At 38.7% G+C, this 144,179-nt stretch overlaps 5 protein-coding genes and 3 pseudogenes across 9 annotated transcripts; 3 read left to right on the top strand and 5 right to left on the bottom strand.

The window, feature by feature from the left end:
• Nucleotides 1-1,895: 1,895 nt before the first annotated feature.
• On the bottom strand, nt 1,896-3,720 carry LOC134203068 (DNA primase large subunit-like; annotated as a pseudogene).
• A 5,565-nt stretch (nt 3,721-9,285) lies between these two features.
• LOC134203061 (zinc finger matrin-type protein 2-like) lies at nt 9,286-10,245 on the bottom strand (annotated as a pseudogene).
• A 42,068-nt stretch (nt 10,246-52,313) lies between these two features.
• On the top strand, nt 52,314-53,866 carry LOC134203072 (uncharacterized; annotated as a pseudogene).
• Nucleotides 53,867-54,758: 892 nt separating this feature from the next.
• LOC134203071 (ribosome biogenesis protein BRX1 homolog) lies at nt 54,759-56,211 on the bottom strand. The gene is made up of 2 exons (XM_062678051.1): nt 55,916-56,211; nt 54,759-55,851 (listed from the first exon to the last, which is right to left on the bottom strand). Exons 1-2 carry the CDS (start codon nt 56,075-56,077, stop codon nt 54,838-54,840), a joined length of 1,176 nt encoding a protein of 391 aa, XP_062534035.1. The 5' UTR covers nt 56,078-56,211; the 3' UTR covers nt 54,759-54,837.
• A 7,045-nt stretch (nt 56,212-63,256) lies between these two features.
• LOC134203060 (choline transporter-like 1) lies at nt 63,257-71,156 on the top strand. Its single transcript, XM_062678037.1, has 5 exons — nt 63,257-63,514; nt 64,645-65,716; nt 65,938-66,217; nt 66,287-66,449; nt 70,018-71,156. Exons 1-5 carry the CDS (start codon nt 63,407-63,409, stop codon nt 70,465-70,467), a joined length of 2,073 nt encoding a protein of 690 aa, XP_062534021.1. The 5' UTR covers nt 63,257-63,406; the 3' UTR covers nt 70,468-71,156.
• A 21,394-nt stretch (nt 71,157-92,550) lies between these two features.
• On the bottom strand, nt 92,551-94,581 carry LOC134203070 (DNA primase large subunit-like). Its single transcript, XM_062678050.1, has 2 exons — nt 94,035-94,581; nt 92,551-93,900 (listed from the first exon to the last, which is right to left on the bottom strand). Exons 1-2 carry the CDS (start codon nt 94,421-94,423, stop codon nt 92,595-92,597), a joined length of 1,695 nt encoding a protein of 564 aa, XP_062534034.1. The 5' UTR covers nt 94,424-94,581; the 3' UTR covers nt 92,551-92,594.
• A 3,285-nt stretch (nt 94,582-97,866) lies between these two features.
• LOC134203064 (zinc finger matrin-type protein 2-like) lies at nt 97,867-99,627 on the bottom strand. The gene is made up of 3 exons (XM_062678045.1): nt 99,501-99,627; nt 99,192-99,441; nt 97,867-98,750 (listed from the first exon to the last, which is right to left on the bottom strand). The coding sequence occupies exons 2-3, from the start codon at nt 99,295-99,297 to the stop codon at nt 98,275-98,277; spliced, it is 582 nt and encodes a 193-aa protein (XP_062534029.1). The 5' UTR covers nt 99,298-99,441; nt 99,501-99,627; the 3' UTR covers nt 97,867-98,274.
• Nucleotides 99,628-99,796: 169 nt separating this feature from the next.
• LOC134203063 (type 1 phosphatidylinositol 4,5-bisphosphate 4-phosphatase-like) lies at nt 99,797-136,784 on the top strand. Of its 5 annotated transcripts, none has more exons than XM_062678044.1 (6): nt 99,797-100,045; nt 103,125-103,263; nt 126,338-126,513; nt 126,895-127,104; nt 127,201-127,365; nt 136,004-136,784. In XM_062678044.1, exons 2-6 carry the CDS (start codon nt 103,185-103,187, stop codon nt 136,118-136,120), a joined length of 747 nt encoding a protein of 248 aa, XP_062534028.1. In that variant the 5' UTR covers nt 99,797-100,045; nt 103,125-103,184; the 3' UTR covers nt 136,121-136,784. The 5 variants fall into 5 exon arrangements, with proteins under 5 accessions (XP_062534028.1, XP_062534024.1, XP_062534027.1 ...); XM_062678040.1 differs by having other exon boundaries at nt 103,027-103,263; XM_062678043.1 differs by having other exon boundaries at nt 103,002-103,263.
• The last annotated feature ends 7,395 nt before the right edge of the window (nt 136,785-144,179 follow it).

Raw genomic sequence — 144,179 nt, 5'->3', positions numbered from 1 at the left:
CATTCTGGCGAATGGCTTGGGGAATGGTGCATTCTGGCAAATTGATTCGACAAAGGCCTCTGGCAAATGACTTCTCGAATGTCTACAACCAAAAACCTGACTTAGTTTCTACGATGAAGCATTGGGCAAGATGTTCCATGAGTCAAAAACGCTTGGTCGATTTGAGCGTACAATGACAAAAGACGTCTAAATATCATAAAAACTACAATAATGGGACTCTGACAAGAAATGACAAAAATGACTTTAAACGATTACGGTGTTAGTTAGCATGAGACCTCTCTGACTATTTATGAACGTAATTCCTCTAATTCAGTTGCAACAGCGTCTTCTTGACGAATGTTCCAGATGTATTGGCAAACTGCTTTGAATGGAATTAGGCAACGGTATCAAAGGCCTGGTGCAGAGGTTTCTACCTATTCAGAGTCCCGCCAGTAAGTTTGATTAAGAAATGGCAATCACATTTAAAAATATCTGCAATTTCTCATGAAAACAAGCCGTCCGTATTACTTTTTAAAGACAAAAATATACATTTTTTAATTAAATTAAGGTGGCACGAAGCAACTAACAATCATCAAATCGTCATCATTTTCATCATTCAATGCTTAACTTTTTCAACAAATATGATTTTGAAAAGTATCACCGGTGCTTACTCACAATCTACATGCTGATACATTTATAGTTACATTAAACAACTGAAAACCAAAATACGCGCTCCAAAGTTGCGAGGTGATAATGCTAGAAAGAGACGAAAGATAGGAAAATTAACACGGTGTTTGCGCCTCTGAGTCACCTTAACATCATTATGCACAAACGTAACCTTGAAATGATTAAACCCAATGGAAAAATGTTTTGAATACGAACTATGTTCTTCAGTAGTGCTAACCCATCTTGCCCCATTTGTAAGTTCGTTAGAATGTCTAATTTTGATCAAATTTATTTATTTATTTATACGCAGATAGTGCAACATCACCACATTACTTATGAGTACTTTCACTACCGCCATCGGGGTGACAATGAGTCTGGGGGGAATGGATCATCGCTATCACCGGCAATCTGGAGGTTGTAGAGCAAAATCGTTCAAAAGGTATTATATTTTAGTTTCTTGCCCTCAGATACATTCAATCTATTCTAAAACATTCTAAGCAGTTGAAACAGTGACCCATCTTCACCCCATTTGACCCATTGTCACCCCCTGACGACGGTATATTACTAAAATGTTTAAATTTTAGATTGCTCGACGATTACACGTTTGATAGAAAGTGTGTTTCTCATAAGAAACAACGCTGAAAAATATTTTACCTGCCATACCTACAAAATAAAATTTTATCATCAAATCGAGTAACAATAAGTAGAACCAAATTATTCCTCCTACAAAGTCATAATCTTTACATTAAAATGTATACGATGCCCCAAAACGGCTCTGACCCATCTTACCCTGTGACCCATATTGCCCCGCCTAACCTTACAGGCGTGCTACCACTTTTAAATATATTCAAGTGGAGGTCATTATAATAATTTAGTAAACATGCATAAAAATCAATCATTCAAGCCTTCAAAATATGAAGTTCTACAACAATAAAGTGTCCAACCGTAGCATATCAGGCTATGTTTTGAGGTTTTGTTACATACCGCATGTGTTTATCTAGCGTAAGAAAGATACGAATACCTAATTACTTATAAAACAACGATATTCAACCAGCACGGATAGGATTAAGAAATGTCGGTATAGAAACTTTGATCCATATCATCAACTTTTAACTGCGCTCGTGCGAAATATCTCTTAAAACGAACCATGCGCAGCTAATGAAGTTCTTCCAATGGAATTTCAAAGTAGAAATTACAGCACATTTTATATTTCTAGAGGGTAATCAGCAGTAAAATCTAAACTTCCATATTTACCTGAGATGCATCAAATCATCCTCGCCTTCCCAGTCCAACGTTTTAACTCCCGGATGCGCATTCTTTTTGTACCGGCTGCTAACAGAGGCTTTTTTGTTCACTTTTCTCTCCTTGATTTCCGCATCGTTGGTTCTATCAACCTCACAACTCGTTGTCGTCTTCTTCATCTAATTTGGCAGTTTCATCCATGCCGTGAACCAACGGAATTGAGTCCTGGCTCGAACTAGTGACGCCGTGTGATCCCTGGCTCGATTTGACTTTTTGTGCCGAGCTCCCATTTTTATCTGACTTCAAAGTACTGGTTGGATGAACGATGCCCTCATCTAGTTTGGTATTATGCGAAATTTCAAAATATTTTCCGCAAGCAATCTGATAATGACCCTCGGCTGGCAAAGCTATCAACTTCTTCGACATGTGCCGCACTCAAACTAAAAGAACTTAACTGTGTTTTCTGCGTTGAAGAATCCTAGTAATTAACCAACATCGAACTTTGATGTTGCGAAATGACATTATGTCCTTTCCGTAATTGTGCCTAATATTGTAGGCGTCTTTTCAAACTTTTCCAACGTAACTTTTCCCGGTAAACCTCTCGCCAGAACGCAAAGAATCCTCCATAGCCTAATGGCTCAAGTCAATCCATACTGAAGACGTCCTACGTGTCTTAGATGGTGCGTTGACCGCAATGTATCTGCAGTAACGCTACAAAGAGGGTAAGATTTCTTCGACAATTGATCCAAGCTTTCAATTGAACTTGACCGGATTTGGCGACCCTATAATCTTTGCCGTGTAGGAGGTATGCAATTTTAGTATCATCTAAATCGTTCATCGTTCTCCACCTCAGGAAGCAGTCGTAGATGGCCTGTAACCCATCTTCCAAAAGTTGTTGATGCTTATTGGCGATAATCGATACGAAATCACCTGCACTCACATAAGCAAAACCTTCCTTAACGTAACACCTGCGACTACTAACCAAATCAAGAACTTCTGTAAAGTGCACCTTATAGAACCATGATTCTAGTTCGGTGCTTGAAATGTACTGTCAGTAGATCGTCCTGAATATCCGCCTTCTGTTCTGAGTTCAACGGAGTGTATTTCACTCACCCTGTACAAGTCTTGAACATCCTCGTGAAAGTCCGCAAATTTCAATCGAAATAGTTCCATTTCACGAGTTATGAACCACCTGTAAGATAGTACCGTCATTAGTAGGGTATTTGTCATTAAAATGTTTTGTGTCAAAACAGTTTGCGCTCCAATATTCTGTTTTCGATCATCCATTGGGTTATGAATTTAAATTAAGCGTATTACCGTCTCAATTCCTCCGTACTGCAATAAGCAATCGCAGAATAAAATGCGACAAATAACCTTCTCCTGGCTGAAATATCCTGTTCGTTGGAGTGGTTCCCTGGCATAATCTTACATAGTGCTTAAGTCCGCCATGGGTCATCTCTCTTAATACCGTTTCACGGTCCTCTTGACATCAATGACATATTCTTGTTGGTGGCTTGTTCCACATATGAAGCATTCAATCGTTCCAGGCCAACGCTTGTAGCTCAGTAATAGATAGATCTACCAGGAATCGCGTACAGTGCAACGTTGTGTGGAATCAACCATTCCAGCATCTCATCTAAACTCGAATCAACTTCCGGATTAGTCGACAGGCGTGAGAAAACTCCATGTTTACACTTTACAGATCTGATATTAATGCAAAATTTAAAAATAAAATTGAAAATACACCCGGCACCCACCAATCGACACAATTGAATCGAATTTTGCGAATTTTGTCACATCTGCTCACTCGTTGGCGCTAAAGTTTTGTTTCATCTGATGCACTGGATGTCCGTTTTAATAAAAAATATCGATATTTTACCAAACACACTCATTTGAATCCCGCGAAAGTGAATCGAAATGACGGATTTAAGGAGGAACGTCTCAGCGGAAAAGGGAAAGTAATCCAGTTTTCCGCGAGCGATAAAGGCTGCCTTACACCTCGGGAAAATTTTCCACCGAATTTGGTCCCGTGTATTTTAAAGGGGCGATTTTGATTTTCCGTGTCCAAATCCGAAAACATCGCATATGCAAATGATGGGGAAAATCCTGCGATCAAATTCCGAGGTGTGAGGCTATCTAAAGGCTACCTTTACACCTCGGAAAATTTTCCGCCGATTTTCCCCGTCATTTTAAATGGGGCGGATTTTGATTTTCCGTGCCAAATCCGAAAAATCGATATGTAAAAAACATGGGGAAAAATCCGCGACCAAATTCGAGGTGTGAGGCTATAGCTAAACACCTATCTCGGGAAAATTTTCCGCCGGATTTTGGTCCCGTGATTTTAAATGGGGCCGGATTTTATTTTCCGTGCCCAAATTCCGAAAAACATCGCATATGCAAAATACATGGGGAAAAACGCGGCCAAATTCCGAGTGTGAGGTTACCTTAAGGCCTTACACCTGAAAATTTTCCGCCGGAATTTGGCCCCGTGTATTTTAAAGGCCGGATTTTGATTTTCCGTGCCCAAATCCCGAAAAAATCGCATATGTAAAAATACACGGGGAAAAAATCCGCGACCAAATTCCGAAGTGTGAGGCTACCTTTAAGGCGGACGGTAAGTAGAGGAGGCGAATGAACCACGAGTTGCATTAGCGTTGGAGAAACATCCATCGTTCACACCGCGGAAATCGTACGACTGCGGCGGGTCGGACACGTAGCCAGAATGTCGGATAGATAATAGATAATCCAGGACCAAATTCCGAGGTGAGGTGTTTAAGGCCAATTACGCCTCGGAATTTGGTCCGGATTTTTCCCGTATTTTTGCATATGCGATGTTTTGTGGATTTTGGGCACGGAAAAAAACCCCGACCCCATTCAAAATGCACGGGACCAAAATCGGCGAAAATTTTCCCGAGGTGTAAGGTGGCCTTTAGCCTAGGGATAAGATGCACGGCTTATTCAGTTTTCCGCGAGCGGTAATGCGCCGCCAGCTTGCCTGCGGTTTAGTTCTGACCCACCGTACCGAGCATTCTGACCAAGTGCAATATAAATAGGTGCTGAAGTTAATTTAGTCTAACCTGCAGGAAGCTGGCAGCCATCACCGTTCGCAGAAAACTGGATAAAGCAAGACCATGCCAAGGGTGGCTGGGTTCGATTCCCGGTGCCGGTCTACACAGAAAGAAAAATCATTATTAAAATTAAGAAAAACATTGGTTAAAATGAAAAGTTGCATTGGTTCTTTTTCGTAGAGAGTTGCGTATGCTCAAATTAAAAGTACGCCAACTTTTGCAAAAACCATGGTTTTGACAACCGCATACCACCCTGAAATTAAAAGTTTGAACATTCAAAGCAAATTGTGAAATGTCAATCAAAAACATTTGTGAAAAAAGTAGAATATTTTGTTCAAAAACATTTCATTTGCCCAAAAACTCCCACCCGCAAACCTCCTCCAATCCTTTCTTTTCCAAATTAAATTTAATCATTTTTATTTATTCATGCTTTTTATTTCATCATTTTCTAACGATTTGTAACGCCGTGGAGGTGGCCATACTTTGAAATAATCCTGTATTTGCCGTGTGCGCATCGTAGGGATCTGTAAACACTGCGCTATGATTTCGTCCGTTCGAAATGCCGAAACCCGCAAATTACCTGAGGAAAAGTAACAGATGAATTCGCATAAGTATCTCGAATGGCTCTAATGGTTTGCTTCGATTTCAATAAAACAGCAGCGCCCATTTCGGGCAAAGGGTGCGTCTTGATTATGATAAGTAAGCACCTGCCACCGACATTTTTAAGTTCTAGTTAAAAAAACTTACCTGTCGATACCGCAAGATCAGCGCTTCGAAGTTCACTTCCGTCATGTGAAAGCGATTTTTTTCCAAATAAAATGTTTTGGAGAATCACCAGAAACCAAGGAAGTAAGATTTGTTATACCATTCCGCGAATGAATTCATTTATTGGCGGGTTAGTATGGGTATAGCACTTCCGTGTTTCTGGTGTTTTTTTCAGGAACTTGCTGAATTCGTAACTATAATTAAAAACACTAAACACTGTGCAAAAATTAGCTACATATAGCACTACCGAACAAAATTATAAATTTATCTATTGTTTTGTTTTGTCGCCCACCTCGGCCTCCACACTTTTGAAGGAGAGGAGAGAGACGAGTCGAGAGCTGAGATGTCGAGAGCTGTTGAGATAGTGAGAGGCTACTATGCGTTTCCAATACGTTAATGGTCAAAAATAGTCAATATCATTATGGGAAAATATCCATGCAGGTATAAATATATTTGTATGTGGATCTTTCACAATACGGAATAAATAGTATCAATTTCTAAATGTGACCATATAAATATTAAATGGTAATCATAAAATATTTGTAAATTATTATTATATTCCTATTTTTACCACTTGTTGTTACGTGGTGCCCAGATCGAGTAGATTTTTTTCCTTTCTCTGTTTTGCTTCAAGGTTGATTGACGATTTGACAGTTTACAAATGTTTATGCTGAATGATGTACTTTTAATTTTACATTGAAAAAATGAGGAAATAACTTCAAACAGAAAGAAAAACTTTGACTGAACAATTTCGTTTTCATTTTCAAGAAATGAAGCACCTTTCAGGTGAAAGTATAATTCTCTATAAAACCATTTTGTTTTTTGTGTAGGCAATTTTCAGTTTGGAAATTGTCTCGCTTCTTCTGGGCATAAAATATCAATGTGCTAGCCTCATGATATACGAATGCAAAAATGGTAAAATGGCTTAGAAACCTCGCAGTTAATAACGTGGAAGTGCTTAATGAACACTAAGATGCGAGGCGGCCTGCTCCCAGTGTGGGAATGTAATGCCAATAAGAAGAAGAAGATTGTTGAATTCCGTCCAATGTAAATAAATACCTAGTATGGAAATCCATATATTGTGTGCGTGCTTTCGTGTGATGGCGAAACATCTTCACTACTCACATTCAACGAGTTCCCATAGAAGCGCGTGCAAATATGACGTCACCATTTGCTGTTTTACATTTTCCATCATCCACTAATACACTTGCATTTGGTCTTCTTCCTCACCTTATCTAGTCTCATTGAATTCGTCTAATGTCGAATTCTCTTTATACCTGGGTTGCCAACCCTACAGTGACTATAATAACAGTGTCGTCAAGTGTCAGAATTGAAAGAATCGTCTGTCGTTCCATACACTGACAAAAACAATCATATCCATTAGTGTGGCCACATAAATTTTGACTATAGCATTTCCCACATATCGGCTATGTGGATTCGCATATCATATAGTGAAACACACAACCGTTATTACCTAATAACCTTTATGTGAATTCTCCTATAGGGTGGTTATTAACGCACACATATAATTTATTTGTAAATTTCTTTAGATTTTTGCCAATAAAATGTGTGGATTTTTATTAGTGTACAAATGCGTTCCAAACGAGCAGGAGACCTTAAACGTGGTATATGACGTTACTCTTCTTATATGACTCTAGCCAACCTGAACCCTGAATAAAAAAAACATTTTCAGTTCCAACTGTCAGTGGATATGTGGTGGTAGCTATCGTGTTTGTTTTGATTCGAAACATATGATCCAGGACATCCACTGTACTCAGTGCGGTTGGCCTTGATAATCAGATCATCTTCTATCTTCTATATAATAAAATTAGTTGAGATTTCTCCTGATTGAACTGGTTCCAACCTAGGTTGAACTTTTTAAAACGAATTTGACATATTGTAAGATATTTAGTTCCATCCATATCGAAGGTCACCAGGAGCCACGAGTACACGAATTCTTCAACTCTTCATTTTTGCTCGCCACCGATACAAACTCATGGTGGATGGCTTACATTGTCGTCTCTTGAATCTCTTTCATCATGTAGGGTAAAATGCCCAATAGTGGACACTCTAGTAGCGAAATTTTGCTATTCCTGCATAAGGAGTGGAAATTTTCAAAACATAAATTTAGCGTGATATCTAATATCAAGCTCTGCATCTCCTCTTCACGATACATACATAAAACACTCAAATACTAGACGTTATTCGTTGAAATTAACATTTAAAGTCTGACTGAATTTGCCCCATAGTAGACCCCTGGGGACTAAATAGAAATTGCTTCCTATAGTCGACACTTCATTTGATTTTCACGTTTCGTTCGGACGTTCTTCTTTCCTATTATGGACCCCAAAATATTCCTATAATGGACACTCTGTGCTTTATTTTTATAGAATTGTAAAAATCATCTAATTTTACTTTCCACACAGTTTCCAATGTAAACAAATCATAGGGACTGTAAGGTAGGTTCTCCTGATGGAATTCCATGGCAAATGTTTACATTGTGGTGTAATAATGCAAAATGGCTGGAGGGTCCACTATTGGTTGGGGTCCACTATTGGGCAGTTTTCTCTACTTGTCTTTGACGTATTGAGGTCTCCAAGCAGATTTTACCAACACTATACAGAGTGATTTTTTTATGCTGCACACTGAATCAAATGAAAATTATCATTTTCACCATTTTCACCTGATGTCTAGTTCAAATTTGCGATATTTTTTGTGTTTTATCGCATTGTTTGTGTTTTCTAACAGCAAACAAGAAAAATGACAGTTCTAACAGTAAACAAAGGAAAATTTTGTAAACACAGCACCAACACCAATGGAGATGGAGGGTTATTGATGACCAGTGATCCGCACTGATTGGTTTGGGAAATAGATTGTTAGTGCTTTGAAAATGCGTCCGATTTGGGAATCTCGGCCATTCGCTAAATTGCGAAGACCGACGGAAGTCGTTCGTAGCGTAGTTGGTTAAAATCATTTTTCAAATCTAAATCTTCCACATAATGTGCATATTCACATCTGAGTTTCAGAAAATTGCAAAAGAATGTCCAAGTCGGTGGTCTAATACCCGGAAATAGGATATCAACTTTGATTGAATCAAATTTTAAAATTTTAAATATGTCATGAACACGAAAATAAACAGAGCCAAACATTAATACAAGATCGTCACCAATAAAAATGCGCTCTTGGATAGTTAATTAATATATTTACTCATACATACTGCGTTGTAATGGTTTTGCCACAATATTCACCACAATAAGTTATGATTCTAAAGATAAACTTATGAAAACACTTTAGAAATTTATTTTCTGTCAGTAGCTGTGTTGTTGCTCTACTTGTTAGGAGTTTATGTCTGCGTTTCCATTGTCCGCTTTTGCCAACGGAATTTAGACTCAAATGTATGCAAATCTGGTGGCACAATGCATGGAGTACTGCAGTTTCTGTTACAGGAGTTGATTGAACGCATTCTTGAGAGATTGTAATCAGATGTGTTCTTTATTCGATCTAACTGTGTGTAATAAAAAATTGAGTATCCAGAACAATACTATGCCTTCGAAATAAACAAATCCTAATTTTCTTCTCTGGCAACGAATCCAGCGAAACCCATGACGGCAGCTAGTTGATGTGCCTCGCCTCACTTTCGTCCACTTCTCAATCTTCCTCTTGCGCTCTTTCCCTTTTCGCGTTTGTACTCGTAGCGCCCTCTTCTCTTGGCTTTTGACCCGGCCTCCAGCTCGTAATCTTTTTCTTCTCCTCGGTTTTTTTGTTGATTTTGAACCGTTCCTTGATCGGTCCACGAGCTCCGCTCCACCTTCATCGACATGCCCAGATTGCGCTGGTGCTTCTTGCCGTTGATGTGGTCCAGGAAGTTGATCGAACTTTTCAACGCAATCGCACACATTGCAGTAGTATCCGCCGGATTGCGACGACGAAGTGCTCTTGTTAATGACCATACTCTTGCCCAGCTTCGAGTCCAAGTCAACCATACACGCTGCTTGAGCAGTTCCTTTGTGACCGGTTCTGTATATTAGTATCATCTATTAACGGCGAGTTATCCCTGAATTATTACAAATTAAAAAAACTATGGCTGAAAGGTTGATTTTACAGACCAAATTCTAAAAAAACAATTGGTCTTTACATTCTGATGATTTAAAGAAACCATTATCAGGCTGACATAGGGTATAAAATGGTTATTCGAGAGTTTGACATCGTCACTATTTGACAATACTCTTTTATTAAAGAATTATAGGGCGAAGCCAGGAACAGTACTTTTGATTAGTTTTTATTTGTAATTCTACCACACAACGCTTTCAAAATACATAATAGCTGAGTTATTGAAAAAGCTAAATTGAATTAAAAGATCAGTATCATCCTGCAAAGCCAAGATCAGTAAACATTCCATCCGAAACAGAGGTCTACCACCATCTTCAGTGGCGGTCGATGTTTTGGCCAATAGCCGTTCCTGAGCTATGCGTTCGTATTCCTTGCGATCCCACCTGCGACGGTGGTCATCCGGGCGTACTGACATCTTGGAAGCAGTGCAGCCTAAGTCCGCAGAGAAAGGTGATAAATACGGATCTAGGTTAACTGATTGTTGACTGTCAATTTCTTCGACTTGTACGTATATTTCGGTGGTATTGAGAAGGCTTAAAATTATGCAGCAAAACTAAATACAAGAATTTATGACAAACTTCTTCAAACACAGTTTGCAAAGTATCGCTTCACCTTTTGGTGTTGCAAAGCAGATTCTTTTTTCGACTGCTTCTTGTTTTGATGTCAAAACTCGAAAACAATTAGAGAGATCTGAGCCGGTGATGATCGTGATAATCATCACACTCATAAGAATCATTAATCAACCCATACCGCTGGGTAGATCCTGATTACCGTGCATATTTTTCAATTTCGACCCCCGGTTTTGACGTTTTGCTTTGTCTGCCTTTGACGGTCGCGCCTTTCGTTCCCTTTTTCGCCATCATTGAGCAGTTTCGCTCGTCGCTCTTCTTCTATCGTTTCGATAGCGTCCGTTTGTTTCTTTCTCACGATGATTCATTCGTTTATCTCTAGCTTGAGCGTCCATTGTAAAAAACAAAATTACCTGTAAATTAATCGATTTTCGAGTAGTTGGTCAGCTTTAGTGCTGATTGGTTTTAAAACCACTGTTTGATACAAGTCTGATTCTAATCCGCGATCTGAGATTTGGTGCGAAAAAGAAAAGCAATACTGGCGAAAGGAGAGGTGATTTTTAAAAGGTGCAGTTTGCAGTAATTTCCATTGTTCGTCATAAGTTTAATAGCAGAAAGTGGTTGGAGTCTCGTGAAATACTTGTATATTTCAATGGAAAAATATGAAGGAACGTTCAAAATTTCAATTTACAACATGGTCATACGTTGTGCAATTTTGACGTAGAATTTTCTGTGGTGGCAATCTTCCGGGCATAATGAACAATGGAAGTAGCAAAATATTGCGACAAAAATAAAGCTCTACAATCTTTAATTATTATTGAGCGTCTTAGGGAAATGTTACAGAATTAGAAGACTTCTTACTATTCCATTTACTCCATATAATCACTTTGTATCAACATATACGTATTTCTGTTTTCTATTTGAACTTAACCCTTAAATGCGCAATGGTTTAAACAACAAACCGAAAATACGTTTAATGTTTAATTTCAATGGTTATTTACGTTAAAATATTTCCGACGATTTCTAAAAATCGCCTTGCGCCTTTAAGGGTTAAGTTACGAGGAGGACAATGTTCCAGTGGAGGATGTAATATCAGAAGAAACAGAAGAAGAGATAAAGAACAGGAACAGTAATACACACTGTGGTTACAGTGTCGGACAAAATTATAAGACCAGAGGCGTTTTTTTACAGAATGACTAACTTTGAGGGCCTATATTGGCTTGTATTGGATAGTCGAGCTGAAATTTAAGCTGCCCGGGGAATTGACCTTAAATTGCCTCAATCGAGGGTTCCAATTTACGACCACGGTCTTCGAACACTTTGACTCCTGAAAGGGCAAAAAATATTACCACCACTTTGGATTAATTTTTCAGGGTCAGAACTGAGAATTGAGTCAACCACCAGCCCAATGATAATTACTACCAATATCTTTGACATAGTGAATAAGTTATTGTCTTGTTTCTAGTTTTAGAGATGCTGGAGTTGATCCTATTTTTGTCCTTTCAGGTCTGTAAGTTCTAACTCGTGGTCCGAAAATGTTCGACATTGTACTCATGTTTAACATTGTAACAAATGAAGCAATTAATAAATTATTGTTTAACTACAAGTTGCTTTATGGTTAGTGAAAATATAAAAATTTAATTAAAAAATATTCAACCTAATCTGATGAATATTTGTATACTATACAATGTTACCTTTTTCAACAAAACATCAACTCCTTTCCCCTTTCCTATCACATCTTTTTCAAAGATTCCAAAGGAAGGAATCATCTTTTAAGTAAAACGCTAGAACAAAATTTATTTGGCATAGCTAAAATGAACGGAAAACAGAAAGCTTTTGATTGTAAATCAATAAGTTACTTGATTGTTTCATTAGTTTTACTATTTTATACATAATGATAAATAAGCGCCCAATGAGACCAAGAAGATGTGCTAAATAATGTTTTTGTTGTAGAAATATTTTGATGAAAGTTGGAAGGTGCGAAATTTGAATCATGGCCGGGAAAGAAACTCTGTCATCGTAAAAGTGCTCACTTATTTAACACCTACATTTAACCCGAGCAGAACCTTAGTTGCATTCGACGGAAGATCCTGTCTATCGAAAATAGATGGCATGATTAAAAACTTTTTTTAAACGCGGGAAGGAATAATTCTGACTAGATGGATTAATCAGTGTTTTTTTTTGGTAATTCAACAAGATGGGATTATGAATCAAAACTGAAAAACCCTAACAACAATTTAATCTTAAGTTCCAGGCTGACACATTCATTGTCTATTTTGTCGCGATATTTTGTATTTTGACCATTGTGAAGTGCAAAATGGATTATGAAAACATTTATAAGCTTTTATTCTTATCTTATCTGTAAGGGAATACTTGGCTGAAACAAAAGCGAAAGAGGAAGAGTGCAGGCAGAACAAGTAAGTGAAGCTAAATTAAAGTCAAGTGCTCTTTCAAGGTCTGCTAGAATTCTTGGATTAAACCAGAAACCCGCTGGATAGTGGACCGCATCACCACCATGGACGAGAGTCAGAAGCAACGCCTGTTGAAACAGTCATCCAATCAGGTCAACCGCAATCCTCATCGGAACAACGTAAGTGATTTTTCATTCTCTTTCCGACAATTTGCGTAGCGATAGTGCGTTGATAATATTGTTTCACTTTGACCAGTGGAAAATGCCACACCAACGAAGGACGTGGTACTTGTTTGGTTTCGCTATCGAGTTCCATCCCTGTTTTGTATGCGCACCCATGAAGCAACAATACCGACGACGACAACGTCGACGAGAGAGGCAGATGGTAAATAGCCATGATGTAGTATTCACTCGGCAATCACTGCACAATGGGCCAATGATGTATCGTGAAAATCGACTGTAGATTTGTGAAAATAGACAAAAGTAGGTTGGGAGAAATGGAATGTTTATGTTCGTGATATACATTAGTATGAAAATCTTCAGTTCAATCAAAGTTAATTGCCTATGTTCCGGGTATTAAACCACCCAACTGGTTACCTCAATACATTTTTCAAATCATAATCTTCCACAAATGTACATATTCACATCTGAGTTTTAGAATGGAAATCGTATTGACTAACTTTAGAGTTGGAGGTACAATACTAATTAATGTATTACGGGCGATTATACAATAAAATTGGGCGATACAAGAAATTTTCGGAACAGTTGAGAATGTCGAAGTCGAGCTCATGTACGAGACACTGAAGACGGCCTCACAGTTGAGGTTGAAATACGTATCTGAAACAATAACAAAACGTGGTGAAGTTAAATGGAAAGAACTATACATTATAGATATTATAGATCGTATACTACTGACAGTATCGTATACTATGTACAGTCATACCTCCATGAGTCGATATTGAATGGAAGGGACCATGAACTCGCATGGAAATAACGAGATGTGGAAAAAAACTCTTGAAAGCTCCATTGAGGGACCGTCACGTAACCCAGACAATATTTATTAGTATGGAAAATTTGCTTCATGAGTCCATATCGGTCATAGAACATCGACTCATGGAGGTTTGATTGCACACGTAAAGGCTATAGGATCATTCCAAACCGAACTTTTGATAAAAGGTTCGGAGACTTATAGTGTTGTAACCAATCGGACTTAGCTCGACGAATTGAGGGATCCGTACGTGTGTGTGTGCCTGACCAGTACTGCAATTTCACTTTTCAGTAAGAGATGTCACGTCAATGTTTACCTTTACATATCTGCCTCTTTAATATCTACACAAACGCGAAGGATAAATGCATTCTACAAAATCTCAAAATATTTTGTTCCGTGTCAGGGCATGAAATGTGCCATATCTGCTTTGTTTTTGTGTGTAAAACCACTTTCAACTCGATGAATTAAAGAAATATGATTAATTTATCGACTAGTCTTTGTATATATCTATTAAAATAATTTATAAATTTTAATTTTAAAATAAATCACAACCTTCTTTCATTAATGCCTTTCATGCTAAATTTATCAAAGATCCCACGAAACTTTCATTTGGTCGCCTGAAATAGAAAAGGCGATTTGCTCTCTGTCTTTTGACGATCACCCTGACCTTTTGAACTGGTCCTGACTCCTTCCGGCGCGATGGTGATCCACCGTTCCGGTGAAGGAAACTTTCCTGCACTGATGGTGCCCGATCACGGTGGCTATCGAGGGACGCTTTCGGGCATTGCGCCGACTTCGTCTTGGTTTGCAGAGGTGGTCCGATAGTTCCGGTGGTGGATTGTAGTCCGCATCCTGGCGGTGCCCCTACATACCCAGGTAACCTTCTTCTTTCTTCTGCGGCTTGGTGCGTGAGATCGGTCCGACAATTCCGTTGGCAGAAGACTTCCCGGTTCGCTGGCGCCTCGACGAGCGAAACCAAACACAGCTCACCTGCTGGATTTTCCGGGGGAGTCTATTTGCTGATCCGTTCTCTACTTACGCTGTAGCTCAGTATTTGCCGTTACGACTCCGCTTACCGTATTCCATCATCTTTATCGTGACACATTCGTTCTGCGATGCCTGCCCTAGGGCAGGCATTCCTCACGTGCTCTCGCAAAAAACTCGGACAATCGAATACACACTTGCTCTGGAGTTCCTCATATGATATATCGCGAAGAATGGCGATGACGCATGGCCACACTGGTGAGATATAGGCCGAAACAGCGTGTCTCGATAGGCACTGAGTGAGGTGAGAGTTCACTCATTCCATGTCTCACCCACCGTCGACATTGGGGATGAGCCGGGTCCACCTTCCATTATCTGCATTGTCCCACCCTGCTGCCATCACTCACCATGTCCGTCTCACCGTCTCCCACCGCATTTCTGGTACCTCTCTGTTGGTAGCACTCGATGTCCTCTGCTGGGTTATCAGGATTAGAAACATCCCGGCGATAACGCAACCGCCTCCGACAAAATGGTTCGACGCACTCGCCACTGAATGGCCATTCAACTTTCTGCGATTACGTTTCATCTTGGCAGCCCCCAGACTGGAACGCGAATCCCTCAGCATCGAGAATGATTACGGTCGCCAGAAGACGCCTACTGCTGCCTTCGGTCCACCGACGTTCGGCATGATCCTTGCAAGCGCAGTGACTCATTACCAGCCTCTCGCAGGTAAATAGTCGACGGGTGTTAAATTCAACCGGTCGTCGACACTCCCAGATGTCCTCAAAGCCTGCACAGACGGAGGTCGTGCTCGATGATAATCTGCATTTGACACGATAATCGCGCATCGTCAACGCCATCATCCACGAATCAGAAGATCTTCACGCCTTTGAGCAACTTCAGCTTTAGCACCTGGTTGCGCATAACGTTCCACAAAATTGGGCGAGTATGCTTTGCGGAACACCCACGTAACCCTAATCGACTTCTGTCCGAATTCGTATCGTAGACCCAGAATCCGGTTTAAGTAGCTCTAAGGATTTCTACACAAATATAGGGACCCGTATTCCATGCAGCAGCGTTTCAGCGATGGCCTCAGCTGGCGCCGTTAAACGCGTTTTCGACGCAATCATTAATACCTGCAGGACCGTGCCGCACCTCTTTTCTTGGATGCTTTCTGCAACTTCAACGACCGCCTTGATTGCATCCACCGTCAATCTGCTTTTTTTCGGAATTCGAACTGCTTTTCAGGCAAGCCGATCTGCCCTCCCTGAGCTGCGTCAGCCCATTAATAATCCTTTCCGAAGCTCTCAGCCATATCCAGCAGGCATGCGAGTGCTAAATTCTCGACGGTTTTCCTGGTTTCGACAGCAACACCAGTTTCTGGATCTTTCACCATCCGGAAAGATAGTCATCTGCCAGGCATTTCTGCATCTCTATCCTGAATAAATCTGGAAACGCCAGTATCGCTGTTTTAGAGCCATGTTAGAATTCCATCCGGACCCGGAGCCTCTCTTCAGACCTTTCGCCACTGATGACAGCCTGGTGAGGACTGCATACCTGCAATGGGGAAAAGACGTCCACGATGACTAGTTCAGCTTGTCCGGACACATCTCCGCTGGCGTCGTTGGATCGCTGATCTTCGCTATTGCGACGCTATAAGACACAGAGAAACAGACGTCTTACTCAACACATGTTCCATCGTTTACCTTTTCAACGGTAGATTGAACTTTGTGGTGGTCGATCGGCCACCGATGGCGCTTCCATCGATTTGCTTGTGTTTGACGTTTGCACACTACCGTTATCTAGTTGCCGCTTGGCTAAACACAGTGGTTTTAGCACTGGCGATAATGCATCCGTGACGATGATTTTGATTGTATTTTGTTCTTAGTGACACGTCTGTTTCTCTGTGACATAAGCAGCCCCAGAATCAGCGTCAGCTTCTTGGCATAACTGCTTTAATCAATTGGACTTGCTGAATTTGATCTCCGTTTGAAAGCCGCTCTAGCTTCTCGGAAACTATCTCGCTCTTCTATTACCGTTTCAGATATCGTTCCTCTGAAACGTATCCTGGTTCTGAGACAGGCAGCAAGAATATTGGCAAGAGATTCGTTCCACCAGTAATTTGGTCATCTGTTCAATGGCTCCATTGGTATCGACGCATCGAAGCCCTCGCTAACATTTCCGTCAGTTCGTTTGCTATCAGATTTGTTGCACGCTGTCAACTCGAAGTGCTTCGATGTTCTTCGTCTTCCATCTTCGCCTGTACGTCCTTAGTCGTCGGTAGCCGTGTTCCTACGCTATTCCAGATCGCTATGAGTGTAGTCCTCACAAACTCTCCAGATCAGTGTTTCTTACCAGCGCTCAGGGTTTGCAGAAAACGCTTCCTGCAATAGACGAATCCAAGTAAAATAAGAAGAAGACATACACGTAAGTTAACTTGACAGATCCTACAGCATAGCAGGCTTTGAATCCTAAAGAGAAAGTAGCAAGATCTCTCACTTTATCATCTCTAGATACATAATATATGTATATCGCGATAAATTTTTTTTGCAAGCTGCCATGATAGAGATCTGATTCGGGATGTTATACCCCATGATAAATTTCATTTAGAAAGCTCCAAATGAGGGTCGACTTTGATGATGCATTTAATCTGTTCTCTACCAGCTGTAGGTAACCAATGAGCTAATAAAAACAAAGCGAGAATCGCCATTTTTCTGTGGGGCTGCTTCATCCGATTCTGATAAGAAAATTTATTACTTTTTTATTGATATGTTTAAGCAATCCCATTGAATTCAACACTTCACTTGACAGTTCTGACCTCAACAAAGGCGTCGAGTCAAGAACGAGACACTGAAGACGGCCACTCGTTGAGTTCGAAATACGTATCTGTCAAGATAGAATTAATGGTGGAAGTCGATGTCAGGCAAACTCGTTCATGACAAGTATCCGATTCTTGCTTTTTTCGCACTTGTATACAAGTTTGATAAATTTATTATCATGACTTGTTATGATTCGAAACAGTTTTCGCCCTCTTTTATCGTTGTTCGTTATCTATTGAGAGCGATTTCTGCAAACCCTGCGCATAGCTATAGGAAGATTTTAGGATTTTAAAATGCTTATAATAAATTCTAGAAAAATGTAATTAAAATCGGATTGATGTAGGATACGGAAAAAATTTCGAACTGTATGATAAATACATTTTTGGAAAATATTAAAAAAAATGAGAAAATCTTCGATATGTAATTTAGAACTTTTTTTCCGTACGTAGGCATTAATCAGATTTTAATTCAATTTGTTCCCGTATAATTATTATCTGTGAGGTTTCTGAAATCCAAATTATTTGTGCCTTCGCATATGATATGGTGGCGAGCACGTATAGTTTTTCTGCCCAAAAATTTCGAACCCAATCTAGAATCGATCTCAGCCATCTTCAGCCTAATCTGCTCCACAGCCGCTGGATTGGGAAAGCCTGATTCGAAGATTACATACTCCGAAAATCTCCACACTCACAGAATCCATAGTGTGTCTACATCTTGCACGACATCAAAGTCACGTATAAATCGTTTCGTTTTCTCATTTTATGCAAACTTAAATATACAGGCCGGGACATAGTTGTAAACGAGATAATCGTCAGGCTGGACGATAATGAATTCTGCTACGGCTTGGCAAAACAATCTGCTATTATCGCTACATGGTGGTAGATTGTATAGTGAAAGTAAAGATGACACTTGTTAGTGTATATGGTATAACAAGAACTGATTTATAATTTCATAATCCAGATAAATAGATGTAATGAAATTCCTCCCTCGACCCGAGGGTAAACTGTCGTGTTTCATGGCGATTAACATTGCGCTCTGGCGTCCTCAAATTCTGGACCATATACAAAATCGCGGTGAAGGGACTAAGCGATGGCAGTTTAAAGAGATGATCTCACCTCTTCCAGAGCCTTCCGTAAGCATCCCATGCTGATTGTGACTGGATTCGAATCTAAATCCGGAACAATATCAATGGTTGATAAGCACGACTTGATCCGTATCTGCTTAAAGTTTTTGATTTGGTCGATACTTGGTACGATTGTTAGAAATGTACGCACAAGCGCATTAATCTTCGCTCACTGAGTTGTTCTGGAAAATCGTAGAAGAGAGGCCATTTGTTGCAAATTTGCGTCTTTAGAAAACGGTTCTACTGCTAAATGGCCGTTGCAAAGTTATTTAGGTAATTCTATAATTAATTGCATATTAGTCAGCAACTTCGGCGTACGAAACGCTTTTTGCCTTTCGTATACTAATTACGTAATGTTGTAAAATGTCATTTGCATTCGTTTGTATAATTTTCCCAGAACTTGTTTTCAGAAGTAGCTATCAATTCGTTGTGATGACGAACTTATAGCGTTAAATGGGCTACAACTTTGTCTAACAGACTTGTGTAAATATGTAATCTAGTGGAGGCAAATGTCATTCAAATGACATTATGCAAATGACAGTGACATTTTGGAGAGTTTCACCTCCAGCCTTGATGTTATACTTAGAGCAATGTACCCTTGACAAAAATATACCTACTAAGGCATGAGTGCACTCAAAATTATGGAATAAATTGGTTTCTAAAGAAAGTTATGAACAAATTAGGCAAATGACATGAGATGACATTTTTATGTCTTCAGCGTAAAGGCTATATATGCTATATGATCACACAAAACCAAATTTCAATAGAAGGCTCGAGACCCATAGTGTTATATACCAATCGGACTCAGCCTGACGAATTGAGGTGATGTTTGTTTGTGTGTGTGTGTATGTATGTGTGTGTAAGTGTGTATGTGTACCAATTTTAGACACGACCTTTGAACTCTAGCATTGGTCGAATTACTGCAAAAGTTCCATTTGACTGTGAATCCTGTCCCAATGTTTGCTATTGAAATTGCCCAGATTGGACGCATGGATCAGTAGTTATAGCCAAAATATTTTTCTATGCGCAAAACACGCTAAAAAGCAATCACTCATATTTTTAGTATTTTTTTGCACGAGAAAAGAACCAACACGCTTGGTGGATTAATCAGGGTTTTTGTTAAATATCTTGGCTGTGCATATGCACATAAATGTTTCGAAATGGACAAATTGATATGAATTGGTGAAAACAAGTGTCTTGAGGGACTGAACCGTTAACCTCCTACTTAGATAGGCGTAGATCCTCACACAACAAGACCACTTAAAGGTCACGTTTGTGGAAAGCCTATCAGAATCCGAGTACCAACCTCCACCGCGGTTGTTGATCTTTTTGCAAATTAAGCCCGTTAAGATTTTTTAGTGTAGGTGTTACCGACTGTCAATATCCCCTAACTCAGCCATCTTGATTTTTGTATGGAATTTATGCTCGTTTGTTTACGTTTTGCACCGAAAATGTATGTTTCCCGCGCTGGTTATTCATCTACGACGAGGTCGGATAACCTGCATAAAAAACGTCTGTTTTGGGGAAATAGAGGTGATCCCGTTTAATGAACAATGTGCACTTCCGCTTGACTGTGGATATATCACGACGAACCGACGTGGTTACCAGCGCTCGCTGATTGTCTCACACTTTTTAATGGTTATTCGCTTTGCGAGCGATCGCTCCTCAAATGAGTTAAGTATCCACTGCAATGTTTAATACACGTAGGTTGGGCTAGAAAACTTCATGAGCCATAGTGGGTATGGCGGTAGTGTTCGATGATTTCTAATATGACAGGCAAATTTGAATTATTTCTAGGTCGGTTCGTTGGTGATACAACAGTAAAGTGAAGATTGGACAAATCAGCATCCGAAAGATATTCAATTTGCAAAAAGAGCCAATGCGTGGAGAAGTTGGTACTGGATTCTTAGTGATCCTCTTGGAAAAGGGAGGTGGGGAAGGGGTTATAGATCAACCCAGTGTACTTCTGAACCCTTGACCGATTTCAACCAAATGGAACACACACTCTTAAGTAATGACATAGGGGTTAGCGATGCTCTATGGAAAATAGGGAGGATATGGGAAGAGGGGTTTGTTAGCAATCGATCAACTCAATGAAGTTTGAACCCATAGACCGATTTGAACCGTAATTGGTACCATATTGTATTTCCTAAGGAAACGATTTTAACTGGGTAGGTCATTTTAAAGGGGAAGGTGGAGAGAGGGTATTTAGTTATCGATTAATTCATTATAACTTCTGAACCCATTTAGATGTCTCACCAAATTTGGAACTAATATTCTGTTCAAGAAAGCAATATCAGACTTTTTTGAGATTGTCCTGATTTTGAACGCACACCGAGAGTTTTCAGGCCGGTTCACACGTGCAGCAATTTTTCGGTTTTGTTTTCGATTTAAAAATAGTTACCCCAGAAAATATCTCATATAGATATGTGTCGCCATTATAAATATTTGCAATAGCACCACCCTAATATAATCGATATGGACCCACATATAAATTAAATTATTACTCATTCGGGGCCACATATAAAATTTATTTAGATATAGATTTTATAAGTAGTTTGGCGAGAAATTTATGTGTGCGCTTATATAATTCGTAAGGAACTCATGGATTTTGCCAAAATGTGTGAATAGTGTAGATGCTTAAAATTGGGTTCTTTGGGAAAGGACTCATAAAGTCCAAAGAATCGACTGGAGACAATAAACGAACTAATTTTCGACGGAAGGTCAATAGGAGATTCAGTTGTGCGTTCTACAAAATTCCGCTTGAGGCCCTTCCTAAATATTTAACAACAGCCACTACACCTGACGGTATAATTGCATATTTCCATTATCAGGCGACAGGTGGTGTTGTTGTGCTTTGTATCAATGTAATATTGCATATACACTAGTGACATCTGCTGTTCGATATCGTAAGCCAATGTTCTTCCAACACGAGGTGGAGAAAAGTCTTGAAGAATTGAAAGTATACAGCTAGAATTTAGTGTGGAGGTACAATGAAATCTCTTTTATTGTTTAGAACTATAAACAAGTCGTGGGAACAAAAATCTAAAAAATATTTGTTGCTTTTGACCTAGGTTTCATATTGATGCATGCGTAGTTAATGAGAATTAATTGACTATTCAGGGAAATTATTTTACTTAAAATGTTGTGGCGCCATCTCTGTTCAAACAGCACCTTGTCTTCTTTTATTGTATACCTTCATCGGAATCCATAGTTTGCGAGCAATGATTAATGTGCTTCCTTCTGGATGGTGATGGATTGCTTCTTTAAAAGTAGAATTCGCCCGATATAAGGCAATGGTGGGTGGATCCTTTTTTGTCTTCGTACAACAAAAGTTGACTGAAAGGTCTACATTTCACTCTGAAACGAACTTTTACAGGAACATCTGATAGTAGTAAAGTTTTTATACCATCTTGACTCAGTTTGATGAATCAATGTCCGTGGTACGTATGTGTGTGTATGTTGTAGTGTATGGTCACTTTTCAACCCCTAAAACTCACACGATTTTCATGTACTTAGACTCAACTGATTTTATCCAACAAGTCAGCTCCTGCAGAGCCACTCTTCTAATTACATGCCATTTAATTTCATCAAGATTGATTAATGCGATTGCACTGACAAGGAAAATGGTTTAGGCATTTTTCCATTTTGTTTCCATGCAAAGTTGACGAAAGGCTATCATCATCCTAAAATCGCAAACTTTTATAGAAGGCGCAGAGACCCGTGTTATATATCAATCGACCGTAGCTTGACGAACTGAGCAAATGTCTGTCTGTCCGTGTATGTGTGTGTGCACATGTGCCATAAAAACATTAGCACTTCACATGTAATTCTTAACCGATTCTTCTCGCAAAAGTCTGCAATACGACAAAGAAAATAAAGGTAGTTGATCACTATGAATTTCATATAACGATTGCAATTCCAAAAAAATTTGGAAATTTCAAAATGGTTGCGATATGTCTGAAAAGTCAATAACATGCTATAAATAGCCTTGTAGAATCAACCCATAAGCCTTCATACTGCTTTAGCAAGCATCTGCAGTACGTCAAAATGCAACAAGTTTTCATAGCATGTAATACGTTCATAACGCCATAACGCTTCTGCAGCTTTAAAGCATAATAAAAAAGATCGAATAAACGCACACGCTTAAAATCTTTACTGATCCTTTTGAAAATAAACTAAAAAACTCCAGCATTTCAACCATGATTCCGGGTTGGATTGATTAATTATGTACGAGAAAGGCAGCAATCACTGTACCTAGGTGGATTAATCTGGGGTTTTTCCCATAATACCCGGACACGAGCATTGAGCAGCTACCATCCATAATATAAATTATCGTTTGCTCGATGGGTTAGAAACTCTGCTACGGCAATATCGATAACGATCGCAAGAGCAAAGCTTCAAAGCTTGAATGTGGAATCAGCGTTCAAGGCACGAAAACTAATCGAAGAACAACGCACGCGCTTTTAAAGTTGAGAGCGGACTCGATGTTGATTATTGCTATATGTTTATTGAGCATTCCACCAACACAGTTGTAAGTTTCATCTGAATGAAATGCACTCTGATAACGAGAGAATTAACTCAAGATGCAATGAAAGATTGATTCGTGCTTTTGGTAAACAAGATTCGAACGAATCGATTGCGAATCTGATAGCACTGATGCAAATGAAACACTCTACCAAAGTAGGTGGCATGATTCGACCTGATGATGGTATTGGTTTGTGTCTAGTGCTATTAGATTCTGTAGAAATCGACGTTTGAATCTTGTTTACAAAAAGCAGGATATGTCGTTTGTAAAATTTTGCTTAACGCTGTTCGTACGCTCGTCCAAGTGGTGGTGTTTGTTTGTTGTTCATACATTGGAAGGGGAAAAAAGGGTTCATAGATGCTTCAAACATGCTTTGTTTGCAGTGGTGTGTAGGATGGGGGGACTATGGTTAAGTGTAAGTGATTTCATAGCAAATTTGAATATAGTTTTCGTTTTATACATCTCCCTTATTTCCATATTATATTATGTATGTCGGTTTGTTTGTCTTCTATTTATATTTAGGAATCTGTTCAAAAATGTGCAGTATCTGGGCCTTTTATAAGGGTGGGGTGTCGGTCGTCATAACTTGATCGATCGATCGTCATAAATTGATTACTACAATATGTATTATGCTTTATTTTACAGAAAACACAAATTGGCATTTTGGTAGATAGGAATTGAAAAACCAGTTACCACCTTCAGTATATGTTGATTTCAACTGGAGAAAGTACTCGTCACCGCTAGGTGGATTAATCAAGCTTGTCTGTACAACACGTGGATGTTCCTTCTTAGAAATAGACGTTTACTGGGAATAGCCTTGGTATTTCATTCAAAGGACGTATGTGTTTGTAAACAAAGATCATATACGTCGATTATGTCCCCCACGCAATCATCGCCACAAACAGGTAGGAGAGTTCTACCTGTTGGTGTTTGTGCGTGAAGTCCCATACAGATTGGATAACTCGACGTCTCAATTCTTTGTTTACAAAACAACAAGCGTCCTTTTGAATAAGTACCCTGATACGGGTTTGATCCTCTTCAAAATCTGTCAATGTTTCCAAAAGTTTTTTATTTTAATGATGAAGTATCAATAGGTAAACCGAACAGCTACTTCGGAGAAGTGGAAGGAAGGGTTTATACGCCCATCTACAAGAAAGGCGACAACCTGATGGAGAACTTTGAGCGATCACCATCTAATGCCGCCTGCAAAGGCGATATCCCAGATCGCACTTCCGTCGTTCGTCACATTAGTGAACGAGTTCGTGGAAGTTATGCAGCGGCTTGTTTTGGGCGGCCGCTCACAACGGACCAGATTCAATGTACTGGGAAATCCTTTCAAAAATGTGGCGGCAAAATGTTTGAGAATGAATGTTCAAAAATCAAGGGATACAAGTTAGACCGCTTAGAGCTATGTGTAAATTATGGACGAGAACATTCCTCTGGGAAGTCTACCAGACTGGATCAAAGCAACGGTAGGTGGTGTGCAAACTGTGTGAAGGATTTCGGAACACCAGTTCGTCTGAATCGCGCATGGACTAAGACAAGGTGATGGACTTTCGCAAAATGTTAACATGTAAGAAGGTGCTGCGTAGATCGTGGTGGTGAAGCACAAGATATTTCAACAGATCCAGTAATTTATTTGTCGATGACACGGACATGCTGGTCGAACATCGGACAGGTGGCAACCACACCCGCCTGAAACGGAAGCACAAAAGTTGGATCTGGTGGTAATGCGCAAAGACAGCATGGTGTGGTACATCGCTCGGCGGAACTTCGAGCGCAACAGGGCCCGCCTGGGAAGCAGTGTTTATTGATAGACGGGATACCTCGAGGTGGCTGAGGGACTTGTCTACCTCGATCCTTCTGCTAACGGCTGATAACACGTTAGGTCGGAAATACGAAGCGTACTTCATCTGTAAAGTCGGGCTACTACGGGCTCGAGAACTATGGTCGAAAAAGATTCGCCACCGACTAATTCCGAAGGATACGTATAACACTGGTTGTCTCTCATGGGAACCATGGACAATACCGAGGAGACCGGCTAAGACTCGGAGTATTCGAGAGACGGGTGTTAGACCATCTTTAGGGTGTGCAAGAAGACGTGAAAGTGGCGAAGAATGAACCATGAGCTTCGCCCAACTTACATGGCGAACCCAGTATCCAGAAGGCAGGCTAGAAGCCGGAAGGCGCTGATGACAGACATTAGCGAAGAACTGCCGGCAGCACCTCGCAAAGATGGTGGTAACCTGTCCTGATCCGGCAGGTACATGAGACGGCGGGAGCGCAGCGAGCGTGGAGACCAGGTTAAAGACTTGGCGAGCGGGGCGTGTATCTGAGGATGGAGAGATGCGGCCTCTAACGTGCATGGCGTCAAATTGTGATTCAGTTATAACGTTTAGATTAACAAAATAAACAAATGAACTCAATAGGTAAACACAATTACAATGTTGATCAATTGGTTTCGTATATTTTCCATTTGAAATCCAAATCTCAACAAACGGCACTCGAGCAAGGCCATAAAGTCAATTAAAGCAAGTAGTAAATTATGTAGGTACACGATTTTTGCCCTATGATTTTGAAATTTAATTGATGATGATAACAGATTTCAAGATATAGGATATGCACTTATCTGAAAACGTTTGAAGACGAAAGACTTGCTGTTATATTTCTCTATTAGAATAACATAAATGACAATGTGCCAATGAGTTTCACATTTGAGATTTTTTAACTGCAAAAAAAATGACGGAATATTGCATTATTTTTTCATTAGAGATAAGATATTCGACCGACAGATCTAACAAATATTTTATTTGTTTGGAGTAGAGAAGCATATATTTGTACTTTGTCTGATCTATTTATTCATTTTTCATAATACCCTAGTATTCGGGCTCAATAGAACACACTAATATGGATTTTAGTATGGAACCATACGATGTGCTTTCAGAAATCCATCTAAAGTATGGTTTTTTCAGAACTTATGATGACTTTCTCTACAGAAATTAATTCTAAAGTTCTATGATGTTTTACTTTTACAAATATTTTGATGGGGCCCTCCAGCTGTGGGTAAAAGATGCGGCTACAAAGCAAGACCATGCTGAGGGTGGCTGGGTTCGATTCCCGGTGCCGGTCTAGAATTTTCGGTTGAAATTGTCTCGACTTCCTCATAAAAGTATCATCGTGTAGCCTCATGATATACGAATGCAAAATGGTAACTGGCTTAGAAACCTCGCGTTAATAACTGTGGAAGTGCTTAATGAACACTTGTGCGAGGCGGCTGTCCCAGTGGGGGATGTAATGCCAACAAGAATAAGAAGAAGAAGAACATATTTTAGCAAGTCCGAACCAAGATCTGAAAATAAAATATGTGTTCAGGTAATATTGGAAATGCGATTTTAGGGGAATAAATCGATACTTCTAATACGAAAATGAAACCAATCTGGGTGGATAGTGAATTAGCAACTGCGTAAGTGTACAAAAAGTTGGTCTGGAGTTGAAAGAAACACGTGAAAGATTTTTGGCCCTATTTTCGTATAATTACGCAGCTCACATCCACACATATCGCTTAAATAGACGAAAATTAGTTTTGCATTTGGACAAAGCTTCTGGTTGTCAGACAATCGTGACTAAGGAGTACGGTAGGGCTGATGATACGTTAGCTATCTCGATAAGACGTAGTTCCTTTGGTTTCGTACTAACATATTGAGCGTCTAGAAGCATTCCTAGTACGGTGGATTTGTATTTCAGTATGACTTGTATGTTAGTAATAAAGTGCGCAGTGTATGTAATCAAAAGATTGAACTTTTCTAACCCTAGAAGTGTTAGATTCTACAAACTCGAAATTATGTAGGCCCATTCCCAGTTACACTTTTGTTTTATAACTTTTTACAGGACCAGAGTAGTAAAAAAAGGTCCATATCGTTTTCCTAGAACACAAAAAACAAACCTGAAATGATTCAAAAGGATAATCGTATTAATATTTTTAAAGATAGTTCCGAGTGAGGCCAACTCAGGCTTGTTTTGAGATTTGGTTTTTCTCAACACTGACTAGTTCAGCGTTTTATTCCTGCCAAAACTAACCTTCCTTTATTTTATCACTAAGCTCTACTTCCATTCTAGGCCTGTTTTGCTACACATTTACGTATTGAGTCAATCATAACAGCCCCCAATCATAGCTGCATGTTATTTGCTCTTATTCATTTATTATTTCTTACCACTGCTGGTCGGTTAGATTATGTAAATGATGTGCTTACTTACATGCGTTAATGATTTCTCAATCAAAGAAGTCATGGTTATCATGTATAGAAGGACCGTATACTTTAAGGGCGGGTCTATTTTCATACACTTTATATAAATAAATAAAAAATGCGAAAAGAATCTTACATGCTCGTCTAATACCAAGGTGAAATGATATTTTTATTTTTTACAAAATGTGATTCAGTAAGCATTTTGAGGTATAACCTCTGGCTACCTTGGCTCAATAAGTGTAGGTAAAAAAACTGACTTATGAGCGTGGGACGTATTCTTGAGGGATGGAGAGATGGGCCTGAACCGGTATTGTGGCGTCAAATTGTTGATACAGTTTATCTGTTTAGATGTAAACTAAATAAGAAATGGTAGAACAAAAATAAAGTTTATCGCAACCTGAACAGAATATGATGATTTTCTTTTAACTGTAGTGATTATATGAGCTTTCCAATCGGGAATCTGAAAATCGAATTTTCCATAAAGAAACTGCAACAAGTTCTACATCGAAAAAAAAAATGACTAAAATTCCTACAATAATTCATTATTAGTAATTAATAATTACAAAATTTTCCACAAAATAAACATTTTTCCATGGAAAATTAAAAAATCCACAAGGTTCCATCCAGTCGGGAAAAGCGGAATGGTTCCGAAATGAAGAAAATATTCTGATTTTCTTTTCAGGTTCAGGAACGAGTAAATGAATCATCCTGAACGCGTATGAGTTCCTCCGACATGGAAAAAGTCGAAAGGAACATGGTTTACATAGAAATTTAGAAGAGGGAAGAATGGCTCCTCGACATTCTCGGTCTGTTTGACGTAATCGGAATAATATGATTTAAATGCACTCAATATATGGACCTCACGTTTGGGCTGATGGCTCGGCTGATGGTTCACTTGTTCTGATATGTTGCCCTTTCAGTAACAGACGTTAAGTAAGCCAAAATTCTCGTAAACAACTTTTTTACTGACTATTATCATAATTTAAAAACATCGAGTTTTATATATTCTTGATCGGTGCATTAGGTATTAGGCCACCACGATTGACATTAATTTACTATGTTTGAAAACAGATGTGAACATTCCATATTTTTTTATTTGAAAAATGTATTGAGGTAACCACTTCCTTCGATGGAAATCGGAAACAATGATCCTCGATGTTAGATGGTGCTTTAACCTAACCACAACTACTTTAACCAACCGATCGACGGAAAATTTGAATACAGGGATTTTGGGGCCAGGGAAGACTTCTTAGGTGGTTCGAGAGCACTACCCTAGGAGGAGAGGGCTCCGCTGAACTAAAACGCGTCTGGCTTAACTCGAGAAATATTTGAGCAAATGGAAATAAAATGATATGTCAAGATTTTATTTTATAATGGATAGAGCTGAAATAAGTAAACCAAATTCTGAAATTTTAAATGTAAAATTGATTTCATTGATGAATGCTAAATTGCCAAAATGTGGGTAATCATTTTTACAAAATAATGATTTGACTCGGAAATAAAGATTTAGGGTCATCAGATTAAGCTGTGTTCAAGTTATTGTTTTTATATTTGTGCTTTTTAAAAAGCAATACATGTAACCATGATAAGGTTTTATACATGTTTATTTACCTCATTGCTAGCTTTAATATATAACGATATAACACTATGTCTCCCAGCCTTTGATTTGATTTTGTTTGAAATTGTGTCTTCTGAGGTAGAACTGGTCAAGAGAAGGCAAAACATTGATTGTTTTGATTTATTTTGGATATTTTAGATTTTTATGGAAAATTTATTTTCGTTTAAATTGCAATTTTTGCTTTTGTTTTGTGAAAATTTTAATTGTTTTTGGAAATTTTGCATCATTTGTTTTTTAAAACTTTATATTAATGTATTGCTCAGGGGGAGTTTTTGTTTGTCCTGTCTAATGTTTGGCAGTCAAGTAGAATCGAGAATCGATCTTTTTCTGACGAAAAATTAATCTGTGCCTACGAATGACATTGTAGCACAATTCGTTCCAAGAGACCGTCTTGAGTGCAGCGACTTTTTCGTGAAATCAAGAGCTAGAATCGTGGGATCGTCGAGGAAACCTAAGAAACTACTGGTACTTTGTCTCCATATCCACCACATCTCTACTTACGCATTTGCGGCAAGATTTCGATGACATTATCCACGGAGCATGTCATCGAGCGTCTCCCGGAGTTCTTTTTGCGATCAAATGACCCAATCAGGTGCCTTCTGCAGCCTCAATTTAGTATTAAAAACTATAAAAGTAAGGAGGTCTCCTAAGCCGTGGCATGATGCGCGGCTACAAGCAAGACCATGCTGAGGGTGGTCTGGGTTTGATCCCTGGCGCCGGTCAGCCAATTTTCAGTTTAGAAATTGTCTCGATCCCTTGGTAAAGAGTATCATCGTGTTATGACTCATGATATACGAATGCAGAAATGGTAACTTTAGCTTGAAACCCTTCACAGTTAATAACCGTGGATGTGCTCAAATCACTAAGCTTGCGAGGCGCTTTTCCCCGTGGGGGATTGTAATGCCCATGAAGAAGATGTGAAGAAGATATAAGTAATTGAAACTTAAGTATGAATTTATTCTCAATTCACTGTCAAAGCTTTGTCAATCGAATTTATTGTGCATCCATTAAAATAACTCACAATTTATTGCAGTATGAAACTTATTATAACTGAACGCGAAACAATTTGTTAGTCTAATTAAAGAGATCTTTCAGCCCTAGGCTAGCTTGTCTCCGGGTTTAAATTAAATTAATTGCATGTTTGTGAATAGACTGATTTTTAAGATTCTTCCCGTATGTTCAGGTGGTATAACTAAAATTGCAGCTCTTTCTCGTATTCTTTGAGCACTCACTCAGCGGTTGTCATGGCTCTCCTCAATTGGGCCTGATGAACTCCCAACCGTCCTACCACAGGAAAACAACAAAGCAGCATGTACGTAACGTGTCGCGTCTGCCGGCCTTTGATAGATATCTCGTGAAGAAGGAAATAGCACGTTGTCAGTGCGCTCACAGCAATGAGGCTACGGTAAATAGTTTGTCTGTTTTGTGCAAAAGAAGAAGCACTGGATCGGTTTTTCGCGATACGTACGCGAGATACGACTTCAGCGAAAACGATTTTTGGGTTTTCGAGTTTGCGACCTTTTTAAAAAAACATTTTTTCTGAGTAAAAATCAGCGTAACATCAAGCAAAACGCGTAAGTTCCAAAATGCACAAACACGTCCTGCGTAAGAAGTCGACCCGGTGTCAGTGATTCAACAGAGTGCTTGATTTGTTGTTCGATGAGTCGCAGGTTTCTAAATTTCACGATTAGAAACACTCATTTGCTTGAGAATTTGAGTTTTCCCAACCCTTGTTTTCAGCCAATCCGCAACGCTCCACTGGCAGTCATGTTGCTGCCCCTGCACATGTTTGGCTTATTTGTAAGAGTCTCCCAGCGGGGTATCGGCCTCGAGGCCCAACTGCAAGCGCATCACTAACCCTGGCGCTGAGTCCGTGACGACGCCACCGTTGCTGTCGATGCCCGCATGTGCCGTGTCAGCTGCGGCCACTCGTCACGAATACATTTTTGATGCGTTTTGAAGAGTCAATAACTTTTTTTCTGAGTGATGCATGATCGCGTCATTTACTAATCTGTTTGTCTTTTTCTTTGATTTTCTTATGTCGACACAATGAAAATAATCTGCCAGGTGCCCTACACGTCGCAAGGTTTCTTCGGGCAGACTTTGTCGTAAGACGGCGTAATCTGTGCTGCGTTTGAGTGATCGATTTTCTTTGGAAATTGGGTATAGAGCGTATACGGTACCATGAGCTACGTAAGGGTGTATTGAGTTTCATTTCAAGCCGTCGGACAATTTTTAGTTCAGATTTATTTTTCTTTCTTGTTTCATTTCATATCTTACAATCACTCCCTACCATTACAGTATTATTTCTGAATGACTGTATGGGACCTTGAAGCACATGTAATTTGCCTACAATCAAGTTGAACGTTCATTGTTTAAATTTCATACTTGATAGTGAGTTTAACTGCGGTACAGAAATGTATAAACAGTTCCATGTCAGCTTGATTCATTATATAAATGGGACTGTTAGTCTTATGGCAGTAATGCGTTAGTTATAATTAACTTATTTATACTAAATGATTCGAATTCCTTATCATTCATGTATTCAGTGATATTAGCATTCTTATAGTTGTAAATATCATACTTAATAACTTGTCGTCGTATGTTGTCGTATAACGACAAGTGATGACATTCCACTAAAAAGCTCAAAATAATTTTCTTAGTACATCCAGGTTTTTTTACAGGCTTGGTTGTAAATGAGTTAACTCACGAAAAAAATACATAAAAATCAAAGAAAAATTCAGGGTATTATAAAAAGCTCAGAAAGTTCAGTTTAACTGAGGAAATTAACGAGTTCCAACCTGCGTAAAAAAAACTGCGTATACTTGATAACTCTAAAATTGCAGAAAAACACCGCGCTAAAGACTACCAAGCGACATTTCTGGAAAAACAGCCTCTGGAATTAGTATGACATATCAAAAATGAGTCAACTCATGACAAATGATCGAAAACATCCCATTGAAGTTTAGCATATAAGCGATTTCTTCACTTTCGCTTAGTGCTTAAACCAGTTTGCGTATGGGTAAGCACCGCATAAGAGTTAAGCGAGGTAAAGAAGGCCCTTAGTGGTATTCAAGCTTCATGTCAATGACGTTGGTCTCCAGTTAACCCATGCTAGATTTGTCAATCCGGGGATGTGAGTTGATTATCAACCCGGTCTAAGACGTGGATTTTTTAATAAATTCAAGATCAAAATACTCAAAAACAAAACGCGTGAAAAAACGACCCCAGTGTACCGAAGTACCATATTTGACGCAGGTCCAAACTTGGCGCACTCTCATATCAAATGATTCATAAACTTATTCGCTAAAAATATATCAAAGAATCAAGTAGATGGCTTTATTTGCTCTTCTTCTTTGCAATATGGGCAGAAAAGCATATTATCGATGAAGAATTAACTTATCCGAATAAAACAATGGAGGTCATAATTTATATGCGTCAATTTTTCGCTTTCAGCCACAATGCTAAAGATCGAATGACAGCTTTTTCTCGCAAATGACTTTGTAGAGAATTCCTCGACCTCTACCTACAAACAACTGAGCATTATGAGTAAGTTTTCTTTATGATGAAAATTGCAACATTATCGAACGCATTTTCAACCTACCAAATGTTCGCGTCAAATTAGAATTCACAATTCATTTTGATGTTCTTAATTAACCTATCAGACGAATATAAAAATGCAGTCATAGAAACCGCGTCAATACTCCTAGGAGAGCAATATGTATTCATTTTATTTTAACTAAAACTCTATACTTAGAATATTAATCAACATTGGATTATTTCACTCAAGTGTCCAACCCATGTGTATGCCTTATGCTGCTCTTCTTATTGATGCGTTTTTTTAACGCGCATTTGTATTTATGTGTTTTTCTTTGCTGCGTTTAGATTCTCCGAGAAAATAATATTATATAATAAAATTAGCATATACAATCAATTTACTTTCTGTACGAAACAATAACAGGCCACATCAATTAATTATTCTATTGCTATGCAAGCTAAAGTCCAGGCAGAACTGAATAGGAAATCAGCAAAATATGCTGCTTTCTATACAAGCTGCATATAGACGGAAAACAAAGCTGATTTTTCTCCAGATACAGGAACTTCCTAACTTCGAAGTAAAAGTGCTGGTTGCTCCAAAGATGGGCTAATCAACGCATCAATTAGTTTGACAGATAAATTCGTACGTTCGGTTCTGAAGTTCACCTAATCGTTGTGCTACGCCGACAAATCTGCCGGTCAAGTAGCATTAAATATTGCAGTGTTAATTCTGTTGTCTAAAAGGGTCTCATACAGGTTGCGTTCTCCTTGAATCCGTTTTAGTTTATAGATTAAAATTGCAGATTACCAAGAAAGTGGTTTTTATTATAAATGTAAGACCATGATATGGTTGAATAATCGAAATGTCAAAGTTAATTCTCCTCGTGAATATATGTTTTGACATGACTTCACACCTATGCATTTTGATTGATGTGTAGGTACATGAAACTAAAAAACACTTACATGTTACAAAGCATACCGGGTAGACGATATGGCTCATTGTATAACAGTATATTGAATCGTGTATGATACAGACATGAGAAAATACGAAGAAAATACATGCGTAACACATGCTAGTCATAATATCGGTTTTGCCATTAATAACCGAATCAAAAACTCTGAGCTATTAGTATTTTCTATGTTAATAGCAAAACTGATGGGTTTTATGATATTTCGGTGTAATTTTTGTTATTTTAGTTATTTTTATCTTTATTCAAACAAGTTAATATCTGCGTTTTGTTGTCCATATCACGTTTCACCGGGATAATGCTTCAGAACCACTGAACATTAAAAATAAATGAAAATGTGCTTGTAAAATGAATTAACTTGTATGTTTGATACATGTACAAAGTTCTTTTGCATGCATTGTATAATAAAAAAAGGCGTTTATTTGATTGAGTGTTAACATAATTTAAAAGCAAGCCTCAATAGAACAACTTTGCGTCAAATAAGGAACATGGTAAAATTAGTGCGTCAAGTTGCACCCTGCATACCACATAAAACAATATTAAAACTAAGAAATAAACTTATATTTCGAAGTTTCATTATTTGTACACATTCTATAATAGTAGAATGCTCGTTATGCAGAATATTAGCTGAACCATTTGCAATTATTTTGTATAATGATTCTTTTCAAATTTCTCTAACTCGGTCAAATATAGCCTACGTGCAGTTCCCGGTAATTGACATCGTGATTTGACCAAAACTTACGAAACTGTACAGGACAACATCATGGATGGAATTTATTATAAAAGTCTGCACCATACAATATTCAATTTGTTAAGGATATTTTTCTTCTGAAAATAGAATTTCGAATTTCAACTTTTAGAGATGAACTTTTGAGCACTACCTGTCGATGTCAATTTTTCCATACATCCATTGGTACCCTCGTATAGTGGTATCTTCTACGCGTGTGGCAAGAACAATGTACTAACGACCAGCAAAGGTGAAATCGACTTCCTTCTTGGACGTTTAAAATAATAAGTTCCAAGTTCAACCAAGTCATAAAATCGAGGATGATACATATCCCAGACATCTGAGAGAGCATATGACTTAATGTTTTAAGCTCACTTCAGACCTTCTCAAGGTAGTCCAAAACGTCTGGAATTCAGATCACAGCTTTTATAACGATTATTTTAGTTGAGCCATCGACCTCTTACGTTACGTAGTAAGGTGACAATCACTTCTTTAACATATTCAATTCGGTTATGCATATTTTAACTAATGGGGGCCTCCTGCCTAGAAGTGGACAATAGGCTACAAAGCAAGACCATGCTGAGAGGGCTGGGTCTGACTCCCGTACTGTTTTTGCAATTTATGGTTCTCATTTTGCAGCCCCTATGCTGGATAGAAGCCAACTCACCAGATTCCGAAGAGCGTGTTTACCTTTAAACCAGTGTATAACAGAGATTTTTTTCCCAGGTATTCTGGGTTTTCCAATAATTGTAGAGTCTCACCAGTCCCAGGATTCTAAACTCATGCGGCCCGCTTTATAAGCAAGTTGTATCAGTTCATCTTCTAGGTTATTGGAATTCAGTTGAAGTTTGAAACAGTTGGTTGAAAGTCCAAGGATTTCTATCTACCGGATTGAAGCTGTCATCTAAGGATAGCTTCGGGGAAAGTAGCATTTTATTCAGCACGGTGCCAGCATGTTGACGCGCGTTTGTGTCGGACCTCCTTTTCGAAAGATGTCGATATGTGGTCCGGGTCCGGTTGAAGTTTAGGCCCCATGCTTCCAAGCAACCACATCCTACATAATGTCAGAAGGAGATGTAGCCCAGCTCCACCGCCATCTGGACAACCTTAGCTAAGTTGAATGTGGTGATCCCGTGGGAAGTACAGTGAGGATCGAACTCATGTTGAACGCACCTTCTCATCAAGGAGGCAAGAATGTTTCCAATTCGATATTATCTTAGACCGAACTGAAATCGAACTCGCTATGCGTTAGCACATTGTAATACCCGCTTATTGATTGCAAAATTCAATGTAAACGAGCAGAAATATTCCTTTCAATGTACTTTGCACTTTCTCGAATAAAGTGAGTCACTTTATTGATGTATACCCAACACAGTACTAGGAAAATGTTGTAGCTTAGCAGATCATTCGCAGCAACGATCTGCCTTATTTTCAAAATGTCTGACCGACAATGTCCATATCATCGCGGAACAAACAAATCGACTGGATATGTTGAGATGGTAATGACTGCAAGCGCAATATTCAACAACAGTTTATCACCTTGTCGCAAGTCCACAAAGTGATCTGAACAAACTCGAGTGCCTGAAATCCCATCATATGTCTGCCTAGGAAATCAATCGCCATCAGGCAAGAAGACACCTCTAATTCTACTTATGTGTTCTTTGGCAACACCCACACACCGTTAGGCTGATGATGATATGGAGCGGAGAGCGAAGAAGAGGTTTGGTACAATGCAAGGAAGGAAGCGATCATGCGAGCTATGACATACTGAGTAAGCTTCGGAGTAGGGATCTTCTTCTCCAGCTTCTCCAAGTGTTGGGGAGATTCATAGAATGCTCCAATTGAAAACTGATTTAAGATGAGCGATAGATTATCACCACACAAAATGATCTAGGCGTAGCTATGGTAAACTTTTTGGCTATGTTTTATTCTTATTTTACGTTTGTTCTCTACGAAAGATCCATTTACGTTAACAGAGATTTTCAACACGACCGCCCCCCTTTTGTAGGCTGAAACATCTGGAAAACTTTTGCATGAATCGTCAATTTCGCCGACAAACACCTCCCATCAAGCGTTACGTAATTTATGGATGCTTCTTCATAACTTTCTCACACACCTACATACTGAAAATCTGGCAACCTTGAAAACGGCGTAAACAAACGCAAATCCCAAAACTGCGCAGAAAAAGGGAAACCATTTCCCACCTAATGGCCGGCAAAAATTAGGGACAATTTCATTATCTATAGGATTGTTCCCGAAGTTTTAATACCTATGCGAACATAAGCAACAATTGTGCAAACCGATGTTCGTTGAGTCTGAAGTTTTGGTCAAGATAGCACGGTACGTATCTCCGCGTAAAAAACCGGTATCCATATAAAATCAAATATCAAAGCGATTGAACACAATCACTTCTATCTGATTCAAACGCGCATTACAGATGCGGAAATCATCATTTGAAACTAACTTCCAAATACGAGAACGATATTAAATAACAAGTTCAACATCCATTTGTCATTGCTAACAGTAAACATACGTGTTTTTGTTTCCAAAGCTGTTTAAATGTATGGATGCAACCAGAATATTCAATTTTAATGAGTACCGCTAATGAAATACATCATATACATGTAGCTAAACCAATAACATATTTTCTTGTTCATTAACCAAATTAATCAAAATAAAACAATGTTAGCTTCTCTCCCTAACTTCTTTACCCACAGCCATTTTACAACTGCGAACGAGGGTAAACTCAAATCAACAACACAAATGATCCTTATGATCTCAAGTCGGTCAAAGACTCTCCCATGAATCTGCTTCTGCCCTTTTGGCTACCGCTTCTCGCCTCTCTCATCAAGCTTCCACTATGAAGGATAAGCGCGATTTCCACATATCGCTCATTGAGGAAGTTTTCACATCGCGGACGCTTTGCTCCCTCTCAACCTCTAACGCTTCTCTTCTCTCCCAGTATGGCATCAGCCCTAAACTATAGTCCAGCAAAAGACGTTGAATGAAAAATATTTTAAAAATAAATGAATTCGACATATAGATGAATTAGCAAAAGTTGGTGAAAACTTTTGGACTTCTCATAAGAAAATCATGGCATTAGAAAAAAGTTTCAAAATGAACATTTTTTAACAAAATCTTGACATCTATACAAACTATATGTCTTCAGAGAATATTTTGAGGATAATTTTGAAATATTCACAGTGAAATGTTGACCAATGCTTAAAAAGATTTGAAAATTTATCTCAAACTTAAAAAAATACCTAGCTTTGCCTGAGGGTTTGTATTGCAAATGTCATATGAATAACAATCATTTGTATCACTGCACTTTCACGAGCTTTTTGATTTACAAACTGTACAAAATCTTTTGCAAATCTGTCTGCTCGTTCTTGAGTTAAACTGTCAGAAGGGAATTTCAACTCAGTTTTATTTCTATAGATATATAGATGGGCTAAATAAGAATCCCATTTTGAAACAATCTAATAAAGTTTGAGCTTGATTGATCATTGTTGGTAAAGGTTGCTACTCCATTATGACCAGATCAGCTGTTCTTGCATTAGGGAACCAAATAGATGTTTGTCGGGACTAGCACACATCTTCACGTACAAGCATTGGTGTGATTCCCATTTGTTAGGTCATACTGGCGCCTGCCACGTCAGAATGCAGTCAATATAGGGAAGGGGAGGAAATGATGATGCAATCACTGCCCACTGTAAGCCGTGAATATACCTCTGCACTTGCTACGAGTTCATGTGAACTTGTTGGAATTTCTGCTAGGTTGAGAGGTAGTCCGTCTTGGTTAACGAGCTACCAATGTGATAGATAGGAGAAGGTAACTGATGGAATTTCTAATTGGATGGTGAAACGAGCTCTATATTCATTTCCACCCTATCAGATTACTGATAGAATACCTGTTGAAGGTATAGGAACAGTGGTAATTTGAAACGGTATGGAAGTCCATTTCCAGTTCTAACGATTGCCAGAACATGAGAAATAAGAGGTGAGGCAAAGCAGGAGAATGGAATGACCTGGATTGAACCCACCAATTCTCCTGCGTATGAGGCAGAAGCAGTAGCCATATGACTACCAAGCTCATATCCATTTTGAAATGTCTTAATAAAATACAAAACTTTTGCACAACCTACACTTATGATATGCGATGAATCTGTTAAGTAACGTATAATATTATCAAATTTACTAAACTTCAAACTGATTTCGTTATTCAATGATGTTGATGGTATGGCATCAATAAAAAATAATTAACAGGTTTCGGCTTTTCGTTTCAATGAGACCAAAGCTACTCTAGACCCAAAGTTTTACGGGCAAAGGGATTTTTATCACTCTGGTTTCTTTCACGAAAAGCGATTCTCAAGAAAATTTTTCGTGAGGGAGCATCCCAGTTCCTGAGATTGAGTGAACATTACGAATCCTGACATTGATGGCAAATGCGCAAGCATTAAAAGCTGTTAATGCTTGGAGATATTGGTGCCCTTATACATTTCCAGTTAGAAAAATGCTTAGAAGGGATTCCGCTTGCCCTGTGGGGTTGCTCATCTTGTGGCTCAGGTGGCTTGAAACAGCCTAAACAGAGTTTTAGTTGTCAACATTTATCGGGATTACTCGTTCTATTCATAATCAGTCTAGATGTCGATAAGATACAACAAAAAGGCGTTGTATTGAACATAGAAAAAGCATGCTCCTGAGAAGGTATTAAGTGTCGTAGAGAAAGTATTAGGATGCAGGATCGCTCGAAAGTTCTACATTCCAGCTGTCGCTCTTTCTTGTAGATGGGGCATATGGCCCTTCTTCCACCTCCAGAAGCCGTTTCGGTTTCAGATTTTGAATATCAATCGCTATAGACGACCAGCAGTGTTTATCTGTGTTTATCTCGATGAGTCTGCCCTGTAACAGACAGTAAACTCCTCCCCTGCCTCGACTCGCCGCCTGTACCAGTGTTGAAACGTAAAGGCAAAACACTGTGGATTATGCGAATGTTTACATTTTATCCGGTCACCCCTCATGCACCGCACAAACTGAAATAGCCTTTTCCAAAAATGTACGCCCATTGTGACATTTTTTTGCCGATGGCAAAACCGTTTGTTTACCGTTGCGTGAGAGTCGAGCCGTCGGTGCGGCTGAAGATTTGCATGAGATTTCGTTTCGGTTCGTGCGCAGCGCAACAGAATAAAATCGGGCTTTATTGCTCGCCCAATCACAATTTCTGGTGCTAAAGCTTCAACTTCTAGCCTTGGCTGTAGCGCTATTTGAATAAAAGCAGCCAATGCTGAATAAAAGAAAAACCTCCGCAAATAATCCCTTTGAACTTCCAACTCGACTATTATTACCCAAATATCTATCAGCTAGTCAGTTTGTGCTGATATAATCATCTTTATCGTTTATGCAGCTTACATAGTCATAAAACAACTCTGTCTGAATTAGCAACAAAGCTATCGGTTAAGAGCTTATGTATGTAATTGAGTTGCTTGTTAGCAACTTCTCCCATATTACGGTGAGTAGCATTCACAATGAAAACGTTTTCGCTGTTGTTACAGCACTGGGATAATACAGCGTAATGGCGCTATAGTAAAATGAACTAACGCTTTAGGCAACTTCATCTTTGAAGATTACACAACGTTTAAGTAAACCTTATACCGTTTCTTTACTAGCTTATCAGTATGGGACGTCAAAAACCGCATTGTTTATATTTGATTTTTGTTGCCGGAGCTGTATGAGCTTATTGATTTCTGTAATGCAGCTACAAAGGTTTTCACCTGCTCTTATAGTAACCGACAGAGCGCTGTCATTAATGCTAGCAGATAGTGTAAGAAAACAAGCCATTTAGAAGCGATATTTCAAGGACGGCTACTGTTACACGATTAGCAGCAGAGTAGTATCTATACAGATCGAGAAAATGCTGCCTAAAAACAATTTCTTCAGCGATTTACATGCCAAAGAAGCCAGAACATGCTGATAGATGTTTGAATAATGGTTGAAATAATGCTGAAAGCATAATTTTTGCTTATGTGTTGAAAGCAGCATATAGGTCTCTTTTCTTAACGTTTATATACAGCATGAATCGAAAAATAGCGTTAGTAAAACAACCTATAGGGTGCGAAGGTTATTATCCATAATTTTCTTTTGTTATTTACATATGTCAAAGGATGGTGATGACAGAGCAAAGTAACATTGAATCAGGAGATCAGGAGTTCGAATCTAGGTAGCAACAAAATTGATATTTGAGTTTTTCTAAAAAAACAGTAACAAACCCGAAATTTACTCCTCTCAAATAATATTTAATCAAATTGAACGTTCAGTGGCTGTATAAACTTATTTACATCCAAAAAACTGAATAAGTGCCATTGAAGCTAATTATATTACTAAATGATTTAGTAAAGATTGAGAAAAAATTGTGTAACATGTTGTAAAAGTAGCTAGCAGGCACGTCAAAAAACAGCTGAATAGATTCGCCAGATTTGTTGGTAAAAGCATTGGACAGAAGTTCTTGATCATATGTATAGCACACATATTCAGCTTGAAGCCGTATACGAGTTGAAATAACATTTACATTGACATTAAATGTTAAGTTGGTGTGGCGCAAAGCTTAGAAACAATGCTAGCCGTTGGTACTAATTAATTGTTCTATTTCTAAATGAGCAAGGAGTAATGAAAATAATCATTTACTACCAAAACGGTCATACATCTTGAAATGAGCGTACAGAACGTTAATTGGTGGGGGAGAAATAATAAATCATGTGCTGACTGTCGTCTGCTTGTCGTGGCTGCTGCTGCGGTTGCCGTGGTTCTTCCTTTTGTTTCTTTATTTTACTGCGTGGTGAATGAATGATAAAAGAAATGTCAACTGTTCCATCGCTGGCCTGTACTCTCAGCGCTACTTGAGTGTTCCTCGAAGTCCTGCTTCCGCTGTTCGACCACCACACGTCTGTTGTTCACCAAGATCCTTCCATCCTTATCGCTGCACATTTCGTTCGTGACAATAAATCGATAAAGAAGTGTTGGCTGGACGGGTTTCCTTTACGAAAGGCTAAAACACATAAGGCTGAATACTCATAAAGCTAAATTCAATAGGCTGAAACTTCACAAGGCTGAAAGTACCAGAAGGTAGCACCAGAAGGCTGAAACAAAGGCTGAAATTGGTGAGATGCAATGAATTCCACCCGTACGACAGATCGGGATGAAACGATACCACGAAAGTATCGATACTTTTTCTTCCATGTAGTATCGTATAAAGGTATCGATACCACTAAATATTGAATGAAAAGTATCGATACCTACTAGTATCATATGAGTAATTTCATATTTTTAAGTAAAATTTTATCACTGTAAAATATTCATCCATAATTTATGTTGTGCGGAATACTAAACACTTTTCATTACTATTTTTTCATCGATACCATAATTTGCTAACCCCGAGAGTAAGGTGGACCACATTTATATGGAAAAGTTCAAAATCATTTATGCGAGACGTTACTAATCGAAAATGTAGTTTTTTGCTCCCAGAAGCCACTGTAAAACAAAACAGCTAGATCCGTCAAGTGGGAGCTCAACAAGCATGAAATTTATATGGGAAAAATCGACAGATTCTATATATTTTTTTATTTTTATCTTTTTGATGCTTCCTTTATGGGACTTTTGGAACATGACTTCAAATATGAATGCTAAGCGGAGATTAGATTGATTAAAATTTTATCAACGCTTCTATATTTCAAGTGAAGCATACGAAATCTAAAATATTTAAAAAAAAAGTTCGCTTTTGTGATTTTCAATAATAATATATATAGAAGTTTTCACAATTTGATATTGAGTAGAAAAAATAAATGTCGGACATGGATAGTACTTGATATAAGTGAAGAACTGATCCAACATCAAAATTCTCATAAATAAAGGAAAAAGTACTTGGTATTCATTCCTTTGAATGTAAAAAATCAAGAGATTATTCCGGAAAAAATGAGTCTTTTTGTATTATATTTATGATTACTAGATTTTGAATTAGGTACTCAATTGATTCAAGTACTTCAATTCGATACTTACCAGGTATCGGTTATCAAAGTACCAAAAGTACTTGGTACTTGGTATCGAATCAAAAGTATTGAGTATTTACTCGTATTTACTTGTATCGATTCATCCCTAACGATAGAGTACAAGTTGAGTTGGTGACCTGCCAACACAAGCCAACTGGAACTTAGTTGCAGTAACCCAATTGTGACTGAATCCGGTCAGAATGAAGATGGAGGAAGGAGAAGTAAGAAAGAAGAAGAAAAAAGTAACAGGGAGAAAGATGGAAAAAAGAAGAATGGAGTTGGAAGAAAAAAACAAGGAAGAAAGAGCAGAGAAGAAGGAAGAAAGAATCAAGTTAGGAAACAGAAGAAGGAAGTAGAAAATGGAAGAATGAAGAGGGAATAATAGAGAAAAAAAGGAAAAAGGAATAATGAAGAAGAAAAAACAATAATAATAGGAATATAGGAAGAAACAAGAATAAGCAAGAAACAAGAAAACAGGAACAAGAAAGGCGGATGATGAAACAAGAAACAAGGAGGAAGGTAGAAGATGAAAGAAGGAAGAAAATAGGGTATTTGGAAAAAGGAATGTGGAGGAAGGAAGAATATTGAAAGAAGGAAGAGGGAAAAAAGAAACAATGAAGGAAGAAGGCAGAAAAAATAAAGAAAAAGGTAGAAGGAATATGAAGAAGGAGAAGAAAGAATAAAAATAAGCAGGAAGAAAGACGGGACAAGGAAGAAGATAAATGGAAGATAGAAAAAAGAAAGAAGGGAGACAAAAGAAGAAAGATGGAAGAAAGAAGAAAGGAGAAAAAAGAAAGAATGAAAGAAGAAGAAAAAATAAAAAGAAAGAAAGAAGAAGGAGATAGGCGGAAGAAGATAGAAGAAAGAGAAACGAAGGAAGATAAACAAGGAAGTAAGAAAAAATAGGAGGAAAGAAGAAAAAAGGAAGACGGATAAAAGAATAAAAAAGGAAGAAATAGATAAGGAAGAGTAGAATAAAAAATAGTAAATAATCATAACAAGAATCAAAATGCAAATGCTATCTTTCAATTTCTCTACAAAAGATGAAAAGTCTGTATCGAAATTAAAAGACAACAAGTCAACGTTTGTGCCCCTATTTACGTCAAATGTGAATTCTTCCATTAATACCTGTTTCTTGCGATTTTCAGCCTTTGAGTTTCCGGGCTTTTTGTTATTTAAGCCTTATGTACGATTTTTACTTTTTATGCCTCTCGTGTTCAGCCTTATGAGTTTTCAGCCTTATGTGTTTCAGCCTTATGTAAGTCCTACCACACATCTGCAAGGCGCAATGACCCAGTTGTAAGATGTGATGTTATCAAAGAGTATTTTTTTACATTAACCTGCTGCATGTCTATAAACAGCAATCATTGTTCAATCATACCTGTAACACCTTACAGAGCCACAAATGGAATGTATATTGCCCACATCAGTCTGTTTTGGTCAGTTTTGCTTTTGTCTGCCAAGACGATATACTACTGCACGCTGAAAGTGAGTAGCGTGGAAGGAGCAATCTAAAGAGAGCTATGGAAAAGTTCCTAGTTCAACGTCTTCTGCAGGTGTCGTTCTCATCTTCAAAAGAGAAAAAGGTAACCGGCAAAAATCAGTAAATTTTCTTTTGCCCAAAGCGCACAACACTAGGAAACGAACAATTTATAGACATTCCTAAGAGTGAACAGCACGATAGCAATCGAGGATGTATTAATGTAGAACCATAATAATAAACTTTGCGGCCTGCTTTGCCGAATAGTGATGGTTCTAAACAGATACAACAATGCAGGTACATTTGTGTTAAAACCTTCGAATTAGCCAGATCTGGTTTATTGGTTACAGAATAAGATGAAAGCCATATTCAAATTCTAACAGTGGATGAGCTCGAATACACAGAAAATGATCTTGCCGCTGGTAACTCCCAAAGCGGTAGTAGATGGTGATGAGTGTAGCATTGTATAAAAGGGCCATAAAAGATCATCGATACATATAATAGATATGATTTACTGAACGTATTTTTACATTTCATATTGTAATCACTCATTCTGAATTTATATGCTGTAAATTAACTTATAAGTGCAGAAGTGATGTTTGATCTCATGTTTAAGAAAAGCAAGGCTTAATTTAATTTATAAAATAAATTATACGCGAAACGTATGCTCGAAAAATACACTCAACAGTTTAACTAACAGACCAACATGTGTCACTATGTATCGTTTTGGCAAAGATTATGCCATCTACAAAAACATCTTATATAATAAATATCATCATTACTTCCATACTATCACATTTATTAAATCATCTACATACCACTCAAAAAAATATTAAAAAAAATGTCTATCAAGAATGAAAACTTCTTGGTAATAATGGTATAAAAAATCCAGTAAAGATGGAAAAAGTGTAAATCAAATCGAACAATTGTGTACATCCATGCTGCCCACACTTCCAAACATCTAATTCAAATCATAATTGTTCAGTTGTTATTATTCTATACAGTACGATAACATTCCTTTTGGAATATAATTCAAGAAAGGGTGACACAAGAAAGAAAATCATTTTTGTTTAACTTGGCTAAAAGTATGTAAATGGTTGAGGGACCGCAAAAAATATGCCATTGAGCGTACATCGTCGTACGTTTTTTTTTTTTTTATGACTTGCTTTCGTTTGCCCCGAGCTATTATTACATCTATTACATCTATACTAAAATAGGGAGCAGTTAAGAATGTAAACTATGTGCTTTGACTGACTGCAAAAACCTATAGCTCCAAGAATTTGAAAAAAGAAAACAAAAACACTTAGCCTCCCAGTTGTGGGTTTATTATTATCTATTATAAACCTTTACGATATATACATTTACTACAAAAACAACCGGAAAAGCGGGCAAAAATAAAAAAAGAAAAATTAGGAAAATTGTAGCGTGTTTAATCGGTTGTTTGTTTTCAATAGAGAGGAAAAGAAAATTTCAATTTGAATCGAAATATTTGAAACATCTAGGTGAACTGGTCCTGTTTTCCATCTCAATGCTATATATTCATCTTTATCAAAAAACAAAAAAAACAAAGCACCAATCTTGTCGTTTTTCGCTAAGAGTGTATTAGGGTGATTTGTGTCAGCTTAGCTTCATTAGCAAGTTTATAGGCGATTTCAGATCATGTTGCGAGTGTCCAGAAAATTTGAGCTAATTACTAATTATTGGGGCGATTAATCAACATGCGCTTTTCGTTGGGTGCAAGCTGCTGAGTATGCTTAGCTATGTAGGTTTTCTATTAACCTGCGCTAATGGGAAGCGTCAAGAACAGCATAATGAAAAACTTCCATACTAACTTGCATGCAAACTTGAAACGGCTTAGCAAATCAGTTTTAATCCAATTGAGAGCAAATTTCAGAGGACACTCAGAACATGATACAGAATCAGATGAGCGATGTGGAGCAAAATCGATTTTTTTAACCACCCTATACCACTGCTGAAAAAATACAAAAAATAATCTTTTTTCATTGCTTTGTTTATGATGGGATGAATAATGGAGCTATGAGGATAGCGCCGAACAACTTGACGCCACATCTCTGCAGCCTGGCTGAGTCCCAAGGCCCATACTTCTGCCTGTTCGTCGTTATTTTTACCGCTGTTTTTTGCGTTTTCGCTTCGAAAATATAGTTTTATAGAAGGCCTGACCGCCTGGCCTAATCGTTGCTGGGACAAACTTCTGCGGTTATACACAGGCAGTGGATATCAATATTGTTGTTTACCGATCCACCTGGATCCACTTAGTTGAGGTGATGTCTGTATGTGTATGTATTAGGGTGGCTCAAAAATCGATTTTGCTCCACAACGTAACATCTTGATCTGTGTCGAGTTCCTCTAGTGTCCTCAGAAAATTTGAGCTTGATTTGGATAAAAACTGTGCTAATTCCGTAAATTTGAGCCGTGAAGTACCCACTAAGGCACTTAAGATCTGCAAAAATATAAACGTTCATATAAAACATGTAGTGCCCAATTTGGAACATTTGCATTTTGCATTTTACATTTTTACGTAGTAGAATGTTTCGCGCTCCATATAAAAAATGCTATTTGCAAATATTGATGCTGTATAAAAAAAAATGCGGTATGAATTCTGAGCACCATTGTATGATGCCGGTTTCCGCACAAAATAGGATAAGTAGTATAAAATATCGTGCAAGATTCTTTCTGCATGTAGAGAAAAGAGCGACTGTAAAGCAAAGGACAACTGAAAATCTGTCAATGATAAACTCACTACGACCAACTGTTTGGCGCATTCCCAAGGGTTTCCCAAAATAGCTAAGTATTGACCTTTACTCCATTACATTACCGAAACAGCGAACCACAATCCACTTCCATAGTAACTAATTTACCATCAACAATTAAATCTATCAAGTATGGTTTGATTATTTTGTTTGCGGACGACAACAACATACAAGATAATTCGCTCCGTGTTCTATTGTCGCCATCATCTTCAGTATCGGAGTCTTTGGTTTCATTCTGCTCGAAGCTCATTTAGATGATCATCTCGCACTATCAGGCCTTATGGTTTGAGTCTCCACCAGGTTAACAGCATCACGTCGTAGATTTTTAGTCAAAATACTTATTCCACACTTCAGGCATATTAACCATTTGGCACCGCAAAACCCGAATAGTCGGACGCCTTCATTCGTCCTTTCCTCCAATTTCCTAAGCGAGAATTTTTCCTCATATCTCTGTCGTTTCCGGACAAAATTGATAAACGTTTGATTCCTATTATATGGTTTTACAACGGAAATACTTTAACGGGACCCTCACTGAGGTCACTTGTTCAACATCACGGTTTGCAATCGCATAAGTGGGTTAAAAAGTTTTTTCATTGTCAGTACTATAATAGGTAATCCTAATAATCTGGCATTTGCCCCAGCAATCTCCTAAGTGTAATTATTTTTTCCGCCACCAATGTTAAATTTCTCATTTGGCAACCTTGTTGCAATGAAACTTCTTTTGACCCCAGCTACAATACGATATCTAATTGCCAACCCTTAAAGCTTCACCAATGAACAAATGCAGCTCTGGAGTTTAACCGAGTCTTCCACACGGCACGGCAATGCTAAAGCGTACCATTGGTACTTCGCGTACCTGAAGGAATAAAAACAGACCCCTATCCGCGGTCCTTAACCCCTTACCCAACCACACTCCTACCTCCACGTGGTTTGGCCGGGATACGAGCAACCTTATGGAAGACCGGTAACCAAACCCAGGTGGGGAACTATGGTCGTATGCTGACAGGCAGCGTGCCCTGTGGCCTGTTCAACCTGTTCATTGTACAGGTAGGCAAACCAATGAATATATTTTGATCTGTGTTCAAAAACATAGTTGCACTGCTGGCAGAAAACAGCGTTCAATTCCTTTGTTTCTGAACCACACATTTGAAATATAGGCAACAGGTAGCTTCTTCTCTTTGTGTATTCAGGTGTTTGGTTGTTTGTACCATTCTAATGCACAAAAGACACTGCACCAAAATGTGTTTTTTTTTTGTCTCTGCCTGCCTACATGTAGAACACGAAGGATGCAACAAAGCTTGTAACGGAAATGGCGTCGCAGTTCGCTTACGACGAACGAGCGAAGAGGGGCCGTAGAGAGAATTTTGAGGAAATTCTTTCCTGTTCGTCTGTTTGGGAATCTAGTTGATGCAACACACTGGTGAGCACCTTCATATTTGTTGCAACTCGTTCAACTCTTTAAATTTGAATGAGTTAAAGTATTATATATTCTTCTGTCGCCTCTAATATATAGAATGCGCGGAATTAAAACACATGATAATGATGTCAGTAGTAACAAATAAGTACATATTTGACTTATTCGTGGGGGAGCAGCTTGGTTCAGTATAGTTATTTCTGAACGTAGTTCATTGTCTTCAGCATATTACGTGTTGAGCTGCTACTAGCACTGCTCTCTGTATTCCAATATTGTTCGTTCATATTTCTGAGGATGTCTCTTCATAGAACATTGTTTTTACCAATAAATCTGCAATAAAAATAATATGAATTCTATTTAATTATGTGGCTGCTCAAATATATTGCATTGATATGCATAAACTCATCCTTCCTTTTTTCAATGTGAAAACTTATTCGTTAGTCAGCGTTGCATGATTATCTTCCTTGCTAACGGCCAACAACGAAAAGTGAGCTTCATAAAGATATTGCGGGCACCACTGGCAAGAACGTTGCCTTTGGAAACAAATCGTGCTAGCGACGAGTAGCGCCCCACCTCTTAAAACCACTAGTGTACAAATACTCAATGAACAAATGCACATGTAAAGCGAGCCTGCACGGGCGTTTCCAGGACCCTGCACGTGCTGAAGGGTTAATAAGAATATTATTTGATTGAGACATTTTGAACAGGTTCCCAATTTTTCCACGCGACGCCCCGTGACAGGGGGGGTTTGCTCCTTTCCGAGGTGCACCCTACCGGAGCCCTGTTCTCTGTCAGGATCGGCTCTGGCAACAGCGTCTGTTCTCCACGTTAAAGGCTGATCATCGTCCGAGTGCCAGCGCGAAGGACCTTTAAGTGAAACTGTGCACCATGGTCCACCGCCGGGAATAAGGAGGAAATGGTCCTCTCGGATATTTAGGGGTCGGTACAGGCCCTGCAAATTGCGGGTGGTCAGAGGAATTCGTCTACCCGGATCCTTCTGCTAACGGCTGATAACAATGTTAGTCGAAATACAAAGACGTATCATCTGTGGAAGTCGGCCTACTATGGCCCAGAAAAACTGGTGGTCGAAAAAGATTCACCATCGCAATAAATGCCGCGTACAAGATGCAGATAAGACCGGTAGTCCTCTACGGACATGAACCACGGTTAATTCTCAGCACGAAACAAGCACCGGAGTATTCGAGGAGACGGGTGCTTAGGGACCATATTTGGCGTGCAAGAAGACGGTGTGGCGGCGAAAATGAACCACGAGCTAGCCCAGCTCTACGGCGAACCCAGGGTACGATGGGCAGGGTATGTATAAGAATGTTTGGACAGCAAACTTCTGCAAAGATGATATTCGCCCGATCCGGTAGGTAATGAGACGGCGTGGAGCGCAGGAGTGAGGTGTGGGCAGACCAGGTGCAAAACGACTTGTCGAGCGTAAGTACTGAGGATGGAGAGAGATGCGGCTGCGGACTTATCCGGTAGCCGTACTGATTATTAAATTTAAAACGCTGAGTTAAATCTGACTGGGCTGTCGAGCTTTAGATTCGATTACAATAATCATTTATTTAAATAAATGGTGGAAATGGTTTTTAGGTCTATCATGTCATGTTCGCTCTTGAAGAGGCATTAGTTAATTTAAAAAGTTTGATGCTTGCTAACCACGTCACAACTAATATATACAAAAACAATTTGATAATCTTAGATTGGATAGAGCGACCTATTGTTGTCTGGTCCGGCGTGTAAGCAACGGACCCTAACCCATTCCGTACACTCACCAAAGCGTTTAATGTTTTAATACCGACCAGATGGTGGACCTCAGATGTTCGAGTCTTAGGATGGTGTTGAGGATCATCCGCAGGAACTTGTTTCGTACCTGCTAGCCTCTAGATGATGTGCTTCAGCGTAGCTCCCCAGACCGGCATGCCATTCGATCACCACGGAGGATGATTTGATTGTAGATAATAGCTTGTTTTTAGGGGATGACGGATGACCGACGCGACGTTGATCAGTAGTATATTAGTTTCGAACAAAAACGTTATACTTTGTAACCGTCTTGTTAACTTATTGGCCGAAAATAAGCTTGTTGTCGAGGTAACAACTTAGGTGCAGTTTAATCTCATTGACTCCATTCCATTGCGGCGTGCTATTGAGGATGATTGTCCCCAGGCGGGAACATGTTTGGGGATTTTGAATAGGGAAAATGATGGCCTGGGTAGCAATACGTAACTGAATCAGCGGTTACTGATAGCACCTCCACGGGAGTCCCCATCTGGGTCCCTATTAGGTTCTGCAGCATGACGTCACGAATGAATTCGATCCTCGTCAAATGAACTTTTTTGACAGTTCAGTAGTACTTTGCACTGACTCCGACGAGGACTCCGACAAGGTTCGAGTTCGTGATTGGTTGGCTGCCCCCGAGTCCAACGCGAAGTACTACTAATCTGTCATCAGTTTGAGGTTAGATACAGACGCTGCAGAACCTTATGGTCCAATGCACCGAATGAACACAATGACGTTTGAGACGGGCGCTGTTTACTAAAAATGAACACTTGCATGAACTCGATGAATGAAAAAGTATTCATTCTTAGTAAACAGCGCCCGTCTCAAACGTCAATGATGAACTCGGTGCATTGGACCATTAGGTTCTGCAGCATGACGTCACGAATGAATTCGGTCCTCGTCGAATGAACTTTTTTGACAGTTCAGTAGTACTTTCCACTGACTCCGACAAGGATCGAGTTCGTGATTGGTTGGCTGCCTAATAGTACTACTAATCTGTCATCAGTTTGAGGTTAGATACAGACGCTGCAGAACCTAATAGACTAACGCAAAATGAACTCCCCCAAGAAATTATGACGTTTGAGCGGGTCGCATAATGAACGCAAAATGAACTTTTGTTCGAGAAGACGACCCGCTCAAATGTCAAAATCCATCGGGTGAGTGAATTTAATGAACCGCTGCACAGGTCTATTAGGTTCTGCAGCGTCTGTATCTAACCTCAAACTGATGACTGATTAGTAGTACTTCGCGTTGGACTCGGGGGCAGCCAACCAATCACAAACTATCGAGTCCTCGTCGGAGTCAGTGGAAAGTACTACTGAACTGTCAAAAAAGTTCATTTGACGAGGACCGAATTCATTCGTGACGTCATGCTGCAGAACCTAATACGCGAGGAGAAGTGGATGAACGCTGTCATCAGAGGAAAAGTAGAATCACTGAAATTTAACACGGCAAGGTATAGCCAATGGAATTGAAAATAATTTTAAAAATTACAAACAGAGATTTTTTTGAAAATGATTTATTAGGCGGGATTAGAAATTCAATTAAGATTAAAAGTAGTACCATCTCCGGAATCATTTCAAGAAAAAACTTGATTGTCATTAACAATCAAATTAATATATGTATAATGTATATAATAAAAATTCTAAACTCATGCCATAAATTATTTATAAATAAATTTTATTTTGAAATTTAGAAAATTATTTTAAAAGCTGCATTCCATACCTCGCTGTGAAATTTTTTTCATGATTCTACTTTTTCTTTTGATGACAGAATTCATTCTTCTCTTAGCGTATAGACTTGTGCAGGAGTTCATGAAATTCACTCACCCGATGGATTTTGACATTTGAGCGATGGATTTTGACATCTCGAACAAAAGTTCATTTTGCGTTCATTATGCGACCCGCTCAAATGTCATAATTTCTTGGGGGAGTTCATTTTGCGTTAGTCTATCGCTAAATAACTCTCCCTAAAGGCTGCCTTAAAGGCCACCTTACACCTCGGGAATTTGGTCCGCGGATTTTTTCCCCATGCATTTTTGCATATGCGATGTTTTCGGGATTTGGGCACGGGAAATCAAAATCCCGGCCCCATTTAAAATGCACGGGGTTCAAAATCCGGCGGAAAATTTTCCCGAGGTGTAAGGTAGCCTTAAGGTAGCCTCACACCTCGGGAATTTGGTCGGCGGATTTTTTCCCCATGTGTTTTTGCATATGCGATGTTTTCGGGATTTGGGCACGGAAAATCAAAATCCCGGCCCCATTTAAAATGCACGGGGTTCAAAATCCGGCGGAAAATTTTCCCGAGGTGTAAAGCAGCCTTTGCCACCCACCATGTACAACAGGCAATTTTCGAATGTCACGCTAGTTTTGTTTAGCGCCGTACAAAATTAGTCAACCTAATTCAGGCGCGATTGACGAACCCATGGTTTTTGTTTCTTTGTTTTTGTCATTGTCAGTCAATTTTTGAGTTTATCGCCGCCATCCCCGCCATCATCCGTCAGAAAAGCCGTTGCGCTTTCATTGCTGTTTTTTTCCATATTTTCTAGTGCTTTAAATTTAGTGAATTAATTTGTATAGAATAAGTACAAGACGGGTCTTTAAATTTTTTATTTTTATCCAGTAGTCAATTCCAAACGACAAATATGGGAATATTTCACAGTAAAATTTCACCAATGAACAAACAAAGCGAGCAGCTGAACAACTTCGTTGACCCACGATCGCCAACGTTCAACATCAACCGCAGTCCCATTGGAATAGAAGTAAGTTTTTCTTGCGCTGTCTAGGATTAAATCTCATAGTTTAAGTTAATTTGTATAACTTATTACATTCTTAGACTGTCCTCGATAAACCTAGCATTACCAAAGTGCGTGATCTAACGGCAGACCTTACGGAAATTTTGGACCATGCCCAGACACCCGACCGATTCGCCACTTCCGATAAGCTACAATCCGCTTTGGACCCGCGCTCTCCAAGCTTGTTCTTGCGCACCCCGCTGGTGCTGAACGACTCCGATGCATCCAATAGGAGTTTACGGGGCAGCTCCGTCGAGTACGAGGAGATCGATTGCGATGGTGAACTCTCGTTTAAGGATTGTACCGCGACAGATATTTCCGAGGTACTCAGCGTCGGTCCCACTGATGGAACCAGCGGAAGCATTTTCAGCAACGACACCAGTTTGAACACGGAACTGAAAGCGGACATCGACAACATAATTCAGAAACTGTATGACGCAGGTAGATAACATTTTCCTTTATTTTTTACCAAAATAGCGTAAACTGCGTAAATAAATTTAACTGTGCTTATTTTGTTCATTGATTGCAGGTAGCCTCAAAGATCCACGATCACCATCGGTCGATATCCAGCGCACTCCCATCGTTTTTCAAGAAAAGCAAGAACCCATCAACGACGACGAAGATCAAACTGAGATTCAAACGAAAGAGGAAAAGGCGTCGAACAACCTTCCGCCCAGGTACCACAGCAGGACATTATCAAAGAGGATGAAACAAAAACTACAACAACCAAACTAACCATCGTTCATCAAGACGAGAACACAACTACACCGCTGATGAGCATAACACCGAAGCGAAACAAATCGGATCTGAGTGCAAGGAAAACGGCTCTCGGTGGCCCTCGTACCCCTCTGGGATGTGTTACCAATGTGCAACCGCTGAGCAACAGTACCGGAGGCAATAATGTGTTGCGTAAGACGGCATTGATTGGATCGATGAAACAGAGTGGTGCCAGCACTGGGTTGGGGTCCAGCACAGAAATGATTCCCGCTGGAAAGAAACTGCAAACGCGTTCTAAGATTCCCACATTTAGGATGAAATAATCTTAAAAGATTTCCATATTTTCATTAATTTCTGAAGTGTGATGGATTCAGCAAAACACTATTTTTAATTAGAATAGTCTTAACTATCATTTACAAACTGTCGCATTGATTTTTTTTGACAACATTTCTTTATTCCTTTATTTTAGAACGATTTGTACACATTTCACGCATTAAACATAAGAAAAAGTAAAAACATGTTTTCTCGTTTTAATGAGCCTTTAACTGATCCCTCGAGTTTCATACAAATATTGGTACCGTGACCTGCCCTAATTCCGCGCATCGCCTAATACCGTGGTTTTCATAAAAAATCAGAACCTGGCTATCATGGACATCACATCATTTGATGAAATGTTCAAACATAATATGTTTGAACATTTCACCAAATAATACGATGTCCATGATAGCCAAGTTCTGATTTTTGATAAAAACCACGGTATTAGGCGATGCGCAGAATTAGGGCAGGTCACGGTAATGTGCGAAAATTCCATAATTTGTTTCGCATGATGAGTTAGCAAAAGAATGAAAGTTTACATAAATGCAAATAACACTCTTTTATTAAACCATGGTCTTAATAAAAAAACATTCAGTCAAGACACCAATATCAATTAGGAACACAATTTTCTTCACAATTTTTACGTAATGGGTGATCGTCATAAAATCAAGTCGATCAAGGCCTTTACGAATGCAACTTGGTGCGAAAAATCAAGTAAGAATTACTAAATGAAAAGTTTATCAATCTTTTCCTTTGTACATACACAGGCACACCCACAGTTCGTCAAGCCGATTGGTCGGTATCTGAGAGTCGGTATATGTCATATGACAATATAACACTTCTACTGTGTGTCGTTTATAAAAAGATAGTTTAGTGGTAGGAACACATCCAGAATGTGGAATACATCCGATTCTGTTTTTACACGGCCGTACAATCCCATACAATTTTTTTGCAAAGTTGCTCCATTTTGCATGATTTGGCGAGAAATCATAAAACTTTTTTTACACGGATTTTCTAATTTTGAACTGAAAACGAAACGCATCCCCCGTGTAAAAGAAATGGATGTAAACCGGTTCTAAATTAAAATACGATAACTTTGCGAAATATTTAATCTGTATTAATTATATCTCTGTTTTATAGATACATGATTCACTTTCTAATCAAAACACATTCTTCAATCACTATCCTCCGCGGCGGCCTTGCTCTTACCCTTCTTCTTAGCTTTCAGAGACAACTTTTGCTTTTTCTTCTTTCCGTTAGCAACAACTTTTCGAAACTTCTTATCCTTGGCCAGCTGTTTCAGTTTCTTCATCTCGTCCTTCTTCTTCATGCGCTTGTGTTGCTCCTCGATGGCTTTTCGGTCTGCCTCTATCGCTTCCTCTTGTTCTTCCTGCTCCAGCAGTTCCTTAGCCTTCTCCTCTTCGGCGCCCTGGAACACGTCGGCGAATTTATCGAAATCATGCGTAACCTTCGGGGCATTGACTTCCTTATCAATCTTCTGCTTCTGTTTGTGTAGATACTTTTCGTTGGCTGCCTTCTTCAGCAGCTGTCGATGCTTAGCAGGACTCTGATAGCTAGAGTTCTCCCAAATCGCATCGCCACTGAAGGATCCCTCAAAGATTTTGATAGGATTCATTACAAACCGAGGTCCTACCTCAGCTAGACCGCCATCTTCCGACAGAATCTGGAAGTGTCTGTACCATATGCGATTGTCTAAATGAGTGAAGCTGATCACACGATCCACAAACGGCTGGCTCTTCGGGTGGTGATTCGGGACACCGAAAATCTGCGTCAGCAATTCTTTGATAACCGCCAGATGGGGTTGCTTGGAAAATTCCTGATCGAACGACAGAATTGGGCGGGAGCCCCGTAGACAATTCCCGGTCAGTTTCATCTCGCCCATGGTGTTGATGTTTTCAATCAGAAACTTAACCGACGGTCCTTTTCCTACGTTGGCCAACCACATGTACAGATCCCGCTTGCGTCGTCCCTCGAACAGCACCACCTTGTTGCAGTGTTTCATCTCGCTCATTTCGTTAACCACCGACAACGTCTTCCAGCGTTCCATTTTTGGCTCTGACCGGTGATGGGGCATCAGCGTTTTCAAATCCTTCATCAAATGACGATCGCGATGGTTGATCCCCCTAGCACACAGGACCAGCACGCGCTGCTTGTTGACCCATTTTGTCTATAAAGTGCGATCCATACGATTCACATCAAACAGCAACGGAAGGAAGTTTATGAATATTTACCTTTTTAGGTACCGGTTCATCCGACCGCCTGATATCTTTTAGCAGAATTCCTTCGTCGTCAGATGAGGCATCCAATTCCTCCAGCTTGCGCTTTTTGGTGGCCTTGTTTTTTAGTTTTGCTGCCTTGTTCTTGACTTTTTTATTTTCAGTTTTCAACTTCATTGTGTGTCCGCTTAAATGTACGAGATGAAATATTATTCAATCTACAAAAACCGATAATAATTTATAAAATCAAAAGCGCACGAGTTTCACTTCCAAAACGAACAACACGCGGTCGTCGATAATTTTCGATTTGACATTTTTGTATATTTTGCACTTAAAAATATCGCCTCACATCTCACAGCGAAACGCTGGGTGGAAACAAAAACGAGAACCGTAGAAAAAGAAAACAATAAATCAAAAAAGAAGAACACAAAATTCGCGATAGTATTGTCGGCGTAGGTCCAAATTAGAATTCGGAAGTAAGGACTTAATTCCGAAGTTTTAGTGTGTCACTAAATTTATGCGTTGTTTAGCGCATATAATAGACCAATGCAAACTCTAACTTAACCTCACTTATTTTGACAGTTCATAGAGCTTGTTTACAAGGTGTTAGAAGAAAAATCGATGAGGGGAAAATTAAAATTCATATTTTTAGTTTAAAATTGCTGTGATCCGAATATTTTAGTGTTATTCTTTGCATTCAGCAATACATGCGAATAAAATGACGAAACAATTTTATCGGAAGCTGCGCCGGAGGCTAAGTCCCGGAGAAAAAGCTCTGTGAACTGTCAACCTACGTCATCATGCACTGGTCTATTTATATGAATTATTTACTGCACTACACTGCACTACTCATCTCGCTACTCATAACGCTTGAGTAGGGTTATATTTTTGTCCAAGGGTACATTGCTCTAAGTATAACATCAAAGGCTGGAGAGTGAAAACTCTCCAAAATGTCACGTGTCATTTGGCATAATGTCATTTGAATGACATTTTGCCTCCCACGCCCCAGATTACATATTTACAGCAAAGTCTCGTTAGACAAAGTTGTAGGCCCATTTAACCGCTATAAGTTCGTCATACAACATGAATTGATAGCTACCTTCTGAAACAAGTTCTGGGAAAATTATACAAACGAATGCAAATGACATTTTACAACACTGCCTGCAGTAATTTCGAGAGGCATTTCTGGAAGAACTGGTGGAGGAAGTTGTGAAAGAAACAATTTGTGGAGGAACGACTGGAGGTATTTCCGGCGGAATTCTTCATGGATCCTAGGGAGACATTTCTGGATAAACTTATGGAGGAGCTCCTAGAAAAATTTCTAAGCGAATTTCTGGAGAAATTTCTGAAGGAATTTGCGGACGAATTCCTGAGGAACTTCAGGTAGAATTTCAGAAAGAATTCCAGAGAGGGCTTTACTGGAGAAATTATTAAGGATTCTCAGATAAAAATCTGGAAGAGTTTCCAAAAATATTTCTAGGAAATATACCAATGGAATTAAAGGAAGAATTCAACGAGAAAGTGTAACGATTGTCCCTTAAGTCTTTAAAAAAAACGAACAGTGGGTAATGTCTGTGACATAACCGCTAAGTGGACGTAGGACTTGACTTGACCATGCCTTTAAGATACATAATATGCCCAAATTTCTCACATCAACTATTTTGGATAAATAATCGGCGTTGCATACCATTCCTTGGCAAAATCTTCTCATCAAACCGACACAGAAATCAAATCTACCTCGAACAAGAATCATCAAAAAAAAATTCAGGAAGTATCTGTCAGGTCACGAAATATTAGCCTCGACAGTGGCAACCTTCCCACTGAAGGACTGCCTGAAATAAACCACACGTTGGCTCAGCAGGGGATGTAGACTGTACCTCAGCCCTTGCCACTGAAGAGCCTTCTAATCCGTGCGATAGCGATTGAAGGAGAACATTATTTTTAACTCTTAGAGCCTTGAACAAGGCTGTTTGCTTCGGCAAAGTCCAAAAAGTAAGAAAACGATCTTTTCAAACCGCGAATTTCTAGTGGTGGTAAATATAAAAAAGACTGAATGCTCTGCGAGCGAATGCACTTTTCTTTTATACCTTACTACCCGGATAAAAATGTACTATTGGTTCAATAGTGTGAACAATTGAATTACCATAAAATGTACGGTATACAATAGGATACATTGTTTCTTGATGGTTGCACAGATTGTATCAACACTGAGGATACAATACATCAACATATTTCTCTAATGTAACTATACTTGCAATTGTTTTTTAAATGTTTTCGTACATAAGTTTCATACATTGATAACTTTTGAAACGTTTCTTTACATTGCATATAAACTATATAACAATATTTGCCTCATAGCACCAAATATGCATGTTTTCCCTTTAAATTGCATTGTTGAACAGTAAAGCTGTCACAACTGAGAAATTAAAAATCGTATTGTTTTACTATACAAATACAATACAATCCATTGTATTTTGAACAGTTTTGTTCGGATATTTCAACAATATATTAACCATACACTCTATTGTGTGACGAAAAAATGTATGGAAAAATCTCAGATTTTGTATAGTTACGATACTTAACAACCCGTACATTCTATTGCGAAAACTTCATTTACATTTGAGTAAATGGTTCATAACAATGCATTCTAATGTATTTCTATGGTTTCATTTACAATATAATCTATTGCCAATTTAATGTTATTAATAGTAGTGTTACAATAAATTGTATTGTTATTCTACTGTATTTTTATTCGGGTAGTTGACCCGGCAGACGTTGTCCTGCATAGTAGGCGAAAATGCGCTTTGTGAACTGCCCATGCGAAATATCCTAATTTAAGTTTTTCATGATTTTCCCAACCTTACTCGTGATTTGCGCATGAGGAATTATCATATAAACCCGTCGGAAACGATAACGAACATATCTGCTGAAGCAATGAAGGAAATCCATCCAGTCGTTTTCGAGTTATGCGGATACGAACACAGACCATTTCATTTTTATTATATAGATTTTGAATCTTCTCTGCTTCCCAATTGGTGGGCCAATCAGCCAGTGTCTTGTATCCCCAAGGGGCGGGACGCTGAGCACAATGTGCCAAGCACACTTTTTTGCCATGCGTTGGAACACTGTTCACTAACAAGGTACAATCAATGCACAAATTGTGGCACAGTTTGGCACACTTTCGACATTGACATTCTTGACATGGGCAGAATGTCAGAAATCGGCAACCTTGCCAACTACTGTCATTATTATCCCGCTTTTTCCAAACCAAACATGTAAAGTAAACATTCCGTTGTATTGTTTCTTTGGACATGAACAGCTTAGTTTTTCAAAGCGAATCGTTTATTTTTATGCGAACAGACTGAGACTGATGACACACTCACGTGAATTAAAGCCAGATATCAAAGCGATCGAAACTCATAAACAATCATATCGACAATGTATCTGTTGATGGTGTGAGTTTGCGTGGAAGGTTCGACTGGTTAGCGAGAGGATCTTTAATTATAGAAAAGGTTCGTTTTAGGGAATTGTGTTGTTTTTCGAGTGTTTGAAAACAACTCACTAACCCCCTTGATAAATAATACGGTGGAAAGTAGAGGCCTTGATAATTATCAAGGCCTCTAGTGGAAAGCTATTTGCATTATCTTTTTTTTTTCTTCGTAATCTCATCCGTCATATTTTACTTACGGAAAATCTAAAATCCTCAAGGATCCCAATTGGAAAACATCCGTTCCTTTTTCCCCATTTTTCTAAATGAACGAACAAAAAGTTCCCTTATAAATAAGTGGTCCATTTGACTAGTTTCACACGCGAAGGAAGTGGAAATAAATGCAAACTGTTGCAAAAACAAGGGATTATGCCGGTCGTCGTTGCGAAATCAGCACCATCAGCCGGGATGATGTTCTGCCCTTCAGCCTAAGAAATGGTGCGATGAGGCACTGCTCTATCACTTGCAGCATTACAGTTCATGATGAACTTATTTATATCCGCTGATTCCCAGAAGACATTGATATAATTTTGAAGCGTCTTTCGAACATGAACATTTACCTCTTCCACTCCGGTTAATCCAGCTTTCCACGCTCGGTAATGGCGGCTTTTCGGTGTGTAAAAATCAATCGGTCAATGTACTTCTTGACACTAGCTGGAGGAAAGCTCACTGGCGTTCCTGGATGAGGGGAAGGGAAAAAAGGCCTTTTCGCCGGTGAGTTTTCCTCCAGCTAGTGTCAAAACGTACAGTGACCGATTGATTTTTACACTCCGACAAGCCGCCATTACCGAGCGTGGAAAGCTGGATAGGTGAAAATAAGAATTTCATCTATTGATCTATTTCTTAAGTTTGACAGAAGTCTAATGTTTATGTTTGAACAGTGCTGCCGAACTTTGTCGTTTTATCAGTACTTTTGTCAATCACAAAATATGGCACATTGCGGCACACCGTGGCACAAAAATTTAAATGAACACAATTTGAATGCTCAGCGACCCACCCCTTGGGAAAAAGGCCCTTTTACGACCGAAAAAATGCATCATTACTTTGACATGTTGAATTAAAACATAATGCTACGTTTAGACAAGGCAAGTGAATTGAGCAAGTCGCTTGAATTGAACGCGAACTGAACGTGTAAACACCTTAATTCAATTCACTTGAACGAAAAGAAAGTTGAACATGTTCAACTTTTGGCAAGTCAATTGAATTCAACTGAGTTGTTCAATTCACTTGCCCTGTCAAAACGTAGCATAAATAATCAATGAGAATAGATAGAAGGTGAGGAAGAAGACCAAATGCAAGTGTATTAGTAGATGATGGAAAATGTAAACAGCAAATGGTGACGTACATATTTGCACGGCTTCTTATGGGAGCTCGTTTGAATGTAGTAGTGAAAGCTCTTTCGCCATACACGAAAGGCACGCACACAATATATGGATTTCCATACCTTAGTATCTATTTTCATTGATAAATAATGCATCGCTGAATTCGTAATGCTGAACTAGTGCATCGTTGCTTGACAAGTGATGAATAAATGCATCTTTACATCGTTAAAACTGTTCTAATGCAATTAGCATTTAATATGCTGATCTGTGATTGATTACATGCAATATTTAATGCTTGGTGGTTACTTGGGTAGTAGACCACTTATATGCATGTACAGTAGACGTTCGATAACTGCAAGTCATTTAACCGCAATGCTTTTTAACTGCAATTCGATAATTGCAACAATTTTGCAGTTATCGAACCGCTATACTTCAAACTGATGTCAGACTCAATGACAGCTGCATTGCGCTGCACATTTAGATGCACTTTTATTGCATCTGACGTCGATTGACAACCGTTTGACGTCTAGAATGCATTGCAGTTATCGAACGGCATTCGTTAACTGAAAAGTAAACATTTTGCAGTTATCGAACGGTTACTGTATGTGTGCGTATATGTGCAAATTCTGAAATTTGCTACCATGTAAATCTCAATCATTTTTAAGGTATTAAACAAGATTAGTTTTACAAAAGGCTTCCATGAGGCGAAATACATGTTATTATTGAACGCTATTGAGTTTCGCTCAGATTAATTACTGATTTAGTTAGTTCTGGATTAATTGATATCGAGGTCTCTGGAAATTACGAGTCCAATATATGCAACCAGCGTTACGATAGTTACTAACCATGTCACAATAGCTATTCAATCCGGCGAGCGCCTTATAGATAGACGTACAGTGTGTTATCATTTGTTGAGTTGACTTAACCTATGACATCCGCCTTTGGGTAGGTAATTATTTTGTCACTCTCACGATATATCGCCGTGGGAAGCTGAGTAGTTTTATCTCGTTTAAAATACTGGAGTCCGGAAATATTGCCTTATAACTAAGGAAGGGTCAAAATCTCACTGCAGGTGGATTAATCTGGGTTTTTAATTTGACAATCGATTAGACCAAATCTCTTGATCCACTGTCAAAATTTGGAATAGATTGCCGATCAGTAAAAACGACCTATTGAAGGCCCCCACGCAATACGGCGGAACGGCAACGAAAACGGCAGATTTGACAGATAGCCCATATATTTTCTGTCATATTTTCCGTTAAGGACAATTTTTTAGTCCCATAAACATTTAAAATGCAAATTAAAAATAGTTCCAGTTCTCCAAAAATTCTGAAAATTTTAAAGTTTGGCTCAGTTTTTCATGCAGATTCAGAATATGTGAAAACCTGCGAAAACATCTATGTATACAAAAGATATTTTAGTTATCAGATAAAGATTGTCGCTGTCCGGAACATCTTTTGCTGGCGAGGATAGGGGAGCTAAATGTCAAAGAAGGAAAATCCATACGATTTGACAGCTTGGTACCCTACATGTTCCGGACAGCAGAACAAAGGGAACCGAAGCGACAATCTTTATTTAGTAACTAAAATATCTTTTATGTATACCCCTAAAAAAACAATTAATATGACCCGTAATATGGGGCACACACTTGTGGTACTCGTACCATGGTACAAGGCAACAAGAAAATAATTTCAAGGCTATCTTTAATGAAGACAATAATTGGTATGGCACTGATTTCAAGATTTTTGTACCATGGTATGAATACCACAAAAATGTGTCCCCCACAAGGTCCCCCATATAAAATGTGAGCCAAGTCATACGACTCTATAGAAGTGTACTCGTGTAGAAGCCGACGCCATCGAACAAAACAACGTAAAACGAAAGAGGATTCAAAAGCAAATTGCGGAAATCGCATCATCAGTCACCCACCACACGTAAAAAATAACCTTATATGTTATGGCAAAAACCATTCGAAAATACTTATACTCTTCATTATGCCACCTAATGAATGATCCCATATCAAAAAGCTAATAACATTCATAAGTTAATGAAAAGTATAAGTTTCCGAATGTATGTGACTAATGCGATGTATAAGTTTTTCCTTATACATGTCATTAAGCGCCTGATTTGGCAAAAAGTATTAAAAATATTAATAATAAACAACATTAAATTTTTTACGTGCAGACCATCATCATTAGTCAGTACTAGAGATGTCGTAAAATCCCGATTAATCGATTAGTTACTAATCGATTACTCTTGATTCTTGTCGATTATTGAATCGAATTATCATTGTATAGTAATTGATTCAAAATTAATCGATTATCACAACGATGAATCGATTAATCGAAATAATCAATTAATTTTCGACATCCTTATGATGTCGTAAAATTCTGATTAATCGATTAGTTACTAATCGATTACTCACGATTCCTCTCGATTATTGAATCGATTAATCGTTGGGTAATAATCGATTCAAAATTAATCGATTATCACAACGATGAATCGATTAATCGAAGTAATCGATTAATTTGCGACATCTCTAGTCAGTACTCTACTCTCGCATACGCAGCAAATCTGCTGACAGTGGCGGAGGCGATCGCGTCACCTAGATGGAATTTATGTGAAAAAATATCAACTAAACTCATAAGACAGTACAAGTGAAAATAAGTGAACTCCACCCAGATTGAAAGGCGCGAAATGGGGTGCTTCGAGAGTAAATCCTCCGAGCAGCATCAACCGACAGCCGTTCGCGGATGCACGGACATTTTCTGGCTCGTTGTCTACGTTCTGTTTTGGATCGCATTGGTGAGTGTTTGCCGAATTTGTATGAAATGTATCTTCCCCGCTTCCCACTAGGATGGTGCTAAGAGAGCTCAGAAATAAAAACTAGTAGGGAAAATCCATTGATGGTGTACATCGAGACTTTCCGAATTGTTGATCTATCAAATGTGATTCCTGAACTTTTTTCCTCTTAATTCAACTTTTTGGTTTCGAAACTATTTCAATACCTAGGTGGAAATTAATTATTGGGTTGGAGTGCCGTCGAAAACCAAGACATAATATGCCGCACCCCAAAGCATGGGGAGGAGTTTCGGCGCTACTAAATGCTTAATTGTAATGTCATTATCGAAGTGTTTCAAAAACAATCGATAAGACCGAGAAAAACTTACTTCCTTAAACACCAAACCAATGCAATATGGTACGAAACAAATTTGGTGTAAATAACTTTGTGGCTCTAGATTTGCCTTCTTAAGCGCATTACGTCATAACTAATTGAATGTTCCTATTTGGTAATAGGCATTTACTTGAATTTAACTTTTTTTCTTATTATTAAATTGAATGATGTATTTATTTAGTGATTACTGTTATTACAATATATTTGTATTAGTTTTAAAATCGTATTCACCTATAATATGTTTCAATACAAATCCTTCAAAGTTGTTTTTGATATATCCTCATGCTTATAAAAAGGATACTTCGTGAAGCATGACGATTCATACAACATTCTCAGATGCTTCATACGAAAAGTGTGAGAAAAGGAGGAGGAGAAATTTAACTGTGTTAATTTCACAGCTAATTTTAGCTGTGGGAATACAAAGACTAGCACTGCTTGCGAGCACCTTATTTGATGCAAAAACTCAGAAAATTTGATTTGTTGTATTTCGAGTTAGATTTTATTATAATAGGATAATGATACATATGTCAAATATAATGCTTCTTTTTTTAAATTGATTTGATGCACTAAGCTTAGCTCAAAAGTACAAAACAATCTCCATTTATAATAGCTTCTGTAATAATATGTGACTCACGAGTGACGCATACCAGCATAGCGAGCAAGCTTGGCATATTAATGAACTAATGCGAATTGCCGACAAGTCCAACCAACCGCTCACTAGATTTAATTAACGCTTGTCTTATTTCTCGCCACTCCACAGCTTGTCATCGCCGTTTTTTCGTTCGTATACGGCAATCCACTGCGTGTCATAAATGGGTATGACTCCTTTGGGAACACATGCGGCGTCTCCAGCAACGAAAAATTCTCCCATTTCCCCCTGTCCGGGATGAACACCAAGGACAAGCCGTACGTGTTCTTCCTCGACATCAAAGAACTACGGCAGACCCTGAAGATCTGCGTGAAGGAATGTCCGCAAAAGGAAATTGGCAGTGCAATGGAACTGTATCGTTACTACGAGGAACGTGACACGAAGTACTGTCGATACGACTTCAATATGAGCTTGCTGACAGCCCCGGATGCCAATGGGCCGAAATACTTTGCTTTTGCTGGACCGTGTCCGAAGTTTCCAGTTTACGAGTCCAGTTCCGTGCTGCACCGGTGCATCCCATCAGGAAAGAATGCTCCAACCAAGGTGGTGAAAGACATGTATGCGCTGGTAAACTCATTCGGGGCAGCTCAACAGGTGTTCAGTGACATATACAAAACGTGGCCAACGGTGCTGCTGCTTGTCGGATTGAGTTTGATTTTCTCAATCATAATGATACTGATGCTTCACTGGCTAACCGCCATTATTTCGTGGTTGATTTGTATTTTCGTCGCTGTTGCTAGCATCGGAATCACCGCAGTCTTGTGGTGGTCTTATTATAAACAAAAGCATTCCATTGATACCGATACAAAGCTGTCATATCTGGAAGAGTTGGTGCGAAATGAGACCACTATCTATGTTTTGGCTATTTTGGCAACATTCATCATGATCATTCTGCTGGTAATCATCTACTATTTACGTGAAAAATTGACCGGACTGGCGGCTCTGTTCGAGGAGGCCGGTAAATGTATGGTGGCGATACCCGGATTAGCTGGGCCTCCAGTTCTTGCGTTTATTTCCTTAGCTATTTTTCTATCATTTTGGATGGTGGTCATAGTGTGTTTAGCCACTGCCAACTACCCGAATGTTAAACCACTTCTGCCATTCACCCAACTCAAGGAGAATCCCAACAAGACTGAAGCAGCCATTAGACCTGATATGTCCGTAAACAACAACACTTATAAATGTAACGTATTTCCATATTTGAATTCATATTCACAATCAATTAAAAGTTGGGAGAAAGAAGATATAATTTGTCAGTACTCTTACATCTGTTCACGAATGCCGTGTCTTGCTATGAATCAGATCGCTCGCGATTGTGTAGTTACAGAACGCAAGGGTGCTGCCAAAATATATCTTTCCCATTATCTCCCAGTGCATACTTCTAAACTATCCTTCCGATTGTAGCGTTCGATTTAGTCGAATACCCCGAAGCCAACTTCCTGCGCCACATGCTCTGGATTTACATCATCGGGCTGGTTTGGACGAGCGAGTTTATTTTCGCCTGTCAACAGTTGGTCATCTCCGGTGCCGTCGCCTATTGGTATTTTGAGAAGCCGACCGACACACCGGTGCTCCAAGCCATCGCCAAGCTGGTCAAGTACCATCTCGGATCCGTGGCAAAAGGTTCGTTCATCATCACACTGTTCAAGATACCGCGACTGATTCTCACCTATCTGTACGCCAAGTAAGTTCAACGGGATGAAACTGAGTGGTTGAGGATTCTCCTACTTTTGCTAAATTTATGCACTTTTAGATTGAAACGCCACCAACATGAAGGTTCGGAGTGCGCCAGTTGCTGCCTTAAGTGTTGCATTTGTAGCTTTTGGTTGTTGGAGAAATTCATTCGCTACCTAAACCACAATGCGTACACGGTCATTGCAATCGAGAGCGTCAATTTTTGTCCAGCAGCTAAAATTGTAAGTTAATTTCTTTATTTTATTTGACAGTAATGCAGGTCCATTATCACACTCCTGGCAAATCATGGAGTGATGAAACAGGAAAACCTTTAATTTTTCATTGTTGTACTTATTTCACAAATGTAAAGCAATTTATGGTTTGGAAATGCTAAATGTATGGACGGTATACCGTGACCTGCCCTAATTCCGCGCATTGCCTAATACCGTGGATTTTATCCAAATTGATGAATATAGATGTACTGTTGGTCATACACATCACATTATTTGGTGAAATACACAAATATATATCAGAAAATGTTAGCAAATTATTATTGTGGGTATTTGTGACGTAAATTAGGCGCTAAAAATAAATGTGAAAATGCATGGCTCGACCAGCCAAAATTTTCATCCGCTTAGCGAAACGCTTTTGTATTGTATTGTATTGTTATTTATTGTCAACAGGTGAAATGGTCACCCCAATGACCGTTTACTTAAAATTAAATACATTAGTATCGTCAAGATTAACATAAAACACGTCTGAAATTGCACTTATTAGTTTCTCGTGACACATTAAAATTAAACACAGAATAACATCTATTGAATAGGCGAGCCATGCTTCGTATGGGCTCGTGTAGCCCATAGTTAGTTCAGGATGCAGGAAGATTGAAGAACGAGTGCGTTCGGAGGTTACGGCGGCGTGTGTTGATGTCCAGCATGCTAAGAAGCGTTTAGCAGTCGATGTCTGCTTGTAAAAGGTCAACGATGAAGCAAGCTTTAGCCACATTACGTCTTGCCTCAAGCGAATCGAGATTGATGAGCATGCAACGGTTACTATAGCTGGGAAGGTTGACTGGATCTCTCCATCTCAAATGTCGTAGAGCAAAGCGGACAAATTTGCGTTGGATAGTTTCGATGCGCTGAATTTCGTTCTGATAATACGGAGACCAGACGACCGAGGAATATTCTAATATTGGTCGAACAGTGGCGCAAAACAATGATTTTAGGCAGTACACATCCCGGAATTTCTTAGCAAATCGGAAAAGGAAACCTAGCTGTGAAGATGCCTTCGAAACAATATATGCTACGTGGTCCTTGAATGTCATTTTCGTATCGACCAAAACACCTAGATCTTTGACTGTCGATTCTCGTTGAAGCTTTTTATCTGCCAAAGCGTATTCATGCTGGAGAAGAGAGTGTTTGCGTCCAAAAGATATGACCGAGCATTTAGCAACATTGAGCGTCATTCGGTTGATACGGCACCATTCTGCAAAGGATTCAAACTGTTGTTGCAGAAACATTGCGTCTTGAGTTTGCTTGATACAATAATACAGTTTCAAGTCGTCGGCGTACGATAACTTTAGACATTTCAAAATAAAGTTGACGTCATTCATATAAAGCAGAAACAGAAACGGTCCAAGATGACTACCCTGTGGAACGCCGGATCGGACTACAAACGGTGAGGAAATGTGGTCTCCAATTTTCACCGCCATACTGCGACCTGATAAATAGGATTGAAGCCAGCTGAGCAGAGCGTTATTTATGCCTAATTTGTCAAATTTTGCTACGGCAATCTGGTGATTCATTTTGTCGAATGCAGCAGAAAGATCTGTATAGATTGCATCCACCTGATGGCCATTCTCTATTTGTCTTATTACAAAGGAAGTGAAGCACGCTAGGTTAGTGGTCGTTGAACGTTTGGGCATAAACCCGTGTTGGTCGTTTGAAATGTAATGGGCGTAGCTTGAAGTCAATTCGCCAAGAACAATCAACTCAAATAGCTTGGAAACGGCGCACAGCTGAGCGGTAGTTTGATACGGTCCTCTTGCAGCCCTTTTTGAAAACTGGAAATACATATGACAGCTTCCAGCACACCGGAAACACCCCGGAAGTCAGCGAGAGGTTGAATACTGCAGTAAGAGGTCTGACAAGCGACTCTGCGCAACGTTTAATAACAACCGATGGGATACCGTCTGGGCCGCATCCCGTGGAGGATTTCAACTTCTTACTGGCAGCTATTATTGAATCGTTTGTGATGACCAATGGCTGTCTAGCGGCAGGAAGACTGGGAACATTCCTAGTGGCATAAAATTAAATTAAAATTATGGTTATATTTCCGAGTCTTGTAACTTGATTTTTAAAAGATATTTACTTCCAATATCTCATTGAGCCCATAAAAAATGAGCTGGGTACTGAAATGGTATTTGAATTTCTTGTTTTTGCATTTTTATTGATAAAAACAATTGTCGCGGTATTAGGCCATCTTCTTCGCCAGTAGTGCCTAATACCGTGACTAGGCTATACCGTGAAGTTGATAATCAGAAAAATAAAACGTAACCATCACATTGAATACATAGACCACTAGACAATATCGTATAGGTATTGAAACATTCATGTTGAATATCTACGACATTTCATGCGTAGGATTACTAGGGAAGCATCATTCAGATGAATCACACATTGCAATATGTATTATTCCAATACTTCCTCAAAGAAAAACTTCTGTTGGAAGACTTGAAGATAGTATACATCTAATGAACATACAAATCGTCTTTATTGTGTCGCTCAGCACATACGAATACAACATCATTTATGCGATATTTACCACAGACTATAGACGTAAATATTTTTCCTGTGCAGTTTCCTTTAAAAATGAAGGTAGAGTATTTTTCATATGAATACAAATCCTCCCATTGTCTTCAAATCTACTTAGACACTCGATTGGATATCATCTATCTAAAACCTAAATAAATGTGAAGTAAACTATTTGAAAAATTAATAAACGCTTTTTAGGGGCCCTCCTAAGCAAGCCCATGCTGAGGGTGGCTGGGTTCGATTCCCGGTGCAGGTCTAGGCAATTTTCGGATTGGAAATTGTCTCGACTTCCCTGGGCATAAAAGTATCATCGTGTTAGCCTCATGATATACGAATGCAAAAATGGTAACCTGGCTAAGAAACCTCGCAGTTAATAACTGCGGAAGTGCTTAATGAACACTAAGCTGCGAGGCGGCTCTGTCCCAGTGTGGGTATGTAATGCCAATAAGAAGAAGAATAAACGCTTTTAAATCGTCAATATTGAGCAATTGCTAACTTCCCAAGGAAATGATTCTTTTCCCAGTAGGTATCTGTGTAAAATAGTAAATTTTTATGACGTTTTTTAGTATGTATGACCTAATAATTTAATTGAAATTTGTATATGATTCAATTATTTACACATTTTATTCTAAATGTGCTCTTAAGCTCATCATTTGAGTTTGTTTGATAGGGCACGGTATTAGGCAATTTTCTGCGCGGTATTTGGAATCTTCTTCGGAATGTACGCGGTATTAGGCATATTCATAAGTCAAATTTCGAATACTATTTTCTTCATTTTTTAAGTGTTGAAGTACAAAACATATTTTTCTCTTCAAATGTATTTAATATTGATTAAAGTGACATAGTTTTCATGGGTGATTGTTACAAATTGAATTTTATATAGCGAATTTATTGTGGACACGTCCTTAACCCCACGGTAATAGGGCATGTCACGGTACTCGTTTTTGATTGTTGTGCCGATGCATATTTATGTATAATAAATTCGATTATTTTTCAGGCTTGGAACGCATTGGTTGTCAACGCCCTCCAAGTGGCAACCATCAACGGGATCGGCGATTTGGTGTTGTTCTTAGGAAAACTGGCCGTGGCCGCGCTTTGTGGTTTGATTGGGATCCTCATGTTACGCGATAATCCTGATGTTCACTTCTATATGGGGCCAGTCATCATTGTAACCCTCTTCGCATTCTTCGTGGCTCACATCGTACTCTCGCTGTACGAAATGGTGGTGGATACCCTTTTCCTGTGCGTATGCGAAGATAAAACTATCAATGGAAACTCTGGCCGTTGGAAGAAGAGCAACCTAGCTCACCTGTTGGGTGAAGACCCGATAGAGTCGGATGCGGTGGAAGCGCCGATGCAGGCGATCGAACGAGTCCCCATTACTAAACAGCCGTTCTCCGTACAAAGCTTACAACTGACAGAAATTGACGATAAGGCTGCAGCTTAGATTACCTCATTAGTCGCACGTTTGGCATTATTGTGAATTTCTCCTCCAGATTAAGAAGAATGTTTGACTAAATGTGCTTTAAATTTAATCTCATAGCCACTTGATAGTTGCTAAAATCTTATAAGAAAAAATATGTCATTTTTGACAACCGAAAATGTATTGTTCTTTAGAACACAATCCATCCAAATCATTGTTAAATTAATGCTCGCACACTAAAAATCACATTACATGTTCAAAGAAAGGCTCAAACATATTTGTTTGCATCTGAAAATGATCGTATTCATATTTATATGATATTTATAATATACACTTGGTGAATCAACTTATTCATCAATGTCCCGTTTTTGATAAGCCAATTATAAACATATACAAAAACTGATTAACTGCAACAGATCACATTAAGCCATTTTCTCATAGGTTGCCTTCCATTCTCACTTATTGAAAAGTAGACCCAGTTTTGATAATTCATTGTTAGAAGAGTTTATTTTTACAGATTCTATTCCGCCATGTATTGGATGTTATACGAGGTCGGTTCATATTGTAAGATCATAGTTTATCAGATGCATTACTAAGTTTTAATATTTACTTATACACTTGAATTAATGTAAGCATGGAAATTTAATAAAATTGTAACGTCAAACTGTTATATTAATACAAATATCAAGCTGGTCGCCATACGCATTATGAAACTCAGTATGTATTTTTGAATTTCAAGCACTCCTAATCACCCGCGCATCGCAGATCGGACAGACGGAGACACACAGTCTCTTACTAGGGTAAATGATGTATTTTGGACATCTAAATATATTTTGGACTTTTGGCCATATTTAGCATATTCTTCTATTTACCTTTCTCTAAACAAATATGAATCATGTGTTTGTTTCACCTTATTCATAATCACATGTTAAGCCACGTTTATGTAATCAAATAAACAAAATACAGCCAAAAGTCCAAATATATTCATATGTCCAAAATACCATCGTCACCCTACTGCTTATAGGTAAATTGTTCGCCCAGAGAGTGATTTGATTACCTTTGACGCCTTCTCACATGCACATTCCACATAACTTTGAAACTGCCAATCGTAGTCATAAGTGCTTCACCGTTCGTTTGGAATCGTTAGTGCGCTCCCCGACTGTGATACATGCCTGCTTCACTTTTTTGCAGCTGCTAATAAGCACCATTTCGTTTTTGCTATGGGCTATTATCAGCTTATTTTTCCGCTGACTCGCTTTTTACTAGTAGTTGCATATCGCCAGCAAAACCAACGATCCTTACATTCATAGAAGGAATCAGCTCCAAAACCCCTTCGTACATAGGGTTCCAAAGTGTCGAACTAAGTATAGACCCCTGTGGAATACCTGGACCCGTTTCCGCACTGTTGAAAGCGTCCCCTACGAGTCCTACGTCGATTGTGACAACGTTTTCATCGTCTCTTCGTTGTTCTTCCGTCCTCAGCTGTGTCAACGACAACTCTGATGGCATCTATCGTCGATCTGCGTGTTCTGGATCCGAATTGCATATTCGATAGCCCTGTTGAGGATAACTCGCTCCAAAAACTGTCTGATGGTGTCCAGCAGACTAAAAGGCCCGTAAGAACTTGGATCTCCAAGCGGCTTATCCGGTTTTGGAAGCAATATAAGCTTCTGTTCCCTCCACTTCGATGGAGAAATTCCATCATTCAAGTATTTCTCTGTAACGACGTCCTGAACATATTAGGGTTTGCCAAAATTGCTGCTTCTGTGTCTAAATATTTGATAACCAATAATTATTTTCTGAAAACATCGTCAACAAGCGGCAACTTTTCTCGGCAAACAATCAATGTTCTATTCTATATTGCAGTTTGGAACAAATTGTTGCGAATTGAATTTGTCCTGATGCAGCATTCACACTAGTCAAGCAGTTTGACGAACATTGACTCCGCCCCTAGGAAACGCTTCGGTTGTTGTTTTATTTGACCGTGTGTGAAGTTGTTCGAACAACCATTTGAAATTGGCGGCTAGGTTGGAAAAAATCATGGTTTGATTTCGGTTTGAGCTGTCTTGGGCTGACTCAAACTTCGCCGAACATGTTTGAGCGTTTCCAGTGAAGTCGCACAAACCTCTATATTTTATTTGCTGGTAGGTGTTTAAGTTGGAGCTTCGGTCGTTCGTGTGTGATATTAGTGCTGTCCAATGAGAGCTTGAAGTAGCTCGAAGTTTCTCCCTGTCCTGCTCATGCCCATTTGTTGTCAAAAAAGAACGAGCAGGACGGGAACAACTTCGAGCTACTTCGAGCTGCTCATTGGACAGCACTATTGTTGGTCGAATAATTTGATTGTTCGTGCCGCTGTTGGTAAAACTTGATGAATGTTTGAATTGAATAAACGAGAGGTGGAGTCAATAATGCTGTCTAATGAGCAGCTCGAGGTAGCTCGAAGTTGATCCCGTCCTGCTCGTTCTTTTTTGTCAACAAATGGACATGAGAGGAATGGGAATAACTTCTAGCTACTTCGAGCTGCTCATTGGACAGCACTAATGTTGGTCAAACTGCTTGACCGTGTGTACGTTCCATGATATCGAGAAAAAATGGATAATGTTGTTATTGGCAGTGGTTCAGTTTTACATTCTTTGGTTGCGGGAATAACCCCTCGATGACTCGAGTATTGCTGTCGGTAGCAAGTCAAAGAAATATGGTTATCAATCATGCTGATGTTAAGAATGCATATTTGCACAGAACACTGGAAGAAGATATTTACATGCGATCACCGCCGGGATCCAACGGCACGGACAGTAATCTTGTGTGCCATCTACGCCGGAATATGTACGGTCTGAAGCAAGCCGCACGCGTTTGGAATAAGACATTTCTCGCTTAACTTTTGAAAAGGACCTAAGTAACATTTTTTCATGAATTAATTTGAATAGCGCAATCAACAGAACAACATGAAAGCTATTGATTGCAGTATTCAAATTAAATCATGAAAAAAATGTTGCTTAGGACCTTTTGAAAAGTTAAGCGAGATTAATAAAGTGATCATGCAGATGGGATTCGTGCAATCAAATAATGATTCATGCTTGTATGTCCGAAAGAATGGCAAGAAGTCTACTTGGTCGTATACGTAGATGATCTTGTGGTGGCATGTGAGACAGAAGAAGAATATGAAGATATCATTCAAAATTTGAGCAATCATTTCGAAATAACGTCTTTAGGTGATATAAAGCATTTCTTGGGCATCGAGATACAGAGAAACAGCCGTGGAGTATCTTTGAAGCAGAAAGCATATATCAAGAAGCTTTTGGAGCATTTTGCAATGCAAGATGCTTAAACCGTCCAAAATTTCTCTGAGTCCCGGCCACATCCAAACAAAGGAGGAGAATGAAGACAACTTGCCGAACAACAAACAGTATGCTAGTCTAATCGGAGGATAGTTGTATGTAGCCGTTAACACACGTCCGGATATAGCGGTCAGCGTGTCTATTCTGGAACGAAAAACAAGTAAGCCTTCTCAAGCGGACTGAGTGGAAGCCAAGATAATTCTACGTTATATCAAAAATACAATGGACAACGAGCTAGTGCTAGGTCTGGACAATTCTCCGTTGCATATCTACGTTGATGCGGACTGGGCAGGAGATTCAAGCGACAGAAAATCTACCTCAGGATTCATATTTCGTTTTGCCGGAGGATCAATAAGTTGGGGCGCGAGGAAGCAAACTTGTGTCACTTTGAGTAGTACCGAAGCCGAGTATGTGGCACTTGCCGAATGTTGTCAAGAGTTCCGGTGGGTTCAACACATACTAGAAGACTTCTCTGTGAAGATTCAAATGCCGGTAATCATATACGAAGACAATCAAAGATGTAGCAAACAGTCTACCTCACCAACCGTGGGACGTAGATCCAAACACATTGAAACCAAATATCACTATGTCCAGTAGTTACAGCAAAATGGAGAAATTGAACTTCGTTATTGCCCAGCAGAAGAAATGGTGGCAGATATGATGACGAAGCCACTCCAAGCCATCAAGCTGAAACATTTCCGGAAAGCTGCTGGAGTACTGCCGTCGAGGAGGAGTGTAGGAGTCAGCGACGATATAGGATCCACAAGCATGCCATGATTATCAAACTGTTACTATGTATAGCAAATAAATAATTGTTTTTTCATTCATCAGACCGCATCGTGCTTTCGGTTCTTTCTCTCTTGCGAAAGGAAGTTTTAATACTACCCGAAGCTATTTTAATTTCAACGGTGCTTCTTAGCACTATTTGTACCCACTGATCCCGTTACGATCTTTGCAAGGACCCGTGCCTTCGTTTTACGTTGGACCTGTTTGCGGAAGTAAAATTCCGACAAGCAGTGGTAATCCTGCAGGGACACCGTTCTGGGAAAAAAACCTCTTAGAAGGTCACATCTCCACGCTCAGCAATGAATATTAATAAAAACAAGAGGAAGGGGTACACTCTGAATTCTCCACTTCCTTCAAAGAAACAAGGTTTCAAGACCGTCCTGCCCAAGCGCGGGAAAAATAGAAGGAAGCTGGAGACTTCAGGTATTTCTTTCTAAATCTAACGTTGACATTATTTCTTCTCCTATCGAACTGAGCAATCAGTTCGATTTGATTAATGATGAATTTGAGGAAATCGAATCTACCTCTAGCCCAGGTGATTCGATTCAATGGAAGAAGCAACGGATTCCGCCAATTGTGGTATCTGTTACCGAGTTTTCTGGCTTTCGGAATGAAATCTTGAGTAACCTTCAGGGGATCAAGGTTTCATTTCAGATTGCTAGGAAGGGTGACTGCTGCGTTTTGCCGGGTTCCTTTGACGATCGCAAACGTCTTCTTCATTATTTAAATGAGAAGCGCCATAAATTCTTCACATACGACGACAAAACTGAGCGATTATTCAAAGTCGTCTTGAAAGTCTGATGACAAATCACTGGATGAGATTAAAATTGAAATTTCTCAATTACTTGGATTTTCACCAGTCCAAGTAATTAAGATGAAAAAGAAATCCCACTCTGGTACTTCCCAGAGGGGCATTCCTCAAGAATTTTATTTAGTTCATTTTAACAAAAGTGAACTAAATAATATGAAAAGTTTGGAAAAGGCCTGTATTATGTCCCATGTCCGTGTTACATGGGAACATTTGGGAAATTTCCAAAACCCCACCCAGTGCCGTAAGTGCCAAAAGTGGGATCATGGAACCAAACATTGTCACATGGATGCTAAATGCATGTGGTGGAACCTCTCACGCCAAGGACGCATGTCCTGTGAGAGAAGATTCCAATAAATTTAAATGTGCAAATTGTGGGGGCAATCATAAATCCAATTTCTGGGAATGTCCTTCACGCAAAAAGTTTTGAATTCCCGTGCAAAATTGATGGGAAATTCCAATCGGATCCCAGATTCGACGGGTAGAAATTTTTCAAACGCTCAAATTTCGAAACCAGCTACCGGTCGAGCAATTCATACCCACCACAATTCACAAACAAATTTTGTCGCTCGTCAACGTGTAGCAAGCACTTCAGTAAATTCCAATTTTTCCAATGTACCTATACGTATGCAAACATCGCTGCTGGTAGACAAAATTTCTCTTCTCAAAATGAGGTTTATACCCATGTCCCAACGGAAAATAATGGTCATGTTGTTGATTCAGGTAGCATGACTGCTTCCGATTTTGATTTTTAACTGAACAATTGCATCACATGATTGATGCAATGTTTAAAGCAAATACCATACTAGAAGCTGTTCAGGTTGGTTTAAAGTACACACACAAAATTGTTATCGGACTCCGTTTTAATGGATCTAAATAATTGTGTGAAAGTTCTAAATTGAAATGCCCGATCTCTAAAGGGTAAGGAAGATGAATTATTCAACTTCCTAACAGTTCATAATGTGCATATTGCCATTATAACAGAAACTTATTTAAAACCAGGACTCTTCATTAAAAGAGATCCAAATTATTTTATCTACAGAAATGATCGTCTTGACAGCGCCTGTGGTGGGGTCGCCATTGTCATCAATAGACGTATCAAACATAAATTATTTTCTTCATTCGAAACCAAAGTTTTTGAAACCTTGGGAGTTTCTGTTGAAACAAATTTTGGACAATTTTCCTTCATTGCAGCCTACTTGCCTTTTCAATGCAATGGGCAGCAAAAGAATTTGTTGAAAGCTGATCTTCAAATTCTGACTCGCAACAAATCTAAATTCTTCGTAATTGGTGACTTCAATGCCAAACACCGTTCATGGAATAATGCTCAAAGCAATTCCAATGGTAAAATTTTATTTGAAGATTGTTCTGCGGGATATTATACTATTCAATATCCCAATGGACCAACTTGTTTTTCTTCCAGTCGAAATCCTTCGACAATTGATTTGGTTTTAACGGATTCAAGTCAGCTGTGTGGCCAATTGGTAACTCATGCTGACTTTGACTCTGATCACCTTCCTGTGACATTTGAAATCTCACAAGAAGCCATTTATAATCCAATCAGCTCTACTTTCAATTATCATAGGGCTGATTGGGATTTATATAAAACGTATATCGATAGGAATTTTGATGTTGATATTCCTCTCGATACCAAAAGTGATATTGATAATGCTCTCGTATTTTTGACAAATTTAATTGTCGAAGCCAGAGGCATTGCAATTCCTAAATGTGAAATTAAATTCAACTCCATTATTATTGACGACGATCTTCAGCTACTGATCCGTCTTAAAAATGTGAGGCGAAGGCAATGTCAAAGAACTCGTGATCCCGCGTTGAAAGTCATTTGGCGAGATTTGCAAAATAAAATTAAAAAACGTTTCGCTATTCTGAGAAATACCAACTTTGAGAATAATGTCTCGAAGTTGGATCCCAGTTCGAAACCCTTTTGGAAATTAACGAAAATTCTTAAAAAACCTCAAAAGCCAATTCCAGCGCTTAAAGAGGGAAATAAAAATTTATTAACAAATGGCGAAAAGGCTCAAAAACTTGCTCAGCAGTTCGAGAGTGTCCATTGTTTTAGTCTATGTCTCATTAGTCCAATTGAGGATCAGGTTACACGAAGCTTCGAAGACATTCTCAACCAAGAGAATATTTTTGACCCTTCGTTGGGAACTAATTTTGATGAAGTGAGATTTATTACAAGAAAATTTAAAAATATGAATTGATGATAATGGTATTTTCTACATACTTATCAAAAAACTTCCTGAGAGCTCTTTATCCTTTTTGGTTAATTTATTTAACAAATGTTTTCAATTGGCATACTTCCCAGATAAATGGAAAAACGCCAAAGTTGTTCCAATTTTGAAGCCGGACAAAATCCATCTGAGGTTTCTAGTTATCGCCAAACAGGTTGCTTTTTCAATAAGCAAACTGTTTGAAAAGATTATTTTAAATAGAATGATGGTTCATATTAATGATAATTTTATTTTTGCTGATGAGCAATTTGGTTTTCGCCATGGGCATTCAACCACTCATCAGTTATTAAGAGTTACGAACTTAATTCGGCTCAACAAATCTGAAGGATATTCGACTGGAGTTGCTCTTCTTGATATAGAGAAAGCATTTGACAGTGTTTGGCATGAAGGTTTGATTGTAAAATTGATGAATTTTAATTTTCCTCTGTACATTATTAAACTAATCCAAAATTATTTATCAGATCGCTCACTGCAGGTAAACTATCAGAATTCTAAATCTGATAGATTACCTGTAAGAGCTGGTGTTCCCCAAGGCAGCATTCTGGGGCCCATATTGTATAACATTTTTACTTCTGACTTACCTGATTTACCACCAGGGTGTCAAAAATCTTTGTTTGCAGATGACACGGGCCTTTCAGCCAAAGGGCGAAGCCTTCGTGTCATTTGTAGTAGATTGCAAAAAAGTTTGGATCTTTTCTCCACTTACTTGCAAAATGGAAAATTTCCCGAATGCCATGGTTCAATTCAACCAGAGGAAAAATCTAACTGCCAGAGGCAATTGAAATGTATTAATAATAACTAAAAATATGACATAGCAAATAAGGATGATAGTGTAAAGAAAACACGGAACACCTAGTCTGAGATGAATGCATGTATTAGATAATTAGCAAATAAAATTAGTAAAAAAATGTTTTTCATTCACTATCTGAACATTGTGCAAGACAGACGTGTTCTTATTTGATCTATGGCTATATTCCTACAAAATCTAACCATGCTCCGGAGCAGGGTTATTTTAAACCACGCGGCGAAATAACCATCGAATTGTCAAATTTTAACTAAAAGTTCAACGAATCGGTGGAATGGTTTACAGCCTTTAGTATACAAGAAAGGAATTATATAAAGTACAACAGACTTTAGTGAGCAGGTCGTTTAGTGCGAATGTCGGAAGAAAGAAGAGAGAAAACAATATTCAACAGAGAACCGATTAGAGGCCGGCGACTTCGTATCATCGTGGTATCGCATGACCGTATCATCACATCCATTAAATCCTGTGGACTAAAGTTCAAAACCGGATTTCCCCTTTGGAGTACTTCGAGTTCTGTGCTAAACAGTTTTTTCTACCACTTGGCTCGTCTGGGCCTCTTCCACGTTGTTGATTTACGGCATGAGGCTCTATGGTATATCGGATTACTTGGTGGTCACTGTAGTAGGGGAACTTTCCATACGCTCTCCAGTGAGCTGCACAGAAAGTGACATCAATGATTAATCCCTGACCGTCTCTGCGAAATGTACTGATATCGCCGATATTTAGGTGTTTTCATAGGACCTTCCTAACCGATATTCCCCAAAGATCACGTTGCTCTCAAGGCTGTCCTCTGTTGTAACTTCGTCCAAGTCTACATTGAACAAGGCCGCCGCTGACAGTTTTTGGCATCAGGCCGCCGACATTTTTGAATCGCCACCGTTTGAAATTAGTTTTGCCACCGATCTTTAATATTTACCGCCGATTCACATTTGTAGAAATCGGTGAAATTTTCCATATTTCGAAAAACCAGTGCAATTTCCGTATAATTCTTCGTTTGAAATCCTCAAAACAACCTGTTGAAATTCCAATGTTTCGTAAAAATATGATTTCCTGGAAAATTTTTTGCTACAATCTGCAATAGGCTAAATAGATAATAGGCAACACAATCTTTAATTTAGAACATAGCATTCTCCATAAAGCAATTAAATTCACGCACGCCAAATGGAAGGCCAGTAAAGCATAACGACACTGATCGATTACCTATAAAACGATAGGTCGCGATTTCCGCCGCGCTCGATTTCGCGAGATCAAGGTCGGGTTCAAGGAAGCCTTCAGGAAGATTGGGAAAGAGAGTCGTGGTTACCAAGGCTGTTAACGACCATTCCGAAATTTGCGTTTGATCATTTAGTAGATTATCAATAACGCATTACAGAAGCTGAATCTCAAACTATGTTGTATGGTGGACTTCTAGTGTGAAGGTTTTTCTACAACTTTGCCTATTGGTTCGTTATTAGAATTCAACTAATAACGGAGTTAGAGCGCTAGTTGTAGTAACTTAAACTAAATGATTGGAATTTTGTTATCATTTAGTCTATGTTACTGAAACTATAGCTATAACTCCGTTACTAGTGGAATTCAAACAACGTATCATTAGGCAGAGTCGTAGAAAAACCTTCGCACTAGAAGTGCACCATACAACATATTTTGATATTCAGCTTCTGGAATGTGTTATTGACAAACTACTAAATGATCGAACGCAAATTACTGAATGATCGTTACCATCCTTGGTGGCTACTCCCGAATTTTCACGAAGAGACAGCTATCAAATTAATTTCTCGCAATTATCCAATCAGTTGAAAAGTTCGCGAGAAATCCGAATTGAAAACGGCGAGGTCACGTTCCTTAATCTGAGGATCACGGTTTCGCTCACTTTCGTCCAAACTGCAGATAACAGTGGAAGTGTCTTGCTTTGTTCGTGTGTCGTTATTCAATTTGTAAGCTTTGAAAGTAACGTGGTTAAACTTAATTACTTGTATTTAATTATATTCTCCTCGTTTAGTCCTAGTTGAATTGTGCAAATCGATATAGCGTGCGTCGTTGGCTAGATATGTGTGCTTAAAATCGATCTAGGCCAGGTAATTAGTTAATTTGTGCTATGTGTAGAAATATGTGCATTGTGGTAATTGTTTCGAATAGCCGCCGGCTATATTTTCTTCCAAGCGCCAGGTCAGCGGAATCCCCCGGACGAAAGACCCCGGCAGCCTTCAACTTGTCCGGTGGGAAGCGATCCGTCAGCAAATCGCTTCAGCGGGTAGTTGTGGTCGTCAATTGCCACCATCGATCAAGCCGGCACGTGGAAGTCGCCAACCGCCATTCATTGGCCCACGTGACGATCATATAAATCGCCAACCGGCATCGGCGGTAACAGCAGCGCAGGTACAGCAGAAGCAGTAACCATCTGGTGAGTCCGGACCAATTATTCTTGAGTGAAGTGTGGCGTCCGCTGAGGACTATCCGTGAAATACATGTTTTGAGTGTTTCTACGTTGCTTCGGAATCGCCTGTAGTTTAAATTATTTTGTCTTGAGTTTGAATTTATGTTGCGGGACCCTTCAGCTACCATCGCGACTCTGGTGGAGGGTAGTGGAAACTTCCAATGAAGATGAAATGACATCTTGTTGCGTCGGTATAGGTATGCGTGACCTCTTACCGTTGATTTTGAGATTTGATTGATGTTGCGTAGAGTTATGCTGATGCGTCAATAGAGGTTTCTACTTGTTCCATTTTGGGAAAGTAGTCGATCTCATTCTTCTTTGAAGATTATACTTGGACTCGCCTTGATTGAGTCTCATCCGGGCAATGAAACAAACTTGGTGTGCGGTCTCCTTTATTGAAGTGGCGCTTAAGCCGCACATTTTAATAAGATCACCAGTGCCAGCTACAAATTCCATATAATTTCGCGTTTTAAACTTTAAAATCTTTCCGTAAAGACAAAGAAGAAATTCCAGTGAAATTTCCGAAGAATTGTCCGTTTAGCTCAAAAGAATTGCTTTCGGATTTGAAAGAATTTTCTGTGGAAGTTTTGAAGAATGTTTACAATCCGGATAATTTCCCGAGAATGCTTAAGTCTTCTGGACCAGCAGCAGCTTTAGCGCCACTCTCCAAGGAAGAGGCTACTGAGGCGTTTCGGATTGTGCGGCTAAGACTCAATCTATTCGGGCAGGTTGATATGACTTTCAAACACCGATCCCGTTTTGACTTTCCAGCCATGCAGCAAACTATACTAAGAAACCTTTCATTTGCTGAATTCAAACCTGAATGAGCGGAGATGAAATGTAATTTAGGCTGGTAAATAAAATCGAAACCGACTCAGACTACTCAAAGAAAAAACGTCAAACACGATTCAGTTAAAAAAGAAGATCCTTTCTGTTGATGGTACCATGGTTCATATTTTCAGAAAATCAAATCAACATACTTTGCCTATCCTGATCTTCAGTTGACGTCAACACTAACTGTCTTGCTAGTATTAAGATTTTAGATCCTTATTCTAGGAAATTTAGTAACTAGGTAGGTCTGACCTTGTGGCTTTTACGATGAAAGCTTCACCGTTGGAAGCGCCAAGAGCTATATACGTAACGAACGTAGAAGCTATACCGAGGCGTACGCGTGATTGTTACGCCGTCGTAAAGTTACGGAGGCATGCGTTTGGCTATATATAGCCGTCGGTTCTGCCGAATCCCACGAGATGGCATGCGGGATTATACGCGTGATGTTGTCTTACAAGCTGTAACACCAACGGTAACTACGGAGTTTGACCATACGGTGGTGGTGGGTGACAGAAATGAAACTTCTGAACAGGTACAGTCAAGATGAATACAGTACTAGGTGCTCCAATCTGCCAAGTTTGTGGAAGAGAAGAAGGCGGGGTGAAAAATTCATTTTCAGTGCAAAACGAAAACAAACCGGCTGGCTCTCCCATACTAAAATCCAAGATGGCTGAATCGTGAATTTGGCAGATTGGAACACCTAGTGGTGTATTCATCTTGGTTACAGTGATTAGTAACGAATGAATTTATTTATATACAGAAATACAACGCTTACTATGATAATGTCTCCCCTTGAGTGAGTATTTTTATAACACCTAAAATCTTCCGGTCTTCGTTCAATTTCGGTCCAGGTAACGCTTTCGTCAGAATATCTGCTGCTTGTAGATTGAAAGCCACATGTTCTAATTTATCCCTTATTGTAATTGTGGCGGTATGAAAATGAACCTGAGAGCACGCGCGCAGAACATGCGACTTCCGGCTCCGAACTTCCAGCAAATCCAGGAGGAGATTGGCCGGCTGAAAAACAACAAAGCCCATGGAGTTGACCAACTACCAGGAGAGCTGTTTAAACACGGTGGTGAGGTACTGGCTAGAGCGCTGCACTGGGTAATTACTAATCGAGGTTCTGCCGCAGGAGTGGATAGAAGGTGTCGTGTGTCCCATCTACAAAAAGGGCGATAAGCTGGATTGTAGCAACTACCGCGCAATCACATTGCTGAACGCCGCCTACAAGGTACTCTCCCAAATGTTATGCCGCCGACTAACGCCAATTGCGTGGAGAGTTCGTGGGGCAGTACTAGGCGGGATTTATGGGTGAACGCTCTACCACGGATCAGGTGTTCGCCGTACGTCAGGTATTGCAGAAATGCCGCGAATACAACGTGCCCACACATCATCTATTTATCGACATCAAAGCCGCATATGATACAATCGATCGGGACCAGGTATGGCAGCTAATGCACGAAAACGGATTTCCGGATGAACTGATACGGTGGATCAAGGCGACGATGGATCGGATGATGTTCGTAGTTCGAGTTTCAGGGGCATTCTCGAGTCCCTTCGAAACGCGCAGAGGGTTACGGCAAGGTGATGGTCTTTCGTGTCTGCTATCCAACATCGCTTTGGAAGGAGTAATACGAAGGGCAGGGATTGATCCGAGTGGTACGATTTTCACGAAGTCCGTCCAGTTATTTGGTTTCCCCGACGACATTGATATCATGTCACGTAAGTTTGAGAGGATGGAGGAAGCCTACATCAGACTGAAAAACGGTTAGACTAGTCATCAACACGTCGAACACGAAGTACATGATAGGAAGAGGGGGCAGCAGGGACTTTGTCCAAGGGCTTGACGACCCCTCTCCAAGGCCACTGCGAGTTAGGGGGCCTGTCTAGGACGTGATGGAGTTTGACAGTGGGCTCTGTTGATCCTCTATAAAAAGCTGCATGTGTCTGCAAGCAGGGCCTTTTTCATCAGTTCTCTTCTTTTCGGCAATACTTTTCTGATGCGTTCCCTTTGACGATGAGTCGTAGCCGCGCTTACATTTAGCTAGTTAGGCATTTATGAAAAACAAAGTATTCAAGACATTCGTAGGGGATCGACTGCTGGGTTCACTGAGTAGAAGTTTTTTTCTAAATTAGAATCGTGGCACCAGTCTTATTTTGTTATGTCTCACTTTGAAGTGCTATAATAAAAATACCACACATTATAATGATGTTATAGGAACAATCTGATGACGAGTTCATTCTCGATAATTTTTACTAATAGTAGATTGTGTTTGATAGTATTGACACAGGATGAAACAATAACTTAGACAAACAAAGTAATTCAAGGAACGCATACTTCATACCTTCTGACCATAAAGACAAGAATGCCATCAGATCAAACTATATGATTAAGAAGGAGATAAGGTACAGTGGGGCAAGTTGGTACAGGAAATCGTATATTTCATGTTCATCAAGTGAAAAAAGTTGATTATAATATTGAAATTGATCATATTTATGACATAACGAATCATCTATCCAATCTTTATATGCCTGCGAACAAGATTTTTGAAAAATACTTTTGAGATATAGAATATTTGGAAAACCAAAAAATCGATTTCAATTTTTCACTTGCCCCACATGTGGGGTAGGTGAAAAAATAATTTTAAAAGAGGATTTTTCAATATAAGAACACATTTTCATGCAAATGCAATTTCATGCAAATGATAATTATACTGAATAGAATATAACTCTGATCTGTTGTGATGCTTTTTGACACTTCATGAAAGTCAAAGGGCACTAGAGTGCCTCCATTAAATGATTTTTATGTTTTTATGTTTTCTTTACTTGAATTTTTTGAGATCTAATATCTCATCTCCATTTGTGTCTAACACTACTTTCTATTTCAGGTTTATAGTAAGATAATGAACCTTGGCGATAATGCAGAGAAATTATTTTTGAAATATTCATCAAACCTGGAATCATATTGTGTTTCATTAACAATCCACTTATGATTTCAGTAGAAGAGTCTACATTAACAAATAAATAAATTTTATGAATTTCAACTAAATAAATCATAATTGTTGATATATTTGCAATAGTAGTGATTCTTGTATTTAAGCTATATAAATAACATTTTTTCACGAATTATTTATCAAACATGGATTATTTGAAACACTGACACGCTTGGCACTTTGGGTTCCTGATTTAGTATTACCACGTATCACTGTAATAACCAAAAGCCTTCGAATGAGTTCGAATTGGTATCATTTGTTTATATACGCTTAATAGAAATTATTTGTGTTTGGAAAAATAGAGGAATGCATTCAGTGTCGGGAAGTTTTCACTTGTCCCAGCCATGGTAAAAAACAGGCAGAGCAATAAAATTCTTTTTAAAATTTTTGATGTTCATATCAATATTGTTGTGGCTGGAATTCAAAACTACAAAGAAAACCAACTTATCAATGCACTAATTGAATGTGTTATGGAAACCAACATAAAAAAATATTTGTATTTATTGACACGCAAAACAACTTGTGCAAAAGATAAACTTGAAAGGTTAATAAACTGTTACTCTCGCATGTTGAAATGATTCATTATTTCATGTTTCACTTACAGTCACTCTCAAAATTGAGCGTACAGTATGGATTGGTTGACTAAATTCGAAAATTTCAAAGGAAATTAAATGGTTAGCTCGGTTGTTTTTAATGCATTTCAATATTCATCCCTTCCTTTAATGTATGTGTACATAAAATTGTTTAATTTTTTTCTCTAAAGTTCATTTATTTGGAAATAATCTCAAAATACGCCTATTGGATGTGACAAAATTGAGCGTACAGCTAATGTTTTTCTATAAAATTTCTTATTATAAACACGATTAATGTATTTTAATATTGTTTTTTCATGATTATATTTATAATAATAAACATCTGCTACTTAAACATTCAATGTTTTGAAATTAAACAATGTTTTGGTCAAAATGGCGAACAAGTGAGAGGTAAGAACATTGCTCTTTAACAATTCAATGCCTGTGGGCAAAATAAATGCTTAAATTTGTATGTTTAACCGGCATCGCATCTTATATGTGATAAATAATCGAAATCGAGCGAGACATACGATTAATTTGTCAAAATTCAGTCGGTAAATGATGAAAACAGATGTAAACATACAGAGAAAACGACAAATGTTAGGAATGACATAATTCAAATTTAGTATGTCTTTAACTTAAATTTGTTTTAAAGCTCGATTATTGAATCCAATCATTCACAGTCAAATTCTAAAAGTACAAGGTGCATGTTAAGGTACCGAACATAAAAACAGCTTTTCAATCCCGTAGAGCATTTCTGATTGAATATTGAAAAGATAGCTTGAAATCGTAATTTCATAATTAAATTTGGATTGAACTCCACGGTCTGTTACCATAAGGGATACAATTGGATGATTTCCATGTGGCGAGTAAAAATAAACTTTTTTAAGAGTTCGGCAGCTTATTTAATGATATCTTGGTGAATTTAAATGATCCAACCAAATTTGTTCCTACGGTGACTGAGCCTTCAAATATAAAATGACATCTTATAATGTATCCGTGTGCTGCTCTTTTATTAATATTATTATTAATGAGTGTCCTGAGCTTATAAGCGACCTATACATCGACTTTTAAATAAAGTTATAAGGTACACTGGGGAAGTGGAAAAGGAAAAATCGATAGTGCATGTTTGAATTAGTGTAAACCCAGTTTAAATGATCTAAATGGGTTCAATCCAAATGGGCTATCAAAAACAGTCAATTTTGCACCCACTGTGTGATAATTCATACCATTTTGGTCGCTTGAAATTTATGGAAAAAGATTTTAAAATTACGAGTTGTTTTTCCACTTACCCTAGTGGAATGGGGTAAGTGGAAAACCCATGTTACCTTGACCTTCAATAGTGATGAGTAGTTACATATAACTCAAATCAATACGATAATTGCTCTGAGTATCTTTTGTGGAATAATTTCATTACCTTAACGGAATAGATCCTCAAGGAATTCTCGTAATAGCTAGGGAAGAGCTGGTTTTGCCTTCTCGAACACTAAGTGTACGTAAAATCTATATGTTCGCCCCAAAGATGAACTTTTTAAAGGAAAAATGGGACTTACAAGGTTATAGACTAATCAACTTAGTTTAACGAATTGAGATGATGTCTGTATGTGCGTATTTGTATGTATGTGTGTGCGCAAAGCACGTACAAAATTATCAGTTATTCTTAAGCACTTGTCCTGAACCAATTTGTTCGCAAAAAAATTGCTTTCGACGGCGAAACTTGTTATGAATAAAAATTAATATGAATTATAGAATATATTTACCTATCAGTGCTATTTTTAACTTTCTTATACATTTTTTTCATATGTAAAACATGTGAAAGGCATCAATACCGATAGGTGGATTAATCAGGCATTTTCTCATTTATATTAGTCCAATCACCACTGGAATCATAATGATAACAAAGAAGAAACATATTAAGATTTGCAGCTATCAAAATAAACCCTGGAGGGAAGAAACAAATTGCGTATTTAGAACATTATCCACTTCCCCCGCAGTGTTCGATACCTGGGGTAAGTGTAAAGTCTTTGAATTATTTGCTTTCTTGGTACAAACCACTACCAATTGAATGGGATTAGTTTAACTGTATTATAATGGTCACCTGTGATATAAATTCACTGGAAAAAGGGACAATTGGTGCAAATAAAAATTGATTTTATGAATGCAAAAATCAACTTTTCGCGAAACCTAAAATTACAGTTCAAGCGTTAACCGTGTTAGTGTATGTATTATACAAATTTCAACATAGTATTAGTGTGAGCATCAAAGTATATTCTTGCATAATGTTATGATGTGGTAAAAATTGTAAAGTATGTACAATTCCAATTTTTCGAGTCGATTTTTACACTTACCCCCTTTTTCCACTTCCCCCAGTGTACCTTACTTAATTTGTAATATACCATTCCCAACATTTGTCGTTTTCTCTGTATGTTTACATCTGTTTTCATCATTTACCGACTAAATTTTCCCAAATTTATCGTATGTCTCGCTCGATTTCGATTATTTATCACATATAAGATGCGATGCCGGTTAAACATACAAATTTAAGCATTTATTGTGCCCACAGGCATTGAATTGTTAAAGAGCAATGTTCTTACCTCTCACTTGTTCGCCATTTTGACCAAAACATGGTTTAATTTCAAAACATTGAATGTTTAAGTAGCGGATGTTTATTATTATAAATATAATCATGAAAAAACAATATTAAAATACATTAATCGTGTTTATAATAAGAAATTTTATGAAAAAACATTAGCTGTACGCTCAATTTTGTCACATCCAATAGGCGTATTTTGAGATTATTTTCAAATAAATGAACTTTAGAGAAAAAAATTCGACCATTTTATGTACGCATACATTGAAGGAAGGAATAAATATTGAAATGCATTAAAAACAATGGAGCCAACAATTAAATTTCCTTTGGAATTTTCGAATATATTCATCTAATCCATGCTGTACGCTCAATTTTGAGAGTGACTGTATTCAACGCATTGATTTGAATGGCCTAGTATGATTGTGAAGTGCAATTGAATAATTCTGTGCTTTATCAGTGTAATACTTGCGTTTTTTTTCACTTACCCCATTTATCCACTTACCCCACTGTACCTTAATGGGAGAGAATTTCTATTAATGTTTTAAATATAATGTCTTTTGAGCCAGTTCAACAGTGTCTTAATGGACGACATGATCCTTGTACGGCTGGAAAAATGCTTCAAAAGTTATTAACTTGTTATAAACCGGGGATTGAACACTTTCTTATATTTGATAAAAAAAAACGATTGTATGACATTTGCCAGAAAACCATTTGCCAGAATCAATTTGCCAGAATGATTTTTGCCAGAATGGACCATATGCCAGAAAGCCATTCCCCAGAATAGACCATTTGCCAGAATGTAATTTGCCAGAATGTACCATTCCCCAGAAATAGTAAAACTGGAAATTCCAATAATTATTGATGGCTAAAGAATAGAAAAAAAATATATAAAGAAGGTAATTTTGCATTATTTGGTGGATTGGACACTATTTAATAATGAAGGGATTTGCGGTATAATTAATTTTCATAAAAGGGATTATTCAACATATTAGACAATTTTCAAAAAGATGGATACTATTTACCAAAAAAAAATCATATTTGTCTAATACCAAAAAAACTGTTTACGAATGGATATCATATTTCTTCGTCTCATTCCAGACGCAGACTTCTTTTCAAAATTAAATCATATCTACAATTGGATAATATCATTTCAAGTCATACTAGTCGCCATTTGTTTTCATTGAAGAAGTTATATGTGGTTATATCTACAAGTCTAGGCAAAATGTCTATTTCTAAAGAAGGAATCATATCCATAATTGACATATTCAAACACGGACACGGGCAACCACCTACGTTTAAAGAAGGGATGACATCTTCTTCTTCATTGGCATTACATACCCACTGAGACATAGCCGCCTCGCTGCCTAAGTGTTCGTTTAGTACTTCCACAGTTATTAACCGTGAGGTTTCTAAGTCAAGTTACCATTTTTGCATTCGTATATCATGAGGCTAACACGATGATACTTTTATGCCCAGGGAAGTCCAGACAATTTCCAAACCGAAAATTGCCTAGAACGGCACCGGGAATCGAACCCAGTCACCATCAGCATGGTCTTGCAGTATAGCCGCGCATCCTATCGCTATACTAAGGAGGACAACGGGATAACATCTATCCTTGCCTTTATCGGAGCAAGCACCTTTTTTTTTGAGGAAATGGATCATATCCACCATTGCTTCATTTCTGACAAACGCCTATTTTCAAAGAAGGGATCACATCCACTTTTGCTTTAATTTGGACAAGCGCCTACTTTAAAAGAAGGAATCACATCCACCATTGCTTCATTTGAGGCAAACGCCCACTTTTAAAGAAGGGACCACATCCACCATTGCCTTAATCCGAGCAAGCGCCTTCTTTTAAAGAATGAATTACATGCACAATTACCCTTATCCGGAAAAGCGCCTTCTATTGAAGAAGGGATCATATCAACCATTGCCATAATTTGGACAAGCGCCTTCTTTTGAAGAAGGGATCATATCCACCATTGTTTTAATTCTGGCAATCGCCTATTTTTAAAGAAGGGTCCACATCCACCGTTGCCTTCATCCCGGCAAGCGCCTGATTTTAAAGAAGGGATCACATCCACCATTGCCATAATCCATGCAAGCGCCTACTTTTAAAGAAGGAATTACATCAACCATTGCGTTAATACGGGCAAGCGCCTATTTTTAAAGAAGGAGTCACATCCACCATTACCTTAATCCGAATAAGCACCTATTTTGGAAGAAAGGATAACATCCGCCATTTTTGCCTTAATTCAGGCAAGCTGGCTATACTCGGCTTATGTATGCATACGTCTTATGTATAGATTAGGTATTTTCAATTCTATTATCGACCGGTGCGGTGTTTTATTCCTCAGTAGAAAACAACTATACAACAACAACAACAATGCCTTTTCCTGCAAATTCCTCAATAACTAGGACCGCTCCCAGCTAACAACCACTTGGAACTGGTGGCGCTCCTGGCCTTCTATCGAACGGAAGTGAAAAATACCGGCAGAAGTATATAATCTTCCTGTAATCAGCAGAAGAAGTCAATGTTTACGTTTGCGACTTTCGCTCTTTTGAAACAACAATGTCGAAATGTCCCTCATGCCAAATGACCCTCTCTTTTAAAGCTGTTCATAGTTATGCCTAAAGTTCATGGCGCTAAGAATTATTGCGCATACTGGGCAAACGCGCGCATGGCAAATAGGTGACGACCAATTCTGGGGATTGGTGCATTCTGGAGGATTGGTACATTCTGGCGAATGGCTTTCTGGGGAATGGTGCATTCTGGCAAACGACTTTCTGGGGAATGGTCCATTCTGGCAAATTGATTCTGGCAAAGGCCTTCTGGCAAATGACTTTCTGGCGAATGTCATACAACCAAAAAAACTTCCAACTTAGTTTCTACGATGAAGCATTGGGCAACATGTTCCATGTGAGTCAAAAAAACTGATTCGGTCGATTTTGAGCGCGTACAATGACAATAGACGTCTAAATATCATAAAAACTGGCTAAATAATGTGACTCTGACAAGAAAATGACAAAAATGACTTTAAACGATTACGATGTTAGTTAGCATGAGACCTCTCTGACTATTTATGAACGTAATTCCCTCTAATTCAGTTGCAACAGCGTCTTCTTGGACGACATGTTCCGTGTACGGCTGGCAAACTGCTTTGAATGGAATTCAACGGTATCATCAAAGGCCTGGTGCAGAGGTTTCTACTCTATTCAGAGTCCCGCCAGTAAAGCTTTGGATTAAGAAATGGCACTACATTTAAAAATGTCTGCAATTTCTTATGAAAACAAGCCGTCCGTGTATTACTTTTTTAAAGACAAAAATATACATTTTTAATTAACAAATTAAGGTGGCACGGGAAGCACTAACAATCATCAAATCGTCATCATTTTCATCATTCAATGCTTAACTTTTTTTCTACAACAAATATGATTTTGAAAAAGTATCACCGGTGCTTACTCACAATCTACATGCTGATACATTTATAGTTACATTAAACAACTGAAAACCAAAATACGCCGCTCCAAAGTTGCGAGGTGATAATGCTAGAAAGAGACGAAAGATAGGAAAATTAACACGGTGTTTAGTGCCTCCCCGAGTCACCTTAACATCATTATGCACAAACGTAACCTTGAAATGATTAAATCAGCAATGGAAAAAATGTTTTGAATACGAACTATGTTCTTCAGTATGTGCTAACCCATCTTGCCCCATTTGCAAGTTCATGTTAGAATGTCTAATTTTTGATCAAATTTATTTATTTATTTATACGCAGATAGTGCAACATCACCTACATTACTTATGATACTTTCACTACCGCCATCGGGGGTGACAATGAGTCTGGGGGGTGAGAATGGGTCATCGCTATCACCGGCAATCTGGAGGCCGTAGAGCAAAATCGTTCAAAAAGGTATTATATTTTAGCCTTCTTGCCCTCAGATACATTCAATCTATTCTAAAAACATTCTAAGCAGTTGAAACAGTGACCCATTCTCACCCCCATTTGACCCATTGTCACCCCCGACGACGGTATATTACTAAAAATGTTTAAATTTTAGATTGCTCGACGAGATTACACGTTTGATAGAAAGTGTGTTTCGCATAAGAAACAACGCTGAAAAATATTTTACCTTGCCATACTCTACCAAAATAAAATTTTATCATCAAATCGAGTGACAATAAAGTAGAACCAAATTATTCCTCCTACAAAGTCATAATCTTTACATTAAAATGTATACGATGCTCAAAAACGGCTCTGACCCATCTTACCCCGTGACCCATCTTGCCCCGCCTAACCCTACAGGCGTGCTACCACTTTTAAATATATTCAAGTGGAGTGTCATTATAATAATTTAGTAAACATGCATACAAAAATCAATCATTCAAGCCTTCAAAATATGAAGTTCTACAACAATAAATGTGCTCAACCGTAGCATATCAGGCTATGGTTTGAGGTTTGCGCCATATACCGTATGTTGTTTATCTAGCGTAAGAAAGATACGGAATACCTAATTACTTATAAAACAACGATATTCAACCAGCACGGATAAGCGATTAAGAAATGTCGGTATAGGAGAAACTTTTGGATCCATATCATCAACTTTTAACTGCGCTCGTGCCGAAATATCTCCTAAAACAAACCATGCGCAGCTAATGAAGTTCTTTCACAATGGAATATCAAAGTTGAATTACAGCACATTTTATATTTCTAGAGGGTAATCAGCAGTAAAATCTAAACTTCCATATTTACCTGAGATGCATCAAAATCATCCTCGCCTTCCCAATAGTCCAACGTTTTAACTCCCGGATGCGCATTCTTTTTTGTACCGGCTGCTAACAGAGGGCTTTTTTGTTCACTTTTCTTCTCCTTGATTTCCGCATCGTTGGTTTGCATCAACTCCCACAACTCGTTGTCGTCTTCTTCATCTAATTTGGCAGTTTCATCCATGCCGTGAACCAACGGAATTGAGTCCTGGCTCTCGAACTTAGTGACGCCGTGTGATCCCTGGCTCGATTTGACTTTTGGTGCCCGAGCTCCCATTTTTATCTGACTAAGCTCAAAGTACTGGTTGGGATGAACGATGCCCTCATCTAGTTTGGTATTATGCGAAATTTCAAAATATTTTCCGCAAGCAATCTGATAATGACCTCGGCTGGCAAAGCTATCAACTTCTTCGACATGTGCCGCACTCAAACCGAAAGAACTTAACTGCGTTTTTAGTACTGAAGAATCCCATAATTTGAATGGGCAACCATGAACTTCCTGAGGTCCCACGCTCGTTGTTATGATTTTCATACAGTTATGGGCAGCGTAATTGATACGAGAGCCCTCTTTTCCGTAATTGTGTCTAATATTGTAGGCGTGCTCCTTTTCAAACTTCTCCAACGTAACTTTTCCCCGGGTAAACTCCTCTCGCCAGAACCGCAAAGAATCCTCCATAGTCACCCCAATGGCTTTCAAGTACAATCCATACTGAAGACGTCCTACGTGTCTTAGATGGTGCGTTGACCGCAATGTATCGTGACAGTAACGCATACAAAGAGGGTAAGATTTCTTCGACAATTGATCCAAGCTTTCAATTGGAACTTGTCCGGATTTGGCGACCCTATAATCTTTGCCTGTGTAGGAGGTATGCAATTCTTTAAGTATCATTGTGAATCGTTCGTCGTTCTCCACCTCCGGGAGTAGTCGTAGATGGGCCTGTAACCCATCTTCCAACAGTTGCTGGTGCTTATTGGCGATAATCGATACGAAATCACCTGCACTCACATAAGCAAAACCTTCCTTAACGTAACACCTGCGACTACTAACCAAATCAAGAACTTCCGTAAAGTGCACCTTATAGAAATCCATGGACTCTAGTTCCTCGGTGCTTTGAAATGTACTATCGTAGAGATCGTCCTGAATATCCGCCTTCTGTTCTGAGTTCAACGGAGTGTATTTCATTTCGTAACCCTGTACAAAGTCTTGTACATCCTGCTGCGAAAGTCCCGCAAATTTCAATCGAAATAGTTCCATTTCACGAGTTATGAACCACCTGTAAGATAGTACCGTCATTAGTAGGGTATTTGTCATTAAAATGTTTTGTGTCACAAAACAGTTTGCGCTCCAATATTCTGTTTTCGATCATCCATTAGTGCAAGTTATGAATTTAATGATTAAGCGTATTACCGTCTCAATTCCTCCGTACTGCAATAAGCAAATCGCAGAATAAAATGCGACAAATAATCCTTTCTCCTGGCTGAAATATCCTGTTCGTTGGAGTGGTTCCCCTGGCATAATCTTACATAGTGCTTAAGTCCGCCATGGGTCATCTCATTTAATACCGTTTCACGGTCCTCTTCCGACATTAATGACATATTCTTGTTGGTGGCTTGTTCCAATATGCGAAGTACCTTCAATCGTTCCAGGGCCAACGCTTGTAGCTCAGTAATAGATAGATCTACCATTGGTGGAATCGCGTACAGTGCAACGTTGTGTGGAATCAACCATTCCAGCATCTCATCTAAACTCGAATCAACTTCCGGATTAAGTCGAGCACGGCGTGGAGAAAACTCCATGTTTACACTTTACAGATCTATGATATTAATGCAAAATTTAAAAATAAAATCGAAAATACACTCCGGCACCCACTAACCGACACGATTGAATCGAATTTTGCGAATTTTGTCACATCTGCTCACTCGTTGGCGCCAAAGTTTTGTTTATATCTGAACGCACTGGGGATGTCCGGTTTAATAAAAAAAATCGATATTTTACCAAACACGCTCATTTGAATCTACGCGAAAGTGAATATTTTTTTTTTAAACTTTAGGGTCTGTCTCAATTGGATATTGCCTGATTTTCTCAAAATTGCACGCGGCGAACCCTTCATGAAAGGTACCGCCGCGCTTTCTGTACCCCGTTTACTTGATTCTTATGGGTGAATAGCATTGCGGTGTATCGTTTGGCGCGGCCGTACCTTTCGACAGTCATTCGCCGCGTGAAGTATTGTGCAAGTACCCATTTGGGAACATTACAAACGCCGCGCAGTGTATCATATCCAGAAAATCTGACAATAATTAAACTGAAATTAAACTTAAAAGTGACATTTCAATAATTATCAAATAACCCTGCTCGCAGAGCAAGATTACTTTTGACAGATATCGAATCATTTTCCATCGATGTCCTATTGGAATTGCTGGGTAGCACCAGCCATTCTTATAACGGGGTGATTTTTTAATTTTCGAACTGTCACTTTTAAGTTTAATTCTCCAAATGAGACAGACCCTTATTTAGGTGTTTTTTTAATTCTAGATTAAGTTCAACACCGGCGAAAGTGAATCGAAATGACTTGGCATTTAAGGAGGACAAGCCTCTCAGCGGAAAAGGGAAAGCAATCCAGTTTTCCGCGAGCGATAAAGGGGATAAAGGCTACCTACACGGTTAGAAAAAAGTACCTAATTTTAGGTACTTTTTTTCTCTTGCATCTCCTTCCCTCTTCCCTTTGTTGTCATAAAATGAAGAGCAAAACCACTCAACAAGGGCATTAAAGTGTGGGAACCCAACGTTGAGTAATCTCATGTTTACAAAAGTTGAGTGAAATTTACCTAACTTTTGGATAGTTTCTATTTAAAATTAAGTATATTTTACTTAATATTAAGTGAATTTCACTTAATTTCGAGAAAAAATTACTTAATTTTGGGTTCCCACACTGAACCCCCGATTTGAGTGAAAAGTACCTAATATTAGGTACTTTTTTCCAACCGTGTACACGGTTAGAAAAAAGTACCTAATTTTAGGTACTTTTTATCTTGAATCTCCCTTCCTCTTCCCTTTGTTGTCATAAAATGAAGAGCAAGGTCATTAAAGTGTGGGAACCCAACGTTGAGTAATCTCATGTTTTCAAAAGTTGAGTGAAATTTACATAACTTTTGGTTAGTTTCTATTTAAAATTAAGTATATTTTGCGTAATATTAAGTGAATTTCACTTAATTCCAAGAAAAAATTACTTAATTTTGGGTTCCCACACTGAACCCCCGATTTGAATGAAAAGTACCTAATATTAGGTACTTTTTTTTAACCGTGTACTCCTCGGGAATCTGGTCCGCGGATTGTTTTTCCCATCCATTTTTGCATATGCGATGTTTTCGGGATTTGGCCACAGAAAATCAAAATTCCGGCCCCATTTAAAATGCACGGGAACCAAAATCCGGCGGAAAATTTTCCCGAGGTGTAAGGTAGCCTTAAAGGCTACTAAAGGAGGTAAAGGCTGCCTCACACCTCGGGAAAATTTTCCAGCGGATTTTGAGCCCCGTGTATTTTAAATGGGGCCGGGATTTTGATTTTCCGTGTCTAAATTCCGAAAACATCGCATATGCAAAAATGCATGGGGAAAAAATCCGCGAACCAAATTCCCGAGGTGTGAGGCTACCTTAAGGTAGCCTTAAAGGCTTTAATGGTTATGGGCCAAACACAATTGATACGTTTGCGTGCGTTTTGACAGTTTTCCCATGGGAAAACTGTCAAAACGCACGCAAACGTATCAATTGTGTTTGGCCCATTAGTGTTTAAGTTGGCGCTTCGGTCGTTCGTGTGTGATGTTGTTGGTCGAATAAATTGAGTGTTTGCGCCGCAGTTGGTGGAACATGGTGCATGCTTGACTAAACGAGAGGTGGAGTCAATGTTGGTCAAACTGCTTGACTGGTGTGTACCAGAGGCATCTACTGTGTACGCTGCATTATGCTGTTCGTCGTGTTAGTCCACGATTTTTCAAGCAAGCGTCTGGCGTCAAGTAAATTTGACGAACGCACTGCCCGCACGCACCGGATTATCTATTATCTATCCGACATTCTGGCTACGTGTCCGACCCGCCGCAGTTGTACGATTTCCGCGGTGTGAACGATGGATGTTTCTCCCATCAGCTAATGCAACTCGTGGTTCATTCGCCTCCTCTACTTACCGTCCGCCTTAGCCTAGCGGTAAGATGCACGGCTATTCAGTTTTCCGCGAGCGGTAATGGCCGCCAGCTTGCCTGCGAGTTAGTCTCTGATCGACGGAGGTCAACTGCACCCACCGTACCGAGCATTCTGACCAATGTGCAATACAAAAAGGTGCTGATGAAGTGAATTTAGTCTAATCCGCAGGCAAGCTGGCAGCCATCACCGTTCGCAGAAAACTGGATAAAGCAAGAGCATGCCAAGGGTGGCTGGGTTCGATTCCCGGTGCCGGTCTAGGCAATTTTCAGTTTGGAAATTGTCTCGGCTTCTCTGGGCATAAAAATATCATCGTGCTAGCCTCATGATATACGAATGCAAAAATGGTAAAATGGCTTAGAAACCTCGCAGTTAATAACTGTGGAAGTGCTTAATGAACACTAAGATGCGACGCGGCTCTGTCCCAGTGTGGGGACGTAATGCCAATAAGAAGAAGAAGATTGTTGTGAATTCCATCTAAACGTGTGGCGTGCTACCTTAGATTGTAAGATATTTAAATTCCATCCATATCGAAGGTCACCAGTGAGCCACGAGTACACGAATTCTTCAACCACCTTCATTTTTGTCGCCACCGATACAAACTCATGGTGGATGGCTTACATTGTCCTCTCTTGAATCTCTTTCTATCATGTACTTTGTCTTTGACGTATTGATGACTAGTCCGATCCGCACTGATTGGTTTGGGAAATAGATTGTTAGTGCTTTGAAAATGCGTCCGATTTGGGAATCTCGGGCTCATTCGCTAAATTGCGAAGGCCGACGGAAGTCGTTCGTAGCGTAGTTGGTTAAAATCATTTTTCAAATCTAAATCTTCCACATAATGTGCATATTCACATCTGAGTTTTCAGAAAATTGCAAATGAATGTCTAAGTCGGGTGGTCTAATACCCGGGAAATAGGCATTCAACTTTGATTGAACTAAATTTTAAAATTTTAAATATGTCATGAACACGAAAATAAACAGAGCCGTAAACAATGTATTAAAAATGTATTAAACAAGATCGTCACCAAGTAAAAAAAAATACGCTCTTGGATAGTTAATTATATATATTTATCTATACATACTCGCGTTGTAATGGTTTTGCCATAATATCTACCACAATAAGTTATGATTCTAAAGATAAACTTAAGTGAAAACACTTTAGAAATTTACTTTCTGTCAGTAGCTGTGTTGTTGCTCTACTTGTTAGGACGTTTATGTTCGTACACGTTTCCATTGTCCGCTTTAGCCAACGGAATTTACGACTCAAATGTATGCAAATCTGGCAAGTACCACATGCATGGGATACGCAGTTTCTGTTACAGGAGTTGATTGAACAAGCGCATTTCTTGAGAGATTGTAACCAGATATGTTCTTTAGTACCCTCACTCTAACTGTGTGTAATAAACAATTGAGTAGCCAGAACAATACTATTCCTTCGAAATAATAATACAATCCTAATTTTTCTTCTTGGCACCGAATCCAGCGAAACCCATGACGGCAGCTAGTTCGGATGTGCCTGCCTCACTTTCGTCCACTTCCTCAATCTTCCTCTTGCGCTCTTTCCTCTTTTCGCGCTTGTACTCTCGGTAGCGCTCCTCTTCCTCTTTGGCTTCCTTGACCCGGCTCTCCAGCTCGTAATCTTTCTTCTTCTCCTCGGTTTTCTTTTTGTTGATTTTGAACCGTTCCTTGACCTGGTCCAGCGAGCTCCGCTCCACCTTCATCGACATGCCCAGATTGCGCTGGTGCTTCTTGCCGTTGATGTGGTCCAGGAAGTTGATCGAATCCTTTACGACGCAATCGCACACATTGCAGTAGTACCCGCCGGATTGCGACGACGGGGTGCTCTTGTTAATGACCATACTCTTGCCCAGCTTCGAGTCCAAGTCAACCTTGTACTCACGCTGCTTGAGCAGTTCCTTTGTGACCGGTTCTGTAATATTAGTATCATCTATTAACGGTGAGTTATCCCTGAATTATTACAAATTAAAAAAAAACTATGGTTAGATCAAGGTTGATTTTACAGACCAAATTCTAAAAAAAAAAACAATTCGGTTCTCTTACATTCTGAGGATTTGTAAAGAACCATGGTTTGTACGACATAGGGTACCAAATGGTTATTCGAGACAAGCTCTTGGACATCGTCACTCATTTGGGCAATACTTTTCATTAGAGAATTATCAGGGCGAAGCTTAGGAACAGTACTCTTTTGATTAGTTTTTATTTGTGCTCCAATTCTACCACACAACGCTTTCAAAATCCAGCTATTATAATGAGTTATTGAAAAAAGCTAAATTGAATTAAAAGATCAGTATCATCCCTGCTAAAGCCAAGATCATGCAACATTCCCATCCGAAACAGAAAATTCACTTACCATCTTCAGTGGCGGTCGATGTTTTGGCCAATAGCCGTTCCTGAGCTATGCGTTCGTATTCCTTGCGATCCCACTTGCGACGGTGGTCATCCGGGCGCATCGACATCTTGGAAGCAGTGCAGCTCTAAGTCCGCAGAGAAAGGTGATAAATACGGTGGACTCTAGGTTAACTGATTGTTGACTGTCAATTTCTTCGACTTGTACGTATATTTCGGTGGTATTGTAGAAGGCTTAAAATTATGCAGCAAAACTGAAATACAAGAATTTTATGACAAACTTTCTAAACACAGTTTGCGAAGTATCGCTTACCTTTGGCTTGTTTGCAGCAGATTCTTTTTTCGACTGCTTCTTGTTTTGATGTCAAAACTCGAAAACAATTAGAGAGATCTGAGCCGTTTTGATGATCGTGATAATCATCAGCACTCATAAGAATCATTAATCAACCCATACCGCTGGGTAGATCTTGATTACCGTGCATATTTTTCAATTTCGGACCCCTTGGTTTTGACGTTTTGCTTTGCTCCGCCTTGACGGTTCGGCTTTTTCGTTCCCTTTTTCGCCATCATTGGATGCAGTTTCTGCTGTCTGCTCTACTTCTGTCATCGTTTCGAGCTAGCGCAGTCCGTTTGTTTCTTTCTCACGATGATTCATTCGTTTATCTTTAGCTTAGTAGTGCGTCCATTGTAAAAAAAACTAAAATTACCCTGTAAATTAATCGATTTTCGGAGTAGTTTTGGTCAGCTTTAGTGCTGATTGGTTTTAAAACCGGTTACGCGTTTGATACAAGTTGATTCCTAATCCGCGATCTGAGATTTGGTGCGAAAAAGAAAAAAGCAATACTGGCGAAAGGAGAGGTGATTTTTAAATGGTGGTGCAGTTTCGTGCAGTAATTTCCATTGTTCGTCATAAGTTTAATAGAAAAGTGGTTGGAGTCTCGTGAAATACTTGTATATTTCAATGGGAAAAATATGAAGGAACGTTCAAAATTTCGATTTACAACATGGTCTACGTTGTGCAATTTTGACGTAGAATTTTCTGTGGTTGGCAATCTTCCGGGGGCATAATGAACAATGGAACGATAAGCAAAATATTGCGACAAAAATAGTAAGCTCTACAATCTTTAATTATTATTGAGCGTCTTAGGGGAAATGTTACAGAATTAAAAGACTTCACTATTCCATTTACTTCCACTATAATCACTTTGTATCAACATATACGTATTTCGTTTTCTACTTGAAAACTTAAGTTGCGAGGAGGCAATGTCCCAGTGGAGGATGTAATATCAATGAAGAAACAGAAGAAGAGATAAAGAACAGGAACAGTAATTGGCGATTAAAGGTTGCATGAAGAAGAAGCAGTCGAAGGATGATATTAGAAAAATATTGCACGGGGAAGCACACGGACATTTTTTTAAAACTATTCTCAAAAATTCTAGAAGCGGTTTAATTAAAAACGGAAAGCAATACGGGGTTGGACTATTCTTATGATATGATATGATATGATAGTATGATATCAAAAAATAAAATTTGAAATCGAAAAATTGCAGTAGAAGGAAAGTCCAACCCCGTACTACAAACCGTTTTTAATTAAATTGCTCCTAGAATTTTTGAGAAGAATTTTAAAAAACTTCCCGTATGCTTCCCCGTGCAATATTTTTCAGATATCATCCTTCGACTTCTTCTTCTTCATGCAACCTTTAATCGTCAATACAGCACTGTGGTTACAGTGTCGGACAAAATTATAAGACCAGAGGCCGTTTTTTTTACAGAATGACCAACTTTGGAGGGCTGTATATCGGCTTGTATTTGGACAGTCGAGCTGAAATTTAAGCTGCCCGGGGAATTGACCTTAAATTGCCTCAACCGAGGGTTCGAATTTTACGGACTTTGAACTTACAGACCTCTGAAAGGGCAAAAAATAGGACTACCACTTTGCGTTAATTTTTCAGGGTCAGAACGTGAGAACTGAGTCATGACCACCAGCCCAATGATAATTACTTGCCAATATCTTTTGACATATAGTGAATAAGTTTATTGTCTTTTTCTTAGTTTTAGAGATGCTGGAGTTGGTCCTATTTTTTGTCCTTTCAGAGGTCTGTAAGTTCGAACTGTGTGGTCCGAAAAATGTGTATCCTCGGCTGAGGCAAATTCAGGTGAATTCCCCCGGGGAGCCAAAATGTCAGTTTGATTGGCTAACTACAGCCCTCCAAAGTTGGTCATTTTGTATAAAAAACGACTTCCGGTTTTATTGTTTTGTTCGACACTGTACTTATGTTTAACATTGTAACAACATGAAGCAATTCAATAAAACGAATGTTTATCTACAAGTTGCTTTTTTGTTAGTAAAAATATAAAATATGAATATTTGTATATTACAATGTTACCTTTCAACAAAGCATCAACCCTTTCCTATCACGACTTTTTTCGATGATTTCAATAGGAAGGAATCATCTTTAAGTAAAACGCTAGAACAAAATTTATTTGGCATAGCTAAAATGAACGGAAAACAGAAAAGCTTTTGATTGTAAATCAATAGTTACTTGATTGTTTTCAATAGTTTTACTATTTTTATACATAATGATAACATAAGCTTCCCAATGAGGCCAAAAAGATGTGCTAAATAATGCTTTTTGTTGTTGAAATATTCGGATAAAAGTTGGAAGGTGCGAAATTTGATGATACTTTACAGCTACCTTGGCCGGAAAAGAAACTCTGTCATCGTAAAAGTGTCCACAAATTTTACAATAAATTTAGTAGTCCTTAATAATCGTAATTCGTGACTATGGAACAAATCATATCCCACACTTTTTTCAAGAATCAGTAACTGGTATTTTTTTTTGTAAAATTGTTGCTTGTATTTTATATTGCTATTAATGTTGTCATTCTTCTACATAAAAATTGACTGTGATTATATTGTTCCAGAGTCTTTTTTCGGTTAATTTTGCCTTTCTCGTACACCAACTGTTTATAGGGTATGTACTCAATTCGTCTCAGATTGACTAATATTGTGGTGTTGTTCTTGATTGCGCATGTATGTATGCATGTGCGCAATGAACTCACTTTTTCAACACCTACATATACTGCCTATTTTCGCATATTTGTAACAATCGACAAAAGTAGGCATGGGAGAAATGGAACGATGAAGTTTCTAATATGCATAAGTATGCAAATCTCAATGATTTTCTAAAAATTACCAAAAAATTGCACAAAAACTTTATGAATCTTCGGTAGAAACATTTCCATTACTTGGTATTTGAATGCAAACTAATTTCGAATTTTTTTGCACACAGCACATGGCGTACTAGCAATAAAGTTTTCTGGTGTTACGGTTATGCGATCACTTTGTTTAATGTTACAAAACAACTTGGTAGTTTTTTCAAGTTTTTTGGAACAAACTTTCTTATTTCACCTGGTCAGCTGGAAGAACTAACAATTTGGAGATGATTCATGAGCTTATACCTCAAAATCGACAAAAATGCAAATGTTACAAATATGCGATCATGGGCAGTATAACCCGAGCAGAACCTTAGTTGCATTCGACGGAAGATCCTGTCTATCGAAAATAGACGGGGTCATGATTAAAACACTTTTTTTTAAACGCGGGAAGGAATAATTCCGACTAGATGGATTAATAAGTGTATTTTTTGGTAATTCAACAATATGGGATTATGAATCAAAACTGAAAAACACCCTAACAAAAATTTAATCTAAGTTCCAGGGTTGACACATTACATTGTCTATTTTGTCGCGATATTTTGTATTTTTGACCATTGTGAAGTGCAAATAATGGATTATGAAAAACATTTATAAGCTTCATTCTTATCTTTATCTGTAAGTGCAATACTTGGCTGAAACAACAGCGAAAGAGTGGAAGAGTGGGGCAGGCAGAACAAGTGTAAGTGAAGCTAAATTAAAGTCAAGTGCGCTCTTCAAGGTCTGCTAGAATTCTTGGATTAAACCAGAAACCCGCTGGATAGTAGACCGCATCACCACCATGGACGGAGAGTCGGAGAAGCAACCGCTGTTGAAACAGTCATCCCAATCAGGTCAACCGCAATCCTCATCGGAACAACGTAAGTGATTTTCATTCTCTTCTTTCCGACAATTTGCGTAGCGATAGTGCGTTGATAATATTGTTTCACTTTGACCAGTGGAAAATGCCTACCACCAACGAAGACGTGGTACTTGTTTGGTTTCGCTATCGAGTTCCATCCTTGTTTTGTATCGCGCACCCACATGAAGCAAACAATACCTCGACGACGACGACGTCGACGACGAGAGAGTTGCAGATGGTAAATAGCCATGATGTAGTATTCACTCGGCAATCACTGCACAATGGGCCAATGATCAGAATCGTTCCAACACACATTCTACTGGTAGACTTGTGATTTGTGAAAATAGACAAAAGTAGGTTGCTTATGGAATGCTTATGTTCGTGATATGCATTAGTATGAAAATCTTCAGTTCAATCAAAGTTAATTGCCTATGTTCCGGGTATTAAACCACCCAACTTGTGGTTACCCCCAATACATTTTTCAAATCATAATCTTCCACATAATGTACATATTCACATCTGAGTTTTTAGAACATGGAAATCGTATTGATCTAACTTTTGGTAGTTGGAGGTACAATACTAATTAATGTATTACGGGCGATTATACAATAAAATTGGGCGGTGTACAATAAAATTTTCGGAAACAGTTGAGAATGTCGAAGTCGAGTCATGTACGACACACTGAAGACGGCCTCACAGTTGAGGTCGAAATACGTATCTGAAACGATAACAAAACGTGGTGGAATTAAATGGAAAGAACTAAACTCGCCTTAGACAGTTGAAGACATTCCACTACAAGAGCTTAAATAAATTTTCTCAAATTTGAGGAGTTTTTGATTTTAGTATCGTATACTATACTGACAGTATCGTATACTAAGTACAGTCAAACCTCCATGAGTCGATATTGAAGGAAGGGACCATGGACTCATGGAAATAACGAGATGTGGAATAAAAAATCCTTGGAAAGCTCTTTGGAGGGACCGTCACAGTAACCCAGACAATATTTATTAGTATGGAATAATTTGCTTTCATGAGTCCATATCGAGTCATAGAACATCGACTCATGGAGGTTTGATTGCACACGTAAAGGCTATAGGATCATTCCGAAACCGAACTTTTGATAAAAGGTTCGGAGACTTATAGTGTTGTATACCAATCGACTTAGCTCGACGAATTGAGGGGATGTCTGCATGTGTGTGTGCCCTGACCAGTACTGCAATTTCTCATTTTCAGTAAGAGATGTCACGCAATGTTTACCTTTACATATCTGCCTCTTTTAATATCTACACAAACGCGAAGGATGAATTGCATTCCACAAAAATCTCAAAAAATATTTGTTCCGTGCCAGGGCATGAAAGTGTGCAATATCTGCTTTGTTTTTGTGTGTAATACCACTTTTAACACGAATTAAAGATATATGATTAATTTATCGACTAGTCACCATTCTTTGCATAAATCTATTCAAATAATTTAGAAATTTTAATTTTAAAATAAATCACAACCTCCTTTCATGTGAAATTTATCAAAGATCCCATGAATCTTTCATTTGGTCGCCTGAAATAGAAAAAGGCACTTTGCTCTCTGGCTTTTAACGGTTACGACCTTTTGCAGAAATGGTCCTGACTCCCCGGCGTCCTGAAACGGTGAAGGAAACCTCCGCACTGATTGTGACTACCGGTGGCTATCGCAGGGGACGCTTTCGAGCATTGCGCCGACTTCGTCTTTGGTTTGCAGAGGTGGTCCGATAGTTCCGGTGGTGGATTACGTCCGCACTGGCGGTGCCCTACATACCTGAAGCACCTTCTTCTTTCTTCTTCAGCAGGTTGGCTCGAGTGCTGAGATCGGTCCGACAATTCCGGTTCGCTGGCGCCTCAACGAGCCGAAACCAAACACAGCTCACTTCGCTGGATTTTCCTAGGAGCCGAGTCTTATTTGCTGATCCGTTCTCCATCTACGCTGCAGCTCTGACAGTATTTGCGTCACGACTCTGCTTACCGAATTCCACGTATCTTTATCGCGACACATTCGTTCTGCGATGTTGTCCGCCCTTAGGGCAGGCATTCCTCTACGTGCTTCCGCAAACCTCCGACAATCGAATAACACTTGCTCTGGAGTCTCCTCTACGTTGATACACGCCGGGCAGAATGGCGATGACGCATGGCCACACTGGTGCAGATATTGGCGGAAACAGCCGTGTCCGGATAGGCACTGAGTGAGGTGAAAGTTCACCTCTCCATACTCCATGTTCACCCACGTCGACACATTGGGGATGAGCCGGTGGGTCCACCTTCCATTATGTGCATTGTCCCACTCCTGCTGCCACAACACCATGTCCAGTCTCACCGTCTCCCTCGCATTTCTGGTACCTCTCTGTTGGTAGCACTCGATGTCCTCTGCTATGGTTATGCAGATTAGAATCATCCCGGCGATAACGATAACGCACTCGCCACTCGAATGGCCATTAGACGAAACACGCTATTCAACTTCCTGCGATTACGTTTCGTCTTGAGCGCAGCTCCTCATGCTAGAACGCCGTACCTCAGTATTGAGTATGATACGGTCGCCAGAAGACGCCTACTGCTGCCTTTCGGTCCACCGTCGTTCGGCATGATCCTTGCGTAGGAATAGTCGACCCCGTTGAACATAACGTTCCACAGAATTGGGCCGAGTATGGAGTTTTGTGGAACACCCGCAGTAACCCTAATCGACTTCTGTCGTATCGTAGACCAGAATCCGGTTTGGAAGTAGCTCTTAAGGATTCTACACAAATAGCCAGGGACCCGCATTCAATGCAGCGTTTCAGCGATGGCCTCCCAGCTGGCGCCGTTAAACGCGTTTTCGACGTCAATAATTACTACTGTGCAGGACCGATTGCCGCACCTCTTTTTCTTGGATGCTTTCTCTGCAACTTCAACGACCGCCTTGATTGCATCCACCGTCAATCTGCTTTTTCGGAATTCGAACTGCTTTTCAGACAAGCCGATCTCGCCTTCCCTGAACTGCGTCAGCCTATTAAGGATAATCCTTTCCAGAAGCTTCCCCAGTGTATCCAGCAGGCATATGCGATGCTAAATTCTCCGACGATTTTCCTGGTTTCGGCAGCAACACCAGTTTTGTGGATCTTACTTACTTTACTTTAACTTTAACTTTATCCTGTGCACTGACCCAACAAATGAAAATTATGGTATTTTGACAGCTCAAATGGTAAATAAAATTATGAGACTCGTTTAAACTTATCAAAATCTAGTTATTGTATGCATTTCCGAACACCAATTTCTCAAATTTAAACCCAGTGCACAGGTAGATTGAGGTTAGGGAAACGCCACTGTGCTAGGCATTTCTGAATCTCTATCCTGAATAAATCTGGAAACGCCAGTATCGCAGTTTTTAGAGCCACGTTAGGAATTCCATCCGGACCCGGAGCTCTCTTCATCTTCAGACCTTTCGCCACTGATGACAGCTCGTCGTTGGAGATTTGCATACCTTTGCATACCAATGGTGACTCGGTCTTCATCTTCGTACGGTGTAGGCGGCCACGTCGTAAAATCATGCTGCGAGAAAGACCGTCCACGATGATCTTCAGTTTAGCTTGTCCGGACACATCTCCGCTGGCGTCGTTGGATCGCTGATCTTCGCTATTGCGACGCTATAAGCACAGAGAAACAGACGTCTTACTCAACACATGTTCCATCGTTTACCTTTTTAACGGTAGATTGAACTTTTTGAAGGTGGTCGATCGGCCACCGATGACGCTTCCATCGGATTTGCTTGTGTTTGACGTTCGCACACTACCGCCATCTACTTGCCGCTTGGCCAAACACAGTGGTTTTAGCACTGAGCGATAATGCATCCGTGACGATGATTTTGATTGTATTATTAGTGACACGTCTGTTTTTCTGTGCTATAAGCATTGCCATGAATCAGCATCAGCTTCTTGGCATAACTGCTTTAATCAGTTGGACTTGCTGACTTTTATCTCCCGTTTAAAAGCCGATTTAGCTTCTCGGAAAACTATCTTACGCTGTTACCGTTTCAGACCTTGCCCTCTGAAAACGTTTCCTGGCTCTGAGACAGGCAGCACGAATATTGGCAAGAGATTCGTTCCACCAGTAATTTGGGCGTCATCTGTTCAATGGCTCCAGTTTCCTTGGCATCGACGCATCGCAAGCCCTCGCTAACATTTCCGTCAGTTCGTTTGCTATCAGATTTGTTGCACCGCTGTCAACTCGAAGTGCTTCGATGTTCTTCGTCTTCCATCTTCGCCCGGTAGTCCTTAGTCGTCGGTAGCCGTGTTCCTACGCTATTCCAGATCGCTATGAGTGTAGTCCTCACAAACTCTCCAGATCATGTTTCTTACCAGCGCTCAGGGTTTGCAGAAAACGCTCTCAATAGATAGACGAATCCAAGTAAAAATAAGAAGAAGACACACGACGGTGTTAACTTTGACAGATCCTACAGCATAGCAGGCTTTGAATCCTAAAGAGAAAGAGCAAGTCTCTCACTTATCATCTCTGTATACATATACGATATGTAGCATACAGCGATAAAATTTTTTCGCAAGCTGTCATAATAGAGAACTGATTCGGGATGTTATACCCCATGATAAATTTCATTTAGAAAGCTCCAAATGTGGGGAGCCCTGGCTTTGATGATGCATTTCAACTTGTTCTACACAGCTGTGCAGTAACCAACACGAAAGCAGCAAAAACAAAGCAAGAATCACCATTTTTCAACCAGCAACGTAGACAGAGCGGAAAGTAAAAGCTAAGTCTTGGTTTTTTTTTTTCAACCGCGAACACGAAATTGTTTCTTGGAATAATTTCAAAGTTCAATTTTTCATTTTTCGGATGCCGATAGTGTAAATATCATATCATACCCTTGATCATACCCGTTTTTTTATACATTCCATTATTTCTAGTTTTCTCCAGAAAATTTGCATAAGTGGTGTTGGTTAGGATAATTTAAATAAAAGTTAGAGTTAAGTGAGAAAAAGTGGTGTAAATAGTGGATGAACAGTGATGTGGACAATGACATAGGAATCGAGTCCCACTCGATTTTCCAAGGAAGGCTAGATGAAGAAAGACACAAACGGAAACTCAATGAAAAAACAACGCATTCAGACAGAAAAGGGGCGCTCAAAAGAAAATGGCGGAAAACAGGTAGGCCCAGACGATTTTGCGGATGCCAATATGGCGGACGCCGGAAACAGTGAAATTCATTACACACTAACACAGAAAACGATACGATAAAGAACACACACACAAACAAGACGAACAAACATGACACACACAGCAACAAGACAGCCAGATGACAGACGATAAAAATGAACAAAAGCGGAAAGGGAAAAATAAGAACACGAATTCTGGGTCGAACGCGTGGGAAAAAAATACTACACATACAGTATTTTTCATGGAGAGACAAAACAAAGACGACAAACCGATTCACCCCATGATGTTAGCAAAAATGTTGTTCAATGCAGGTGTGAAACAATACAAGGAACTCAAAAGTGCGGGATATGGAAGGTTCAGAATCTCTTTTAACAAACCAAGGGACGCGGAAGTTTTGTTAAACTCAACAATACTCAAAGACAATTACAAATTCAACATCTACATACCAAATATGCTCAAACAAACGATAGGAGTTATTCGTAACGTTCCACCAACAATCACAGCTGACGAGATCTTGAAAAACATCTATGCTTGGGAAAAGAAAGTCACTCAAGTTGAGCGAATTTGCAAGATGAACAAAATAGAAGGCAGAAGTGTGCTAGTACCAACGTATTCTATAAAAATATATATAGAAGGACAAGAACTTCCGGAAGAAGTGTCAATTTACGGAATAGTAGCGAAGGTAGATTTCTACATCTTTCCTGTAAAACTATGTGTTAGGTGTTGGAGGTTTGGACACAGGGTTAAGACATGCAGGAGTTCAAAACCGAGATGCGTTGTATGTGGGTTGGATCACGAAGGCGAAGTTTGCTGGGATGCTCCAAATTGCGTGCATTGCCAAGGAAACCACAAAACGAATGATAGGAATTGCCCAGAAAGAATAAGACAGGACATGATACTTCAAGTAATGGCTAGGGAAAAACTTACTTTCGCTGAAGCAAATCTCAAATTCCCCCGAAACAAAACAGTACAAGGTAGGATACAACCAACATTAAACTCACTTCAAGATTTTCCAACTCTTCCATCAAATCCAGAAACGGCACACAACCATTACACACAAAAACCACCAAATGCAACTAAACAAGTAATCACAAATCAGAATGTAAACCAAATCGCAAACATTGAGGAAATAGTAAATCGAGTCAAAACCGAACTACTTAAGCAACTAAACCTTGACACAATAATGGACAAAATTAAGACTATCCAGGAAACGATTACGACTAACAATCAACTCAAACAATCAGGAAAGAAATCTAAGGATGCCCAAACATTGCTCACAGAAATTTTAAATCAGATGAAATCAATATCTAATCCGGAAGTGAAGATAGACCCAATTAGTCACCCAATCCCAATTCAAGATGGACAGGTACCGGAATCTCAAATTCATACAACATAACATAACCAGTATCAGACCAGTAGAAACCGAAAATACTCAACCACTTCCTCACAACAAATAGTACATAGATATAGCAGTTTTGCAAGAAATATGGATGAAACAAAACGAAGAATTTAAATTTCAGGATACAATTTCGTAAAATCTCTAAGAACAAATGGCTACGGTGGTGTAGGCATTTTAGTTAAAAACAACATTAGATACGAAGAAATAAAACTACCGAAATTATCTCCCATAGAAGCAGTTGCAATCAAAACTCTGAATACTCTTAATGAAATAATAATAATATCAATATACATACCCCCATTCCCCATTAAAAATGAAGAAAACAAAGAAACCACTTAAAAAACTCTTAGATAACATAAGCCTTTGGAACAGATGTACTATACTAGCAGGAGACTTTAACGCGCACAATAAAATTTGGAATTGGGTTGTTTAGCAAAGAAAAATATGAGGTTTTTTATAGTTTAACATAAAGAGCATGCTTTCCTGATCTCCAACATATTTTTAAATTGTTTGTAAACCTTTTATTTACATTTTTGTGCAGCAAACAATAAGCCATTTCAATCGATAGAATGACACTAACATTCATAGAATGACATTTGGCCCATGCAGCATAAGAACAAATTTTTAGTCCCATACAAATTTAAAATGCAAATTAAAAATAGTTCCGGGGCTCCAAAATATCTGAAAAATTGAGGTTAGGCTCAGTTTTTTATGCAGATTCAGAATATGTAAAAACATATATACCCCTAAACAACCCAATTCTAAACAAAATGACTGTGCTAGAGGTAAGCTACTATCGAGCCTAATAGATATGATGACAGACCTTGTAATAGTAAACGACGGAAGCCCAACACTAATCAAGGCACCAGGAACCACACCATCAACCATTGACTTGACAATAGTTACCCCAGAAATTGCAGGAAAAATAGAATGGAAAGTAATAGATGACGAACTAGCTAGTAACCATAAAATTATAGAATTTGAAGTTCAAAACACAGTTAAACAACAAACAATACAAGCTAAATTCTTGAATAAAAAGCTGCCATTGAAAAAATAGACAATATAGATCCTAACGAAATAGAAAACCAATATCAACTCATACCTAAATTCCTTGAACAGATTGAAAACGCCAAATACATTCCCAGAAACCAAACCTTCAAACCAAAAACATGGTGGCATGAAGAAATAAATAATTTATACAAAACTAAAATCAATAACCTAATCGAATATTTCAGAAATCAAACATATGAAAATTTATTAAAATTCAGGAAATCTAAAGCTAAACTAAAGCAAACCATTAGAAAAGAGCATGAGCATGAGCATGAGCATGATTGGCCGCCCACGGTTGCTACTCCGTTATTGCCAGGTCAGCTGTAATTACACAGAGAACCAACAGATAATGTTTGGGACTAACATCATCCTCAATGTGTAAAAACTGGTGACCCTATATAAAGCAATACCAGCGCCGGCCGTGTCCGAATGCAGGCCAATTAAGGAATGGGTAGGAGAATGTTGACGTGTTACTCGCTTTGATGGAAGCCGACGAGTCATCTGCACTTCCACGAGAAATCACTGGGATGTTGGATAAGTGGGGTAGGGAGTGTAGCGGGGTTCGTTTTGGTAAACGGAATGCTGTGTGTAACGTGTAGTTTTATTTTCGCGCATTAACTAGTTCTATTACTGACCGCACAAAGTAGAACAAAAATCCGCGATCTCGAGACCGTCCTGTTTAGAACAAACCCGTCCGATCGCGCACTTAATTTAATGAATTATTTACCGCGCAAAACAGAACAAAAATCCGTGGTCTCGAGACCGTTCTACTTTTAAACAAATACTTTCAATATCGCACTAATTAATTTTAAAAATTCCACCGTCGCGCTACGAGGAGAGAAACTATACAATGCATATTAAAGATCGCACTTATACGACCGAATCGATGCACACTAATGAAGCACGCTTTATCAACGTTTATTTATTACATGGATTGTCCCACGCTTACGATAATATCTCGCACAATAATCTAAGCTCGATGGCTTTTGCATATTGAGAAACGCGTCACTTCAACCAAACCGACGCGCATTTAAACACGATCTATTAGGCACTATTTTATTTATTACCAGGATTTGGGAATGGAAATGGTAGACATTTTTCTATATGCCATCCATTCCGCAAAGAAGGAAAATTGATAAATGAAATAATGAGTATAATGAATATAATAACAATTAATATGAAAGTTTAATCCATTTCACACGAAGAAGCTTATGTATGAGAAAGGTAGAATGTAGAAGGTATATGGGATTCAATCGATATATTAAATATAACAAACGCAACTAAGCGCAAGAACAATAGTTAAAATGAATATGATATTCTCACTGTCCATAACTAAATCTTGTTTATTGCAAAGCCACAATAAGCTACGCTATATCACTGGATGGTGATGGGATTTGGAGCCTCATTAGAATCCAAGTTCCTCCACTTTCTGCTCGAGAAAAGTATGATTTTAAAAAGCCTTTGCAAATTTCCTTCTAGTGCATAGAAACTGGATTGAATGAAGTTAGAAAAGAAAAGTAAAAGATATATCAGGTGACGGCTCACCGTATATAAAAGTTGAGATCAAGTATCATTGGTTTTGCAGTGTAAAGATCAGCCGCCAGTCTTTGATATGATGATCAGGATTAATAACTTTGGTCCCATTCTTCTTATCCATGAAGAATAGTTTTTTTATTACCACAGCATTGTAGATAGAGAGCCATCACTATCATGAGCACGCAAGATTCACTTAGCGATGAAATGTTTGAAAAGTTTTTGTTTTTTACCTAGTTTGATTTCCTAACCACCATTTCTTAAAGGTTTACGTCTTCGAAATTCCTTTTGCGGCTCGGATTCGACTCTATTTAACGAACACTTAAAACGCACTCCGCGGAAATGGTGACTTTTTCCCTACCTAGAATGCTACCAGGCTACAGCAGGTACACGAAACCGAACTAAATCCTATAAAACATTTTTTTTTCCATTCACCGAGACCAAGCCGAATAGGAAATATCAACCATCCACTTTCAATCGAACGCCTGGGATTCTTACACAACTTCCGATAACTTCAGCACCATTTGGTCACAACGAAGCTTGTATTCCATATATGCCACACTTCTAATTACGCTGTAAAAATTTGCTCAAAACTCGCAAAATTCTTCGGATTTCATTTTTTTCCCCGAAATAACTATTTTTTCCGCGGGCACCGAAAAATTTACGGATTAAATTTTTACGTCTCTAAAGCAAACCATTAGAAAAGAAACACGAAAAAGTTGGAATACATTAATAGAAACAATAAACCCAGATATGGATCAAAGAAATTTATGGAATACAGTTAGAAGAATAAGTGGAGGTTTTCCAAGCAAAAATAATTTACAGCTTCTAAATGACGTTAATTTGGCTACGGATTTCATGATGACGAATTTTCCTAACACCATTACAGATCTAGAATACATACCCAAGATAACAGAAGATAGAATTACTATAACAAATAGAGAAGTTTACCAGTTAATACATTCTAAAAAAGATAGTTCAAGTCCCGGTGTAGATGAAATCTCGTTTCATATTTAAAAAAATATCAATGCATCATTGCTAGATAAAATAGTTGAAATTTTGAACCAGGTAGCAAGTAGTGGGGAAATACCCGAGGAATGGAGAGACATTAAAATCATTTCGATCCTTAAAAATGCTCGAAAAATGCAAACAACTCCTATAGACCGCTGTCAATGCTTTGTGTAATACTAAAATTAATAAATTTTTGCATTAAAAAACAGTTAAATTCGTACTTGGAAAATAGCCAAATTATCCCAAAATACTCATTCGGATTCAAAAAGAAAACTTCGGCTGGTAATTGCGTCAACACATTGATTTCACATATTCACAAAGCGAAAAGAGACAAGGAGGTTGTTATTGCAACATTCTTGGACCTTACGAAGGCTTTCGATAATGTAAACATTAAAATACTACTACAAATAATAACTGACGTAAAAGTACCAACGGTCATTACTAATTGGATATATCATTAGTAGAAAAGTTAACTTAAATCTTGCTGATGGAAGTATCTTAACTGCAACAACAAATAAGGGGCTACCCCAAGGGTGCCCCCTTTCTCCTTTATTATTTAACATATACACTACTAAATTGCACACAATAGCATCAAATGACAAAATACTAATTCAATTTGATGACGATTTCACCGCGGTAGTAATAGCCAAAAATCTGCAATTAGCTGCCGAAAGAATGAATAATTTTTTAAATGAAATAACCACAATGATCAACAACTTAGGAATGATAGTTAATGCAGACAAATGTGCCACAATAATTTTTACGAATAAATTCCATCCCAATACTAATATTACCATAAATAACACTCATATTGAAATAAAAGCATTCCATAAGTTTCTGGGCATCCTTATCGACCACAAACTTAATTTTAAAACACATATAGATAAAACAATAGTCAAAGCTAAAAAGAAAATTAATGTTTTAAAAATGATAGGGAAACGCAAAAATGGTGCACATCCAGAAACAATGTTGAAAATAGCTAAAGCAATAGTACAGCCTCATTTAGATTACGGATTAACAATAATAGCCAGAACGTCAAAAACAGTCTTTACACAACTAGAAACAGTTCAACACCTGAACATAAGAACAAGTATGAAATTCTTAAAGTCCACGCCAAATCACGTAATACTAGCAGAAAGTGGAATTTTACCTCTAAAAGAACGAGCAGAATACCTAGCATTAAAAGAAATAGTCAAAAATCTTTACTACCGAAATACACCAATAGTAGACTATTTACAAGAACTAATAACATCAGATGAATTGCCAAAACAAACTTCATTTCTAGAAAAAATAGCCTCAAATAATAATTTCCATCTTCTACAAATGGGCCACTACATACCTTATGAGTTATGAAAATACAACCAAATTAACAGTATATACCGAAATAGAAGGGTTAAGGAAAAATAAAACTCCATTAACAGTTCAAAAACAACTAGCTTTAGATATGATATCAAACAAATACAAAAACGAATATATAATGAATACAGATAGATCCAAAATATGTGGTAAAACAGGGTATGGATTTTATGATAGCATCGAAATAACTTCGTATAACGGCAGGTTAAAAACTCAATTCACAATAATGAACGCAGAGATTTTTGCAATATTAAAAGCTATAGAATACGTTGATATTAGAAACATTAAATCCGCAATAATACTAACTGATTCTAAGAGTGCAGCACAAGCCATTAAAAATAATACAACCAATGATAACTACTTGATAAGCCAAATAATCATAATATAAATAATTCACAAATACAAAACATTACAATACAGTGGATACCGGGACATACGGGACTAATAGGAAATGATAAAGCAGATATCGCGGCAAAAATAGGGACAAATAGACAGCAAATAGATAATACACCATTGACTAAAGACGATCTGATATTAAATTTAAAAACGGAAACTAGATGCTTTTGGAACCAAAGATACAAAACTATATCCGAGGAAAAAGGAATATATCACTTTAAAATAGCACAAAACGTTCAAAAGAAACCCTGGTTTTCAGAATCGACTCAGAACAGGACATTTAGCAACAAAAGACCGACTAAACAGCTGGGGACTTGTTCCCAGTGATAAATGCGAACAATGTGATGTTAAAGAAGATATCATCCACATTTTACACTACTGCACTAAATTTAACCACATAGGTTGCAAATATCCAATACTGTACAATAGACACGAATTAATAGATATCCTAACAAGCACAGATCTGCAAAAAATAAAGCAAATAGCTCAATTCATTGGAGACTGAAATTAATGTTTGAATAATGACGATGTTTCCTAAAATGTTTAAACTGAAACAAAACAAAAACTGATATGACATTACCCGGCACTGAAAATAACTGCAAGAAAATAACTTTGATCGGTCGTTAAGTTACGGTAGAGTGACGAAATGTAGTCACACTTTCCTACAAGACTTGGCTGTTATGGACCAAACAGGTCTGCGCCATAAAGCGAGAGAGAAAAAAATCACCATTTTTCTGTGGGGGCTTTTTAGTGGAATGTCTTCACTTGTCATAAGACGAGTTTGTACAATCCCATTGAATTCCACCACTTAATTGTATCTTGACAGATACGCATTTCGACCTCAACAGTAAGGCCGTCTTCAGTGTCTCGTACGTCGAGTCAAGTACGAGACACTGAAGACGGCCTTACTGTTGAGGTCGAAATACGTATCTGTCAAGATACAATTAAGTGGTGGAATTCAATGGGATTGTACAAACTCGTCTTATGACAAGTATCCGATTTTGTTTTTTCGCACTTGTATACAAGTTTGATAAATTTCTTATCATGACTTATTATGATTCGGAACAGTTTTTGCCTCTCTTTTATCGTTGTTCGTTATCTATTGAGAACGATTTCTGCAAACCCTACTGCATAGCATAAGAAGATCATTTTAAAATGCTTATAATAAATTCTAGACAAAATGTAATTAAAATCGGATTGATGTAGGATACGGAAAAAGTTCCGAACTGTATTAGATACATTTTTGGAAAATATTTTAAAAAAATGAGAAAATCTTCCTGATATGTAATTTAGAACTTTTTCCGTACCGTAGGCATTAATCAGATTTTAATTACAATTTGTCTCCCGTATAATTATTATCTGTGAGGTTTCTGAAACCAAATATTATTTGTGCCTTCGCATATGATATATGTGGCGAGCACGTATAGTTTTTCTGCCCAGAAAATTTCGAACCCAATCTAGAATCGATCTCAACCATCTTCAGCCTAATCTTGCTCCACATCCGCTGGATTAGGGAAAGCCCCTGATTCGAAGATTACATACTCCGAACAAACTCACACTCACAGACATCCTTAGCAAGTGCTCCACATCTTGCACGACATCAAAGTCACGTATAAATCGTTTCGTTTTCTCATTTCTTATGCAAACTTATACAGCCGGGTGACATAGTTGTAAACGAGATAATCGTCAGGCTGGACGATAATGAATTTCTACGGCTTGGCAAAACAATCTGCTATTATCGCTACATGGTGGTGATTGTATATATAGTGAAAGTAAAGATGACACTTGTTAGGTGTATATGGTATAACAAGAACTGATTTATAATTTCATAATACCAGATAAATAGATGTAATGAAATTCTCCCCGACCTTGAGTGAAACTGTCGTGTTTCATGGCGATTAACATTGCGCTCTGGCGTCCTCAACTTCTGGACCATGTACACCAAATCGCGGTGAAGGGACTAAGCGATGGCAGTTTAAAGAGATGATCTACCTCTTTCAGAGCCTTCCGTAAGCATCCCATGCTGATTGTGACTGGAACAATATCAATGATTGATACATCGGACTTGATCCGTATCTTGCTTAAATGTTTTTGATTTGGTCGATACTTGGTACGATTGTTAGAAATGTACGCACAAGCGCATTAATCTTCGGCTCACTGAGTTGTTTTGGAAAATCGTAGAAGAGAGGCCATTTGTTGCAATTTTGCGTCTTTCGAAACGGTTCTACTGCTATTGATGGCTGTTGCAAAGTTATTTAGGTAATTTATAATTAATTGCATATTAGTCGTCAACTTGGCCGTACGAAAACCATTTTCTGCCTTTCTCGTATACTAAGTATACGTAAAGGCTATATATGCTATATGATCACTACAAAACCAAATTTTCAATAGAAGGCTCGGAGACCCATAGTGTTATATACCAATCGACTCAGCTCGACGAATTGAGGTGATGTTTGTTTGTGTGTATGTATGTATGTGTGTGTGTGTAAGTGTGTATGTGTACATAATTTTGCAGACACACTTTTTGGAACTTAGCATTGGTCGAATTACTCGCAACAAGTTCCATTTGACTGAGAATCCTGTCCCAATGTTTGCTATTGAAAATTGCCCAGATTGGACTATGGGTTCAGTAGTTATGGCCAAAATACTATTTTCTATGCGCAAAACACGCTAAAAAGCACTCACTCATATTTTTTAGTATTTTTTTTGCACGAGAAAGGCACCAACACCGCTAGGTGGATTAATCACTGTTTTTAAATACCTTGGCTGTGCATATGCACAGCACATGTTTCGAAATGGACAAATTGATATGAAATTTGCGAAAAATGCACGTGTCTTGGAGGGACTCGAACCGTCAGCCTCCTACTCTCTAGTTAGGCGTGATAACCCCTACACAACAAAACCACTTAAAGGTCACGTTTGCGGAAAAGCCATCAGAATCCGAGTACCAACCTCCACCGCGGTTAGCTCTTTCTTGCAAATTGAAGCCCGTTGTTGGGGACATAGAGTGTGATCCTCTCGTGCAATGTGCACTCGCTTGACTGTGGATATACAACAGTAAAGTACATGTGAAGATTGGACAAATCAAGCATCCGAAAGATATTCAATTTGCAAAAAAAGAGCTAACCGCGCGCGGTGGAGGTTGGTACTCAGATTCTTAATGATCCTCTTTGGAAAAGGGGAGGTGTGGGGAAGGGTATTTCTAAGTTATCGATCAACTCAGTGCACACAGTTAGAATTTTCGTGTAAATTTACGTTTATTTTGATGCATATATTTGGAGCATCAAAAAACATCTAAAATTAGGTTCGACGTTAAATTTACATGAGTTGGAAATTCAATCAAGATCGTTGAATTTTACACGTATGATGATTTCAATGCATGTAAAATTAAATCATTTTTTAATCGCCCTTCTATCGCCACCCTGTTATATAATATAATCCAATTGAAATAATAATCAGAAGAAATAATCTATCTCACTTTGATTTATTTCAAGTAAAATTTTAAAAAATAAGATGTATAAAGTCTTTCTAATGATTCATTTGAGGTATAATGTATATGAAATGGTGTCGTAATTTTTTCCACTGCTATGCACATTTGATTGAGCTGCAATTACTCCTCTCCCTATAGCCGAAATCGAAAGCAGCTGGAGCAAAACTGCTAGCTGTGAATAAGAAAGTCATGATTTTCATAAAATGAAGAATCATGCAATTTATGCTTACCATTAACGTAGTAGTTCAACATCGTTTGTTCTTAGCCTGAACGGGTTATTTGGGACAAAATTCCATATTTTCCAGAGTAACTAAATGCAACGCACGCTGCCAACATGTTGTTTTGACACTTAACTAATGCAGGTTTAAATTTACACGATCGTTTGAAATTAAAGGTTTGTTGATGGAAAAATAAATTCATATTGACATATTTTTACAGCAATTGAAAAATAAATTAGAGTTTGTTTAATTTTACATCTTTTTTGATGCTCTGAATATGTGCATCATCTTTAATGGAAATTTCAATCAAATTAGTATTTTAATTAATGTGTTTTTACATCTGAGACTGTTTACACGTCGTTGAAATTTAAACATTTTTTGCTGTGTACCTTCTAAACCCCTTGACCGATTTCAACCAAATTTGGAACACACACTCTTTCTCTTAAGTAGACGACGATAGGGGGTTAGGGATGCTCTTTGGAAAATATGGGTATGGGAAGAGGAGTATTGTTTAGCAATCGATCAACTCAATGTAAGTTTTGAACCCTATGACCGATTTGAACCAAATTTGTATCACATATTGTATTTCCTAAGAAAACGATTTTAGTGGATGTGGGTAGGTCATTTTGAAAGAGGTAAGGTGTGAGAGAGGGGTATTTAGTTATCGATTAATTCATTATAACTTCTGAATCCATTTACCGATGTCCACCAAATTTGGAACCCATATTCTCTGTCTAAGAAAGACCATATCAAACTGTTTTTTGAGATTGGCCCGATTTTGAACGAACACCGGGTGAATTTTTCATGCCGATTCACACGTTCAGCACTTTTTCGGTTTTTGTTTTCGATTTAAAAAATAGTTACCCTGCGAAAAATATCTATATATAGTATATGTGTCGCCATCAGGGAGTCAATATTCGAGCAACGCCTAACAATATACTCTTTGTCATCAACTGAGTTTGTTACTGACAAACGCACCTAGCGACAAACCTTTATCAGAAACCGAACACAATATGACAAGAATCATTTGCCTTGCATGCTCTAATATTTCCGAAAATACGATGCTAATTTTGTAATCATTGATCGATTCTAGAATATTTCCATAATAGCAGAAGCTATGAGAGCATAAAAGCGAAATTTGCTCTAAAAATCATGCAAAATAACGGGATGAAAAGTTAGCAACAAGATTGTCTTCTTTTTTGTTGTTGAAACAAGTTTTTCGGATCTTTGTCATTATTATCTCCGACAAAAACAAAGCTTTGTCGTTGGTTCTCTTTTGTCGCTTGTTTCGTAGGCGCATTTAAAAAAAAATGATTCCCTGGTCGCCATTATAAATATTTGCAATAGCAACACCCTAATATAATCGATATGGACCTACATTCATTTCATTTCATTTATTTAGTCAACATCTAAACAGATAACACTGAATCAACAATTTGACGCCACACACACACGGTTCGAGGCCGCACCTCTCCATTACATCCTCGAATACGCCCCACGCTCGCCAAGTCGTTTTGCACCTGGTCTGCCCATCTCGCTCGCTGCGCTCCACGCCGTCTTGTATCTGCCGGATTGGAAGTGAACACTATCTTTGCAGGATTGCTGTCCGGCATTCTTGCAACATGGCCTGCCCATCGTACCCTTCCGGCTTTAGCTACCTTCTGGATACTGGGTTCGGCGTAGAGTTGGGCGAGCTCGTGGTTCATTCTTCGCCGCCACACACCGTCTTCTTGCAAACTGCCAAAGATGGTCACCCGTCTCTCGAATACTCCGAGTGCTTGTAAGTCCTCCTCGAGCATTGTCCATGTTTCATGTCCGTAGAGGACAACCGGCCTTATTAGCGTCTTGTACATGACACATTTGGTGCGGTGGCGAATCTTTTTTGACCGCAGTTTCTTCTGGAGCCCGTAGTAGGCCCGACTTCCACAGATGATGCGCCTTCGTATTTCACGACTAACATTGTTATCAGCCGTTAGCAAGGATGGACCCACATATAAATTAAATTATTATTGTGGATTTACTTGACCAATGGATTCGAAGGTCGGTTCACTTGCCTATTTCAAACGTCCTCTGTTCCAGCAAGGTTTGCCAAACTCAATAAATGTTTGGTAGATTACCTTGTTTTTTGCTCCTTGTCTATCAAAACATAGGAAAAAGAAAGAGAAGTCCAAGGAAAACAGCAAAAAGCACGTGGCCGACTTGTCAGTTTTGACAGATTTTACTATGGAAAAGGGTGTGAAGGTGAAAACGGCGATTTCAACGACCGTTCAAAGAGCGACTATTTCGAACGGTCGGGTCCAATAGGGAAATCGACGTACAATACTCATTCGGGCCCACATATAAAATTTATTTAGATATAGATTTTATTAGTAGTTTGCGTGGAGAATGATTATGTGTGCGCTTATATAATTCGTAAGTAAAATCTATGGATTTTGCCAATAAAAATGTGTGAATAGTGTAGATGCTTAAAAAAATATGGGTTCTTTGGGAAAGTTGACCATAAATAAGCCAAAGAATCGACTGAGACAATAAAACGAGATACAATTTTCGACGGGAAAGGTCAATTGTTACCCTTCATCGGAATCATAGTTTGCCCAGTGAAAAGCAATGATTAATGTGCTTCCTTCTGGATGGTGGATGTGATTGCTTCTTTAAAAGTAGGCATTCGCCCGGAATAAGGCAATGGTGGGTGTGATCCCTTCTTTTAAAATATGCGTTTGCCCGGAATAAGGCATCGGTGGATGTTTTTCCTTCTTTAGAAATAGACGTTTACCCGGAATAAGAGAATTGTGGGTTTGATCCCTTTTTCAAGCAATTCCGAGCAAGGCCGGGTACATAAAGCAAGTAGTAAATATTGTTTAGGGTAACGGATTTTTGCCCCTATGATTTTGAAATTTAATTGATGATGATATCAGATTTCAAGATATAGGATATTGACTTACTGAAAAAGTTTGAAGACGAAAGACTTGCCTTTTATATTTATTCTATTAGAACTAAATAAATAGAAGACAATCGGCACAAATTGGCTAGTTTCTCATTTCCGAGATTTCCTTTAACTGCTAACAAAAAATGACGGAATATTGCATTATTTTTTCATTAGAGATAAGATATTCTGACCTAACAGATCTAACAAAATATTTTATTTGTTTGGAGTAGAGAAGCCATATTTGTACTTCTGTCTGATCTATTTATCTATTTTTTATAATACCATTAGTATTCGGCACAAAGTAGAACACACTAATATGGATTTTAGTATGGAAACTCCATACGATGTCCCTTTCAGAAATCCATCTAAAAGTATGGTTTTTCAGAACTTTATGATGAATTTTCTCTACAGAAATTAATTCTAAAGTTCTTTTCCATGCATTTTTACTTTACCAACATATTTTGATGTCCGAACCAAGTATCTGAAAATAAAATATGTGTTCAGGTAATATTGAAATGCGATTTTAGGGGAATAATCGGATACTTCTAATACGAAAATGAAACCAATCTGGGTGGTATAGTGAATTAGCAACTGCGGGGGCACAAAAAGTTGGCTTTGTGGGAGTTGATAAGAAAACTGTAAAGGTTTTTGGCCCTATTTTTTGCACACATACACGCTCACATCCACACATATCGCTTAAATAGACGAAAATTAGTTTTTGCATTTGGACAAAGCTTCTTGGTTGTCGACCAATCGTGACTAAGGAGGACGGTAGGGCTGGATGACCGTTACTATCTCGGATAAGACGTGTAGTTCCTTTGCTTCGTACCAACATATTGAGCGTTCGAGAAACACTAGTACGGTGGATTTCACTTTCAGTATGACTTGATGTTAGTAATAAAGTGCAGCAGTGTAATGTAATCAGATTGAATCTTTCTAACCCTAGAAGTGTTAGATTCTACAAAACTCAAAATTATGTATTCATTCCCAAGTAACACTTTTGGTTTTATAACTTTTTACAGGACCATGAGTTATGCAAAAAAAAGGTCAATTTACTGTTTTCCCCTAGGGAGAACACAAAAACAAACCTGAAATGATTCAAAAGGATAATTTATTAATATTTTTAAAGATAAGTTCCGTGAGTGTCAACTCAGGCTTGAATTGAATCATTCACGTGTTTTGAGATTTTGAGTTTTTTCTCAACACTGACTAGTTCAGCGTTTTATTCCTGCAAAACTAACCTTCTTTTATTTTATCACTAAGCTCATTCCGTTCTAGGTCTGTTTTGCACACATTTACGTATGAGTCATCATTGGCCAGCCCCCAATCATAGCTGCAGTTTACTTTCGCTCTTATTCATTTATTATTTTTACCCACTGCTGGTCGGTTGATTATGTAAAATGATGTGCTTACTACATGCATGTTATGATTTCCAATCAAAAAGCAGTCATGGTTATTATCAGTATAGAAGGGACCGTATACTTTTAAGGGCGGGTCTATTTTTCCATACACTTTATATAAATAAATAAAAAATGCGTGAAAAGAATCTTACTACGTCTAAGACCAAGGTGAAATGATATTTTTATTTTTTACAAAATGTGATTCAGTAAGTTTTTACTGAGGTATAACCCCGGTACACCTGGCTACAATAAGTGTAGGTAACAAAAACTGACTTGGCGAGCGTGGGACGTATTCGAGGATGGAGAGATGCGGCCTCGAACCGTGTATTGTGGCGTCAAATTGTTGATACAGTTTTATCTGTTTAGATGTAAACTAAATAAATGAAAATGAATGAACAAAAATAAGTTTATCGCAACCTGATACAGAATATAGATGATTTTCTTTTTTAATCCGCGATTATATGAGCTTTTCCAATCGGGAATCTGAAAATCGAATTTTCCATAAAGAAATCAAAATGTTCCACGAAAAAAAAAAATACAAAATTCCCATAAATAATTCAATATTAGCAATTAACAATTACAAAATTTTCCACAAAATAAACATTTTTTCCTTGGAAAATTAAAAAAAAAATCCACAAGGTCTCCATCCAGTCGGGAAAAGCGGGAATGGTTTCTTAAATGAAGAACCAATATTCGATTTTCTTTCAGGTTCAGGGAACGATGAAATTAATCATCCTGAACGCGTATGTTTTTCCTCCGACACAAAAGTCGAAAGGAACATGGTTTAATTAGAAATTTAAAAAGAGGTGAAGAATGCTTCCTCGACATTCTCGGTCTTGTTTGACGTACGGAATAATATGATTTAAATGCACTAATATATGGACCTCACGTTTTGGGCTGATGGCTCGGCTGATGGTTCATTCGTTCTGATATGTTGCCTTTTCAGTAACAGACGTTGCTAAGCCCAAAAATTCTCAAACACAACTTTTACTGACTATTATCATAATTTATGTAACATCGGTTTATATATTCTTGATCGGTGCATTAGGTGTATTAGGCCACCCGACTTTGACATTAATTTACTATGTTTCGAAAACTTAGATGTGAACATTCACATATTTTTTTTATTTGAAAAATGTATTGGAGGTAACCACTTTCCTTCGATGGAAATCGAACACATGATCCTCGGTATGCTAGACTGGTGCTTTTAACCAACTACAACTACTTTAACCAACCGATCGACGTGAAAATTTGAATACAGGGATTTTTGGGGCCAGGGAAGATTCTTATGATGGGTTCGAGACACCTACCCGCTAGGGAGGAGGGGCTCCCGTATGAATAAAACGCAAATGTCTGTATAACTCGAGAAATATTTGAGCAAATGGAACTAAAATTGACATGTCAAGATTTTATTTTAATGGATAGAGCTGGAAATAAGTAAACCAAATTCTAGAAATTTTAAATGTAAAATTGATTACATTACGAATGCCTAAAATTACCCAAAATGTGGGTAAATCTATTTTTACAAAATAATGATTTGGATCGGAAATAAAGATTTGGGTCATCAGATTAAGCTGTGTTCAAGTTAGTTGTTTTATAATTTTGTGCTTTTTAAAAAAGCAATACCAATAACCATGATAAGGTTTTATACTGCTTTACTTACCTCATTGCTAAGCTTAATATATAACGATATAACACTATGGGTCTCCCAGCCTTTTGATTTGATTTTTGGTTTGAAATTATAGCCTTCTAATAGAAACTATGTTGTACAAGAGAGGCAAAAAATTGATTTATTTTGATTTATTTTGGGATATTTTGATTTCTTTATGGAAAATTTTTCGTTTAAATTGCAATTTTTGCTTTTTGTTTTGTGGAAAATTCTTAATTGTTTTTGGAAATTTTGCATCATTTGTTTTTTAAAACTTTATATTTATGTATTGCTCATACCCTGATTTCTTTATTTGCAATTTCCTAATTTATTTATGAAAAATTTCAATTTTTTTTAGGGTGAGTTTTTTTTGTCCTGTCTAATGTTTGGCAGTCAAGTATAATCGAGAACGAGAATCGATCTTTTTCTGACGAAAAATTAATCTGTGCCTACGAATGACATTGCAGTACAATTGTTCCAAGAGACCGTCTTGGAGTGCGCGACTTTTTTCGTGAAATAAGTACAGAATCGGGGAGATCGTCGAGAAACCTAAGAAACTACGGTACTTTGTCCGCCATATCCACCACATCTCTACTTGCATTTGGGCGAAGATTTGATGTACATTATCCACGGAGCATATTGCCGAGCCGTCTCGGAGTTCTTTTGCGATCAGAATGTCCCAATCAGGTGCATTCGCAGCCTCAATTTAGTATTAAAACTATAAACAGTAAGGAGGTCCTCCTTAGCCGTGCGGTATGATGCGCGCCAAAAAGCAAGACCATGCTGAGGGTGGCTGGGTTTGATTCCCGGCGCCGTCTAGCCAATTTTGTGTTTAAAAATTGTCTCGACTTCCCTTGGCATAAAAGTACCATCGTGTTATAGCATCATGATATACGAATGCAGAAATGGTAACTTGGCTTAGAAACATCGCAGTTAATAACTGTGGATATGCTCAATGAATACTAAGTTGCGAGGCGGCTTTTTTTTCAATGGGGGATGTAATGCCAATGAAGAAGATGGTGCAGAAGATATAAAGTAATTAAACTTAAGTATAGCTGTTATTAGAATAGAATTTATTGTATATCTACTGTTAAAGTTTTGCTGGCAATCGAATGTATTGTGCACCCATTGTAAAATAAATCTCAATTTTATTAGTATAAAACTTAATAAAACTGAACGTTGAACAATTTTTTTAATCTTTATTAACCCTTAAATGCGCAATGTTGTTTTAAAACAACAAATCGAAAATACGTTCAATGTTAATAATTTTAATGGTTATTTACGTTAAAAATATTTTCGACGATTTCTAAAAAAATCGCCTTGCGCCTTTAAGGGTTAAGGAGACTTTCAGCCCTAGGCTGACTCGTTTCCGGGTTCAACAATTAAATTAATTGCAATGTTTGTAGAATATGACTGATTTTTTAGGATTATTCAAGATTGCACTTCCCCGTATGTTCAGGTATAACTAAAAACTGTACTCTTCTCGTATTCCTTGCAGCACCACCAGCGGTTGTCACAGCTTCCTCAATTGGGCCCGATGAACTCCCACCGTCCTACCAACAGGAACAACAAAGCAGTGTTATCGTAACGTGTCGCGTCTGCCAGGCCTTGATAGATATCTCGTGGAAGAAGGAACAGCACGTTGTCAAGTGCTCACAGTGCAATGAGGCTACGGTAAATAGTTTGGTTGTTTTGTGCAAAAGAAGTACACTGGAGTCGGTTTTTACGCGGGGATACGTACGCGTAAGATACGACTTCAGCGAAAAACGATTTTTTGCGGTTTTCTCGAGTTTTGCGACCTTTTTAAAAAAAAAACGCTTTTTTCGAGTAAAAAAAATCAGCGTAAATCACAAAAACCGCGTAAGTTCCAAAATCCGCGTAAGTTCCAAAATCCGCACAAACACGTCCTGCGTAAGAAGTGACCCCGGTGTACAATGATTCAAACTGATGTGCTTGATTTGTTGTTCGATGAGTCCGGCAGGTTTCAATTTGCACCTGATTAGAAACACTCATTTGCTTTGAGAATTTGAGTTTTTCCCAACCCTTGTTTTTCAGCCAATCCGCAACGCTCCACCTGGCAAAAAGTATGTTCGCTGCCCCTGCAATTGTTTGCTTATTTGTAAGAGCTCCTCCCAGCGGGTGGCCTGCCCGAGGCCCAACTGCAAGCGCATCATCAACCTGGCGCCGAGTCCGGTGACGCCACCGTTGCTGTCGATGCCCGGCATGTGCCGTGTCAGCTGCGGCCACTGTCACGATACATTTTTGGTATGTTTTAGCAGTCAATACTTTTTTTCTGAGTGATGTGTGCGATCGGGTTTCATTTACCAATTCGTTTGTCGTTTTCTTTGATTTTTTCTTTAGTTCGACACAATGAAAAATAACCTGGCCAGGTGCCCTCACTGTCGCAAGGTTTCTTCGGTCGGTGCAGACTTTTGTCGTAAGCGGCGTAATCTGCTGCTGCTTGGAGGATTGATTTTCTTAGGAATCGGTATAGGCGTTACATACGGTACTATGAGCTACGCAAGGGTAAGTATTGGTTTTCATTTCAAGCCGCCGGACAATTTCTGTCAGACTTATTTTTCTTTCTTGTTTATTTCCATTCTTTACTTAATCACTCTCACTCATTACAGAAGCTTATTTTCTGAATGGACTGTATGGTGACCTTGAAGCACTGTAATTTGCCTACAATCGTTGAACCGTTTATTGTTTAAATTTTACTTGAAATGTATAACAGTTCCATGTCAGCTTGATTTATTATCTAAATGAGACTGTTATGCATTTATGGGCAGTAAAGCGTTAGTTACGCTAACTTATTTATACTAAATGATTCGAATTCCTTATCATTCAGTGTATTCAGTGATATCGGCATTCTTATAGTTGTAAATATCATTCCACTAAAAAGCTCAAAATAATTTTCTTAGTACACCCAGGTTTTTTTTACACGGTTTGGTTTTAGTAATTTAAGACCTACAGCGTGAATGAAACAATGAGTTAACCTCACGAAAAAATTTACAAAAAATCAAAGAAAATTCAGGGGGTATTTAAAAAGCTGTGAAAGTTCAGGTTAACCGAGAAATTAACGAATTCCAACCGCGTAAAAAAAACTGGGTGTATACTTAATAATACAAAATTGCAGAAAAACACCGCGCTAAAGACCACCATACAACACATTTCGAAAAACAGCCTCTGGAATTAGTGATAATATGCAAATGAGTCAAACTATGACCAAATGATCGAAAACATCCTTGGTAGTTATTACGCTTAGGGCCGATTTCTTCACCTCCGCTTAGTGCTTAAACCAAGTTTAAGCGTATGGGTAAGCACCGATTAAGAGTTAAGCGGAGGTGAAGAAAATGGCCCTTAGTGGTATTCAAGCTTCATGTCAATGACGTTGGTCTCCAGTTAACCCTGCTAGATTTGACAATCCGGGGAAGGTGAGTTGATTATCAACCCGGTCTAAGACGTGGATTTTTTAAAAATAAATTCAAGATCAAAAATACTCAAAAACAAAACGCGTGAAAAAACGACCCCAGTGTAGTTGCCTTGTAATTGACCGTGATTGACCAAAAATTACAAAACTGTACAGACAACCATGGATGTGATTTTTTATAAGCAACAGTTGACAATGTACATATATTTCAATGTTTGCGAATTTCAACTTTTTTTGAGAGATGAAACTTTTGAGCACTACCCGTCGATGGTCAATTTTTTCCCATACATTCCATTGGCACCCTAATATGTATCTTCTACGCTGTGTGGCAAGAACAATGTACAATGACCGGGCAAAGGTGAAATCGGACTTCCTTTCTTGGACGTTTAAACAATAAGTTCTAAGTTCAACCAAGTCATAAAATCGGTACAAGACGATACATATCCCAGACATCTGATGAGTCAATATGACTTAATGTTTTAAGCTACTTCAGACCTTCAAGGTAGTCCAAAACGTCCTGGAATTCAGATCACAGCTTTTAATAATCGATTTTTAGTTAAGCCCATCGACCTTCTTACGTTACGTAGTAAGGTGACAATCACTTCTTAACATATTCATATTCGGTTATGCATATTTTAACTAATGGGGGCCCTCCTTAGCCTAGCGGTAAGATGCGCGGCTACAAAGCAAGACCATGCTGAGAGTGGCTGGGTTCGACTCCCGGTACCGTTTTAGGCAATTTATAGGTTCTCATTTTGCAGCCCCCATGCTGGATAGGAAGCCAACTCCACGATTCCGAAGAGCGTGTTTACCTTTTAAACCAGTGTATAACAGATTTTTCTTCCTGTGGCATTCTGGGTTTTCCAATGTTTGGTAGAAGTCTTTCACTCAGTCCCAGGATCTTAAACTTCATGCGGCCCGCTTTATAAGCAAGTTGTATCAGTTCATTATGCTAGGCTTGAGTTGGAACTTCAGTTGAAGTTTCAGAAACAGTTGGTTGTAAGTCCAAGGATTTCTATCTACCGGATTGAAGCTGTCATCTAAGGTATAGCTTCCGGGGAAAGGCATTTCTTATTCAGCCGCTGGGTGCCAGCATGTTGACGTTGTTTGTGTCGGACCTCCTTTTTCGAAAGATGCTCGATATGTGGTCCGGTCCGGTTGAAGTTTGCGCCCCATGCCAAGCCCAACCACATCCTACATAATGTCAGAAGGACAATCGTGCCCAGCCTACACTGCCATCTAAGTACACAATCCTTAGCTAAAGGTTGATTATGATCGGTAGACCCGTGGAAGCGTTAGTGAGGATCAGAACTATGTTGAACGCACCTTTCCATCAAGAAGTCAAGAATGTTTCCAACCCGAAATTATCTTAGACCGAACCGACAATCGAACTCGCTATGCGTTAGCACATTGTAATACCCGCTTATTGATTGCAAATTCAATGTAAACGAGCAGAAATGACTCTTTCGTACTTTCGTACTTTCCTTCCGAATAAAGTGGTCTACTTATTGATTGTATACTCCAACACAGTACTAGGGAAAATCGCCATATATAGCTTAGCAGACATTTCTGCAGCAACGATCTGCCTTATTTTCAAATGTTCGACCGACAATGTCCATATCATCTGCGGAAGCGAACAAAATGACTGGATATGTTGAAGATGACATAACACTTGCAAGCGCAATATTCAACAACAGTTTATCACCTTGTCATAGTCCACAAAGTGATTCGAACAAACTTGAGTGCCCGAAATCCTATCATATGTCGCCTAGAAATCGATCGCCATCGGGGGCAAGAAAAGCATTCCTTAATTCTACCGCTATTATGTCTTTTTCTCTCTAAATAACCTCACACACTGTTAAACTATAGTCCAGCAAAAGACTTGACACTGAAAAAATATTATAAAAATAAAATGAATCTGACATACAGATGAATTAGCAAAAGTTGGTGAAAACTTGGACTTTCTCATAAGAAATCAGCATTAGAAAATAAAGTTTTTAAAAACGTGAATATTTTTTTAATGAAAATCTTGACCATCTATACAAACTATATGTCTTCAAAGAATATTTTAGGATAACTTGAACTATTCACAGTGAAATGTTTGACCATGTTTAAAAAGATTTGGAAAATTTATCTCAAACTAGTAAAAAATAGGGAAAAATGGCCAATAGTGTACCCCCTAGTAGCGAAATTTTGCTTTTCCAGGCATAAAAAGTGGAAATTTTCAAAATATTAATTTTGGGTGATATCTAATATCAAGCTCTGCATCTCCTCTTCACGATACATACATAAAACACTCAAATACTCGACATTATTCTTTGAAATTAACATTTTAAAGTCTGCCTGAATTCGCCCTATAGTAGACCCCCTAGGGGTCCATAATAGGAAATTGCTTCCCTATAGTCGACACTTTATTTGATTTTCATGTTTCGTTTCGGGACGTTCTTCTTCCCTATTATGGAACCCCCAAAATATTCCTATAATGGTCACTCTCGTGTTTATTTTTCATAGAATTGTAAAAAATCATCTAATTTTACTTTCCATAGCATTCCCAATGCATGTAATCAAATCATAGGACTGTAAGGTAGGTTCCCCCGATGGAATTTCATAGCGAAATGTTTCCATTGTGCTGTAATAATGAAAAAATGATTGTGCTGTAATAATGAAAAAATGACTGGAGGGTCCACTATTGGTTGGGGGTCAACTATTGGGCACTTTACCCTACCCAGCTTTGTCCGAGGGTTTGTATTGCAAATGTCATATGAGTAATGAACTATTTGCAGTACCGCACTTTCACGAGCTTTTTGATTTTACAAACTGTACAAAATTTTGCAAATCTGTCTACTCGTTCTTGAGTTAACGTCAGTAAGGGAATTTCAACTCAGTTTTATTTCTATAGGGGTCATTCCATACCAAGTGACCGAACCACTTGTAATCGAGTTTCACTGTATTTAATCAAATTTCGTGGATTTGTTTATCTATCGATTATATGTAAAAATCCAAATTTATTTGATGATTGGACAACCCCTCGGAAAATGGGCGCACCCCCCGTTTTTGACGATTTGTAAAAACCATATTTTTGAACAACTCATATCTCGGACAGTTTTTAAGCTACAAATAACTTCTTTTTATGCATTTTGAAGAGAATTCTTCAAACTTTTTGAGAAAAATATCGATTTTGAGTAGAAGTGTTGCCAACTCTATTGTTTTTGCGTTCTAAGTATAAAATCGTATTTTTCTGCCAATGAGTATATTTTTATTTAAAAAATAACACCAGCATCGTGTTCTCCAGAAAATTTTGTTTAAGAAACACTCGAAACCCCAAGGTACTATGAGCCGTTCTCGAATTATGGAGTTCTGAATATTATATGATTCATATGGAACTTATCAACCACATAAGATTTTGTTATGCATACTGAACCTTTACCTTTTATGGAATTGCCAAGAATTCGAAGATATTGTTTTCTTCAAATAAATTGTAAAACATGTAACTTGAGCCTTTGAATAGAAAATAATGTACTTGGCAACGTAGTCACTTTGGAAGGAATAGCTTAAAAACAACAAAGAAAAAACAGACGAGAGGCAATTACGACAAAAGAAACGATATGGTTATCTAAAAAACCATGATTAATTTACCTAGCGGCAATGGTGCCTTTCTCGTGCATTATGGAAATAGTATTTTGACCATAACTGTCGAGCCCATAATCCCAACCAGTAAAATTTTAATAGGAAACATTGGGCCAGGATTTCCTGTAAAATGCAACATGGTGCGAACAAATCGGTTAAGGACAAGCCCCTAAATAGTGGATGAGACTTTTTTACGCACACACACATACATACACATACACAAACAGACATCACCTCAATTCGTTGAGCTGAGTCGATTGGTATACAACACTATGGGTCTCCCGCCTTCTATAAAAAGATTGTTTTTGGAACGAACATAAAACATTTCGGTACACTTAGTTTACGAGAAAGGTAAAAATAAATTAGCTCATAAGGAAGTAGACTTTCACTATGTTATTGTGGAAAAATAATGTATGAAAAGGCAAATCATTATGTAAATGGTATTTGTACGTACAGAAGGAGAGGGTTAGTGATTTGTGACAGGTGGGAGGTAAGAGGGTTGAAAATGGCGAAAAACGTTGGATGCAATTTTTAAACGTATTTTGTAGCTATATAAAAGGGAGAAGAACACCTTAATGCCAATACTAGTCCACTAGAGCAGAATTACCCACGAAAAGTTTTTATCTTACTACTACTTTATCAAACCCACACTTCACAGCACGCAAATGTGATTTGACGATAGCCACGAGCTCTCTCTCACTCAACATGTAATCCAAAATTGTCAACTGTGTGTGTATATTATCAAAGTATGAAAATAGTAGACCAATAACAAACATCATAAAAATGGTCTTTGAGATAATGATTTAATTTGCTGTATTTTGAAAATAAATGGATAATATTTGCTGTTTAACGGCCAATATACTTTCGCTATATTTTTTGCATTTTATACTCCTAGAGAATTCAGATTTTCGTAAACCATGTGACATATTGTTTTAACTTTTAATAGTTGACCCTAAGGATGCCGAAAATCTTTGCTGAAGAAGAAGCCTTGCTGGAACGACGACTAGATATGTTTATTCTACCAGAACTGCCAAACTACGTGTACCAATAATTCAACTGAGTGTTATTTCAAAAATTTTAATGTTTTAGTGCTGAGGAACAAATTGTAGTTATTCAGATCAATTTTTAATGGGAAATTCCTGAAAGAGAAATGGTTTTTCCGTCTAACAAGGACAGTGGGATCAAAGCCCGCCGAAGCGGCGGTTACACTCTAATACCTTTTCCGAACTAAATCTATCACATGTTGTACATATGCATAATCGAGTTTCAGACATAGTAAGGACAGTTGATCAGATAGTGCTGGCAGAAACATTGATTTCTTGCATATGATTTCAACAATCAATCTTCAAAGTTGTAATATGTCCAGCAATGCTTAGCAAACTCTTTCAGTATCTCTCAGTATTGAGTCAGATGATTGAATTAACGATAAAATAAAGCCGCTAGGAGCAAAAATGCAAAAAATACATTTTCCATACTAATCTTCATATAAATTTCAAACGCGATGCTGTAAGTGGAGAAGCAACCAATCGAGCTGTGTATGTGTGTTATGTATGTGTCAATGCGTATATGTGTGTATGTTCGGAAATCAATAAAAAATCTACAATGTTCACAGTGAAAAAAGGACTTTTCATTTTGAAAATCCCGTATCTCAAAATCGGAACATAGTACCTTGGGGTTTTAAGCGTTTCCAATGTAAAAATGGTCAAAGAACACGTTGGTGAGGTTATTTCCTGAATATAAATATACTCATTGGGTAAAAAATGCATTTTTCAAACAAAAACTTAAAAATTGTTCATTTGGCAACACTGCACATCAACAAATTATTTTTTTATAATTTCCTTGAAAAATCTTCTTTCGAATGGTTACCTTAGATTCATTATAGTCCTCACAGTTCCAGAGATATGTACAAAACAATATGATGAGTTTCAAACATTTGTCCGAAAAGGGGGATGGTCTAATTAGTCGTGGGGAGGTCCAATCACCACGAAATTTTGGTTTTTGGGGTATAACCCATACATAAACAATTGGTCAAAATTTCATTCAATTTTAAGAAAGTCGATTGCACGTTTGCATTTTTTCTCGGTCACTTCATATGGAATGACCCATAGATATATAGATGGGGCTAAATAAGAATCCCATTTTGAAACAATCTAATAAAATACAAAAACTCTTTTGCACAACCTACACTTATGATATGCGATGAATCTGTTAAGTAACGTATACATTATCAAATTGACTGAACATTCAAACTGATTTTTGTTATTCAATGTGATGTTGATGGTATGGTATCAATAAAACATAATTAACAGGGTTTCGACTTTTCGTTTCAATGAGACCAAAGCAAGCGTTTTTCGGGCAAAGGGATTTTTATCATTCTTCAGGCTGTTTTTCTTTCACGAAAAGCGATTTCTCCCCGAAAATTTTCATGAGGGAGCATCCTGTGCTCCTGAGATTGAGTGAACATTACGAATCCTGATAATAACTTATCGATCCCAAAAATAGTTTTATTGTTTTAATATGGCAAATGCGCATTAAAAGCTGTTGATTTTTGTAGATATTGGTGCCCTTATACATTTCAGTTAGAAAAATTGCTTTTTAGAAGGGTGCCTTTTTTGCCCCGTAGGGTTGCTCATCTTGCCTCGTAGTGTATTTTAAACAGCCTAAAACAGAGTTTTAGTTAAGTAACTGTTATTGGGATTACCGTTATTTTTTAAATTCGCGTTCTAGTCTAGATGTTAGATAACAATACAACAAAAAAGAAGTGTTGTATTGTAACATAGAAAAGCATGCTTCCTGAGAAGGTATTAAGTGTCATAGAGAAAGTATTAGGATGGTGATCGCTCGAAAGTTCTTACATTCCAGCTTTCGTCGCCTTTCTTGTAGATGGGGCATATGGCCCTTTCCTTCCACTCCTCCAGAAGCTGTTTTGTTTCCCAGATTTTGAATATCAATCGCTATAGACGACCAGTGGTAAGCTTATCTGTGTTTATCTCGATGAGTTCATCTCTGTAACAGACATAGTAAACTCCTCCCCTGCCTCGACTTTCGCTGCCTGTACTCTCAGCACCATTTGAGTGTTCCTCGAAGTCCTGCTTCCGCCGTTCGACCACCACACGTTCGTTCACCAAGATCCTTCCATCCTTATCGCTGCACATTTCCGTTCGTGACAATAAATCGATAAAGAAGATTGAACACGGGTTACCTACGAAAAGCTGAAACACATAAGGCTGAATACTCATAAAGCTGAACTCAATAGGCTGAAATTTCACAAGGCTGAAAGTACCAAAAGGCTGTAAAGTATCAGAAGGCTGAAACAAAGGTTGAAATTGGTGAGATGCAATGAATTCCACCCGTACGATAGAGTACAAGTTGAGCCAAGAAATACAATCCAAGTGGAACTAAGTTGCAGTAACCCAATTGTGACTGAATCCTTTCAGAAGAAAGATGGAAGAAAGAAGAAGAAAAAAGTAACAGGGAGAAAGATGAAAGAAAGAAGAAGTTCGATGAAGAAACAAGGAAGAAAGAGCAGGGAAGAAGGAAGAAAGAATCAAGAAGGTAGTTAGGAAACAGAAGAAGGAAGTAGAAAATGGAAGAATTAGAGGGAATAATAGAGAAAAAAAAGGAATAATGAAGAAGAAAAAACAATAATAATAGGAATATAGGAAGAAACAAGAAAACAGGAAGAAGAAAGACGAATGATGAAACAAGGCACAAGAAGGAAGGTAGAAGACGAAAGAAGGAAGAAGATATGCGGGAGAGAGAAAAAGGAATAATGAAGGAAGAATATTGAAAGAAGGAAGAGGGAAAAAAAGAAACAAAGAAGGCAGAAGAAATAAAGAAAAATGTAGAAGGAAGAATGAAGAAGGAGAAGAAAGAATAAAAATAAGTAGGAAGAAAAAAGAATGTTCGATTTTTACTTTTTATGCCTTTCGTGTTCAGCCTTATGAGTTTTCAGCCTTATGTAGAAGTCCCATTGAACATACATCTGCAAGGCGCAATGAATCAGTTGTAAGATGTGATGTTATCAAAAGAGTATTTTCTTGTTACTAACCTGCTGCATGTCTATAAACAGCAAACATTGTCTAATCATATCGTAACACCTTACAGAGCCACAATGGAATGTATATTGCCTACATCAGTCTGTTTTTGGTCGCTTTGCTTTTGTTCGCCAAGACGATATACTACTGCACGCTGAAAGTGAGTAGCGTGGAAGGAGCAATCTAAAGAGAGCCATGGAAAAGTTCTCCTAGTTCAACGTCTTCTGTGCAGGTGTCGTTCCCTATCTTCAAAAGAGAAAAAAAGGTAACCGGAAAATCAAAAGAAATTTTCTTTGCCCATACACAACACTAGGAAACGAACAATTTATAGACATTCCCAAGAGTGAACAGCACGATAGCAATCGAGGATGTATTAATGTAGAACTCATACACAAACTTTGTTATTCGCTGCTGCCGAATAGTGATGGTTCCCAAACAGATACAACAATGCAGGTACATTTTGTGTTAAAAACCTTCGAATTAGCCACAGATCTGGTTTATTGGTTACAGAATAAGATGTGAAAGCCATATTCAAATTTAACAGTGGATGAGCTCGAACAAGGACATTAGAAAATGATCTACGCTGTAACTCCCAAAGCGGTAGTAGATGGTGATGAGTAGCATTAAGATAAAGCATATAAAAAGATCATCGATACATATAATAGATATGATTTACTGGAACGTATTTTTTACATTTTACATATTGTAATCACTCATTCTGAATTTATATGCTGTATAAATTAACCGGATAAGTGCAGGAAGTGATGTTTCTGATCTTATGTTTAAGAAAAGTTATATTTAATTTAATTATAAAATAAACTATACGCAGAAACTGTATGTTTGAAAATACACTCAACAGTTTGGAATTCAATGGTAGACCAACATGTCACTATGTATCGTTTTGGGCAAGATTACACATCTACAAAACATCTTATATAATAAATATCATCATTACTCTATACTTGGTCAACATTTATTAAATCATCTACATACCATCAAAAAATATTAAAAATGTCTATCGAAAGAATGAGAAAACTTTGCAATAATGGTATAAAATCCAGTAAAGATGGAAAAAGTGTAAATCAAATCGAACAATTGTGTACATCCATACGCTCCATACTTCCAAACATCTAATTCAAATCATAATTGTTCAGTTGTTGTATATTCTATACAGTACGATAATATCTTTGGAATATAACTAAGAAAGGGTGACACAAGAAAGAAAATCATTTTTGTTTAACTTGGCTAAAAGTAAGTGCAAACGGTTGATAATCGCAAAAAAAAAATATGCCATTTAGTTGCACATCGTCGTACGGTTTTTTTATGACTTGCTTTCGTTTGCCCCGGAAAATGATATTACATCTATTACATCTATACTAAAATAGGAGCAGTTAAGAATGTAAACTATGTGCTTTGATCAATCGCAAAACCTATAGCTCCAAGAATCGAAAGAAAACAAAAACACTTTTAGCCTCCCAGTTGTGGGTTTATTATTATCTATTATAAACCTTACGATATATACATTTACTACAAAACAACCGAAAAGCGGGCAAAAATAAAAAGAAAATTAGGAAAATTGTAGCGTGTTTAATCGGTTGTTTGTTTTCAATAGAGAGGAAAGAAAATTTCAATTTGAATAATCAAAACATTTGAAACATCTAGGTGAACTGTTCCGTTTTCCATCTCACTGCCATATATTCATCTTATCAAAAAACAAAAAAACACAACACCAATCTCGTCGCTTCTTTTTGCTAACATGCGTACTAGGGTGATTCAAAAAATGTATTTTGCTCCACAGCGCTCATATGATTCTGTATCATGTTATGAGTGTCCTGAAAATTTGAGCTAATTACTAATTATTGGGGCGATTAATCAACATGCGCTTTTCGTTGGGTGCAAGCTGGTGAGTATGCTTTCTAGCTATGTAGGTTTTCTTTTAACCTGCGCTTAATGGGGAAGCGTCATGAACAGTATAATGAAAAATCCCCCATACTAATTTGCATGCAATCTTGAAACGGCTTGTGCTAAATCAGTTTTAATCCAATTGAGCTCAAATTTTCAGAGGACACTCAGAACATGATACAGAATCAGATGAGCGATGTGGAGCAAAATCGATTTTTTTTAACCACCCTGAAGCGTACTCACTGCTGAAAAAATACAAAAATAATCCCTTTTCATTGCTTTGTTTATGATGGGATGAACAATGGAGCTATGAGATGAAGTGCCGAACAACTTGACGCCACATCTCTACAGCCTTGGCTGAGACCTAAGGCCCATACTTGCCTGTTCGTCGTTATTTTTTACCGCTGTTTTTTGCGTTTTCGCTTCGAAAATATACGTTTTATAGAAGGCCTGGACTGCCTGTCTGATCGTTGCTGGGACAAACTTGCGGTTATACAGGCAGTGGATATCAATATTGTTGTTTACCGATCCACCCGATCCACTTAGTTGAGGTGATGTCTGTATGTGTATGTATTAGGGTGGCTCAAAAAATCGATTTTGCTCCACAACGCACATCTGATTCTGTGTCGAGTTCTTAGTGTCCTCAGAAAATTTGAGCTGATTTGGATAAAAACTGTGCTAATTCCGTAAATTTGAGCCGTGAAGTACCCTAATTTCGCGCACTTAAGATCTGGCAAAATATAAACGTTCATATAAAAACATGTAGTGCCCAATTTGGAACATTTGCATTTTGCATTTTACATTTTTACGTAGTAGAATGTTTCTGGGTTCCCATAAAAATGTTACTTGCAAATATTGCTGCTGTGAGATCGTAGTAGTCATGTCTCGCGAACTGACGTGTTTTTTAACATCAGTTTTTGCAGCCGATTTTTTTTTCGTAATTAGTTATGCAACAAATTGTGAAAGTTTAAAAATTTATGCTGAGAACATGATATTCAACATGTTTCAAATGTCGTGATTGCCCCGCTCCCACTTTCCTGTTGATGATAGCCGGAAAAAGGCTTTTCTTTCGTATCCTGCTGACATCACCAGCTTAAAAAGGACTACAAATGGACAAACAAAATTGATCAACCGGAAGTTAGTACCACTCAGCTGCAGGTTTTCCTCTAGAACCACCTGGACTTAGTTTCACACGAACTGATTCACTGCGCTGACGAAGTAAAACCAAGGCACGTGACTCACCAAGTAGAAGAAATTCCCGCAGAAACAGATGTGTTGAAAATCCGTACTTTCATGACTATGTGAAGAATATCACTGTGTAAAAGAGGCGCAACAATACAGGAAGAATATAATGAAAGAGAAGAAGTAAAATAAAATGTGATGAAGCGCTCAAACACATTGGACCAACGAAGATATGGCCCAGGAAAGTGCTGCCGCAGTTCGCGCCTAGGTTACCTTGTCGGCAGAAACTCACTCTCCATTCAGAAACGATCCCGAACACCAAAGGCGCATCATCCTGTTGCTGCACTTCAGGTGTAGAATTTTTCAATATTCAACTTTGCTGGGACCACATTGAAGCTATCATTTGCTGCTATTGCCGCGGATATTGTGGGAGTCCCAGATATCCGGTTCAAGCTTTAGTTGGCAGTGGTGGCTCTTCTCAACCTTCTATTCCTTGAGTAGTTAGTGCGAATAAGGGCGTCCTTGTGATGTTTTGCTGCACCTGTTGTGAACAGCTAGTACATCCCAATCCCCGCACGTTCTGAAGACACCTTTCTTGCTTCAGAAGTGAATCCTTTTTACAGTATTAGTTTTCACAACAAAAAGGGCACCATTACGGAGCATGAGATTTGATCAAATTATTCGCAGTACTACTTATTCAACGCCCCCGGCTGGGTGAGGGATAGAGGATGAAGCACACACACACACACACACTTGCAAATATTGCTGCTGTATAAAAAAATGCGGTATGAATCTGAGACCATTGTATGTTGCTTATTTCGCGCATAAAAATAGGATATAAAGATAAAATATCGTGCAAGATTCTTCTGCATGTAGAGAAAAGAGCGACTGTAAGCAAAGGACAACTGAAAAATCTTAAGTCAATGATAAAACTCACTACGACCAACTGTTTGGTGCATTCCTGTAAGGGTTTCCCAAAAATAGCTAAGTATTGACCTTTACTCATTACATTACCGAAACAGCCGAACCACAATCCACTTCCATAGTAACTAATTTACCATCAACAATTAAATCTATCAAGTATGGTTTGATTATTTTGTTTATGGACGACAACAACATACAAGATAATTCACCTGTGTCTTTATTGTCGTCATCATCTTCAGTATCGGAGTCTTTGGTTTTCATTCTGCTCGGAAGCTCATTTAGATGACTATCTGCACTATCAGGCCCAGGTTTGAGAGTCTCCACCAGGTTAACAGCATCACGTCGTAGATTTTTTAGCCTAAAACACTTATTCCACACTTATGGGCATATTAACCATTTGGCACCGCAAAAAACTCGAATAGTCGGACGCCTCTTATCTTGCCCTTTCCTCCAATTTCCTAAGCGAGAATTTTCTCCTAGTCTTCTGTCGTTTCCGACAAAATTGTTAAACATTTGATTCCTATTATATGGTTTTGTACCTAGCCTACTTTGAACGGGACCCCTCATTGAGGCCACTTGTTCAACATCACGGTTTGCAATCGCATAAGTGGTTAAAAGTTTGTTCATTTGCTTGCCTACTATAGGCACTCCCAATGATCTGACATTAGCCCCAGCCATCTCCCAAGTAGTAATTATTTTTCCGCCATCTTCAATGTTAAATTTTCCTCATTTGGCAACAATTGTTGCAATGAAACTTACTTGACCCCAGCTACAATACGATCTCTAATTGCCAACTCCTTAAAGTCACCAAATGAGCAAAATTCAGCCTGTAGTTTAACCGAGTCTTCCACATGGCACGGCAAATGCTGGGTAAAGCGTACCATAAAGCCACCCCTATCCCTACCTCCTCGTGGTGCTGGCCGGGATACGAGCAACCTTAGGGAAGATCGGTTAACCAACCCCGGTGGGAACTATGGTCGTATTCTGACAAGGAAGGGGGGTGGGGGGTTGCTAATTATTGGGGCGATTAATTGAGATGCGGTTTTCACTGAGTGAAAGCTGTTGAGTATTCCTTTTAGCTATGTAGGTTTTCTTTTAACACGCGCTTGATGGGGAAGCGTAATTAACAGTATAATGAAAAAATAAATTTCCCCATACTAATTTGCATGCAAACTTGAAACGGCTTGTGCTAAATCAGTTTTAATCCAAATGAGCTCAAATTTTCAGAGGACACTCTGAACATGGTAAAGAGTCAGATGAGCACTGTGGAGCAAAATCGATTTTTTGAACCACCCTAATAACTACTGTTCACGCTACTATATACAAAACAATTTGATAATCTAGATTGGTACGAGCGCCCTATTCGTTGTCTGGTCCGCGTGTAAGCAACGGACCCTAAGCCTATCTGTACACTCACCAAAGCGCTCGTGCAATGTTTTAATACCGACCAGACGGTGGACCTCAGATGTTCGAGTCTTAGGATGGATGTTGATGATCATCCGCAGGAACTTGTTTCGTACTCGTCGGGGTTTCAGATGATGCGTTTTAGCCCAGCTCTCCCAGACCGGCATGCCATATTCGATCACCACGGGTGGATGATTTGATTGTAGACAGCTAGCTTGTTTTTTAGGGACAATGATGACCGACGCGACGGTTGATCAAAGGGTATATTAGTTTCAACAAAACGTTATACTTTGTAACCGTCTTGTCAACTTATTGCCGAAAAATAAGCTTGTTGTCGAGGGTCAATCCTAGGTAGTCGACCTCATTGACCCATTCCACAGGCGTGCTATTGAGGATGATTTTACAGTCCCCAGGCGGAACATGTTTGGGGGATTTTGAATAGGGGAAAATGATGGCCTGGGTCTTCGCCGCCTCGATACGAATCTTCCAACTGGTGTGGCACTCTATCAGGGCATCCAAGTCTCTTTGGAGTTTTGCCACTAGCGCTCTGATCACTCTACCTTGGCAGACGATATAGGTGTCATCTGCGAATAGAGACAGAATGTCGCCTTCAGGAGGTTCTGGCATATCGAAGGTGAACAGATTGAAAAGCAGAGGCCCGAGGAACGCCTGCGACGATGTTGTGCGCATTGTAACTCGCTCCGCTGATTGAGACTCGGTATGTCCTTGCCGACAGGTCATTTTTGATGATTTTCACACCAGGCCATAATGCCATACATTGTCGAATGCCTCGACATCGAGTAAGGCCATGGCGGATGTTTTTGAGACAAACTTGTTCGGCCTGAGGACGTTGCCAGCTCGGGTCAGTTGGTGTACCGTTGATCGACCGCGTCGGAAAACAAACTGTTTCTCGAGCAAGATGTTGCGGTGTTCGGCAAATTAAAAAAAACCGGCTGTGAATCGCCTTTTCAAATAGCTTGGATAACCCCGACAGAAGGCTGATGGAGCGATAACTTTTCGAATAGGAATGATCCATCCCAGGCTTCCGGATGGGGATGACTTTGGCTGACTTCCAGGACGATGGGACGTAGCTGAGACGGATACACTGAAAAGAGATCAGCGAAAGGTGCTCGAAGAATGGAGCACTCATATGTATGTTTGAGCTCGAGATTCAGGATGCTGGAAAGGTCTGGGGCCTTCATGTTCTCCGATGATTTGATGTAGGCCGTCATCTCGCCAGCTGAGATCTCCAACTCCTCCGAGAAGTCGTTGGGAAAAGTTGGATGTTGTTAGCATGCTCATTAACAGCTGCTTCGTGTGGACTGACGATGTTTTGTCCAAGATTGTGTGAGCTGACAAAATGACGGCCTATTTCAGCGACCTTCTCAGCAGGAGTTATCAAGCGATCTTTAGAGCCATGGGCCGATGTTTGTTTTTTATTATCAGACTAAGACCGGAGTGGCCTGTGCTGCACATAAAAGTCTTCTCCATTCAGCTCGGTCCATGGCTGCACTTCGCCAACCACGCAGTCTGCGGAGGGTCCGCAAATCGTCCTCCACCTGATCGATCCACCTTGCCCGCTGTGCACCTCGCCTTCTTGTTCCCGTCGGATCATTGTCGAGAACCATTTTCACCGGATTACTGTCCGACATTCTGGCTACGTGCCCGGCCCACCGCAGTCTTCCGATTTTCGCGGTGTGAACGATGGATGGTTCTCCCAACAGCTGATGCAACTCGTGGTTCATTCGCCTCCTCCACGTACCGTCCGCCATCTGCACCCCACCATAGATGGTACGCAACACTTTCCTTTCAAAAACTCCCAGTGCGCGTTGGTCCTCCACGAGCATCGTCCAGGTCTCGTGTCCGTAGAGAACTATTGGTCTTATAAGCGTTTTGTAGATAGTCAGTTTGGTACGGCGGCGAACTCTGTTCGATCGGAGCGTCTTGCGGAGTCCAAAGTACGTACGATTTCCAGCCACTATGCGCCTCCGAATTTCTCTGCTGGTATCGTTATCGGCGGTCACCAGTGAGCCCAAGTACACGAATTCTTCAACCACCTCGATTTCGTCACCACCGATAGAAACTCGTGGTGGGTGGCTTACATTGACCTCTCTTGAGCCTCTTCCTATCATGTACTTCGTCTTCGACGTGTTGATGACTAGTCCAATCCGATTAGCTTCGCTTTTCAGTCTGATGTAGGCTTCCTCCATCCTCTCAAAGTTACGTGCCATGATATCAATGTCGTCGGCGAAACCAAATAACTGGACGGACTTCGTGAAAATCGTACCACTCGTGTCAATCCCTGCCCTTCGTATTACTCCCTCCAAAGCGATGTTGAATAGCAGACACGAAAGACCATCACCTTGCCGTAACCCTCTACGCGTTTCGAAGGGACTCGAGAATGCCCCTGAAACTCGAACTACGCACATCACCCGATCCATCGTCGCCTTGATCAGCCGTATCAGTTTATCCGGAAATCCGTTTTCGTGCATTAGCAGCCATAGCTGGTCCCGATCGATTGTATCATATGCGGCTTTGAAGTCGATAAATAGATGATGTGTGGGCACGTTGTATTCGCGGCATTTCTGCAATACCTGACGTATGGCGAACACCTGGTCTGTGGTAGAGCGTTCACCCATAAATCCCGCCTGGTACTGCCCACGAACTCTCTTGCAATTGGTGTTAGTCGACGGCATAAAATTTGGGAGAGTACCTTGTAGGCGGCGTTCAGCAATGTGATTGCGCGGTAGTTGCTACAATCCAGCTTATCGCCCTTTTTGTAGATGGGACACACGACACCTTCCATCCACTCCTGCGGCAGAACCTCATCCTCC

Source organism: Armigeres subalbatus, unplaced genomic scaffold, assembly GCF_024139115.2.
Source record: "Armigeres subalbatus isolate Guangzhou_Male unplaced genomic scaffold, GZ_Asu_2 Contig163, whole genome shotgun sequence".
Taxonomy (NCBI): Eukaryota; Metazoa; Arthropoda; class Insecta; order Diptera; family Culicidae; genus Armigeres; species Armigeres subalbatus.
The sequence above is the reverse complement of the archived record's forward strand: the minus strand, read 5'-3'. Positions and strand labels throughout refer to the sequence as shown.

Bases quoted from the DNA above. Each gene is read 5' to 3' on its own strand.
- LOC134203071 (XM_062678051.1), bottom strand. From the start codon at position 56,077: ATGAAGTTGAAAACTGAAAATAAAAAAGTCAAGAACAAGGCAGCAAAA. The intron at 55,852-55,915 runs GTAAATATTCAT...CGCACTTTATAG, and splicing joins ATGAACCGGTACCTAAAAAG to ACAAAATGGGTCAACAAGCA.
- LOC134203060 (XM_062678037.1), top strand. From the start codon at position 63,407: ATGGGGTGCTTCGAGAGTAAATCCTCCGAGCAGCATCAACCGACAGCC. The intron at 63,515-64,644 runs GTGAGTGTTTGC...GCCACTCCACAG, and splicing joins TTCTGTTTTGGATCGCATTG to CTTGTCATCGCCGTTTTTTC. The intron at 66,450-70,017 runs GTAAGTTAATTT...ATTATTTTTCAG, and splicing joins TTTGTCCAGCAGCTAAAATT to GCTTGGAACGCATTGGTTGT.
- LOC134203070 (XM_062678050.1), bottom strand. From the start codon at position 94,423: ATGGAGTTTTCTCCACGCCGTGCTCGACTTAATCCGGAAGTTGATTCG. The intron at 93,901-94,034 runs GTAATACGCTTA...ACTATCTTACAG, and splicing joins AGTACGGAGGAATTGAGACG to GTGGTTCATAACTCGTGAAA.
- LOC134203064 (XM_062678045.1), bottom strand. From the start codon at position 99,297: ATGTCGATGCGCCCGGATGACCACCGTCGCAAGTGGGATCGCAAGGAA. The intron at 98,751-99,191 runs GTAAGTGAATTT...CTAATATTACAG, and splicing joins ATCGACCGCCACTGAAGATG to AACCGGTCACAAAGGAACTG.
- LOC134203063 (XM_062678044.1), top strand. From the start codon at position 103,185: ATGGACGGAGAGTCGGAGAAGCAACCGCTGTTGAAACAGTCATCCCAA. The intron at 103,264-126,337 runs GTAAGTGATTTT...TATTCCTTGCAG, and splicing joins GCAATCCTCATCGGAACAAC to CACCACCAGCGGTTGTCACA. The intron at 127,105-127,200 runs GTATGTTTTAGC...TTTTTTCTTTAG, and splicing joins ACTGTCACGATACATTTTTG to TTCGACACAATGAAAAATAA.